This window comes from Pempheris klunzingeri, chromosome 1 (genome assembly GCF_042242105.1).
Source record: "Pempheris klunzingeri isolate RE-2024b chromosome 1, fPemKlu1.hap1, whole genome shotgun sequence".
In the NCBI taxonomy this organism is placed as follows: Eukaryota; Metazoa; Chordata; class Actinopteri; order Acropomatiformes; family Pempheridae; genus Pempheris; species Pempheris klunzingeri.
Genome location: NC_092012.1, coordinates 22,449,079 through 22,593,257, shown reverse-complemented (window position 1 = coordinate 22,593,257; position 144,179 = coordinate 22,449,079). Strand labels below are relative to the sequence as shown.

At 41.0% G+C, this 144,179-nt stretch overlaps 1 protein-coding gene across 1 annotated transcript; it reads right to left on the bottom strand.

The window, feature by feature from the left end:
- Positions 1 to 37,398: 37,398 nt before the first annotated feature.
- LOC139224533 (protein unc-13 homolog C) lies at positions 37,399 to 123,320 on the bottom strand. The gene is made up of 33 exons (XM_070856008.1): positions 119,249 to 123,320; positions 111,964 to 111,986; positions 111,265 to 111,311; positions 110,058 to 110,136; positions 107,595 to 107,600; positions 107,185 to 107,256; positions 102,922 to 103,141; positions 101,189 to 101,416; positions 97,431 to 97,572; positions 95,603 to 95,772; positions 94,079 to 94,194; positions 93,794 to 93,957; positions 87,570 to 87,726; positions 87,040 to 87,108; positions 78,703 to 78,792; positions 77,753 to 77,881; positions 72,282 to 72,415; positions 70,210 to 70,295; positions 58,509 to 58,635; positions 57,566 to 57,662; positions 55,855 to 55,998; positions 55,632 to 55,709; positions 53,949 to 54,026; positions 53,234 to 53,260; positions 50,144 to 50,232; positions 49,704 to 49,841; positions 48,365 to 48,488; positions 47,772 to 47,831; positions 46,523 to 46,603; positions 44,048 to 44,195; positions 40,194 to 40,286; positions 38,197 to 38,356; positions 37,399 to 37,684 (listed from the first exon to the last, which is right to left on the bottom strand). Exons 1-33 carry the CDS (start codon positions 123,315 to 123,317, stop codon positions 37,399 to 37,401), a joined length of 7,731 nt encoding a protein of 2,576 aa, XP_070712109.1. The 5' UTR covers positions 123,318 to 123,320.
- Between the last annotated feature and the right edge of the window lie 20,859 nt (positions 123,321 to 144,179).

The window sequence follows — 144,179 nt, the reverse complement described above, 5'->3', positions numbered from 1 at the left end:
GTTGCATGCAATTAATTTCTTTCCCGGTGTGTTACTTTATAGTTACTAACCTGTCATGTCAGTAAAAGGTGGAGTTTGCTGCTTGGATGTCCTCCTTCTTCAGTCTCTTGAGCCTGGCAAAGAAGAAACTGAAGGTCAGGACTTTTTTTTAAATATATATATCCCATATTTATATATATAACATGTGTGTCCTGTGCAAGTCAGAGCTGGGGGGGTCAGGGCTTCGTACCATTACCACAACAATACACTTTTTAAAAAGGCATTTCACAGAGGGAGCTATAAGCTCAGCGTGGCCGAGGGATTTAACGTGTGCCCTTTGCCCTTCGATGTTATCGCCTGAATGCTTCCACTTTCAGCAACATCATGATATCACCAGAGAGGGCTGAGACACACTCACACTCCACCGGGTGAACCGAGCCGGACACGTTCGTTGTATACACGACTTGTATATTAGAACAGAGGGCTGGTCATCGTAGCCAGGAATTATTGATTCCACGGGAAACATAATCTGCTTACCTCCTCCACGGAGCAGCCGCTTCTCCGTCCAAGTGCACGGTCTCCGGTGGGAGGGCTTCAAACGCGTGTTGACGAGAGCAGACGGCCAGTGGAAGGAAACCTGCGAGCAAACTATAGCGCTAATATAATACTTTCACCTGCACAATATGACAAGAGTGGTAAGTCCTCTCTATCCGCACCGGCGACCAATCAGGTCCGCTCTTGCTGGGATCCGCACCAATGGGCAGATGACGCTAATCCTTGACGTGCTGCTGTCGTCCAATCAGCGTTCAGTCCTCTGTCCGTGGTGCTGAAGCTAACCTGGAGGTAAACAGTGAGGCTTTAGACTGTAAGCTACCGACCTGAGCTCAGCACTGTCCGTCATGAGCCGTTCATCTATGACATCCATCCAGCCTGGGATGGGCGGTGTCTTTAATGGCATGATGGTGGTGTTTTATAGTTTATAGTGTGTCATCAGCAGCTGAGAGGACTACTTTAAGGTTGTTGGAAACCCTCTTTACTAATTGTTTGTATGATGGTTAGTAATGTTTTGTACGTGGAGGACAAAATGTTTTACCAGCGGTCAACCGGTGTGATATGAAAGTGCAGGAAGAAAAAAATTATACCACCAATTAACAATCAGTACAAATATAATCAAACACCAGTCATAGGTAAAAGAAATTGGAGGCTTAGCATCAAAATATGTGCAGATTTACCAGGTTGATAAGAGCAGGTCTCCTGTGCACAGTAATGTTTATATGAAGCTGGAATTAACAAACGTCTGCTCAAAGCACAATGCTTCTGAAAACTTCAAAATGAAAATAGAGGGTTAATCTAAAGTCAGCACCACTGGAAATGGATCTGAGAACATAAGCGGAACATTCTATGGACTGACACATCAGTTTAAATCTATTCAGTCTAACCACTGAGCAGACTGCAGAGGGCTCAATGGAGAAAAAACAGGCTCCCAGAGTAAAACAAAGCCAAAATCAAAACTGATGGCTATTTGATATTATTACAATATTCTGTGTGTGTGTGTATATACAGTGGTGTGAAAAAGTATTTGCCCCCTTACAGATTTCTTCTGCTTTTGCTTTTTTGTCACACTTACATGTTTCAGATCATCAAACCAATTTTAATATCAGACAAAGATGACCTGAGTAAACACAAAAAGCAGTTTTTAAATGATGATTTCATTTATTAAGGGAAAAAAGCTATCCAAACTAACCTGGCCCTATGTGAAAAAGTAATTGCCCCCTAAACCTAATAACTGATTGTGCCACCCTTGGCGGCAACAACTGCAACCAAGCATTTGCAATAACTGGCGATGAGTCTTTCACATCGCTGTGGGGGAATTTTGGCCCACTCTTCTTTACAGAATCGTATTAATTCAGCCACATTGGAGGGTTTTCGAGCATGAATGGCCTGTTTAAGGTCATGCCACAGCATCTCAATTGGATTTAAATCCGGACTTGGACTGGGTCACTCCAAAACCTTCACTTTGTTTTTTTGAGCTATTCAGAGGTGGACTTGCTGGTGTGCTTCGGATCATTGTCCTGCTGCATAACCCAAGTACGCTTGTGCTTAAGGTCACGAACCGATGTCCGGACATTCTCCTTCAGGATTTTCTGGTAGAGAGCAGAATTCATGGATCCATCAATTATGGCAAGTTGTCCAGGTCCTGAAGCAGCAAAGCAGCCCCAGACCATCACACTACCACCACCATCTTTGACTGTCGGTATGATGTTCTTTCTCCGAAATGCTGTGTTAGTTTTCCACCAGATGTAACGGGACACACACCTTCCAAAAAGTTCCACTTTTGTCTCGTCAGTCCACAGAATATTTTCCCAAAAGTGTGGGGGATCATCAAGATGTTTTTTAGCAAGTGTGAGATGTGCCTTTGTGTTCTTTTTGGTCAGCAGTGGTTTTCACCTTGGAACTCTCCCATGGAGGCCATTTTTGCCCAATCTCTTTCTTATTGTTGAATCATGGACACTGACCTTAACTGAGGCAAGTGAGGCCTGCAGTGCTTTAGATGTTGTTTGGGGTTCTTTTGTGACCTCCTGCATGAGACATTGATGCACTCTTGGAGTCATTTTGGTAGGCCGGTAGTCCTGGGAAGGTTCACCACTGCTCCATGTTTTCTCCATTCTGGGATAATGGCTCTCACTGTTCTTCGCTGGAGTCCCAAAGCCTTAGAAATGGCTTTGTAACCCTTTCCAGACTGATAGATGTCAATAACTTTGTTTCTTGTCTGTTCTTGAATTGCTTTAGATCGGGGCATGATATGTTGCATTTTGAGATCTTTCAGCCTACTTCATGTTGTCTATTTAAGTGATTTCTTGATTCTACAGCTCTGGCAGTAATCAGGGTGTGGCAAGTGAAATTGAACTCAGCTTTCAAAAATGTGGTTAATCACAGTTCATTCATGATTTAACAAGGAGGGGGCAATTACTTTTTCACATAGGGCCAGGTTAGTTTGGATAGCTTTTTTCCCTTAATAAATGAAATCATCATTTAAAAACTGCTTTTTGTGTTTACTCAGGTCATCTATGTCTGACATTAAAATTGGTTTGATGATCTGAAACATGTAAGTGTGACAATAAAGCAAAAACAGAAGAAATCTGTAAGGGGGCAAATACTTTTTTACCACTGTACACTGTTGCCCATAAAGTTGGAATAAAATGTTTTGATTCTTATTGTTTTTATTCTTGATAAATAAAGTGTATATCTTCTCAACTTTATTGATCAAACTCTTCCAAACATGTCACAGTGTTAAACCACAATTAACCTTTGCAAACTGTGTATTCAGGCTTTAACAAAATTGGGGGGTATTGAACAATTATTCCAACTTTATGGGCAAAAGTGTATATACACACACATGTATTTATGTATGTGTGTGTGTGTATATATACACTACCGTTCAAAAGTTTGGGGTCACTTAGAAATTTCCTTATTTTTGAAAGAAAAGCACTGTTTTTTCAATGAAGATAACATTAAACTAATCAGAAATACACTCTATACATTGTTAATGTGGTAAATGACTATTCTAGCTGCAAATGTCTGGTTTTTAATGCAATATCTACATAGGTGTATAGAGGCCCATTTCCAGCAACCATCACTCCAGTGTTCTAATGGTACATTGTGTTTGCTAATTGCGTTAGAAGGCTAATGGATGATTAGAAAACCCATGTGCAATTATGTTAGCACAGCTGAAAACAGTTTAGCTGGTTAGAGAAGCTATAAAACTGACCTTCCTTTGAGCTAGTTGAGTATCTGGAGCATCACATTTGTGGGTTCGATTAAACTCTCAAAATGGCCAGAAAAAGAGAACTTTCATGTGAAACTCGACAGTCTATTCTTGTTCTTAGAAATGAAGGCTATTCCATGCAAGAAATTGCCAAGAAACTGAAGATTTCCTACAACGGTGTGTACTACTCCCTTCAGAGAACAGCACAAACAGGCTCTAACCAGAGTAGAAAGAGAAGTGGGAGGCCCCGCTGCACAACTGAGCAAGAAGACAAGTACATTAGAGTCTCTAGTTTGAGAAATAGACGCCTCACAGGTCCTCAACTGGCAGCTTCATTAAATAGTACACGCAAAACGCCAGTGTCAACGTCTACAGTGAAGAGGCGACTCCGGGATGCTGGCCTTCAGGGCAGAGTGGCAAAGAAAAAGCCATATCTGAGACTGGCCAATAAAAGGAAAAGATTAATATGGGCAAAAGAACACAGACATTGGACAGAGGAAGATTGGAAAAAAGTGTTATGGACAGACGAATCGAAGTTTGAGGTGTTTGGATCACACAGAAGAACATTTGTGAGACGCAGAACAACTAAAAAGATGCTGGAAGAGTGCCTGATGCCATCTGTCAAGCATGGTGGAGGTAATGTGATGGTCTGGGGTTGCTTTGGTGCTGGTAAAGTGGGATATTTGTACAAGGTAAAAGGGATTTTGAATAAGGAAGGCTATCACTCCATTTTGCAACGCCATGCCATACCCTGTGGACAGCGCTTGATTAGAGCCAATTTCATCCTACAACAGGACAATGACCCAAAGCACACCTCCAAATTATGCAAGAACTATTTAGGGAAGAAGCAGGCAGCTGGTATTCTATCTGTAATGGAGTGGCCAGCGCAGTCACCAGATCTCAACCCCATTGAGCTGTTGTGGGAGCAGCTTGACCGTACGGTACGCAAGAAGTGCCCATCAAGCCAATCCAACTTGTGGGAGGGGCTTCTGGAAGCGTGGGGTGAAATTTCTCCAGATTACCTCAACAAATTAACCGCTAGAATGCCAAAGGTCTGCAATGCTGTAATTGCTGCAAATGGAGCATTCTTTGACAAAAGCAAAGTTTGAAGGAAAAAAATTATTATTTCAAATAATAATCATTATTTCTAACCTTGTCAATGTCTTGACTATATTTTCTATTCATTTTGCAACTCATTTGATAAATAAAAGTGTGACTTTTCATGGAAAACGCAAAATTGTCTGGGTGACCCCAAACTTTTGAACGGTAGTGTACTACTGACAAAAGCAGCATGCAGCACATGAACCATATTGCTTTTCACAGCAGCATGCAGTATGGAACTGTTAGGTTGGTTTATTTTGCAGTATGCCGCAAGTTTTGGAATTTCTCCAAATGAATAGTCTTACAAAGTATAACTATACGAAAACTCTAGTATACAGTATATTAGAAATCTAATCATAAACATGTGACCACAATGTATACTGTAATATATTACAAATATTAAAGTGTGCCAATATTAGTTATTGAAACAAATAACCATGTTTTCATATCATTAATACATGTATGAGTGACTTTTCAATCTCTATTCAAAATTCCATTACAGTGATAATTGTCACTCCAGTTATGTAAAACCTGTCACATTGAAAAAACATTGAATATGAATATGAAGAATATAAAGTAGTGACTAACTGACCACAGACACACTAACTTGCAAGATATATAACAGCATATAATGATAATAAAAATAAGGATAAGGAAATGAAAAACCATACAGCATTTTAGTTACACATCATGACTTCAGAACTGGAGGCTAATGTTAGTAAGCTGATAGGCTAGCAGCCACGAAAGCAGCCTGATGAAAGTCAGGCACACATTTGATTTCGGCCTTGTAGATCTAATATGAGTGAATGAATCAAATTTCTTCAAAACACTAATTTTGAGCGATTCAAGTGAAAATGTACGTAGCTCTCTGAACTGTCTGGAATTTTTTCAAATCAGTATGACATCCGGTTATCTTTGGCATACTGCACATCCTGCTTTTGTTTCCATACTGCATACAATATACTTCATTCCGGCCAAATCAGAGTGCACTGCAGGTCTAGTTTTGAATACAGCCACTGTCTCTGGTCAACTGTTTAATGTTTCCAGCTGACTTGAAACAAAAACTCGAGGCCAACGCTGCATCCAATAAACAGCAGGATATGAGTGCTAAACTATAGCAGACCGGCTTCCACACAGTTGGCAGGTGGTGGAAGTAACGCTACAAAACCACTGGAGGTAGTTCGTCGGACATGCTAATGTTTGACGCTTAGAGAAGATAAAAGATACAGTTTAATCCATCACTTTGCTAATTTTGCTCTTGGTATATATATATGTAAAATGATAATTTTGCTTTTAGAATCAAGGTTTTGCTATGATAGTTATGCCCTGTACATGTAATTAACCAAAAACATGGAATTTCTGATTGTAGATGAACTAACAGAAGTATCTGAAGTTACAGTGACATTGTTTTGTTGCAGGACTTAGAAGACCGTCTGTGTACATCCCTGTGCAGTAATCAGGTCAAGGCAGAAGTCATTGTTCACTCAGAGCTGTCAGAGCCAGGGAGGGAGGAAGAGGAGGAGGGCATCGAAAGGGAGAGGGATTCTAATACCAACAGGGGACCCTCATTATCAAAGGATGTATACTCCCCTAAGAGCCAGCAAAGCCCACCAGGAAGGGAGGACTCTCTAGAAGAACGATCCCTGGCTCAAAGCCCCTTGAGTCTTCCCTCAAGTAAGCTAGTGGCCAATCACAACGGGGAGCTAGGAGGCATGGGAGACCCACCTAACCCAGACATAGAGCCACAGCAGGACATGGGGCTCACCAATGGCTTCCACTCCCCAAAGACCATGTGTTCTGTACTGAGGTCAGAGCATCTGGAGAACGGGGACTCCAGACACTGCTCCTCGGCACAAGGGAAGGCCATCTCTGCCGGACTGTCCCCCGCCCCCTTCGTCAGCTCTGGCCTTGTCCACTCTACCTCAGCTGCACACAGTTATCTGTGCCCGTAGCCTCCGCATGTAGGACATTGACCCTCACACACACACACAGACATCAGACTGGTGTTGCTTCTTTTACGTACCCAGGGAGAATCCCTAAGGATTAATTTAATGCTCCTCATTATTGGATTCCTTTCTCTTCCTCGCAAAGTTTTTATAGGTACTTTGAATCCATTCTTTCATACGTGTGAATACAGTATACATATACAGTCTATTTTTAGTGGTAGAGTACTGTATATGGGTATGTATTCTCTATCGTTCCAACCATGTTTTCCTCTGGGTTTCTTTCCTCTCCATTGGAAAGAAAAGAAAGATTTAACCTAACCGAGCAGATAGAAGTGGATTGAAAGAGGCTATTCCCACTGTGTTGCACGCAGCTCTGTTCCGCTCAGGAATGAGAAAGCCTGGAATACTTTGTGAATTAGAGAGGCAGGCTGTTATCACTGATAGGAGGATTCGAAGCTTAGACTCAGTGGGTCTCCCTGGGTTTGTCGTTTTAATGCTTCTTTACTGTGACACTGAGGGATAAGCCTTAAAGAGTATCTGCACAGTCTGAGGGTGCAGAACACCTGTGTCTCTCTCCAGCCTCCCGCTGTCTCAGGGTTCACACACACACACACACACACACACACACACACACACACACACACACACACACACCACACACGCATACACACACATGTACACACACAGCTAAACTATAGCTGATTCTGAGTGTGAGTGGTTGTCTGTCTCTGTGTGTCGGCCCTGTGATTGACTGGCGACCACTCCAGGGTGTACCCGCCTCTCGCCCAAAGTCGATGGATGGATGGATAGCTGATTCCATTGTATCTTACACATACACAAATGATCACCCATAAACACACATTTACACACACACGTTTCCTGACTGGAGTGTGGGGGTCTCAGGTGCCTAATTATTGTAGGTGTGTTTATAACCTCTGTGTATTTCTATAGATAATTATATTCAGTAAAAAAAACACGTCAACAAAAACACTCAAAGTGTAAAAAAATGTGAGTATAAAGTAAAAAAAATGAGTATAAAGATTTGGTACACATAAAGTATTCTTTTCCAAATGCCACACATCTAGGTGGTGTGCTTTTATAACATAGGGACACAAGTAAAAATGGTTTTGCTGTATTTCAAATGGTGAAGATCACATTTTGGAATCAAAGTATTTACATGTCTGTGTTGCAATTGCTTTAATTATGTTGGTGGGAGAACTAAAAGAGATGTTAGAACAACGTATCTCTGGTTTGGCTCCCAAACAGGGATGCACCATTGTGATACTGTGCCATTAGTTGTCATTTTAAACTCAGTATAATATTTCTTCTATTTTTTTGCGACATGTTTTTAATTTGAGGGGAATTTGACTTGATTCCAGCTGTATCCGAAAATGACCAGAAATAGAACATAAGCTGACTTTTGCATTGATCAGACAGGAACGAAATTTGATAAGAAAACTATAAATAAATGTGCTTTAATTTTTTCACATCGACTCCAAACTGTTCAACATATTCCTTAAGTGTTCTATCTGACCGACACGTGAAGCTGGTTTTGTCAGTGTAAAAGGGGAGCTGGTGCACCCCCACTCGTTATCAACAACACTACCTCATTTCTTTTCAGGACGGTTTCCAGTGAGGTTTTATTAGTTTTATGTAACTAGCACCTTTTAAGGTCTCTTTCTTATCTTATTTTACAGCCTTTGGTATCTGCAGAAATAATAGTCCGACACTGACTGTATGTTTTTGTGCTGCGTCAAAGGAATGTATGTCACTTTAGTGCGTTACAGCTTCATCTCAGATCTCAGATTGTGTCACTCAGCATTATTTTACTGTTAAACCAGTACAGATAATATGCACAGCCAATGTCTTTGATACAAAGCACCTGAAACTATGTCCTGCCAATATCATCAAATTTGTTCCAGTCAAACTAGCAGCAACTCCAGGCAGGAAGAATAATAGTAAACATGACACTAGTGCCACCTGCAGGCAAAGAATGTTCCTGCAAGATTCTTTGTTCCTTTTTCACAGTTTCTGTTTGAATGTTTGACTGTGGTAGATTTTTGATAGAACATATTTTAAATCATACATGTTAACTAAAAGCAAGCTGCCTTGACAATGCTGGCTCTTTAAGGAACGGAAAGCCAGAGAGTCAGACATGGAGAGGGCTGTGGAAGCTTATTACCTGTGATGGGCAAATGTTGTAACCTCTGTCAGGCTAAAAGCAAAGAGTTCACTTGCAAAATCAGATGAACGGCGTTATTAAATTGTACACCAGTGCACAAAAAACAGATTTTGACGTCTGTTTTTGCAAATGAACTTTAAAACTGCTCCACTAAAGAGCAATGGGTAGTGTACAATTATGAGTCAGTTATGCCCTGTTAGCAGCAGAGCTAAGGTGTTATCAAGCTTGTTCAGTTGGAGGACTTTATTTTCCGTCTTCCATAACTTTTTATTGAACAAAACGGCGTGAAATGGTCAACAGAAGGCCAGGTGGAAGTATAGCTAAACTATAGCTGTAGCAATTCACTGACTAGTCCTGCGAGTTAGCGTTATCAAACCCTTCGGCTCCACCTTTTTAACATGGATGATCGAAAGTCATTGTCTGCTGGTGGCACAAGTGTTACACGCTGACAGCAGCAGCTGGTTACTAATTTAACTACTAATCATCTACTATAAACTGCAGATGATATTATGCTGTACTTCAGTGTGATTCTGAGATCATCTAAGATCAGTTTGGCAAGGTTGGGATCATATAACAGCAACATCAACAACAATATTAATAATAGTAATATCAATAACAACAACAATAATCATAATAAGTATTATTATTATTGTCGTCATCATCATCATCATCATCATCATCATCATCATCATCATCATCACTTCTAAGACAGACTGAGTTAAGCAGAGCAGAGTCCAGTCTAGTTCTACAGAATGTTCTCTCAGGCTTCCTTCTAGTCATTGAGCAGTGGTTAAACCTTGTCTGTCATGCCCACGTCTCTCCATATGTCCATGCTAGCATCAAAACATCACCAGCTCAGCTCTATCACATTAGACATAGAAAAGTAAAGGGTTCCTCGTGACATGCGTGAAACATCCTGAACATGTTTCTCACCAACATGATTGTGCTTTCTCTAAAACCTTTCTTGCTCTTGACTTTTGAACAAAACGCAGGGTTGGTACGACGATGAGACTTGTTTTTTTCACCTTGCCACGCTCATACTTACAACCATAACAAGATGAATATAGTATTAATATATGTCACTCACTGCACTGTGCTATTTGGCAAATCTCACTTCCGTGGTACATAAAGAGCATTCAGCAGCAAGTTAACCTATGGCAGGAAACACTCAGCTCATCAATATAATATGACACACGTTCTACTTGTACTACATGTTCAACTTATGTTCAATATTTATACTGATCCTCATCATCCTCAAAAACCTTGATTCCCCGAGTCCAGAGAGACGCGTAGTATTCTCAAAAGCATTCCAGTTAGATATCTTAAACATACGCCTGTCAGACCTTAACCCTTGTATGGTGTTCGGGTCTGTGGGACCTGTTTTCATTTTTTTATCAAGAGCAAAATGATACGATTAATTATTTTTTCAAACTCAGACTCATTGGCCTTGGCTCATATTGATGAGTCTGAGTTTGAAAAAATTATTAATCATATCATTTTTCTTTTGATAAAGAACATGAAAACGGATGAAATCGGATCCCACAAACCCGAACACCATACAAGGGTTAAGAGATGTGCTGATTTAACCCTTCCCTGGGTTCAGTTGCTCCACTCACTTCTCCATTTTACAGATACTGAAGTTGCAATGTTTGCAGAACAGCTTGGACTACGAACTAGTGGATGGAGGTCACTAAATCAAGTCCATTAAGATAGTGTTTCAAGTAAATTCACACACTGTCACAGGGGTGAATTGTACTTTTCAAACATGCTCTTGTTATTATTGGAATCTTTTGAGAATTAAGTTTTTAAAGTTGTCTCTCACCCATCATGTGCACATGTATTTTGTATTTCTTTAAATGAATACATTTGCACACAGCAGTTGTTCTGTGGCAAAGTCTCTATTGTCACTGCAGACAGAACACAGACATTTAGCAATCAAGCAGTTAAATATAAAGTACAATGTATTTCAGTAACAGAGAAAGTAAGCTGTGTACACCACTGCACCAATTTGTAAATGATTTTTTTATGATTTAATCATAACGTAGCCACCAAAACTTAATGTCAAGAACATTGAAATGGTACAAATATTTCAGTCAGTGGTGTGTTTTAACTTTTTATGCAGTGGTCGATTATTATGGCATGTGGACACAGAGGATCTGAGACGCCTCTAGCATAAGGGATGTCTGCTCTCCTTATCTATCAACTCTTTTACCGCTGTCTTTTAAATACAAGCACCATGTTTTTCTTTTGTTTGTCTTTTTGTTGGTTCAACAAGGAGGAGGAAAATCACTCACACTCTCACTTCATAGAGATGATAACAGCATACCTCATGTTGGTAACTTGATTTGATTCTGATCAGTTTCTTCATACTACACATCTTGTCATGAGAAAAACCACACATGTAAGCATCCTGTTGTTTTGAGATCCCCATTTTTCACAGAGGAAAGGATGAACTGTTTTGTTTTATCTCAGTAAGAGTTTTTCCTCATTACAGTGGCCCAGATGGTCCAGTCTAGTGGTGCAGGGGTAAACTAATAAGGGGAGAAGGGGTCACTGGAAGTGAACTGACTTTTACATTGTTATTCTTCAGTAGTAGTTATTATCAAGCTTTAGCTCTTGGAACTCCTATTTGAAACAAAAATCATAGGAGAACAAGCAGAGAGGTGTCTGCATCTGCTGAATCGTTTTTTGGTAGAACACCACTTTAACATAACCCAGGAGACTGAAGTAGTAGAGCCCCCCCCCCCCAAGACAGGTCATACCTCTCAGTGCAGACAGCCATTTCGAAATAATTGTCTCTTCTCTACTCAGGTGCACCATCTTTGCATAAGGTGGTAGAACATCCTGCCAGAATATCCGACAGACATGTCATCTATTGTCAGTAAAAACCTCATGTGATTTTGTTTTGTACACATTGCTGTTCTTCTGTCTCTCCGGCTCCTCTCTGTGCATTCTGGTGCTGTGTGGTGAGCTGCATCGTCCAGTAATGTCACATTGTACGCCTTCCTCCCTTCGTGTGTACCAGCTCAGTTGTGCTTCTCAGAATTTGTAAGCACAAACTCAGACTCTGCTGTCATATGTGCCACCTGTGAAGCTCTGCAGCTACTCACATACTTTTGTAATCATCGTGTGCCGAACCTCATTCATCTCAAAAGACATTACTGTAGGAACAAAATTGTAGGAGCACTTCGATTAGCACCTTTTGGGCCATGAGCGACGTTGGACTGTCATCTTTATAATTCTAGAAGTGCAATTTTCTTAGTCTGTAAAAAGAACTGGATTATTCAGTGTCATGGTGATCTTAGCCATGACTCATGATAGACACATTGCATCACAGGATAGGTAGTATTTGTGGTTTGTAAAAATATTTCCACTGCGTTACCATATGTGAAAATGTCAAAACTCACAGCAACATTCAAGTCTGTCTGTGGAAATTACTCTTCTGTAAATAAACAGCAAAGAATGATGGAAGTAAGGCTCAGTGTGATTCTTGAGTATACCTTGAATCTCACGTTATATTTTCTATCAGTTTTATCTCCAAAAATGTGTCAGTCAGTTTAACACCCTATGAGACTTGCATTTACATGACAAAATGACATTTAAGAGACCAGGGTGCTTTGCTTCTTCAGGTATTTCTTGTATTCCAGCGATTTCGACCTTTATTTTGAAAGGTGTTCTTGAATCCTTAATGTTGAATTCCTGAATCGTTGGGTCTCTCTTAATTAAAGAGTTTGGTCTGACCTGCTCTTTATGGAAAGTGTCTTGAGATGACATTTGTTATGAAGTGGTGCTGTAGAGATAAATAATAAATAATCAATCAATAAAGATTGATTGATTGATTGAGCCTGACTAGACTACAAAAGACGAAGGGGAGGAAAGGAAAGTAGAAAAGAACCCTGCAGATGATTTAGTGTGCATCATGTAGAAACAATCTAATGAACAAAAAACATATTGGGAAATAAGCTTATTTGCTTTACTGCCATGAAAGTAGCTCGATGCCACTTGCGTATGACAAATGTGAAGCTACAGCTAGTAGCCTTTAGCCGGTGGGTCACTGTTCCCGTCAAAGAAACAGTCTGGCCTGTAAAAACCAAATTTGTTCACACCTCTGTATTTGTATGGATTAAACAGTAAAAGCTATAACTTGTATTTCTGTAGAATTAGTGAGCCTTCAAGTTGCTGATAGCTCCAGATAGAGTTTCCGGTCTTTATGTTAAGCTATTGAGCTAACTGGCTGCCAGCTCTAGTGTCATATTTAACACAGACATATGAGAGTTGTATAATCACATTTAACTCTCAACAAGAATTATCATGATGCTTTATCGTCAATGTAGGCTAGTATATTTGCAGATGATTGATTATTCACATGTTAATGTTGTCATTCCTAGAAGAGAATCAGGGAGAATATCGTGTTGCTTTTATGCTTGTAAAGTTGCTGCCCCAGCTCCACTGATTAATAATTGCTGATACCCAGAATATTGTGTCTCTATATGGCTACAGTTAAATAAGTGCATAGTAAGAACAGACCCTCCAGCTTCCCTTTGGACACACGCGTGGTTTGTGCCCACCTCTCTCACTCAGCGTAGCTGGGTAATAATCAGTCCTACTTAAAGACGTCGTTCTTGTATGAACCACTTGGGGGCAGTGGGATCCTTCGCAGTGACTCTTGCTACTTCCATTAGGAGAGACTTGCTGCTCTCACTTAGCTTAGCTGTAGATGTATACGATCCTGTATATTGCTTATATTAAATGGTAAATACATAGATAGATAGATAGATAGATAGATAGATAGATAGATAGATAGATAGATAGATAGATAGGTGTGCATGGTGTAGTGGATGCGTCTGTGTGCATGTGTGCACAGGGGAGACAGACAGTCTGACTGAAAAAAAAAAAAAAAAAACAGTGACAGGGGGTTGATGGAGATAAGAAGATGAGGTGAGGGCACAGAGTTAAGACCGGAGCAGTGAGGCGAGATCACATGGCACAATCCCCTGAAGTGTTAGATAAAAGCTCTCACTGAGCAACAGAGGGGTCGGGCTCACTATCTCCAGCCACTCATCACTGTTAATCAGGAGGCAAGGCCCATCTGCAGAGGTCTGACCGGGGGCACATATACACAAACATACGACATCAAACACACCCATACATGAGCGCAAGCATATGGACAAATGCAAGCAGGCATGCATGTGTTCCCATATTTTACTGTGCTGAAAAATGCACCTGTCTGGGTGTGCCATGTGTATTGTTAGTGTGTCTTTCCGTTCTCTGGGCCGGTTCAGCATGCCTCATATTTTATCAGTGAGGCAGGCGAGCGAGGCGCAGAGAGCCAGTTGAGGGCTGGACCCATGAGGTAAACTCACTGTCTGTGGGGAAATAACTATGCAAAGCTCTTGAATCAGCTCATTCATTCTGGCTCCTCCTGCCTCTGCCACTGCACTACTGCAGCCTCTGATATCTCAGCTCTGCCTGGTTCACCACACTTTGTGGGCTTGCTGACAGTTGAAAGCACACAATAGAAAGACCTCCGAGGTCTGTCGTGCTTGCAAATCATTCTTTGTGTTTGTGGATACTGGGGTTTTCAAGGTAGCCATACGTTCCATAGAAAAAAGATCAAAATTCGGAACTCCAGGAGAAGAAATGCCTCCACAAAAGTGCCTCCTATTCATAAATACAAAGGATATTGATCATTTACATTTCGACCGTGGTGGTCCTACTGGTACTCACATCACACCCGTCCAGTTAGCACACTTAAAACATTGCCTTGAAATGAAATCTACAATCATCATCCACATACTAAAGTGTAAAATCTTGTCTTCTATGTAGGAGACAACAGGACATTATGTGCATTAGCTGTGAAATGTCCCACTTCGTATATTTTTGGCTGTTATTGGCTTGTTTCATTTCAACCTCTTACACTAAAAGCATTAGTTTGACAGCGTTCCCTTTTCTCTGCCCAGTCCAATTTTACATCCTCATATAAAAGCTGCTGGTTTTGTCGTGGGCGTAGCTGTGTGACATGTGGTGATGACATCATAGGTACAGGTCTGAGGCATGACCTTAGTGGAATGTCATTTCTTCTTTCTTCAAAGCAAAAGGAAACAAAATCTTAAACCAAATAAGAGTGTGTCCTTGTAAAATGTTCACATGCATGTCTTTGTCATTGTACACTTCTGTGTCTGCCGTCATTCCAATCATTCATGTAGCTATGTTCTGTAATTACTATGAGACATACAGATAAGACATTTCCTCAATGTCAGACCTACTGCGGGTTAAACGCTGCCAATCAAATATTACCCAAACCAAACAGAGGCAGCCTGAGGAGAAAGAGAATGAAGGAGGATGAGCCAGAAGATAAATGAATGAAGTCAGGGAGAGGGGGATTTGAGAGGAGGATGAATGTGGGGGAAGTCATCTGCTTTATTTGAACTACATATCTCTGGAATTATATTAAAACCTGTGTGCTTTACAATAAGCTTTAATATACCCAATAAAGTAGCTGTAAAGGGTGAGCTCACAGGCGCATAGCTGGCAGAGACACCACGGAGCTGTCAGGGAAAGGCTGTGGACTCTTTGCCCTAGCTTCCTCTCTCCCTTGGGATTTGTGTGTACTCTCTATTCACTGTTGGCTGGCCACAATAGGACTCCAGCTTTCAAACTTACTATATACCAGCTTTCTATACTACAACCATGGGCAAAGTGTGACGCTCTTATTTAAAGTGAAGAAATAGTGCAACCTTGAGACTCTTGTTCAGACAAGTGAGAGAGAGTTTTATTCTGTACTTTCAAAGATTCAAGTGGCGATGTAGGATTATCAACCCAGTTTTGATATTTAATGTTTACTTTTACAAAACTTGTCCTTCATTATCCTCCCCCCGCTTTCAGTTCTGAGCATGCAGGTCGATGGTTGATAAGAGGAAGCCTTGACTCTGAAAAAGGACTGACAGAATGCATTATTAATCTCAGTGGTTTTAAATTGGACCAACAGTGAGCTGATCCAGGTGTAGCTGTGAGCCAACCATGGCAATGAAAACCTTTAGCTTAGGGCAATGCATGTGAATCAAAGCCTGCATGTTGCCTGTCAGTGAGGGCTTGCTCAGAGTGAAGTGCTGGCTCTTGGCCATCAGTCATCCGAGAGCGGTTCAACTTGCCCTCATATTACATCTAAATCTGACCCGATGTCAAAGCTGCAGGAGCTCAAATTTCTGCATACATTACAGCAGGCCTGGCAGAGTCATGTAAACACACAGATTCTCTGAACTTGATGGATATGATTCTAGCACTTTATGCCTGCTGGCAATACACCTTTTTGGAGTCAGCAATGGCAGAAGTTTATGTGGCTAACAATGTCTGAAATATGTGACTTGCATCAGGGTGGACTCAATGTACCCTGTGTGTATTTTTGGCCCTGGTTTTGTTGTTTGCTTTACTCAGAAATTTATTCAGAAATTTGAGCTCCTTTCTCAAAAACACAACAGAATACTACAGAAAGGTTATTTCATTAGACAATGACGAATGGCATTGATAAAAAGGATAAAGCCACTTCTTAGAAAAACAAAAAATTGATAAACAATTTTTTGTACAGCTTTGGTAATGTATTGATTGGTTTCAATCTGAATCTAAATAGCATTTGTAGCATTTGCTCAGTTTGTATGTAGTACATCCAGTGATAATAATCTCAGTGCTGAATAACCAAGTTCCAGCATCTCATCCATACCAGTGAAAGGCATGCACAATATGTCCACTAAGTTTCTGTTATTCCTTCTTTTGCTAAACTGTGATAACAACCCAGCAGATTTATATTTTTTACAGCGAATTTTCTTTTGAGGCATCCTCGAGGAGACTAGAATATCATTTCCAATCTGCACACACATACAGTTTGGCACAAGATGCATTTCTGTCTCAACAAAACACATTATCCTCTTAACATGTGTTGAAAACGATGAAACAAATGCAGCCCTGCATTATAAACAAGGATGTGGCGAGAATGAATCATTCTCTGTAGAGCTTTGGGTAGCACATAGCTGGGTGCTGACTGTGGCAGTGTTGGTAATGCAGCCTTTGCTAGCTGGGCCTGATGCAGGAGACTTATTTCCACATCAGTGAATGGTACAGGCTGAATCTCAGTGGGTTAGGTGACCCACTTTTCAGCTCTCCAAGTATATGTGAGCATTGTGCGTTGCACATCACATAGCACTCAGCTGTTTTCTACTGAAGATTCACTCGTATGCCAGCCATTAACTTCACATCCCAAAGACCATCAAGAACGTTGATAGAAATAATTTGCTATATCACACACAGGCTATCACTTTAGTTTACTGTCGCAGCTGTGATGAAGTAGCCTTGTTTGTGTTGTAGACTTTGGAGCACTTGAAATTAAGGTACAAGACCTGGCGTATTGGTCACCTCATGTTACTCTTGTTGTGCCACTTCTATCATCTGCTGTAACTAAGTACGTCTGTAATTAAGTACATTTGCACATAGTTTGAATATATTTAGTAGATTTAATAGATTAAGAACAGTTTGGAGGGCTTTCCTTGAGTATTTTCTACTCTATTTCTGCTGCACTACAATTCATACACAAATATTGTACTTTCAACTCCACCACATTTATTTGACAGCTTGAGTTTTTAGTTACTTATTAAGATTTTTGCACACAAAACATATGAAAATACACAGTATAGTATTATAGCATAGCTGAGTCTTTAATTGATAACTGGTTACCATTTTCTTAATCATTTAAGTTTGTTTTCATGCAAAAATGCCAAACATTTTATGATTGCAGCCCCCAAGTGTGAGTATTTGACACTTTTCCTTGTGTGACTTTGGGCTCACGACGATTGTGACAGAATTTATCACCATTTTCTGAGTTTTAGCAAATCAAACAATAAATTGATTAAAAAAGAAAGTAATCATCTTTCATATTCATGCATGAAGTTAATAATCTAATGATATAGTGTACAATAGTGTAACTGACACAAGGGCCATTTTTCTGCATCTAGTATTTTTGCTTTTTGCCTGATTACATGTACATTCTTGAAGTGTAAAGTTTGTCGCTGCTAGCTGCTCCCCAATTCAATTCAATTCAATTCAATTTATTTGTATAGCCCAATATCACAACAGAGTGTCTCACGGTGCTTTACAAAGTTCAGTGAAATAAACAAGTGTAAGCGAACAAACAATCTAATAAAGAGTCCAGCAGTCGATGAGGCCAATGGATCAGTCCGGTGGATCAGTCCGAGGCATCACCTGCCCTTTATGACCCTCCTTCTTCGGGAAGGAAAAACTCAAAAAACCCAGTGGGAAAAGAGAAACCTCCGGGAGCACCACAGTGAAGGAGAGATCCAGCTCCCAAGGACGGACAGGCTGTAGCCTTGGACAGACGCAGATCCATTGGCTGATGGAGAACCACATCAACTGGCCACCACTGGCTGCCCTACTCCCTTACTGAGACAAGAGCCAAGACACCCCTTTGCACGCTGCCACTTTCAGCACTCAAATGTAAATGGTAAATGGTCTGTATTTGTATAGAGCCTTTCTAGTCATTTCGACTGCTCAAAGGGCTTTTACATCACATCCTCTTTCACCCATTCACACATCATTCATTCAGGAGGAATCTAAGTTGGAGGAGACTATTCTGTCACACTCATTCACACACTGAAGCTGCTTCAAGACCAAGCTGGTGTTCAGTGTCTTGCCTTCATGGTGAGGAGGAGGAAGTATTGGTGAAAACACTGACAGGCTACAGCAGAAAACAACATGGACTAAATGGCAACAATATGGCAAATGCTCTGTATTTGTATAGAGCCTTTCTAGTCATTTCAACTGCTCCATTCACCCATTCACACAGTGAAGCTGCTTCAGGAGCAAGTTGGGGTTCAGTGTCTTGCCCAAGGACACTTCGACATGCTGACCCATAGGAGCTGGGGATCAAACCCCCGACCTTCTGATTGAGGGACGACCCACTCTACCGCTGAGCCACAGCCGCCCTTATTACCAGCTAGCTGCCCTCTTTTGTTAAAGTGACAAACTACCATCATTGATTAAAATTAAAGTTCACAGTTTTTGAAGTCAGTCTTTAAATAACGCTCATATGTACATTTATACAGTTTTTGATCACTGCTGTCTCCTGTCCAAAACTGACCTGAACGTGATTCCTCTTCAGTGTCTACTGAGTCTAACATATGAGATTCAAAGTCTTCCTTCTGTGTGAAGACTTCAGCTGAAGCTAAAATGAGTTGATTGGTATTCCAAGGATAGAATTTCTTTAGTACAAAATACCCAGTTTTTGTTACCATGTGTCCATCAAAGCTTAGCAAGTAATCACTGTTTAGTACTAAAGTCTTTAACTTGCTAAATATTATATTTAGAATGCATTTACACACTAAATGTGAGCTGTTGATTTTGTCCAAAATACAAAAAATAGGAACTCATATGAACTCAAAATATGAAATCAGACATCCGAGTTGCAAATCCTGCAAATCCTAAATAAGATGAACATAAATGCTGATCAAAACCACACAGTAGAAATAAACAAATGAAAGAATATTGAGATACATCACATTTAAAAAACTAAATTGTCAGTTTGAGTTATGGTCAACATGTAACACTGCTGATTTTAAGATAATACAGGTGGAATCCCTCCATGTGTGTGTTATCTGCCCCATTATTGCTAAAGTCATTCACACAGGGCTAAAACATGGAGGCAGTCTTCACCCAAGACCACCTTCATTACTGATCTAGGGTGAAGTCTTGTTACTTTGCAACCTCTGTGTGTCATTGCACTAGTCATTAGGGATAATGGCAGACATGACCGCATGGCATGCCTGTTTTGATAAATGTGATGTAAAGTGCTGCTATGAAAACAGCTTCTTAGAGTCAGTATGTATGTCTAACCTGGTTTACACTGCCAATGCTAAACACTTTCAGGGGGGAGGATGATATATTCACGTTGACTAACGGCCTATAATTCATTAACAGTGTCCATGTGAAGCTCCTATCACATGAAGTTTACGCCAGAGACTGTCAACCTGGGAGTTATGAGATTTTTTTTTCATTATTTACTTGTGTACTTTAATTCTTTCCTAAGCTTCAGAAGTATTTCAATTTAACAGTAGATCTTGACATTGTTATCATGCCTGAAAGACAAAGAGATGTACTATACTGTAGCCCACTGATTGGCACTGAAAAAAATGCGTAAATTAAACATGAATATGAAAAAATACTTCACTAAAATAAAATACTGTGGACGCATGTGTAATTCAGAGTTCTAAAAATAATATGCTTTGCATAAAGCATCAAGCCTTTCCATCTGATGAATAAGCTTGATTGATTTATTGATTGACCTTCCCTCTCACCTGCCTGAGAAGCACAGCTGGTTCATTGTGTAGAAAGATACAAGAGACAAGAGGAACAGGTTGATTTCATGTTTAAGATGCATTGCCTGTTCTGCATCATTCTGCATTGAGATCTTGATAAACCATCAAACCAACAGTCTGCATGTTTCAAAGTTACCTCAGTTTCATTGGTTCACTGTTTATTTAGAAAGAGGTAATAGGCTGTCTGCTGGCTGGTCCGACTTGAGAACCTCTGCAAAGTGAAACAATTACAACAAAAGAAAAAACATAGCAACATAGCACTTTGAGTCTTGGCTCTTTGCAGTGGTTTCCTATTGATCAGATTTCCTCTGTTGTCAGTTTTACTGAGGCTTGATTCAGGAATGGCCTCGACTTGACCCTTTATATTGCAGAGCAATGGGTTGGCTTGATAGTTTATGGTCAGTTGAAGGTTTAAATATATAGTTTAAAGGCTCAAAATGCACACTGTCCTGATTGCTCTTTGGAGAACTGTATGTACGTAAATCACTTCCTGGTTCAGCTGGTTTTCACAGCAGATGCACTGATTTTACTTCTGATATACAAGAGCAAGAATATCTCAAAAGGCTGCTGGTAAACATTGAACACTATTGAGAGGAAACACTATTTAATCAGAAACCACTGAAAGCACCACGAGCAATGTGGCAGTGGGAGATGCTGCATGTCGCTTACATAGAATAGTTTACTTAATTGACTTTTAAATAACACAATGGTTGTTCCTGTTCATCTAGAAGAGTGAACAAAATCATAAAATATTTGTGAATCTGACTTCTGTCAGTATGGTATGGACATAATGACATGCTGAAAAGATCTAATCATTTCACAATGTCAAGGACAATGCTGGAACTTCCTGTTCCTAAACCCCACCCTCCTGCACACACCCCTCTGTTTATCTGCCAGTCAGCACCTGCCAGCTTTTTCCTGCTACTTCACTGTCCACTCCCCCTGAATTATCTGCCTACCAATCAGCTGCCTGCCAGCTCAGTCTGCCACTCACCTGTTGGTCATCAGCTCAGTATCTCATCAGTCTGCCCTTGTTGTTTGCCTGCTTTGTATCCCGCCTGTCTGTTTCTTTGATCATTTGGATCATTTTTGACTTGTGCTTGTTCTCTGCCTTACAGATTTGTAGCGCTGCCTGATTGTCTAGATTTATGTTTTTTGACTTCTGCAACTGAGCATTTCTCTGCTTTTACTCTTTAGTAAAGCTTTTGTGTTGCCTTACTCAAGTCTCTGCCCAGTGATTCTGCATTGGGGTTTTCAGAACTGTGCTACATAAGCGTGCCATCTCCGACTGATTTTTCAGAGGACAGAAGGTTCTGAGACACTCCCAGCAAAACAGATGACTTGCACCACGAGGCCACGAGAGTACTAGCTCAGCTGATTTACGATTTCTGGACTCTGCCTGAGCTGAGATGATTATGCAGGCACCTCCCTAGGCCCCAGCAGCTCCCTAAAGTTTATTAGAGATGCTCTACCTCTCAACATCCAGCCGTGGAGAGACCATGGACACGTGAGTTTTTAATTGCTACTGGATTCAAGCCCTGAAAGGGGTTTGGGATCGCTTCCATAGTCAGTCAGCAGAATTCACGTTCACCTTTTATACAAGTTTCTAATTTTAGTCTGAGATTGGCTACGAGCTCGTCTTTTTGGTTCCCACCAAGAACTTGACTAGCACTTGCCAAAGGACCGTGCACGAGACATGAGAACCGTTATGGGAAAGACTCTCTCTCCTCCCAGGATCCTCCCAGGATCTCTCATGTAAAGTAATTTTCTTTGCCATATATGTGTTTATTGGGACTGCTAATCAGCCTGCACCAATCTCCAGTACTTAATCAACCGTATTCTCAATGGCTCTTTAAAGGAATTTTCATTAGGAGGACAAATGACCATACGCTAAAAGGCAATGAATCTCTATCCTAACAACCTCTGTGCCCTGTCCTGAACTATTTAGTGAACCAAACATGCAATCACATATGTGCATAGATTGGACCAATGCTTTAGAAGAACTAGAGTGAGAATAATTTTGTTTTGTTGATCACTGCCATTATTTTCCTTATTAGTACAATAATTGCATTAAAGGTATTTTGCATGAAATTCTCTCTTAGAACAATTTGACTACAGAGTGTGTGTGAAATTATAGTGCTGCATAGTTGTATCTTTGTAATGGACACACGTGGTGTGGCAGCTGGGTTGTTAGCACTATGACCTTAGCAAGAAGGCTCTAAATTACACTCATTTTGATTCTATGTTACTCTGTGTGAAGCTTGACTATTAATCCAATTTTCTACCAGTCCAAAGTGTATATGTTGGTTCATATCTCAGCCCTGGTTGGTGTTTCATCCAGGATTTTGCCTGCATTCCTTCCAACCAAGTGCTTCAAACAATATCCTGTCATTTTGACCATGAATAGAAAAATGTGAGAATGGAAAAAGACCGAATTACTAAAGAGATGGTCTTTTTGGCTTAGTAATCACAACAAGTGTGAGATATTGCAGCTGTCCCTGCTCAGGCTACCCTTTTTCAATTCAATTCAATTCAATTTATTTTGTATAGCCCAATATCACAACAGAGTTGTCTCACAGTGCTTTACAAAGTTCAGTGAAATAAACAAGTGTAAGTGTAAGCGAACAAACAATCTAATAAAGAGTCCAGCAGTCGATGAGGCCAATGGATCAGTCCGATGGATCAGTCCGAGGCATCACCTGCCCTTTTTCACGTGTTATGTCCTTATTCCAAAGAATAGTATTATGCACAGCAGCAGGTTCCTGTGGATCCTGGTCCTGTTTCTGCTGCTGTGGTTCTCAGGTTCCTGTGGATCCTGGTCCTGGTTCTCCTGCTATGGTTCTCTGGTTCCTGTGAATCCTGGTCCTGGTTCTCCTGCTGTGGTTCTTTGGCTTCATGAATCGCTGCTGCGGATCGTCAGCCAACCCCCGCTTTTTACTGATATTAGTCCTGTTATTATTATTCATATATTAACTATTGTCATGTTTTTCACTGTTACCATATTGATCATTATTAGTGAAACCGCATGTTTCTTTGTCTGTGGAACTACGGACTCCATTCCACAGTGTTCCCCAGTTTCACAGATAGGTGTGAAATCACCCCCGCACCCGGACCTTAGGCCAAAAAAACCAGTTCACCCCCACTGAACCTTTTTTTTTCCTGACGTCTCTCCTGCAGAGGAGAGACCACCTTCTCTCTTTTCCGATGCCTCTCCTGGAGGAGAGACATCTCCCCGCTCTTTCTGGATACCTCTCCTCAAGAGGAGAGAGACAACTCTCTCCTGATCTCTCCTGAAGAGGAGAGAAGCTCAACTCAGCTAAGTTCTGCCTCAGTGTGGCCTGTACCAGAGCAGCCACCTCCTTCATGGTAGCGACACAAGGTCCTGCCTGAAGTAAGCAGATCAGCGCCAGCAGGCACGACCCAGAGCCTGCCAGCTGATAACCAGAACCAACAACAGGAGCACACCAGCAAGTTAGCACAGAGCTGCTAACTAACAGGAACAAAGGAGCGACCAGATTCCTCCAGCCTGCAACCACACAGCAACGGACAAGAACCACACCTTTCTTCCAGCAACAGGCTGAGAAAGCAGCATCCTCAAGGACACTTCTTCTCCCCTTTAAGGACTGGTAACAAACTCTAACTGGGCATAATTAGCATAGCATTACTGCATACATGGTTTACCCCTATTAATCTATTGACTTGCTTTAATGTTTATTGAGTTTGATTATTGTGATGTGTTGTAGTTACTGTGCAGCCATTAAGTTTAGTTGATGTTAGTTTGTTCACACAGACACAGAGTCTACACACAACTAACCACCTTTTCTTAACCTGGCGCCTTTATCTCACACACACAGTTTCCAACAGGCCACTGAGGGACAAAGCTAAGCTAACAGCACTTAGCTTCCTTTGTCTCCTTTGCCCCACACCCCAGGGGGGGCTGGCCATCACCGTTTCTCTCTCCCCCACCTTTGTGGGCCCATCTCACATTCCTCAGCCTTATCACACACACACACACACACACACACACACACACACACACACACGCTCTTATTACGTGTTAGTTTAGTCATAGAGACTTAGTTAGATTGTTTGATTGATTTTGTTTCTGTAACAGCAGATGTCTTTAATACCTACTCTGCTTCAGCTGTACTTGCAACCAAAGTACAAGTCCTTCACCTTAACGCATAACAAATGATGCCCCTGTGTTTTGTTCTGTTTTAATAAATGTTTTAATACCTGCTGTCTCCTTTAATGTTGTACAAGGGTGAACACTGCCAACCTCTACACTGTCAAGAACTCCAAAAATCCTTCAGCTAGCTATCAATGTGGTAATTTTGGTAGAAATAATTACATTAATTATAAAACATAATTCCAAATTGATAGTTTAGTATTTTTATGAGACTAAATCAATTAGAACGGCTATCTTTTCCTCGTTTTTCGAGGTGGTGCCCCAATCGAGGTGGACTTTATTCAAAGTTCCATTCATTTTAATAATTATTAATTATCTTTGATGATTATTAATTATTTCTGATAGCCAAATTGAACATTACCACTTGTTAAAGCACAACACCGTTAAAGGGGAGTTTTTCCTGCCACTGTTTCCTAATATAATATCTGGTGCTGCTCATGTGGGGATTCTTGAATCCTTAATTGTTGAATTGATGAATCGTTGGGTCTCTCTCTTAATTAAAGAGTTTGGTCTAGACCTGCTCTTTATGGAAAGCGTTGAGATAACACTGTTATGAATTGGCGCTATATAAATAAAGATTGATTGATTGATTGACAGTAGCAGCCCCTGCTGAATACAACCAATATCTTTGACAACATTCTAACAAAATCAAACAAGCCATCATCATTAACAATTCGCTGCAACATTACCTGTTAGGTAAATGGTATATGGCCCCTCACTGCAATATGCCCTGTACTATGTCTGGTTCATTTTCACTGTGAACCAAGAAGCGTTTCTTTACATGATTTGAAACAAACATTTCTAAAGAGCCATGAGTGCTCTGATTTGCATCTCCAGTAAAAGTAAATACCAATGCTGAAGGTGGCTTAATGCATTTATGGATTCAGCTGAGAACACCTAACAACACAGTACACAAAACTGTGAGTAGTTATGAAGGAACGAGTGAGGATTGAATCAGACATTACCTGATAATTTATCAATTGTTACTAAGCAGTTCCTGAATAACTCTCGTCTGAACCCTGCAGGGTCCAGATGAGGAGAGAACCAGGCAAAAAGGAGAGCTAGACCCTCAGGGGCCCAGACGAGAAGTGAGACAGAGAGAGAGAGAGAGAGAGAGAGCAGTGGGGGAGCTCTGGTTCTGAAAACATGTGGTCTTCACCATTTCTGGTGGGCCCAACAACAGTTACACTTAAAATAAGATCAAATGAGTAAAATGAGAAAGACTCTACCTGGGCCCTTAGCGACATGTGCTCACCCTGTTCTTAGTCTTTAAGCTAAGCGAAGTCCACTAGCTGCTGGCAGAAGCACATTTCCCTTACAAACATTAAAGTGGTATCATAACTCAAGCAAGAAAGCCAATAGTAAGCACAATTAAACCCCCAAACTATTCCTCTAAAAGACTCATAATGGTAATGAGATGATAAAAAAAAAAATCACTGACAATGTCTGCATAGATACAGTTAACCTTCTTTTTACTTTCTTAAGTTTACTTTTCGATTATCCTTTCATACAACAACATAATCCCTCTTTGAGCTTTGATTTGTCTGTCCAGGTCCATGCAGCAAAGTGGAGGTGTGGTATCTGGTGGGTGCATCAAAGGAGTGTTATTAACGATTGTGTCAGTTTGGTATTTGTGTCTGTTTATCTAAAGGAATCAGACCTGGGAAAGCATGACCTAGGCAGGAGTGACCTGACCTTTGCCTCCTTATCTGGACACAGAGAAAAGCAGATGTTTATGTTACATTCCTTTGCATTTTAACAAAGACACCAGATGCTGAGCTGGGTGGTTAAAGAGGATATATAAGGTGACTAGAGAATGAGCTCAGGAGGAGACGAGGACAAAGGCAGTAGATTTGGCTAGGGGTTATGCTGTCTGTTCCTACAATTGGCTGAACGTCTTCTCAGGCCTCCATGGTGCCTGTTAGACAACTGACCTTTTTGCAATAAACCTATTTTTATTCATTAAGTCGTTGTCAGCGGAAGTTTCCTTTCATCAGCTGCACATCATCATCATCAGAGAAGATACGACAGAGGAAAAGAATCTAATAATTACTTGAAGACAATTTCCCTGCCTTGAGTATAAAACTCAAAAATAAAAAAAGTGATCTTGTATTCACGGGACTTTCTCAGCCAGAGTGATTTCTTACTGTGTCCTATTACTGCAACTAAGACTGTTTCTGGCTTTCTGTGGCTCTGTAGGTGTTAAGGGATGCTGTCAGATGCAGAAACAAGGATGAGTGTATATAGAGGTAGGCTGCTGGTGATGATGCATCATCAAAGGAGAGGAGCTCTCAAAGGTGGTTTGTATACATGTGCCATCTCCTTTCCTTATAGAGATTAATGACCCAGAAAACCATTTGAGCCAAGCCTGAACTGCAGCGTGCCACAAATCATAAAGTCTTTCAATGCAAGTAAAGACAACCGATCCTCATTCTTTAGACAATGCAATGTGGATCCGCTAAATGAGTTGTGACCCCCAAATCAAAGGGGCTGTCTGGCTGAGACACCCTCATATTGGTGTATACACAGAATGGCTGTTTAATAGAGAAGGACTTTTTTTCTCCTGTATCTACTTACCATTGCTATTTGCAATGTTGAGGCTCACATTTAATACCTTACCTTGCTAGCTTAGCTAATGGCAGCCAGAGTCAAATCTGAACAGCAACAATTGTACCCTGGTCAAGAAGTTGTCTCATGAAGTGGATCAGATAAATGCCACTCAGGACGATCCCTTAACTAGCTGCATCATAATGGTGGACCCAGAGACCTTCGTGCTCCACTTCAAGCATGAAATGAGCTGAATCATAAAACCTGGAAAGGAGACATCACTTGAATTCTAGGCATTGAAGAAAATTCAAGGCAGGCTCGAGGACATTTTCCTCCATCATCTCAACCCTGACAGGGACGACGTGGAGATTGAGATTATGGATGTTTTCAGGGGTCACAACCTCACAATTAAGCAACAACTCCTGGCAGAAGGGACTAAATTGGTTTCAGCATTTTTAAGTTATATGGGTAGGGCTTCAACAAGACCACCCCATCAGTCCATTAAAAACCCCTCAATGCAGCCATGAAGTCACTAAGAATGCAAAGATTAGAGGTCCATACCCTTAAAACCTAGGTTGCAGCTGTCCCCACACTTGCTGGGTGAGTCGGCTGTTCTTGCTCCTATTTTTTTTTTCCTGCTTTTCGTTATTTTTTGGGGGGTGTCCTGAGGAGACATGGGATGCTGCCACAGGACAGGGGAAGACGCAGACAATATATACACCAGGGAAGGGAGCACAGGTGAAAATCAGGGTGGGGCAGACAATCACAGGGGTGATAAACGCACAAGGGCAGGAAGTCAATGGGGCTGAAATGAGAGGGAGAAGTTGAATGCCACAATAAAACAGTAAATACATAAAAGACATGAAATAAACTTAACAAACTTGATGAGACATAACACATGATGCAGTCCTATGAATTCAATCAGAGGGGCAAAAAAGAGGAGAGATACTAAGAAAAATAGTTCAGCATAAATATGCCTAGCAATGTGCAGCCTCACTTCTTCACTACTGAATGGATTTTTTGAGTTTTTGACTATTGATGATGGAATATGCTAAATTAATAATTATTAATTATTAATAATCAATTTGCTATGTAATGTGTGCCAGTTCTTTTGGCACACTATGCTTAATGTCAGGAGACTAAGATGCTCATAAAGACAATGCTATTTATATGCTAATTATGCTAATATCATTAAGCATGTGTAATGTTTTTATCCAATTGTTCACCATAGTCATTTAGAGGGCTATCATGCTAGCATTTACTAATTAGTACCAAATGCAAAGCACAAATAGTTGGGTAGACATTTCATGAATGACTCATGGGGTTGCTAGAGGAAGTCCTTGCAAAGTTTTGTGTTGTTAATTCATTCTACATTATACTTTTTGCACTGTTCCAAAATTTACTTGTGGAAATAGACATGTTGTAGAGTTTAGAATGAATTGCTTGGGATGCTGTAGTGCCAATATGTCCATTTAGAGAACCCCAGACACTTGAGCAGTTAGGTGGAAAATGATGAAACCCCTCTCTCTGACCATCTGCCACAGGGTTTTTCTCTATACTTTGCAGTCTGGACAGAAACAGGGACAGACTGTGGTGACCTAATGTTGAAACTGAGATACACCTGCCTTCTAACTGGGCAGTACATCCCTGCGCGGTTATTGATGGTCAGAAAGGGAGATGTAGCCACAAGGAGGTTGTACATCTTATTCTGTCACTGCCGATATTTGCTGTCTGACAACCCACCTGAAACCCAAAAGTCATGCTGCAGACACACACACACACGCACAGAAATACTGATGCATGTACAAATATACTTACCAAAAAGACAGAAAAGCCATCACACCGTGTGTTTTTGAAGAGTGTGAATGAAGTGTCAGTGAATATGATTAATACCAAAACCGCCACTGTGCAACAGCTACGGCTGAGTGGCTGCAATAAGATTATTTTCCACACTGGTGTCACACTGGTGGTGGATTTGCAAGGTAGCACAAATTCTTCTAATATATATCTACATGTTAGACAGCCCTCACGGGACATAGAATTTCATGTTGCATTACAAACATGACACTGCCTTAGGCTTGACAGAAAATACCAGAGGGATTTTTAATGGTCGATGGGTAGGAACAACTCTTAATAAGCAATTTGTCATATGAATTGTCAGGACTAACTGCCCATAAACCAACATATTTTTCACATGTTGGTTTATCTCTTTTGTTCTCGCTCAGCTCCAGTCAGCTAGAGAGGTATTTCACAATTCGCTTCCATCTTAAAACGACGTAAGCTGAGGTGCAGGACACAGAGCATTTACCTCTCAGCCAGGCTGTAGGTGTGTCAGGGGGCCCTGGATTCAGACTGAGCCAACCAAGGCCCCAATCTGTTACACATGACCAGATGGCCTTGCTGGAGGACTCTCCTACCTCAATCCCTCCTTCGACAGACCGACTACTTACAGTGCACCGAGCTCTCACTGCCCTCAAAGCATTGCTGCACATAGATTATTGTCCAAAGGATGGGGGATGGGGGTGTTGGGGGCATATTGGCTTTACATTTAGGGGGACAGCTGTTTTATCAGGTAGACATTAGCTCCATCACTGAAACAGCCAAACCAACCATCTCTGAGCAGTATATAAAACTGTGCATTCTCTAATTGGACAGACACCTGGGAATGGAAATAACAATGTACTTCCTCTCAGATCTGAATGAATACTGCATTCACTGATTGTGGCAGTAAGACAAAAAAAAGGTGTACAGTGTGGCTGGCATTTCAAGAGTGAGTTTCTACGGACTCCCGTGAGATAAAGATGAAGTGGGATAGATTCTTGCTGTGCAAGCCATGTCCTTTGTTCTCTCTTTGAAATCATGCAGGTGATTTATGAGTGAGGAATACAAATAATGCCTTTGTTGTGTTGCTCTGTGCATCAGTGGCGCAATGCAGACAGAGGCTAAAAACATATTTCACTCCAGTTCTGCTTATTCTTCAAGCAAAGACAGTCCAATAAAGAAATGAGAAAGGAGATGAAAACAGGGAGAAACTGTTAAAGATTGTTTAACTCTTAACATTCATGTATGCTTACGGGCAACACACACATGATTCAGGGTCCCCATAGGTCTGGAATAAACAGGAGATTGTAGACATGTACTGTTTCAGGAGTTGTGTTTTTAGTCTGATAGAGCTAGGACAGCCCCAGGCTTTAAAATGTAATGATTTGTCAAATCCACGTGATGTGCTCGCCACTGAGTGATCTACTTATCAGGTTTCAGATTCAGGCACTTCCTTTTGATCAAACGCTGCGAAATGAAACTGTGCACAGTCAACCGAAAACTACACCCAGACGATTACATCACCCAAGGAAATAAATTATGTCTCCCCCTCCCATGTCATCGTGTGTTCGCTATAAAACTGTCAACCAGCAGAACCAGTTACAGCATTGTTTGCGCCAACTACACGCTAATGGTTGGCTGCTCAGTGTCATGCCTCAGTTGAGCATATTATCTATCAGGGTTGAAACTGCAGTGCTGTTGTCCCGCAGACCATTACAGAGGTCGCTGTCGCAATGTCTTGCTGTGTCTAATAACCACCTTGAGCCTCTGGAGAGGTGAGTTAGTGTTTAGCCGGTATAGCTGGGATAGCGTCCGCCTCTCTGGTTTAATGGCTGTCTCTTACATCTGCATTGCTGCTCTCAACCTGCTTTTCCAGTGTTTAATGGCCAGCAGGTTTCCCATGTCCACTGAGAGACATAGAGCTGTAATTACACTCAGCTAGATTGGTTAGGCAGAGAGGCAAGGAGAGGTTTACACCCATAGGACACACTCAAAACACATATATCAACACACACATGCTGTTTTGAAGGAAAAGGGTGGTCATACCGAACACTGATATGATTCAGATTTTTCTTCTGTTTTCTCACCATGCGTTTTCTAAAGCAGAAAAAAAAAAATTAAATGTATGTTTTTGAAAGCATTGTTGCTTTGCAGCATTTCTTCACACCTGCCTAAAACCTATGCACACACACACACGCAAACCTAACCTCTCCATGATGTTTTAGGGACTAGTTTGGGGGGGGCGGGGTAAAGACATCTATAGATTAAAACAGGTGTAACAAGTAACATATTGATAACTGTATTCCATTCAGGGGTGCATGATGCTAACCTGGCTCTGGAACACCTAGAAGTGATGCAGCCATTATATGCTATTGTTAGTTATGCCTGTGTTTGACAAGTCAATATTCCTGCCTTGAAAAAGATCTATTTGCCGTAATAAATGAAAAACCTGTCCATGGCCTCTAAACCTGTGTTTGTAATAATCAAAGTCAAAAATGTATGGTGGTGTACTCAGGCAATTAATCTGATTATTATAATGAATATACAAATAAAATATAATCCATACATTGTCTATTCCACTTATGTTCGGGGTCTGGCGCTGACATTGCTTGAGAAGCAGAGTACACTCTGGACTGGTCGCCAGTCAATCACAGGGCCAACACATAGAGACAGACAAATACTCACACTTACATTCACACCTAGGGGCAATTTAGAGTCACCTAATAACCTGCATGTCTCTGGACTGTGGGAGGAAGCCGGAGTGCCCGGAGAGAACCCACGCAAGCACAGGGAGAACATGTAAACTCCACACAGAAAGGCCCCAGGTTCAAACTGCAAACCACATTCCTGCTGGGAAAACCTGGAACCTTCTTGTTGTGAGGCAGTACTGCTAACCACAGCACCACCGTGCTGCCCTAATATAAGATCAATATAAATATAAATATCACAAATAAAACCATACAAAAGTTAACTTTAATCTACCTTGATGTAACTAGTTTAGGTTATCTATTTCCCCACAGTAGATATTGTATCCCACCACATACCACTGACCTCATTCCTTCTTACTACTCATGAATACACCGCTGCATACATGAATACACCGCTCAATAAAGAAAGTCTACACATGATGGTCATTCTCAACAGGTACAGGCCTTAACAAAAACTCTGAACACCCTCATGATAAAGTACAGTCAAGTCTCGTTTGTCCTGAAGGTCAGAAAAAAGTTAGAAACATTCAAATCTATTAAAATTCAAGTCCACGGGATAATCAAAACAACATTCATATGCATCCCCTCACTAACAATATATTCACTTTAATCTACAGTAATGCAAAGAAGACTGATGAATATTTGAATATGTTTCCTTTCAGCATGTTTACCTTTAGAGAACTTACTTCCTGTAATTTATTCCACTGCTTGTGGGAATCGAATGCAGTAGAGCCATATTGAATGATATTGTCTCTATTTTATGTTTTGATATAGTATTGCATTGTGTTTTATTGTATTCTGGCCACATTTAATTCAACTACACTATACTGTGTAGAATTGGGTAATTTCTCTTGCGTATCAAATTATGTTACATGAGGCAGTGATATAAAGCAATTCTAATCTAGTTTATACTTCATATTAAATATATAGACGTGCGCTACAAGATTAGTAATCCACCAGTTTGGATCTTTGGCCGAGCTTCAAAACCATACTGCTGTGAATGACCTATCCTTTCCTCGAGGTGAGCTTCATCAATCTTCTCCTGAGGAATAAGCAGCCCTCTGCTTTGAAGGACACAGAAAAGTCCACGTTGGGTGCTTCTTGTCTGTTGGGCTGTTACTCATTCATAACAGCTGGCTGCATTACATTATCACACAGATGGACATGTTCATGTGGCCCATAACTTATATAGGATAATATATCCTCTTCTTGTTTTATCCTCCTGTCACATGCTCAGTTAGTTGTGCCTAGAATTCATCTTCTACCTTATTCCAAAGTATCATAACTGAAAGAAACCAGCTGCTAGGATGTCTGCACACTAGACACACACACACACACACAGACACACACACACACACACACACCCATAGGACCAAAAGGTTAACAGCACGTCCGTCATCCTTACATAAATTATATCAACCTGCTCATCTTCAGAGATCATAATTTGCTCATCATCAGTTTGTCCTTTGAAGTGAACTGCAGATGATGACTAAAAATTCCTGGAGGAGTTGACGATATACAAATGAGAGGTCAAGGTTGTCAAAGTCAAAGTCAACGTAATTTAGCATCTTGGCAGCAAGGATGAGTCAACTTACTGTTTTCCTCTGTTTTGACTCCCCTCTGGGACGACGTGAGCGAGAATGTTTTCCTCCCCCTGCTAAATTTGGCTCTATTTTGTATGTTTTCCTCTTTTAACTTCATACATCCCAAACTGGTGTGACAGGAATAATTGACTCAGTAAAAGAAATGAATAGAATCTTAAAAACTGCACACACAATCTCAGGGAGATCAGGATTCTTTTTTTAAATGATGATGCAATTTCCTGTAATGTGATTCTGTCTAATCCAAACACATTCAACTGCCCTAAATGTTGCCATGACTGAGTAATGTAACACTATTACCCACAGTGTATTTAATTTAAAGATGTCCTATGAATGGGATGAGCTGACAATATTAAATTATTCTACTCAGTGGTCTTCAACTCTTTGTCCTGCACCCAATACCTCTTTTAAAAAAAGGCAATATCCATATGTCTACTATACTGTAGCTGCTGTTTTAGCCATTCTAATATTTCATGGTGTCTAATATTTTACACAAAACAGATTTTGGATCATGCAAAATAATTAATTCCAATGAGTTTTGGTTGTTATTGGAATCTCCTCAAAAATTTGACCACTACAAAAACTGCAAAATTGTTTTCCAGAAACAGTTAAATATTTTAGGATATACTCTTATTTATTGTGTTGTCAAAAGGAGCTAGTTAGAAGATTGATACCACTCTCATATCTGTGCAATAAATCTGACGCTGTGGCCAGCAGCTGACTCCTGACTCAAAACAGGAAACAGCTAGCCTGACTCTGTCCAAACCAAAAAGACTGTCTGCCAACACCTATAAAGCTCACTAACTGAAATGTCATATTTTTTATATAAACATCATCATCTCTGTTCTTTATACAAGAACAAATGAATGAAAAATGAATTTAAGAGTTTGCGTGGCAGTAAGTATCTACCTTGTCGTTTACACTTCAGTTTTCTTCTGGCAGATTTAAAAAATAAAACATATAACTTAAGTTTTAACGAAATCTGAAATATTTTATTTTCTGACAGAGTCGAGTTAGCTTCCCCTATTTCCAGTCTTGCTATCTTGCTAGGCTAAGCTAATGCAACCACAGGAATGGCGTGATGTCAACCTTCTGTAAATCATAAGCTAAAGTGTCTGTCAAAGAATGTTGTACTGTAGCTTTAACGTTATTGAGCTTATACAGCAGCTTTTTCAGTGGTCTTCTTCGCTAATGTATTAGCATGAGTAGAAAAGTGTGAAGCACTTGATGTCTCAAGGTATTTTTCCTTAGTGAAACAAATTTGATTAAGGACGGCTCAGTTCCATCAAGTGTCCCAGAGGCTCATGCCATTTAATGTTATCACTTACAGTTGTACTTTTCCTGCTATGACATGCCAAAATATTTGTTTTTATATGTTTTAGCCAGTGCAGAAACACTGAACAGAAATACACACAAGTGTATCTCCACTCAGGGATTTCATCACTTGTGTGTGTGTGTGTGTATAGGAATACACACAAGTGATGAAATCCCTGTGGGGTAACATGCTACTTTTGTACCATCCAGGTGTAAGAATTTCATTGATCTCAGCTCCAAAACTCCCTCATCCTTTCTCTCATGTCCTGTCTCTCTCTCTCTCTCTCTCTCTGTAGTCTATCCAAAACTTCATTACTCATTGTTTTTCTATTAATCTCTTATTTTCTTTTTTTCCCCATTTCCTCCAGAATTGGACTACAGCTGTAAAGAAAAGACAAAAATGACGAAAGTGACAAATCAACTTACTTAGTTTGGCTCTCTTGTGTCCTGGTTCCAGGTGATTGGTTACACCATGTGGGCCTTTGACCAAGTGTTGGTCCGTGGTTAGATGAACAGCAGTTATTTCCAGTCATCTCCGCAGAACAAGTTATTGCTGATGCGGTGTCACTCGGGATTCTTATAGATGATATTTGTTTTCATTGTAACACAGACCTTTGTCTACATTTCTTGCATTTCCCAAAAGTATGTATGTAGTAGGTATGTTTACCCATGTAGTGCACAATCATACTTTCCAGCATTCGACCCATTAGATTGGGCTTACAGTGTTGAGCTTTAGGCTTTATGCTCACATTTAGCCAGAAATTAACTGCTCTTTGAGGTAACACAGAAGGCCCAGATAAAAACACATAGAACTAACGTTTTGTCAGGTGACGTGTTTTTTTAGGGATTATTTCCTGCCTATACAAGCATTTCTTACTGTGGGTGTCAAATGACTGACAGTAAGTAGAGCATGACTGATCTGAAAACACTCATCTCAGGCACCATGAAATCCCCCCAAAAAACTTTGACAACGTCAAGCCTTCATGTTCAGTGCAAAAGATTTACAGTATCTTGTGAAAGTATCTTTAAGTATGTTTCACACCCAAATCTTTTAACACACCCGGAGCTCTGACTAAACTGTCAGTAGTTGATACGTTGCGGGTTTTGACAAGAGAGAAGAAAATGTGGAACATCAATTTTGATTTAAATCGATTTTCGATTCAAATCAGTCGAGTACTCTGTACTTGTTTAATTTTTTCATTATAATGTACACTAAAAATATTAGATTTTTGTAGATCTCCACACAAAATGAAAGAAAAAGTGTCTCTGTCTCTAATAGTGTTTGACAACTGATTCATTTAGTCACTTGAACCTAAAATGTGAGTGGCATGAAGGAGCTGAAACTTCCATTTCATTGTCCAACCCTGCGTTGTATAATGACAATTTAATATCCTTATACCCTCGTATGAAATCATAAACACTTGTTAAAGAGTGTTAAAGGGATGCTTTCCGGAGCATTGTTCAAAATAACCCAGATGTTTTAACACATTTGCACATACTTTATGCACATTGAAGAAAAGTAGACTTTTGTACAATATCTCACTAAATATATTTACATGACATACAATTCGCCATCAGTGCAATACATAGGAATGTTGCATATTTACCAAATGTTTAGACTCTTTCCTTTATGAAGAAAAATAATTCCAATGACAGAAGCTGATATAACTAATGTGTAAAGTAGCATGTGCAACTTTCAGATCGGTTAACAGCTTCACAGGAAATTAAAAAAATAAAATCTTAGTACCGCCCTATTAATAATCTAATATTAAGCATTGAAAAAGTAATAGATCACATGTACATATATATCTTCATACATGTAATGGATTGCTTTTGTACAAATATTTTATATAACTTTGGCAGTTTATCAGGAACAAAGTTATCGGAAAAATATGTAACAATAATATCAAACCGTCAGCAATGTCACGTAAGCTTGCCTTCCAAAGCTCATGTTCACAGTGGTCATTCAGAAAGGCTGGAAGCTGATGGCCAAAACAGAGGAACAAAGAACAAAAGCCAAAATAAGAGAAAACATTTCCATCCTTTCTGCTAAGACTGTTAGCACTGGAGGCTGTCATCATTGTTGTCATGGTTATAAAATTACAAACACCTATGAAGGTTTACATAGCAGTCATCGCCATTTAAAAAAACATGGTCTATTTTCAGGTTGACTTACAATACAAACAGTTTGAAGGCAAGGGGACAGGACCCTGCTTGGTGGTCACTGTGGAATCATGGGAGAGACATGACCAAGAAGAGGACATGGACACAGTGCTGTGTGGAAGAACATGAAGCCAAAAAACGAGGGTGCAAAATGAAAGACTTTGCAACAATCAAAACGCCACACGGTCAGAAAATGACTTACAACGGACAAAGTAATCAAGCAAATTTCAAACATACTACGTTCACCATAATTCATATATGTTGGTTTTGTTCTTTTTTTCACAGGTTTGGCACTTTATTGGAACAAATCTCTGTTCAAAAAGACTAAATGTTGTACAAAAGGTATTCCATGTCTCGTTAACATAACTCGTAGAATATAGTACTTAATAGTAAGCATACGGTAAGTAAACACTTGTACATACTGTAATTTTAAAAGAACATTCCAACAGATGTTTAACACACATGCACAAAAACAAACAAACACGACTCCCTCTCTCTCTCTCTTTCTCCCTCTCTCTCTCTACCCCTCTCTCTCATGCTGCCACATTTGGGCCTTCTCTGCCTCTCTTTGGACAATCTCATTCTCCAGCCTCTATCAAGAAAGAACAACAGTTGCTACTGCTCTGTCTCTGTCTCTGTTTTTTCTCTTTATCTCTCACTTAAGACAACGCAACTCTTTTAATACTGCATTTTTAGCTCCATATTACGACACTTCCTCCGCTGAGCGCGTGTCTGTCTTGAGACGCACAAACTCTTTGGCCACCTCATCGTGGGTCCTTTGAGAGAGTATCCTCATGATGGTGAGGCCAGTTTCGTCCATATTGACGCTCTTCATCAGGGGGTAGCAAGCGGAGCAGCTGCCCTTGTCCGCCAGCTCTCGGAGCTGGATGACCGTCATTCCGATGATGCGGTCTTCACGAGCAAAGCAGTAGTCCTTTACTGAGACATGCAGCTCGTAGGCCTCCGGACCATGTTCATTACTTAGAACACTGGGAGAGGAGTGACACAGAGAAATCAGAGGTCAGAGTCAAGCATGTTCACATGTTGCAAAACACATCATGTTTTAACTACTTCAGTATTGAAAAGGGAAATGATTTAACCTACAGGGATAATAAAAATGTATGTTTTACCACATCATGACAAGTCAATTACTGTCAAGGATGTTGTTATACTTCACATTTAATGAAAAGCCCAGTCTCATTCTAAATAATTGAATGTGAGTGCAAACTCCCGGCTGCCTGACTATACATGTGGCTGTGATGAGACAATTCACTGTTTTGTTGAGAGTGAAATTAATGTAATTATTCAAATGAGTCATTATTCTGAGCCAGCTTTTTTGGTAGTTTTTTGGATCATTTCTGACTGTTCTTAAAATTCAAACGGTTACACAGTACAGCACAGCAGTACATAACAACAATAATGATAACATGTGCTCATAAACACACCCTCAGCTTTGCTCCTTCTCCAACCATGCTGACACAAAGAACAAATGAATACTCACTATTGGAATGTTTCATTGTACTTTGGTGACCAATTATTATTCTTGGTCTTGGTGCTGAACTTGCGCTTCTTGTCAGCCAGGTGTGGTCCCACAGCATTGACCTCTACAAATGGCCGGAACATGGCATTGGTTTGCCAGATGAGGTTGTTCACTGCAATCACTGAGAAATGCAGAGAAAATCAAGATCAGCAACGTCAGAGATGGAGGAAAATGCACATCAAACACTATGCTGTTTAAAAAAAAGTGCACTCCTTCATTTTCGTCTCCTACGTCTGCTTCATTTTCTACTTTTGGAAGTGCATTTATCTTTTGCCCACGGATGATAGGAAATACTGAGATACTGTCAGAGCAAGTACAATAGAATTTGATGGCAGAAACATTTTCACGTATCTGAAACATTATGATAAACATCTTTCTGTGGCAGTGTCAGTGGCAATGAATAGCAAGAATTTATTTGCAGAGTATTTTGCCCTTGATTTTCAAAAAAGAATCTTGGGAATGAACCTCCATGTAGGAGACAGAGATACTGATTGGCACAGCAGTTACAACAGACCATACTGTAATGGAAGGGCTTAGTCACAAAACCTAAGTAGAAACAGAAATGGACTAGAATAGAAAATAAACACAAAAAACATGTAATATAATTAATTAAAGAGTTTGGTCTAGACCTGCTCTTTATGGAAAGCATCTTGAGAAAACGCTGTTATGAATTGGTGCTATATAAATAAAGATTGATTGATTGATTGATTGAACTCTTCATCCTGTAATAATGTGTGTGGAAACATCCATATATGGTTGCCATAGTAACACATTGTCATGTTACAGCTGGCGCTTGATTACAGCTGATGACTGTTCAGCTTAGTCTTTTCACCACAGTCAACCTAACCTTGACATCCAGTATCATGGTAGGTTGTGTTAGTATAGTATAGTATAGTTCCTTTATTGATCCTTCACAGGAAATTATTTTGTCACGGCAGCAGTACAGACAGACACCCCACAGACAACATACAGCCACCACAAGACAACCAACACTTAAGGCACAAAGACAATAGTAAAAAAGTAAGCATTATATGAAAATATAAAATATGTACAATCTAAAATAGAATAATATAACATAAGACTAGTATACAATCTAAAAAATAAAAAGAAATAGAAATATCTTGTGCAAATATCCAGACTTCAAGTAAGATACGCAACGTGTTGACTGCTCTCCTGTTGCAGACAGAGATGTGTCTGTGACTTAGAGCAGCTTCTTTCTGTTAGTGCAACATTAGATTTAACTTGCGATCAAGATAGCTGTAGCCATAGGATTAATCGCAGTCCTGCTTGGACTAGCATAGTCTTGTGCTGACAGCTGTTGCAGTCATCCCTCCTGACTGCTAGCCCGTTAAACCCTTGTTAGCTCTGATGTTAGTCCTGTTGACTGGCGAGCGTCCCTCACCCTCACCAACAACATTACAGAATGTATGCTCATGATAGGGGATTCCGTTGTAGGTAATAGACAGAGACAGACTCGCAGCAGCTGCCAACAAGATTTACACTGCCACTGGTGCTACCAAGCTTGCTAACAAGGATGCGGCTAAAGTGCCCATGGTATCTAATGTAGTGCAAACAGAGAGAAGCTGCTCACTTCACCTCAGACATGTGACTGTTGAAGAGAAAAACCGGCTGGAACAGCGGAACACGAAACATCGTAATACTGGTTATGGAGGCTGGGTTAAACTGGTAACACGTGACCCCAGTGTTCAGTGTTCAGAGCAGAGAATGCTGCTTCTTTTTACATGAGTTTGAAAGCAAATTATAAATATTTATTATTGTTTTACACAGAATTTAATTACGTCATGAGCAATCTTTCAGACCTAATTTCCTTAATTTTTGTTTCCAAAGCCAATTCCATAACTATAAAATCAGCAGCACTGTCACACAATGTGCTGCCCATGGTGAATACTTTAGAATAGGCATGACAAAAAACAGGTTGGAATATAGAAAAATCTCACCCTTCACGCTGACTTTGTGCTCTCCAGTGCCAGGGTGAGAGATGAGATTCACTTGCATCGACACCTCCCCCACCGATCCGTTGGATGACTGACCTGGACACACACCAAAACAACAGGAACATAATGAGAGGCATAATGAAAATGGTAGAGAATGGAGGAGTGGCAGTGAGAGAGCCTGGCAGAGAAATAGAGATATCGGAAAATATAATAAAAGAGGGAGAGAGAGAGAGAGAGTAGATGAAAGGATAGAATCCAAAACTGTGAGTGCAGTTTTTTTTGTAGATGAAGTATCCAGAAATTAATCCAAAAAGTGGTGTATAAACACTGTGTGTCAAAGCTAAAATACTAAACCTGAGAAAAAAAAGAGTAGGGGAGTAGACTTGATTTCACACCCATGGCAGTCCAGTAGCTTGAGGCTGAACATGAACAAGACAAAATAAAAACAAAAAAACCTGAAATAATCTGTCTGGATTGAAGGACCATGGAGGAGGCAGGTGATGTGAAGAAATGCACTAACTAAATAATGTTTTACACAATGAAGTCATCAAACGCCAGAATCTGAATTGATTGTTGACCATATTTGACCCATTCCCGATGCAGGGAGCCCTGCCCATTTCAGCTGCTTCTAAACGCTGCTTTGTGCTTAACCCTCCCAGGTACAAACAGATGTTGAACACTGCGAGGCGAAAGCCGGCGTGGTTGATGGAGGGGGATGCTGATCCAATAGCTAATCAATAGTGCCAAACATGCAGTGCCCATTATAGCTTGTAATGAAGAAACAAGTCTCCTGATTTATAGTAATGATGCCCTGAGTGGCTGGAGTGAGCACAAAAACATTGCTGCTGCACAATTGAGCTCTGGACTTGTGGGACTTGTGGCCGTAGCATATTCACTTCAGTTATCAGCTGGAGTGAAAAAATAAATATGCTTTTCTGATTGGAGTCAGAAATGAGACACCGTCAGTTAGTGCCTTTATGAAATAATCATAAACAGGTCTGTACACAACCGACACTGGGATGGGCAGTTTGACAGACATGGGAGAGCAGAGTGTGAAAAAGATAAATGGTACATACGGAAGATAAAGGGTGGCAGAAATAGATAAAACACAGTTGGCAGAGAGGAGGGACAGCAGATTATGCAGGAAAACTGCGAACAAAAGGAGCGAAGAGATAAGAAAGAGCAGTAGGTATTAAGTGCTGCAGTGTTGTAGTTTAATTCATTGAGTTTTTCCTCTTTGCTGTTTTCTTGAACATCAAAGATGTTACCCTGAGCCCCCACAAAGTGACGGGTCAACAGAGGGTACCTCAAGCTGAGAGCTTACAAAGTAATGCGAAATATTCTACTATATGAAGAAAGACTTTAGAAACTACTGTATTTCCAGTGAAGCATAAAGCAGCAACACAACTTCCCCCAAACAGAAAAACACATGCTGCTTTTGATCCCACACTTGGCAGTAACAGACTTGCGCATGCCATGGTTTAAATGTGTTACTGCCAGAGCACGGAGGCTGGTGATAAATGAAAGAGCGTCCACTGTCCTACGTTGAGCATTAGCACATCCCCACACACACTGTTTACTGTTTACCGAATCCACATCAACCAGCTCAATACCTCCACTTATAGACATCACATTACTCCACCTCAAATAGAGAGCGACAACATGGTGTGAACTCAGAGAGGGGGTAAGGGATGGGATGAGAGATTTAGAGAGGGGGGAAGAGGAAAAACATGACGAACAATCTCAAAATAGCATGCAGAGAAATGCTGTGCATCTATGACCATCTGCCAGTCAGTGAGAGTGAGAATAGTGGTCGCTGCCTGCCTGCCTGCCTGCCTGGCTGCCTGGCTGCCTGGCTGCCTGGCTGCCTGGCTGCCTGGCTGCCTGGCTGCCTGGCTGCCTGGCTGAGTAGCTTTCTCCCATTGCCATTCTGTTTCCTGCTGCCTGCCTATGCAGCGTTCTGCAAGGCTGAACACACTGAGGCAACCAGAAGCTTAAAGCCTTAACGCCCTACTGCACCAAATTCCCTCTTGAATCTCTCAGGGCACCTGGAGACATATTACAGAGAGAGACAGGAAATATACCTTTATTTATTTATATATACAGCTCCAGTGTGTTTGGACACACTCTCTCATTCCATGTTCTTTCCCCATTTTTTTATTATTATTTCCTACATTATAGATCAACCTCCTGAAAGCACGGAGGAGGACGTGTGACAGCGTGGGGAGCTTTGCTGGTGACACTGTTGGTGATTCATTCAAAATTCAAGGCATACTTAATCAGCCTGGCTACCAAAGCATTCTGCAGTGACATGCCAGCCCATCTGGTTTGCACCTCCACCTTTCCACCGCTTCACGGTGGGAACCACACATGTAGAAAACCATCCACTCACCTTCTCTGCATCTCACAAAGACATGGAGGGGTGGAACCACATATCTCAAATTTGAACTCAGAGACCAAAGTACAGATTTCCACTGGTCTTTCCACTGATTTTTTCCTGGCCCAAGCAGTTGTCCTCTTCTTCTTGTTCTTCCTCAGCTATGCCTTCTTTGATTCACACAGCCTCACACACTCTCTGAACCGTTGATATTGAGATGTGTCTGCTACTTCAAACCTGTGAAGCATTCATGTGACTCTAATCTGAGGTTCTCTTAATTTGTGGTTTCTGAGGCCGGTAACTCTAATGAATTTATTTATTCAGCAGAGGAAACTCTTGGTCTTCCTTTCCTGGAGCAGGCCTCATAAGAACCAGTTTCCTCATAGGGTTTTCACGACTGCACTTGAGGAAACATTCAAAGTTCTTGAATGAAAGTTCTGGAATGACTGACCTTCATGTTTTAAAACAGTGATGGACTGTAGTTTCTCTTTACTTAGTTGAGTGGTTCTTGCCATAATCTGGATTAGAACAGTAGTGGAATAGGACTGTTCACTGTATAGAGCTGTGTACCTACACAACTGATGGTCCCAAACTCTACAAATGTACTTTTGACAAGGCACACATGTTGAAAACCATTCCATGTGACGACCTCATGAAGCTGACTGAGAGAATGACAAGAGTGTACGAAGCTGTCATCGAAGCAAAAATTGGCTCTTTTAACAATCTAATAAAACATAAAACATATTATTGTTTTTGTGTTGACGAGCACTGTATATAAAGAGAGGGGTAGAGAGGGAGGGAGGGAGAGATGGCTCACAGGAGTGAATTTATTCACTACAGATAAATCTCATAAATTTGTCATGGCTGTTTTTACGTGTCTCTAATGAGAGAGAGAGAGAAAAGGACGATGGGGTGAAGAGGCCATGAATATCTCTTGCTTTGTATTAATTTTTTACAGTGAAAGAGACAAACGACTTCTACAGATGCAATTACTACAACATTAACTGCACACATAAGTTCAGCCTGTAGCTGAGTGACACAGAGAAATCCTCACAAGTACTCTAATGTAAAGGAAGCTCAGAAAGATTTTCACTCAATTCGAACTACGAATAGGAGCAGCACGTGAGTTGGTGCTAATGAAGCTTTCTTTCTCATTTATATGTGCGTGTGGTTATAGTGGAGCAGACATTTAATGTCTAAACTGTGAACTACAGCAGCAACAAGATACACTGTACGTTCCACAACCAGAGTTTGAAGTTTCATTCCAATATGCTTACAAACTAGAGTCTGGAGAAGGTGCTAAAGTCCTGCTGCTCCATAGTATCCACAATCTGTGCTCTACTTTCACACCTTTTTTAGCCGCTTTCTCTGTCAAAGCATCGTCTGCATTGCTTTTGCTTGCTTACTTTTCTTGCCTTTATTGAAGCAACATGTCTTTTAGTCTGAACCCACCCATGTGAGGCATTGTATAGCTCCTTACCTTGAGAGGTTTGGGTGCATATATATTTCTTAATCAAGGCATCTGTAGGTTGAGTGTAAAGGCTGAGAGCATATTTCAGGGACTTCATATCGGGGCTCTTTTCGAGGAAGGTTTTCTTCAGCCCATTTCCTCCAGCATGGAAGTATTGCTGCAAAGCAAAAACAGGGTAATCAGAAACTTTGACAATTTCACTCCTACATTTGAAAGGTGGGAGAATGACCATGGACAGGTCTTATTGAGAAAGGAGGCGTTGCTAAAAAGCAGTGAGGATGAAAATAAGTTCTTGGGGACACACTTCTAAACCCTCTATAACCTTTATTCTTTCCTCTATAGCACAAGATAATTACTGGAGCAAAGAATTCTTGGGGTGTTTGTAGAGTTAGTGTGGGGTCTGTTGTCATCATCTAAGTGAAAAAGTTGATCCACACCATATTCCTACATTCACATTCTTAGAGGCTGTGATCAAAATGAAGTAGCTATAGACCCACACATTATATATAGCTGCCAGGTGACATGTGAGCCATACCATCTTCATCAGACATTGAAAACTTATCTATGGGCCACTGCATTAATCCATTATCCCTTAGTTTTCACAGGCTCAAAGTTCAGTCCGAATGAAGTATTTTCAGTTGGATAATCACTAAATGCACTCGTGACTAAATATTCAAGGACATACACTTTGGTTTATCTACACAAACCTCTGTGGTAAACATTTTATTTCCTAGATTTATAATCTAGACTTTATAATCCTTGTTTATGTGAATATGAGGACATGGAACATTTAATTGCATTTATATATTCTTAATACTGTATGTGTCTTTAGAATAACATTTGGACATACTAGTGTAATACTATTAGCCAATCATATATAGTATATATATCGAATTAGTTTTTAGATATTTACTGTATAATTGGTTCTAATTCAAAGCATTGCTCCCATTTTTTCGTCTGCTTTAGATTACAGGTTTAAAGCTGCTGTGCCTGAATTTCTGAAAAATATGCAAGAACCCTCTGCATCCTCTGGATCAACTCTCACATGGCATTACAGAACTGTGTTAATTGATTGTTCTCATTGGAATACCGATGAAAAGAATTCCAGCACCATGACTGATCTAAACCTGCAGGTGATTTCCTTATAGACAACAGAATCAATTAGTTTTCTCAGCACTTTATGATTTATGATGCAGTGTTCGCCCAGTGGCTCCTCACCATAACTCTCCTCTCATCCCTGCAGAACTGAGGCTTGGTCTGAAATTGTCTCATTTCCCTTCACAACAAACAGTCATATGGCAGTAAATTAACGGTGATGCATTCCACACTGAGAGGCTTTAATTACATTAATTAGCATTGTGTCATGTTTTATAATGGGTTTGTTTTTTTACACATTTTGAGAGCAGTTTCATTTGGATTTTTGATCGTCTTGCGACTACACGGTGTTTCATCAAGTAGACAAAAATATTGATGTTTAAAACAATTTGTGCTAAGGATGGGTCATGATTAATAATCGATAAATCCATCCATTATCTATACCGCTTATCCGTCATTGTCTGGAGCCAATCCCAGCTGACTTTGGGCCAGAGGCAGGGTACACCCTGGACTGGTCACCAGCCAACCACAGGGCCGACACACAGACATTCACGCTCAATTTAGAGTCACAAAATAACCTGCATGTCTTTGGACTGTGGCAGGAAGCCGGAGTATCTGGAGAAAACCCAGGCAAGCACAGGGAGAACATGTAAACTCCATAGAGAAAGATTCAAACCTGGAACCTTCTTGCTGTGATGCAACAGTGCTAACCATCGCACCACCGTGCTGCACTAATCAAATCTTCGTCAAATTATTAAGAAAATCAAATAGCCTGGTAGAGTGCCAGTCAGGAGTAGTAGCTTGATACAGGGAGTTGAGATGAAGCCAGGTCTGTGTAAAGATGTGGGCACAAACAATCTCTAGATTTTTCTTTGTTTTCGGCAGCCTGATTCCATCTCATCCATTCAATCTTCCTGACACATTAGCAGCTAGGAGCAAGCTGGGGAGCAAAGGAGCGAATAATCTTCGAATAGTTCATGGTGATGGTAGAATATTATTTTTGTGTGAAATGAACATCATTATTAGCCTGATACAAGTCTTTTTTTTTGTGAGGTTACAGTTAAGAGTGATATCTCTCTCCATTTTAGTCTGACAACAAAATAAAAATACACAGGCACACAATGCAATTGAGATATTCCTGTACTGCACATGCACATTTTCCAGCATGTTTGGATATCTGCTTGTCCACACTTCAGCCCGTGATGTCCCAATCACATGACCTGAGCCACAGCTCCCCAGCTTGTCGTTTGATTTACAAAATGATCCTTCATGTCAATTTGCAAATCTGCCTTATGCCTTATGTGGCACTCCTTTCTTTTTTTCAAAGCTCAGGTTTAACCATCCAGGTGTCATCTGTCGTACCAACAGTATAATCAACATTAAACTCACCTTGATTGTGGGAAGCACGAGGTCCATGGCGGCACACTGTCGTGGGCTCAAACTTCTGGCTTCCTCTCGAATGACATGCTCCTGTAGGGAACAGATCAAGTCAAACACCCAAACAGGAACACAGATCGCATTCAGATTCTTGGGATTTGAAGATGTTTCCCCATCATAAAGGGAATGACCTCAGGTTAGAAAAGATTGAGCATTTACCATTTACAGGACCAACTGTACAATTTAAACTGCAGAGTATCTAATAAATTTACTGTCCTACACCAGCTATATAAAACTATTTCATTCATGAAAAAAAAAGTTTTTTTGAGAACATTGCCACATTAGAAAAGCCATGTCTTTTATATCCAGAATAGTATATACATTTAATCTACCATCTATCACAGCTGGTGTGAGTCGAAAAACACTTCAAGTAACATTTTGCACAACAAACAACAAATTGCACTGGGCCACTTGCTTTGCTTTGAATCGGTTCCAGTAATCTCCCCATCCTGGTGAGCCCCAAAATAGCTAACGGCTGCAGGCAGGAAAGCATGCTTCTTTCTATTGATATCCCCGTGATGCAGATGTTTGGACACTGTGCTTGCCATTTGTTTTTCTTCCACTTGATTTATGATATTATTTTGCACAAGTCCAGAATTGTATATTCTTTAAAAGGGAGGGAAAGGAAATATAAATCTACCAGTCCTGCTTTGTAAGATATTTGCTTGGTAAATCCATGCAGCCCAGAAATGACCATGGGATTTGTGAGGGTGGCCCTGCACACAGGATTATTTGTTTCAGACAAACAACATATCGGCTTGAGTGACTCTGCTCTTCAGTGAATCCATGCAATTACATGGGTCAAAGGTCACAGCACTTGAATAGAGATTTGATATCTAGGCTTAGGCATTAAAACAAAGGGAGGATATACTGTTTTAATGCTTGAGGAGGGAGGCAAAAACACACCCATCTGTGTACTGCTGTCGAGTATGAACAAACCAACAGGTTCGGTTCACATCCCATGTATGACTATGTATATCTGTATTACTTATAATGCCTGAGATATTTACCATACAACACATAATCCATGTTCAAAATAGTTTAACATCTCGGGGTATGTGTAGGCACAATGTGTGTTTTACTGAGATGACACCGAGCCAGCTGGGCTTTGAGAAATCACTCTGGTACCACACATTATAGCGTTCAGACATCTTAAGGTTTTGTGCTGACATTGCCTGTCTTGGGTTCATCCAAAAATTACCTTCAGTTTGGACAGCTGTCCCAAGTCCTTGGCAGCATTGAATATCATCTGAGCTCCTTGCTGTTGGAGAGACAAATATATATTTCCTTTACAGCCAAATAAAGTTGGAAACACTCAATAAATTAATCTGAACATTTTCCTAAGAACAATTTTCAACAATAGAGGATGAGGGGCAAAATGTTAAGCATGAATTCATCTCTGTCATGTTGTGATGTTTGTTTTACAGCTGTAGTAATGATTGTTATGAAGGGTATTAATATTATTAAGTGGCAGAGAAAGGAAACATGATGACATTAAACTGCACCTTCATGATTTCCATCAATAACAACACATGATATGCAATATTCCTGAGATGAAAAATGTTGGAATGATGAAAAATGGCTCTTACATAAGGATTAACAATATGAAAAAAACACTCTACGTGTGTCAAGATTTGGGGTATCATGTTGTTTTATCTCCCGAGTGGGATCGAGCTGAACAGATGGAGGAAATGAGAGAGAGACAGGTGGAGAAGAGGAGGGAGGTGGAGGGCAGGCTGGGACATGAAAAGAGTAACAGAAAAGAGGAAGAGACAGATGATAAATCAAACTCACACTCTGGTCATTCAGTGGAGGCAGAACAATTGTTCTCTCGATGGTGTTCAGAACAATTTTCCATAGCTCTTTGAGGACCCGTTTCAGCACAGTCTTCTCACAGATCTTGGCAAATAACATCAAACTGCAAAGCAGCAAAATAAGGGCGTTTGTCAGGTCAACAGTCAGGAGTGTGTATTTCAAATTCAGCCAACATGGCTGAATGCTCCAAGTGATGACGTCTCAGTAAATAATATGATTGAATAAAAAACACCTGTGATTCATAGAACAAACGCAGCAGCATTATGCTTTAACCTTAACCTGTTTTGCAGACAGGGTCTCAGAGACGGGAGAAAGGATTTGGTATTTCCATATCATTAAGAGGATTCCATGTAATACCCCATTGGCCTCAATGTTGCTATGACAAATGGTTGAGAGCAAATTCCAGAGCTCAGCCGAACTGTAAATGCAGTGTGTAGGGTTGAATTAATAGACATTTACAGATAATGGTGGTTTTCAAACTAATGTAAAATTGTAGTGAATATTATATTTGGGCAATTTTGTTTTATTTTTTCATCTATCAAAACTAAACTGGAAGTACAAACGTAAAGAAAAAAGAAACTAAAGAACTCACCATGAACAGAAATCTAAACACTGAGTTAGTATGTTTAAAATACACTGCATGTGTAGTTATCACCAAAACTCTGTGCTCTGTGCTGCTGTGGGCTGGTGCCCCCCTTTACCCAACCTCCCACTTTGATAATCTTGGCAGTTTAAGAATACAGTGCTCACTTTCTGAGGCCTGAACATGAATACACATGAGTTGGTAGAGGCTGCTGAAGTCTGAATGCCTAATGGCAGCCTTGTATCTTTATCAATCAGCCTGACCTGACAGATTGTGACACAACCACATCCCGTCACATATTGGTCTGCGTGTTTCATCGCAAAGTTCAATCTGATTTAACCCTGACATGAGAAATTGTGAGGCTCTCCAATAACCAGCCAGTTTGAGTGAGAGGTTGGAATTTAAGAAATACTATTGTCATTGGTGATGTAACTGAAATAACACAAGCAGCCGAAGAAGCAGTGAGTGCAAGGACAGCGACAGAGGTTCATAACAGTAAAGTGATTAAGTATTTTACAAACTTGTGGACTGCTGTCGACTACTTCCTGTCCCGACTGCTTGTCATCACACCATGTGAGTGCATTTCACCAGGTGAAATCTCAATCTGATATCCCCTTGAGACCAAATCTCTCTAACTTGTGGTAATGTATGGCTGAGTCTATCGACTCTTGAATTAATGACAATATCAATTAGTTTGCAAAGCTGACTCTGACCTTCCAGTCAGTATATACCCACTTTTTATCCAGAAGGTCCATAAGAGGTCGGAGGACAGATTCCGCATCCATAGCAGCGTTGCTCCCTTTGGCTGAACCTTTCATCTGGACCAGCTCCTGATTCATCTGCTTCACACAGTCCTCGATCACAGGTTTGAAACTGTGTGATAGAAAACAAATATTCATGAAATTCTTTGCTACTGGGGCAATCTTAACAGGGTGCTCTCTCTCTCCTGCTGGTCCTATTAGATTATTGGAAAGATGTTAAGCATAGGAGTGTCGTTTGTTCGAGCTGAAACTCGCTGTTCTTACTAAACATCATGCACAGTAAGCTTATTATATTTTCAGAGCGTGTCTGTCAATAACTAAGCAGTCTTGTGATACAATTTCTTTGACAAAGCAGAACATGAATAACCTTAATGAAAATGACCCAATAATACACACACACACGCTCAAACTCACCTGGAGCCAAACACGCTGCTGAGCTCATCGAGCACTGTGTTGAGTTTATTCTGCAGCTCCTTCAGCAGATCACTGGCCTCTGCATCCAGCTGTCAGTGGCAGACAGACCGTTAATACATCATTACAGGGCATACATTAACCCGCACTGACTAGAACTCTGAACCTCTCTCAATCTCTTAGCCTCAGCTGGAGTGGGGGCGTTGTTGGGGGAGACGACAGGCAGAGAGGACAGGTAACCTGCCTCGCTGGTGGCCTCCCAACTCACTCTGCCTGCTATCTGAGCGACATTCTGCATACAAATGTACAGCTCACCTCTAAGTACTGCAATGATGACTGCTGTCAGAGTCATGAGACATGGCAAAGAAGCAAAGAGCAAAGAAGCAGCAGTCTCCCTTTTTTTTCATTTGTTACTACACAAGTTACAGCAGATAGAGTATGCTGTCAGAATATTTTTATTCACCTCTGGGGAATAAGGCTTACTGTCATAGATACAAACTGTAAATCCTTAACAGATGTTCTGATACTGAAATATTCTGATTGACTTTTTGTGTTCAGGAATAAAACTGTTGCTGCAAGGGGAAATAATGATCATTTGTTTGTCTCACTACAAAATTCAAAATTACATTTGTATGTAATTTTTCAAAAATCATTCATGAGAGGCTAGTGGGTATAGGCTAATTTCTGGGAATATACTTTGCTACAAGCCTCATAAATCCATTTACTATGGGCCTAAGTATCTACAGTATGATATATTGGCAATCAGACAAGATATTACAATGAACAATTTCCAATACCAGCGCACAAAAACACATTTGCAAAATTGATTCGCAGCATATATGTGCCCATGCATGGCATGTGTTGGGTTTCTGTACAGCTATGTTTATGCATGTGCATACATTTTTTGTTTGTGCTGTGCTGTGCTGTATATGTGAGTGCATTAGTGTGTCAATAACTGCATCTATGAGTGCATCTGTGTCAGTGTTTGTCTCACTACTGATGAGATACATTAGCCATGTACAAATGTCCAAATATTGATGTTTTGGATGGGGTTGGAGAACACACGTCACCAAGGCTCAGTGCTTGGGATGGATGTGTGAGGCCAGGCACCACATACCACATGCATAACAGATCTTCACATTAGACCAGATAAGTTTAGCTATGGCGTCACTCATCTCACACATTCTAATGGTGGACGGCTCAGCTGGGAAGCGGATGTGTCTTTTATACACATTGTTATTCTGCCTCTATCTGCAGCACGAACAGGAGAGGTTTATGTATGTGTGTGTATGTGAGTTTACAGGCACACATGTTCATACTGCTGTCACCTCAATGGAAAGGATAGCAGCATGCAAGATCTTTCTGCCATAACATTTCCTGTAAACGTTGGATAGCATCTTTTTATGTGATAGCAGCATAATACTGTAGGCACTGGTCTGTTATCAGTTTCCCTTGGCCTGAGGAAAGTTACAATCTGTAGCCTGGCAGTCTCTGAAATTTTCTTTTTCTATTTTTCCAAGAACAGCGCATCCTAATAGGAATGCTGGCACAGGAAATTCACCCCACTGTTAGATAAACCAAGATACCTGTCAAATCCTCGGAGGATCAAATTCCATTCTGACTCTGAGTGGTTCCTGATACTTCAGTCAAATGTCTACTTGAAGACTGCGACACCCTCAGAGGGATCACCCCTCAAAGGTAGCTGCACACTTGTCTTTGACTTGCCAGATGCTTTGTAGTTAGAAATATAATCTGAGATTGATCTTCAGAAATGTCAGGTTAAAGATAAGGTAGCGGAACTTCTTTCAAACGGGATATGATGTCGAGAATAAAATGTATGTTGGATACTTTGAATAGATCTGGTGTCTGATGTCTTTCACTGCACATTTCAAGAACACCACAAGAAATTCTTCTACATATATTGCATGTAGCTACTGATGACAGTTTTTGGTTTGGCAATTAGACTTCATGCAAAGGAAATGCTCCACCATAGTAGCTAGTTTCTTTCAACACAGACAGACAGACGTCCAGAGTCCTCCAGAGTGTACAAAGTCCTCCCTGGCTGACAGCTTATCAACAGCAGCCAAGCTTTGCTTCACTTTGCCTGTTTCAACAACACAATATCTACTCACTGGCAGGTTGTTATTCAGAGACACAGTTTGTCGTAAACATTGCCAAGTAAATAAAGGTTTAATAAACCACCATCTCTAAAGTGAGACCAGGTCAACACCCAAATAAAGCCTGATACAAATCTGCTGATTCCATAAATGTGGACACTGTAAAGGATTATTGCTAAACTCTATTATGCTATCATAAAAGCTCTTGGCAATTATACTGGTTCTTTGCTGATAGGAAACTATTCTGTAATGAATAGGTGCCTGCGGCGGGAGGAAACTAAGGGAAAACTTTCACCTAAAACATACCATGACTGTGTAATTAGTATATGGAGAAATTAAGATAAAACTTATTGTCTATTAAGAATGTCTACTCATAATTTCACTTTCTGAAGGGATGTAAAGACTCTGGTGATGTTATTCAGACGGCAATGGCCGGGGAGAGATCTGTTAAGTCTGTGAAGGTAGCAGCACCTCAGCTGAGGTCACATCTGAAGTGATTTGTAAGTGTTTGAGAAGCTCATTAAACACAATCCGAAAAATCCTGTCTGAAGCATTTTGTGGAGTGAATAGAAATGATCAAAATCTGCAACTTGGTAAGCCCCTGTATCCACTCTTTGCGTCAGGAAAAAAATGATCAACAAACAAAAATAAATATCACACTTCTAAACTAGCCATGGATAGAGAAGTGGCAGAGAGAGAAAAAAAAAAGCAAGCTAAAAATAAAGATGGGATCGAGTGGGTTGAGCCACTATCCCCTGAGCGCCAGAGATGGTGAGCTTGAGCAGCCTGTCCAGAGGCATGATGGGTAATTCAGATTCCGTATGCTCTATGGCACATGCTGCTGGAGGGGTTGGGAGAGTGGGGTGAGAAGCGTAGGAGCGTGAGGGGTGGTGTGGAGGCACAGTGGGGAGGGGGCGTGCTTTTTTGTGCTATTGGATAAATGGTGGGAAGGGGTGACAAGTCCTATTGCACACACCTTACAGAAGGACACAACCCCCTCCTCCTGGAGACAGAGAGAGAGAGCACAGAAAGGAAATGGGGGAAACAGAAGACACAACAGGAGACAAAATGCAAGGCAAGACAGGCATTAGATACTAAAGACGAGCATGCGTGTAAGTCATAAGAAGCTGTGGCTGGTGCTTCTCAGGTTAGACTGACAGACAGGGAAAAAGTTCAGAGGCGTTTCAAACCCAACACAGATTTATAACTCAATATCTACAAAAGGCAACATGTGTTATATACAAGAGGGATCAGAGGCATGGAGATTGTGAATGGAGAGAAAGCTTTAGAGAAACTAAAGTAGAGGTAGAAGTCGAAAAGGTGATATTAGCAAACTGACAGAGGGAAGGACTACACATCACTGTTGGGTCAATTCACTGAATAGAAATGTCATTTAAAATGATCATTTACATAATCATGACACAGCATTTATTTCACAGCAGGGAGCTACGGACTGAGGATGGAGTTTTAGCATCCACACCGAATCCTTTGAAGCCCCGGGGATGCTGCTCTGTGGCTAACCTTGAAGTTCGACCTTCCAGTGGAAGGATGCAGATCAATGCAGTGTTGCCATGTAATAATTCACATGTTATGGGCCAAACGAGGACAGAAAAACTCATTCAATCAAAAGTGAATTGCCTCATAGCTTGGCACAGACATAGCAGGGCAGATACATTTAGGTAGGCGCAGACCTGTTTTCCACCCATGGACTCAAACATCTTCTCCAGCTGGACACGGAGCTGCTGAATGTTGTTGAGGATGATGCAGGGCTGTAAAAGTACAAACATTGTTTTATGTAATACAGTGTACACTCATGTGTCAGTTATTACTATTGTACTGTTACAGTTTGTGAGCTTGAGATGGCCCATATCATTGCAAACGCATCGTAAAATGGGTAAAATCATTCAAAGCCATCAGTTTTGATGTCCTGACATATCATCTATAGAAAGATGCAAGGTTTCTGCATCGACAGTCAGTAGGGGAACGCAATACATAATACAACAGGGAGAGAAATGTCTGCACTGAATATGTCAGACATTATCGATTCTCAGCTCCACAGCAAGTTTAACAGATGACAGGCATTAATCATGGTGCTTTTTATGAAGACTGAGAGTAAGTCTTCAGAGTTATCAATCTGTCACATATTATGAACGTTATCTGCCCCAAAACAACTGACAAACACACAAAACCTAAACATGATGACAGTGGTAGTTGATAGTGCTAAAATGATAATTTTGTGCCCCACAGGAGAAGGATGATTGGTGTCTCCCACAAAGCAGCCAATAGTGTCTCTGCAGCACGGCTTGCTCTCTGCTCGATTTATGAGCATATTTTTATGGGAGTGATTAGACATTCTAACTTTGAATGAAAGCAATGGAGATTTCCCTCAGCTACATATTTCTAGTTTGAGAGAAAATATAGAATAAAGGATTTGGACCACTAACACTCACACTGTATATATTCAAATCTATCAGCCAAATGCCAGGAGCTGCTGTGATCTCAGTCAAGATAACTAATACCAAAAGATGAAAAATACAGCTATTTCACTGTGGGTTATGTATTCATTTACAGCATTCACTGGGGAAATGGTGTTTGAATAGGATGATGCTAAGCTAACCCATTTGTCTGCAAATATTATAAATATCCTGTCATATTTCATGTATTCATATCAGCACTATGTTTGCAAATGCAAATCTGCTAGATTGCGGTTGCCAACCTGGGATACATATGAGGGTTCACAGAACATACAGCACATTCTCGGTAAAGATGGCCATGATGTAGGTCATGTTCTTTGTATGTGACAGTTTAACAAATTGAAGCTTAAGCTTAATTTGGTGTAATCCTCTACTGTACAACTCCATCTGTTTCTTATTTCCTTTTCTCCATCATCTGTCTGTTCGGTCCTGTCTCGAGAAGGGACATTTCATGTTTTCTCTGGGTCAGTTGTAATGAGACTGTCAACACTGTAAAGAAACATCTGCCTCCTCCGCTAGTACCCTGTGTTCTATCTCTCACTTCAACTTCAAAAAGCTGTGTGGATAATTAGACCATTCCAAAGGCTCTGCATTCAGTCATCCGTGACATTACACAATGGACAGAGAGGCCAGAAAATACCAATGACTTTTCCCTATCAGCTATGGGCTGTAAAATGAAGAATTGCATCCTGGTTAATAGAGACGCTTTGTTAAGTGTATTACAGAAGACAGGGCAGCACTCAGAGTACAACAGACACAGTCTATTCTATATAGTCTCAACCTGCTCCAAATGGCTGTTACACACAGTCATCACTGATTTACCATATTTGTATTTCGACCAAAAAAAAGCTCAATGTCACCTCTGCCATTAACATTGGAAGACTCTGGGTAGGCACTTACCACGTTCTCCTTATTCAAATGCAAAGGGAAGTCCTTGGATATGATTGCAGCATATTGCAGAAGAACTTTGTTGATAGTCTGCAGGGAGGGAAAGAGAGAATTTTATAATTTAGCTTGTTTGCTGGTCTATTGTTGAGTTTCAAGGACTCACTGAAAAAAATTCACAGCCCAGTAACAAGATAACATAGGGGTACTGAAGGAGAGCCTTTCCAAAGAGCCTGACCTTCGCAAAGCGGCACATGAAGTGAGCCAGGGCCTGTGGGTTTGGGCACTCCAGCTTCTTGATAATCTCAAAACTCTGGTTTAGTTGAGTGAACACATCCACCACCGAACAGGAAAAGAGGGCATGCTCCGAGGTCTGCTGAAACTGTTGGACACAAGCGTAGAGAGAGTGATGGAGGGGTCGGGAGAAAGAGAAGGAAAGGAACATGGAAAGGACAGATGTAGAATCTCAGATCTTGATTTAGGACATTGAAGACAACATTTGAGAAATGCACCAATCACTTATAACCAAACCACTCATTTCTAACCACTGTAGGCACAAACAGGGGCTAAAAGAGGGAGAAGCTACTTCCCATGCAAAAGTTCCGATAAAGACAAACTTGAGAGGAGAATGTATGCATCTGTGCGAAAACTCCAACCCACGCGTGAGAATAAGAGAAATTGGTGATGCAGATGGTGAGGTGGTGTACTGAAGCCAACTGATTGCATAAATTTAATTAAATCAACATTTAATTCACTTAACATGTACCTTTATATCAGACTTTATAGATCCACTTTATCTGGTCGCCCACACTCTTCTTCATAGCCACCTAACAATATGTGCTCTCTCTCGCCTCCACTTAACCCACATGTATCTGGACTTTTGTGTCAGAAATGTTGCAATTCATGGTCTTCTTCTCAGTTATTACTGTAATTCAACATTGATCACCAGTTTATTTCTATGCACCAATATATGAGGTGTTTTGAATTGGCCATTTATGGCGTGTAGAGGGCTGAATATGAGGCAGATCTCTGTGTGTCTATTTCCAGGTGGACTCTGACTTATAATGGGAACATTGCCATTGTAAATATGATATTTTCTTTTTTTTTATCTTGGCCATTTTCTCATTTTGTATGTGCACTTTTAGTATTGATCCTACACTCAGTAATTGTTGTAGTGCACTAATAAAATTATATGAAACTCTATAGAATGTGGAGTTGCCACATTTTAATCCCTCAGTTCAGTGGACATCTCTGCAAAATGAGATTGTATCACCTTTAAAAGAATACTCTAGTCATTTAATATTGCTCTTCCAAAAAGTTGGAGAGTTGTACAACTAGAATGGGTCAAACTCCAATGAAAAAATATCTTCCCATAGTGACTCTGGCTGACTGGTAATCAACTACACATTATAAATGTAATGCCCCCATCTGGTAATGTAGGCTTTCTTTAAGACCATGGGGAGATGAGTCACTTGTAATCTTACACATTACACCTGTTTGTACAGTTCTAGTGAAATTATAAAGAGCTAATTGTATACATTACAATGCTAAAATGCTTTTCTATTCAGTTTAAAACATCAAAACATTTGAGACATGTGAAGGTGCATTGATATATAACAATAATGTCTGTGCCAAACCTGTTTTGTGAAGCTTATACACATTTCCTCTCATTGTTTTATATCCTAAAGTGCCTTTTACTGCTCTGAAAATCATGCTTCTTTTATCAATTGTCAATTGAAATTGCATTCATATTCTTGTCTTGTGATGTCTCTGTGTGTCTGATGTTTTGACAGCGTGAAATGTCCCTTATCCCCCACACTCTTCTCCTCAAGAGGTACATTCACCTTGATTCGTCTTTACATGCCGTCCTTGTGAGTACTCAGTCTTAGGTAGATTGGTTGGTTGAATGTAAAGCTACACATTGAGAAATAATTCAGTGCTATACTCACTCCATCTTTCTTGTCTCTTTCCAGCGCTCCATTGAGGAAATCCATGGCAACGTCCTCATTCTCATCAAGCCACTGAATGACAAAAGGCTCGAACCACCTAAAAAAAAAAAATGAAAGGAAAAAGTTAAATTATAGTTATTATTTTAGCACTTGGTTCATCTTATCTGTATTTTAAATAAAATAGGTATCCCAAAGAGATTGAGCAGATTTCATTGTAGTTGATTGAGGCTGCAATTCATGTGCACCCTGATATAAGACAGATATTGACAGATTGTAGCTCTAAGGCTCAGGCAGAGGACAGCATAGGACAGGACAGGCTGTGTTGGATGAGTCGGGTAAGTAAGTGCATTTATTAGTGGAATAATAATGCTGTTCTGTCTGTTTAATTTTGGCATTTCCTTGTTTAATATACTGCCTTAGCTTGTCCTCAGACCATCGGACGTCCCCCAAAGCTGCTTTGTACTCTGGCTAAGGGCAACTGCTACAGGAGGGAGAGGGAAAGCCAATAAATATGGTGGGCGTGGCGACAGAGACGGGGAAGAGAGACGTTCATGTATTTCTATTGCTGCTATCCCGGCCTTATTGCACATGACTATGCATGCAAATGGAACAAACCAAGAACAAAAGCATGCTTTTAGGCTATACGTGTGTGTCCTCATCCAACACTACCAGATTATACTGCCACAAATTATACAAACCTCTCAGTTTCACAGATATACTCTTACTGCTCTGAGCTACCATGATTGATTGTCTTAAATGTATTGAGCTCACATTGTTGATCATTACAGAATCTTTCTCATTTTAAAGTACAAAATATGATTTTAAATCTCTTCAAAATGATTTTTTGAAACAGTGATTTTAAAAAAAAAGTTTTGGTATACAGGTATATTACATACAGTTTATACAGTAATGTGTGTGTGTGCATTTTTGAGAGAACACTTACAGAGAATACTCAGGTGAGACACCCTTGAAGGCCGGCAGGTCACGAACATACTCATTATGGAACCATTTGACTTTGAAGTGAAGATTCATGTATTCAGTGCTTTTGCATAGGCGGTGCTTATCGTGCTCTGTAATGCAGAATAAAACATGAGAAGCATGCATATTAGCATTGACACATCCACTATAACCACTCGAGTCACAATTCCTCAACAGAGAAAACTTGTTACTTCATTGTAACTTCTGGAATAACCAGAGTATGCTAAATTGTAGGTCAGCAAGAAAACATCAGTTTTACAACACTAGACTGTAACATTATGATATAGTAAATGTGTTGCATGTGCTCAAAACAAAAAAAAATAGTATCACACAGACACACATTAGTGTGTAAATAAGTTAAAAAAAGACCTGGATAGCAGTGGTTTCAATCTGATATCTTACCAGGCTCAATTATGTACCGCTTTGAGCTATCAGAGAATAAGAAAAAAGCCTCTGAGAATGTGTCCAGCTCCCTTCAAATGAAAGAAAGCCCTTGAATGACTGAAAGCAAACTGAAACTAAAATGGATTAGACTTTCATGTCAGCTGACACAGTTGCTGAGTCATTTAGTCTTGCTCACTGTTGACATTTCAGAACAATTAAGCATGTCCATGGGATCCCCTGGAGGATGGATGCTGATGGCATAACAGAGGGAGTTAGGAAAGAGGAGGGAAAAGAAAGGAAACCAATGAAGTAGAAACAGCGAGAAGGATGTTAGATGAAAGAGAAAAGATCACTAGAGAAAGACCGGTAATAAGAAGACTATTCTGCAACTGCAGTGGTGGATAAACTAAATTGTCTTTGATTACATTCCTGCAAATGAGACAATGACACAGTGAAGGAGAGGAAACAGCAGAGAGGAAATGTCAAAGCAGCATTGAGGATCAAGGGAGCATTTCTATCATAAAAATGAAGAAAGCCATCTTTGCAACACATAATACAGAATATAGATCAGAACAGGACGAGTGAGCAAGTCAGCATTGCATGAAAAAGAGATTAAACCCTGACAAAAGAGAAGAGTAAAGGTACTGTGTGACTGTACTAAGGCACAGAGGTGCATTAAGCTAAATACTGACATGCCAACCCTCGCATACTGATGTTTAGCAGGTGGAATATTTACCAGTTCACCTCCTTAGTTTAGCATGTTAACATGCTAAAATTTGCTAATGAGCACCAAACACAAAGTACATCCATCCATCTATTATTTATACTGCTTATCCGTCAGGGTCGTGGGTGAGCTGGAGCAAATCCCAGCTGACTTCGGGCGAGAGGCAGGGTACACCCTGAACTGGTCGCCAGCCAATCACAAGGCCGACACACAGAGACAGACAAACACTCACGCTCACACCTACGGGCAATTTCAGAGTCACCAATTAACCTAACCTGCATGTCTCTGGAGTGTGGGAAGAAGCCTGAGTACTCGGAGAAAACCCACACAAGCACAGGGAGAACATGTAAACTCCACACAGTTCCAACCTGGAACCTTCTTGCTGTGAGGCAACAGTGCTAACCACCGCACCACCATGCTGCCCACACAGAGTACAGCTGAATAAGAAATGTATGGAGACAACAATTTTCCCCTGACCTTAAGCAAATAGCTTTAATTGCATAAACTTAACCAAACCTTAATCAGACAGGTGGCAGTTAGGGAAACACACAGAGATCTCGTGTCACATTCATCACGGTCAGTTAACATTACAGACAAACGAAGCATCCAACTGCTTTGAACGATCACTTAGTAAATACTGTGTATGTGTTGCATTACATACCTCCTTGGTCCTTACCCAAGGAGAGTCACCACCCTCTCCCTCTCTCTGTCTTTTTTTTTTTTACTTTTTATTCAGCATTCAATTAGTTCTTCAGTACCTTTCATTGTATGTAGAAATCTACTTTTGGTTATGCAGCTGTTATAGTTTTTTCACAGATAAAATGTAGGAGGTGGTGAAGCATCTGATCATAAACATTTAAGACATATTCTAATGCTAGCTGTGATCTCCAATCCATTTCAACTACATTGAAAGAAAACCCGCTGAATATACTAAGTTGTACACAGGACTACTGAAGCAGGGAAGGGAGTTTAACAGAGTGTGATAGAGCTCTTTTTAATTTTGCAGTAGGTGCTTCTAAATAGGAAAGTAGAATTAAAGAGATACAGGCTCCTCTGCAGATACAAGATACATACATTCACACCACATCAAAGACATGTTTAAATCCACACATTGCACCCTCGCTGTTGTGCCTTAATCCTGATAAGAGCCTTGGTGCTTATGCTGATGAATAGTGCAAGGTCTGCCAGCCTACACTCCTCTCTAAGCTCCAAGGAAAATATTTACATATGTATAATTCACATATTTACCTGTGGATGATGTATTCAAATGCACAATGCAATATTTTATGCTTTAGAACGGAGGCAGTGCTGAGTGCTCCACCAAGCCAATCTGTTATAGGTTTAGGGGATCGTTTCCATGCTTCTATCGTCCAATCCTGGTTACCTGAGATCACTGAAAGGTGATCCAATCACAAGGGAGTGGTTGGAGTTGGAGGGGGTGGGGAGACTTACAGTACATCACAGCATGCCAGTAAAATCCTACCATGGCTCAATGTTTGATTAAAAAAACGTAAGCTTTCAGCAAACAATACAATTCAAGTTACATGACTGAACATCAAAACATATAAAAGAATTCATAAACACAATCTGAACATTTTAAGATCAGATAAGGCAGACAGTTTTCCATCACCTGTGTGCCACATATGCACCTGAACATCCAGACATAGGAGCACACAACGAGGCTGAGCCCCAGATAGCCCTGGAGCAATTTCACATTAAGGTGCCAAACAGAATAACCCCCTTTTTTTATATGAATTATTCAATACCCGTGGTCATCACACACCAGCAGGAACTTCAGAATGGGTACATTTACAACACACACAGCAGCACAACAGCAGTAATTTCATTAATTATTAATAATTGTTAATTATCCTGTCAGGGTGACAGGATTGATCAGAGGTAGAGTGGGTCGTCCCTCAATCAGAAGGTCAGTGGTTCGATCCCCAGCTCCTATGAGTCAGCAAGTGTCTTGCAAGGACACAACTTGCTCCTGAAGCAGCTTCAGTGTGTGAATGTGAAAGAATAGTCTCCTCCAACTTAGATTCCTCCTGTATGAATGCTGTGTGAATGGGTGAATGAGGATGTGATGTAAAAGCGCTTTGAGCAGTTGAAATGACCAGAAAGGTACTACACAAATACAGACCATTTACCATTTAAACCTCCAACTGTGAGGCAACACCACTGCACCAATCTGTTTCTGTGGAAATATGTATTCATGTGGAAATACATTGCAAAAACAACACAGGAGTAACCTTTTTAAATATGACAACTTTTCACAAATCCCAGGAGCCACTATAGAGGGCTGTTTAAACATTTGCAATGCTGTGCAGATAACTGATATGACAAGCCTAAATGATCCCACCACCTTACAGTTATTTTCTTTTGAGCTGAATACTGGAGAATGGCAGGGATCACTGCTTTCATCTACACTAAACCCTCAAGGCCAGGGTAGCTGTGATGGTTGAAATTACCAAGGGATTTAAGGTTTGTGTCATAGACTTAAATATTGTGAATGTGAAGTTGAGGTTATCTTACTGGAGAACACCTGCAGTAATTCTGCCACAGATACTGCATAATATCTGAACAGAGGGAACCATGATGGCAGTGTCATTTGAATAACTGAGCTGGCACCACAAGGCAGCACACACACACACACACACACACACACAATCACAGTTTGTCAACCTTTCTGCCCTCAGCTCTGACTGCACACACACATACACAAACACACACCCTTAATGTCACACACTCACAGTCACCTGAAGGTAGCAGATGGAGGTCACTTGGGAGACAGAAAAGTAGAAGTCAGCAGGTGTTTTGTTTGGTGCTGTCAGTCAGATTCTGCTAGCTTGCTGGTGTGAGTGTTTGCAGGGTGTATTTGTGTGTGTCGACATTACACCCACTCAAACACACATACTGTATACATACCTGTATACAAACAATACAACAACTTTCTAGGAGGTGTCAATGGATCACCTAAACCCACCTAAATTGATATTTCTGTAAATAAAGATATTATTTACAGAAGGTGAGCAGCCTTATGCATTGTTAGATGAGCTGTATAACAACATCCTACTGTACTGACAAGTATAAAGGTTGTTTATATCTAGTGGAAATGTACATCCTCTGGAGATCATAAGTGTTGCATGTTAGCAAAATCTGCCTATCCATTTCTGGGCTGATGTAGGCACTAGGATAAAAGTCAGGGCCACATTAGTACACACCATTCACTGAAGCCAAGCCAAGTATTCCCCAACCATATCTTGAAGTGAAATGAAAGGAAATGAGGCTGCAGGGGGCAGTGTTTTGAAAATGCTGCAATAAAACAGACAGAGGCTGCCTGATTTCAGTCTCCCTTTTTTCAGAGATGTAAAAATGCAATAACAAGCTGTTGAACTGTAATGAGATTAATTTTTCATTCATTGCAGAATTCCACTTACATGACAGTAAATACTTTGTAAAGTTGTCATTTTGGAAGGTAAGTCAGTTCATATTTATGTATGCTGTCTATGCAGATCCAGCCTCCTGGGGCCTCCTCGTGCTGTCACAGGGATTGACATATAAAAAATAAAAAAGCATTTAACATACAGTGTATATGTGTTCATGTGCATGCTTGAATGTGTGCTTTTCTTGTAGCATTGTTAATTAGAAACTTTGATATTGCAACAAAATGTTCTTCTGGTGTTAAATTAGAACTTTAACAGACCTACTCCCTCATTGTGAGAGTGGCCAGATAACGACAGGTTGTGCAGGTCACTCTGACCCCACAGAATGGTGTCTCCTCTATTGTTTTGAGAAGCAGATAGATAAAGATAGACTGTATCAAAACATATTCTAAAAGTTATGACTATAGATACACGCCTACACAAACAACACCCACAATTGGTAGAGTATCATAGCATCACTTCAGGGTCGTGCTACCTGTGACGCACGAACCCCAACAGCCAATTAGACACAGTTACGTACGGTACTCTGTCCAAATAACACTTTAAAAGCAGACGTCTAACTGAGTTCGGGGCTCAATGACAGAGATCCACGAGGCCTCTGTCACTCTGAGCCCAGCGCTGCACGTACTTTACCTGTGACCTTGTGACCTGAATAAACTGCTTCTGAGACCCGACTGAACCCTCCAGCTGAATATTCTTGGGCTGTCAATTCAAAGAATTGAGGGTTCTAACAGCATCAAGAAGTGCCGCAATGAAATTTGCTTTATCTATTCACATGGCATTTTTGTGCTCTCTACATGCAAATAAGGAAACACAAGGTGAGGCACAGAGGATCTCAGAAAGAGTCACTGAGAGGACCAGGTCTATATTTGCTGCAATGTTGATATGTGAAATATATTTTCTTCAACTGCCTGACACATTTTACTGAACAAAAAAACCAGGTTGCTAGAAAAGCTGAGTCTGTTGTAGGGCTCACCAGAAATGGTGGAGACTACATGTTTCTTTGTCTTTTGAACAAAGGGCTCCCTCTCTGAACTCCCAGAATCCTTTACTTTCACACATATGTGCTAAATGCACCCCTGGACCCAGATTTACAGCCACCATTGGCTAATCTGTGACACATGACGCTACAACCTCAGGTCAACAAGACCAGAGCCCCTCCACTGCTCTCTCTCTCTCACTTCTCCTCTGGACCTCTGAGGGTCCAGCTCTGTTCCACCCTGGGCTCTGCTGGAGACCAGCTCAAGCCTTGCACCTCATCTCACATGGGCTCCTGACTGTCCATTTACAGGCATGCAGCTTTCTCCTCCACGCTCAGCCTCTGTGTGGCCTGTACCAGAGCAGACCACCTTTTTCATGGCAGCTGCCTGAACCAAGCTTATCAGCACCAGCAGGTATGACCCAGAGTATGCCAGCTGATCTTCAGAGCAACAGGAGCACACCAGCAAGTTAGCACCGAGCTGCTAACTAGCAAGGAACAAAGGAGTGATAGGATTCCTCCAGACTGCAACCACACAGCAAGGACAAAGAACCACAACCTTCTTCCAGCCTGGTTCATCAACAGGATAAGAAAGCAGCACACTGAAGGACACTTCTTCTCCCCTTTTAAGGACTGGTAACAAACTCTAACTGGGCATAAATAGCATAGCATTACTGTCTACATGGATAAGCAATGGTTAAACCTTGTTAATGTATTGATTTGCTTTAATGTTCATTGAATGTGATCACTGTGATGTGTTGTAGTTTACTGTGCAGCCATAAAGTTAAGTTGCTCACACAGACACAGAGTCTACAGACTAACCATTCTCTCCTAACCTGGACCTTTATCCTACACACTCACACATACAGTTTCCCAAATTGATGGTTTAGTTATTTTATGAGACTGAGTTAGTTAAATCTTTTTCCTCACTTATCGAGGTGGTGCCCCAATCGAGGGGGACTTTACACTAAGTTCCATTAATCGATATAATTATTAAAGATATTAATTATCTTTAATCATTAATTTCTGATAGCCAAATTGTCGCAAAAATGGCGCAAACCCCAACATTGATTCGGTGCCACTGTGTAGCACAGACTACTGAGCACAACACTGTATTGAGCAAAAGAACCCAAACCCAAACAAAATGTATATGTTGCAAATAATGGATTAAAGTGCCAGTAGCATCTTGGATAATTTGTTCATGCAGCTCACACACATGAACTGTACATAAATTCAGACCCTCACAAATCACTCCTTATTCTATATCACTGAACTCCCTCACCAACCTTCCCTATAATCTGCTAGATACATTTTCAAAAACACCAGGGTACTAACTGCAGCAGGTTCAATTGCTTTCATTGTTAACTGCAATTTGATGTGACACAGCAGAAAAGACCCTAATTTGGTTAGCAAATCCTAACCAGGACCTCGATACAGTGGTTTCAGTCCTGATCACTACTGTCCAGATTCTGAAATCCAAATGAAGATGGTAGCGCCTGTATCTGTGATATTTTGGGTTCCTTTTTGTACAGTGGGAGGAAGTGGAGATGCAGCATCTATCTTTATATACAATCTATGATCTGTATGCACGTCTAGCGCTGCAGTCAGGCCATTAAAATAGGGCCCCCATATCTGTGCATGCATACACTGTTGTAATTTTACGTGCCTTTGTGTCCCGCTGATGAAAACCACTGTGGGCTGTCCTGAGGGAGGAGTAGGCTGGAGGTCCCTGGTGAGGATGTCATCTTGTCTGACTCAGTCCACAGAGACACACAAACTCACAGGAGATTCCCTCACTCTCTGCTCATTGATTTAAAGGCTGTGGATATTATTATGAACTGCAGCACGGCATTTCCATTCTCTAATTACTATCCGTGAATATATCTATAGGACAGTGTAGTAAGACAGATTTGCTCGAGACAAAAGACTGGGGAACCAGACTGGCAGCTGAGGCCAATATATTTCTCTCTGTGACATAATTTCTTCATTTTGGCTTCTGACCCAGTTCTGTCAAAGGGGTTCCTAAGCTGTATCATGGGGGTGGGGCAGGGGTGGGGGGTGGGGGGTGTGACACAGCTCTGCTGTAACACCAGTACCCACAGAGACACTAACTCCTGTTGATGTGAATCAAATATATAATGCACTTGAACACTGGCTCAGTATAGTGAGTCAACATTGCAGTGTATGTACAGTCAATGAATAATTAATTAATTAATCAATTTTATGAAAGCAAATAAAATAATATAACTTTAAATTCAAACCCACAGTAATCCAGCAACGACTGACCAAATGCATTTAATTAGTTTGAGACAATATTTAAAGCATTTATGAGATATGAGACCACCAGCAGGTCTTAGCCAGTGCTTCATAAATTCTATCACTATAAAAAGCTATTCATTGTTTGCTGAGGCAAAGACAGGCCAGAACTGAATGTGCAGTGCTATACTGAAAACTGCCAAAAAAAGGCATTAGAGATTAGCAGGCAAGGGAACTGACAAACCACACTGTAAAATCACACTGTGGGACTTTTTGGTGAGCCAAATATCCAAAATGGCTACCATCAGCCATGTCGAGAATGACCTTATTCACGGGTTAGCCTACAATGCCGATTCTTAGACCTTTTAGGTTGAGGAATTCATAAATGATGTAACTTTAATGATTTAACTGATTGAATGATTTAACTGATAATTGAATGTAATTGAAATGAATGATAAAGGGGCTTATTGGAATACATTGGCTTACCAACAGCAGCGAGATACCATGCAGAGTGCTGGCCGCTCACTCCACCCACTCATACACACACTCATGAACTGTTAGCAGCAGAGTCAACCATCGGGAGTGATTTGGGTTTAGTGACTGGAAGACGAGTCATCCTCCCCACAGTGTTCACAGCGCCCCTCACAGCAGATTCAGATTGTGACCAAATTATATGTTGTGGAGAACACAGGATTTAAGCATATGATCAAAGTGCTCAAAGTTCTGGGGTTACACTATAGTGTGCCTTCATGTGTGCAATTTAGTCTGTTGTGCCTGTTCTCTATATAAGCGCTTTAAATGTTCAGGAATTATCAAAAGGTCAGAGGACATTTTACTTCTCTTTGGGTGCTTTATAATTTTCTTTTTCTGATTCTCAGGTTCCTGTGGATCGTAGTCATGGTTCTCCTGGCTGTCGTTCTCTTGCACTGCCGCATTTTATTGTGATATATTGTAAGATTATGGTGCGTTTTTGGTATTGTTACATCCCTACTGATAAGTAGGCCAATCTAAAAACTCAACTCACAGAGTACCCCATTGAGTTTAGGTAATAGTCAGCACATGAATGAGAGAGCAATTTCAGCTACAGCCATAGCCTTCACTTTCTCCCATCCTTCTCGTTTCTTATTTCATCCTCTCTCTTCTTGTCTTCCCTCCTACTCTTCAGTCACACACTCTCTCTCTCACACACATACATTCAGAGATTTACACAGAGATGCTAAAATTAGCAGCATCCATTTCTGCACCAGCATTGGCACCAAAGGCCTCCGAGCAGGAAGGAGACGATGCATCAAAGACTTCATTAAGTAATGCACATGCACATTTGGCCACACACACACACACACACACACACACAGAGCGATTCCGCTTTTATTCTCATTCATTCTCTCGTGCATGTGCAAGCGAACACTTGCACAAATGCGCGGCTGCACTAATGCACGCAGACACACAAACTTTGAAACACAGACCAACAAAGCAGGACATTCTGGCCTACTTCCTTCAGGGTGTCTCTCTCAGCCACCCTAACAGTTCTGTGTGCCTTCTTATGTAAACAGGTCACTCTAAGTTACTTCCATTTGTCTGAGTGAGAAAAAAAAAAAAAAAAAAGGCAGCGACCTGGACTGGCTCAGTATTCCTACTCCTAGCACCACAGTATCGCCATTCATTGTGTTAAAGCACAAACAACACATGCACAAATTAAGGGATGTACACAGACATACTGCAGGATTCATGTGTGTATAGCATGCATAGACACACACACACACACACACACACACACACACACCCATACATAATGTTCTATTCATTTTTTCTAGACCTCTACCACACACACAGGTCTGCGTGTGCCAGATAAATGCATGCTTCTATGACCAGGCCAAAATACAGATGGAATCTATTATGGGCACGCTGTAATGTGCAGTGGACAGAATAGTCACACATCACTGTCAACATATAGATCCAAGCATCATATTCTGCAACAAAAAACACCATCACACAGGATCACTCAATAAAAGTGGGCTCAGCTTTCATGTTGAAACTGGCACCATCCGTTTTTTAATGTGGTTTTACAATCTATACAGTAAAACACAATATGTGCTTTATATTGTGCACGTTTGCACCACAATGTTAGTTTGGTTTATGACCTGCCAGACTCTCTTTAATTTGTCTCCACCAATCCAAACATAAAACTCAAACAGCCAGTAGGACCAACAAGAGGTGAGTAATAATTTATACAAAGTGCTTTGAGAAATATGACAGTTATGTCCTCCTCCTGGTATGTGCTGCTGTGAGCGGGCACTGATGTGCTGACAAGATGAGGCAAGAGGAGGTAAGTAGTGGAAGAACGTTCAGATTCAAGGAGTAAGAAAATGTGTGACTATGAGTGCATCCATCATTCTGGTCTTTTGTAACATGGGCACCTTCAGGCAAATCACACACACACACACACACCAAACCTGCCGTGACAGCAAACACAGCCAAAGCTTTCTCCAAATAGTTATTGGTCTATCATGAAACTGTGCTGTTTAGCAAAAGTAATCATTTAAAAATAATGAACACGTACTGTTCCTTTGGTTTAGGTTGTCATTCAAGTGAGTTGTCTGTGGTTTAATAGCAGCACTAGTAGTAGGTAGTGTTAAGATGAGGTTAATATGTGCAACGTCTCTCTTCCCCACACTTTATAAAGCATTTTATTTTGCTGAATGCTGGATTACTACAATCCTCTACACAAAGGCACAAAAACTACAATACATAGGTCACTAACCTTTCAGTAAAAACAGATACTGAAGAGTCAAAAGCTTTTTCTCTCAGAGCTGCTCTTTAACTCACCACTTAAATGCACAGCCATCTGTGTGCACATATACTTGTGAATCTACATGAGTTTCATTAAAATTTAATGCATGGGCACATTTACATGCATACACTCATACATACAACATACACACATGCTGTGTCCAAAAAGCAGATCACATTTAAAACTGCCTCATATATCAAATCAATGTAATTTGCTGCAAACCTACATGCACACATGTGTGCATGTAGGTTTGCAGTGCCTTCACTTGGCAAATGGTTGCTATAGCAACTCTAAATGGCTTAGCACAGTGAAAACGGCAGGTATCTGCTCTCTGCATAAGGATAAATGACCAATAAGCTCTTTTGGTGCTTCCCTGCCTTTTTTCTTGCATACAGTCTAAAGAATATTTCTAATCTTTGACCTCAATCAGATCCCAGCTTCTCTTACCACTCTCTTTCTACCTCCCCTGCCATCATTAAAGCAGCAATTATCTGACTCTTGAACTAGACTTGTGTCTAGTTCAGTGCAGTGCAGCCAACATGTTCAGAAAACGTCTGTCTTTAGCACGAACAAAAGCATGATTTCTGGATAATCGAGCTCAAGATGCCCCATTGCTATTTAGAGACATTATTGTAGCAAACATGAGCCAAATACAAATTCAGAGCAAAAACGAACACAAAGTTTATAACCCAGGGTGCTACCCTGCTGAGCACTTAAGTGCGAACAAACACACACACAGACATTCATTCACAAAAGCACTCCAGTGGAAGTGGAATCTAGATATGCAGTAGAGCCAATACACACAATAGTACACACACTCAGATACAAACAGGTAAAACAGAGGAATTGACACTTTGTCCTGAGTGGCTACCGGAATAAGTACTGACTAGCTAAGTAGTGAATACCTAACAGGTAGTTAGACATTCAGTGGAAACTACTCAGGATTTTGTGGACTTTGCTGTGAAGTGTGACCTGTGTGATTACTTTTAAACAACACTCAATCAGTTTATGTAATTTATCTTCAGCTCCCATTCACTCCCTTCTACACATAAAGCCATAAAGCGTCTGCTTAGCAGCAGTACTGACCTTCCATCGCATACTTCATATCCTGGGCGAAGAGGCTCCACGTGATCTCTGCGCTGATCTTGCCCACACTCAGCTCCTGTGGAAACCTGGTGGATTTGAAATGGATTCCAATCAAAGTCATTTCCCTATAATGACATGCTCGACTGGGCGGCCTGATGGTCTTGGCCCAGCCTGAATCTCTAACAAACGATTTAACAGATGTGCAAGAAGACATGGTTGGTGAATCTCATAATCTAATAATCCCCCGTCATTGCCAAACCTGGTTAAACTGGGGCGGAATGGAGATGCATAAAGATGAGCATAGATGCTTAAAGATGAGAAAAAATGCAGGAGGAAATGACATAGCAAAGAGTGAGAGAGTGAGGATGGGGGTGGCAGCCTGTTTGGCAAGTAATCTGCTATTTTGAATCCTTATAGATTTCAAGTCAAAGCTTGAATGTGAGAGGTCAGAACTTTAGACAGTGATGGGAGGACATTTATAGATGACGGGGCCTTGGCTTCAGAAAGGTCAGTTTATCTGGAAATGTTTTATTTCTGCTGGCGACCGCCCTTCTTTCCATCAACAAACACATTTGTCTGACAATTTCCATTGAAACAGTACTCATTTCCTCAGCATGCACACACACACACACACACACACACACACTTCAGCACATCCTTGGAGCAAAGGAACAAACACTGAGACTAGAAGGTGGATTTGTGCTCCCACTGGCAACTGGAAAAAAAAAGAAAACAAGGAACCCGGAAATAATCGCTCCCTCTTTCATCTCTATCACACTCAGAATCTTTCTCTCAAAGTCAGTTATTCTGCAGTCTCTTTGCGCCCACATGGTGTACTGCAGGCAAGGTACACAAAGAAAACTCTTCATGGCAATAATGAGTATAACATCTACAGCTGCTGTGCATGCCTGTAGATGGTTTACAGTTTACTTCTATGAGGTGAAATGAATGATGTTATGTGGTTTACAATCCACATGATGAGTATTTGTGGAAGTAATCTCTTAAGCTTCTTATCCTTTACACTTTTAAAAACAACTGTGGCATCCAATTTCATATTTCCAATCATAAAATACATTCTGTGGATCAGTCTTTTGGCTAAAAACATTTCTAGGCTGAATTCCCACGTAAATATTCTCAGCACAAAGCAGCATGCTAACATTTATTTTTTCCTCAGGCTGCAACCCCCAGTGTTTACCACCAAGTACAACTGTGAGTTCATCATGAAAAAGTTGCTGTCACTCTGGAACTTGACCAGGGAAATGTGGAGGAAATGGGCATGAATATTGCAAATCTATCATTACACAGTGTAGAAGAGAAAGCTCAGGGCATAAACAGACCCTTAATAAGCATCGTAAATCAGCAAGAGGAAGGAGAAGGAGAGGATATATATGGGTGAGAAAGAAAGGAAAAAAATATGCTTAATCTTATTTCTTCTAGGGCGAGCTCCACTACATTTTCTTCAGGTTGAGTAATTTGTTTGATTTTATTAACCAAATCATCTGAAATACTAATACAAATACTAACGACTCGCACCTCCCTCAACACCAGCACCCCTATCCATTTTATCTACAATCTCTCATCTGTTATATATTCAACAGCACTGTACTCCTCTTTTATCCCTACTCTGGCTCACCATACAATCAAAGCAGTGTTTAGTGCTGGCTTCTATTTTGACTAGATATGTAATCAGCACAAGCCTTATTAAAGACCCCAATAAGTACTTATTAGCTGAATATCTTTTTAAAATCTTTTTACATTTTCAAGCACTTTCTGAAACCTGCACAAATAATAATGTCAAGTGAACCATACAGCATGTACTGAAAGACCAGCCTCTCTTGGCACATTATGTCTGTTCAGTACTGTCATTTATGCCAGTAAATTCAAATGGAGAATACACCAGTGAATACTGAAAACACTGCATACAAATATTGCAATATTCAACAATACATGTGTAATGAGAGTACCTGCTTATCACAGAAGCTGGCATAGTAACCAGTTAAGTACACTCTGAAGATGTGTTTGATCAAAGTGCTTGGTAAAAAGCATGCATGTTAGAAACAAGAAGTACATACTGGTTAATGACTGGGGTGTAAGCAGTCCGGTCCTCATCAATCACAGACACCATAAGAGTGATGAGTTTTGGCCAGAAGTCCAGGTTCTTTATCGATGGACCCTGCTCTTCCCGAGGAATGTCCTGCTTCCGGCTCTATGGAGAGTGAGGGTGAAGAGGGTGAAAATTTGCATAGGATTACAAAAAGGAAGCCAAACAACGATGATTGTTATATTTGTTTTACTAGGCTATTCAAGGCATCAATATATTCTGTATTCCATGTTCTAATATCGTCTATCGGCATTTTGCAATATTATTATACTCGCAGTCTAATTAAACTGAACAAGAAGTAAGGGACGGAAAGTTACATAAGAAGTATTATTGCAGATGTTCACTGTGTAAGGACAATAAAACGCAACAACTGAAGAAAGGCATGAGACATGTAACCATACAGTTACAGAAAGAGAAAGCAGTTACAGTGAGCTGCTGTACGGCGAGCCACAGGCTCTGCACCTCCACCTTCACAGCAAGGTAACTACTATTGGTGTGACCTGCTGTTGTGTGGGAAACTATGCACATCTTGTACAACATAAAATCTGAATATGGTTGCTCATAGCATAACGGACAAAGGCATTATATCGACTGACCTCTGTACAACAATGTGAATTTGTTTTGCTGCACTGGAAATAGATAAGAGTTGCTATTCTTCTGCTGTATCCCTGACAAAGTAGCTGCTCAATAAGTGTTTGCTGCCCACACAATTCTGGGGCCTGCAGTATAAAACCACACGTGCATTTGTAATGACAGGTGTCACCAAATCAACCAGGACTAAACTGTTAAGGATATTTAGAAGCATTATCAGCTTGCAGTAATGTGTGTACAGTATGTAGATGTGGTTGTGCATCGAAGTGTTGCGCAGGACTCTCTGTAGCTGTCCCGGGGTGAAAGGCATTGAATCTAAAACTGACTGCCATCTGTTCACCCCACACTGAGTGCAACCACACCTATCTCCAGTCAGCAAGTAGCTGTAACAGTTTTTTACTCTGCCATGAACACAACACAGAAAATATGGAGCTGAGTGCACATACGGGAACACACTCACTAGCATATATGTATCATACACAGGCACAATTACAAACATACCCATGCTTATGCATTCTGACGATGACAGATATAATCTATGACTTGGACAGTGGGGGCATACCCTCCCAAGAGAATGCGCAGTCATTCTCGCACAGTGTGTGATCGATGAATATGAAAAGGAAACATGTTCAAGTCAGTTATTAATTAATTCGGGTTGAATTATTTAACAACCCTAAGCATATTGACTTTGCAGTACACAGAAATGTTGTAGTGAGAATTGGTCAAAACCAGCATGAGTCCATTTATCATCAATACAGTCCCTAGAATCCAATCAGCTCCTACAATAATCAACTTGTACTTCTTGTTTCAAATATCTGGTGCATACCAGGCTTATAATGCTGTTGCATGTCACCCAATGTGGTTCCTTAGCTAAGGGAGCTACAGAATTTAATCTAACGGGAACAAGAAACACAGATGATTCAATCATATCAACCCTGGGTTCACTACTCTCATCATTTGGGTCTGGGGCTGCAAAAGTTAAGTCTATCATCTTGTTCACCGTGATCATGAAAACAGATTACTACTCCTTCCATGGGAAGTTCCATCCCAGACATATAATTAATCAAAGGCTCATGAATTTCTAATTTGTAAATTCACTTATGCTTGCTATGTTTGTAGGAAGACATTACACATGCACTGGTTTCCAATCTAGAGACAACAGGGAGTTTTATATGTTCTATGTGTAACAGGTTCTTAACCCAAAGACTGTGTTGGGGCTTGCAGGTGAAATTGGGTGCACTTCAACCTGGATTCTAATGTACTCAGAAGAGGAAATCATGTACACTATGTGCTATTAGAATTGGAGAAGAATGGCTAAGAAGTAAAACGGCATTAGTCAGTGGAATAATAAATTAAGTCATGCAATACCAAATTAGCTTGGTCCATTTATCTTGAAATTCTGAATAATGAGAGGTTAACAAGTGATACAAATTAAAAGAAAAAGAGCACTTTATGAGTTAATAAGAATTAGGCCTGCAAATGTGGCCCCTAACTCATAGTTTTCGATATTACAATAGTGATGCTTACTTTAAAGAGAGAGGTATGAGCTGATATGAGAAGCATGGACCGTCAGGGGGACATATGCTACTACGTGCAGTAAGGTACATTTCTGTTCAAAAATAATGAAACAAATATTGCTGCAGGAGGTGAGTCAACTATGCAAAACCTATCTGCGCGTGAGTCTTTGAGTGTGTATGTGCATGCATGCATAGCCGTATGCATGAATGAAGGACAATGAAGGTTGTGTCATCCCTACGAAATTGGATGCAGTATGCTAATGAGCATTAGCACACAACTGGCTCCTCATCAATTCTCACAATGTGACAGAAATTATAGTTTCTGATCGAAGGATGTTCTTGAGAATGTGATCAAATTTCCAAGACAAAGAGAAAGAAAGAAAGGTGGAACTGAAGCTTTAGCAATGTATTTTAAGGCTCAGTGAAAATAGGTTATGTGTATATATTGTCTGTATTCAAAGACATACATTCTGAAAACAAACAGTTAAATCGACCCTTTTCTGTCCAGAGCAGAAGAGCTGACCTCCCTCTTCAGTCAGTCAGACTTCTTCCAATAATCGGTCTATTTGTGCATTAATATTTTAGTAATGCATAAGAATGTGAATGAAGAGAATGTGTGCATATATGTATATTTAAACATATATGCATGTAAATGTGACCAGGCATTTTTGATCTATGCACCATCAACAGCCACTCCACATTCCTTTGAGGTTTGTACGCTCAAAGGAATGCACGCTCAACTTTTTCATAACAGGATGGGGGAATATACAATGCTTTACTTTGTTTTTTCATGGCAATTAAAGGAACAGACATCCATTTGCTTTTCCCACTGGAATAGAGATTAAATCAAAACCAGAAAACATCTTAATTAAACCTCTTGATTCAGGTGTATCAGCCAACGATAGACCTTTATCAATCCTTCCTTTTCTCTGTAAGAAACACAGCTGATTGGTATCAGCTGTGTATTTGAGAGTTTTCAGTCAGGATTTTTAATGACACCATAGCACAGAGACAGCACTGGTGAAAGTTACAAATTACCTCCTTGTGGCATCAGACAGAGGACTCTATACTTGTCTTATTAGATCTGAGTACTGCATTTGTCACCATTGACCATCACATCCTATTACAGACACTGAAACACTTAATTGGCATAAATGGAGCACCATTAAGATGGTTAAAGTCCTATTTATCAGCTCTATTTCAATTCACATGTTAACAATGAGTCCTCACTGCACACAAAAGTTAGACACAGAGTTTCACAAGGTTCAGTACTTGGGCCAATATTATGGTGTATGCTCCCTCTGGGTAATATTATCAGGAAACACTTTTGCTTTTTTTTAACTTTTATGCAGACGATACCCAATTAAACTTATCGAAAAAGTCACATGAAACCAATCAGTTCACTAGTTTTGACAAGTTCAAAGCATGCAACGCCATGCTACCCTTGTTATGATGTGATGGCCTGATAGTGGAAAGATAGGCCAGGAGCCAGGAAGCATTAGGTCAGAGTAGGGCTCTTCTATAATGATAACCCAATAATCTCCTTGTGAGTTTCTGAGTTGCTGAACTTTCCTACAGTGAAAATCATAAACGGTACGCACTTGGTTTTCACTAATTAACGCATCTGTTTAATATCAAGCTTCATTTGGTATTTGGGCCTACTGCGGGAGTTTCATATGCTGCTGCATTTACGTCTTGGTTCAATCAATTCATTCACTTTTTCACTCATTCATGGTTTACTGTATCGCTTTGCTTTTCTTCATTTGATCATTCTTTCATTCATTACGCCTACTTCCTAGCTGTATTTATTCATTGATTCATCTATATGTTTAGTGGATAATGTGTGTCTATTAGTTATTAGCTGTGTAATAAATATTTCATTTTATAAAGAGCATGGTCTGTGTAAGCTGGAAAACTTGTGTTGCTCAGCACATTTTAAAAGGCATGTTAATATCAACGCATTTAGAATATAACATTGTCTGCAGGTGCCTGCTCCTAGATGACCAATATAATAATATATGGGTTATATTATGCTCTAGCAAGCATAGGCAATGACAATGTTTTTGTAGAGACACAGTAAGGGCAGATAATATGAGTGTATATATATAACAATGAAAACAAAAAACTAATTGTTCACGGGTGCTGGTTTAATCTCTATTCCAAGTGCCAATTTTAGGAACAAGGGAAGAGCACATGGATATCCAGGCTTTTTGATTCTCACAACAAACAAAACGGAAAAATAAAATAAAGCATTGTATATTCGAAAACAGCTTTAAACGGAGGGTACATGAACTCTTCACAAAAGATGAGCAAGAAGAACAAAATGCAGTTGTTTCTCCTTTTGCCCTTTTCCATGATTCTTTTGTCCTCTGTCCATTTCCCCTTCTTCTTGCTTTTCAAAACCCTGCCTTTCCTGACATGTCTTAAGAAACTGTAAATCTAGATTCCCCCTGCCCCTCTTCCCCCTAGCTATTTTAATCCCTGGCAGAAGCAGAGAGATTTGTTATTGTGTTATGCAAGATGCCTCACTGTGGCTGGCATATTACACTGCCTGTCTGGCCACCATGTCAGCTCTTGTGTAGCAAGACCACTGTTACTAAGTAGAGAATCAGGGGTCTGTAATGTGTTGTACCCTCTATGTCAATGACTCCCTTGTGTGTGTGAACATAATTTAAAGTCACAGCGAGATTTGTTTTGGGTGAAACTGCCATTGAGAAAAATTGATGGAGATGTGAAAACGGTGGTGGACAAAGATGGAATTAGCTTAATTAACTCTCCAGTTTGGTAATTGGTTTACACCCCTCAGGCTGTTTAAACAAAGAAAGCTAATTATTTTACTTTTCAATCAATCGATCAATCGATCAATCGATCAATCGATCAATCTTTATTTATATATCGTCAACCATAACGACGTTATCGGTGTTTCCTAAGATGAGTGATAACCACATGGAATCTTTCTTCAAAACAAGAAGCCAACACCCTCAGAGCAGTTTCTCTCCCCATTCTTCTTCTCTAAAAGAAATTCAAAGTCTGCCTGATTTCAGGCAATCAATTGGGTCAAGAAAGTGACTGACTGACCAACAGGCCAATCATCAACATGCTGCTATGTGCAGCTGGAGGTGATTCAGATTTTGAGAGGCACACACCAGGTCTGACATGACACTCTGACACAATGTGACTCTAACACTATCCACATCTTAGATCCTGATAACCTTCATTCATCTTCTTGACACGAATGAATCCACGCACAGCTATAGTGAGGAATACAGAGATTGATACATTTGGCAGTTATTTACTGAAGTGTGTGACATATGAGCTGTGGTAAGCTGTTTACCTGGTCGAGGAGTTGGTTATACAGTTCATGACAGTTATCAAAAATGTATTTATACGTGGAGTCCAGACACGCTTTCACGCAATCCTTCACCACCATACTGGCTCTTGGTGGACTCTGTAGCTCTTGTACCTGCACACACACAAATACACACAATAAAAATGTATGCTTTCAGGGTTAGGTCTTCTCCAAGGTCTCAAGTAATTCAAAAACTGTTCATGATTTTAGGAACCCAAACCAACAAGAGTCTTAAATGCATTTCAAATGTACAATAACAGCCATCAGTGGAGTGATGACGTAGTGATATCATATCATGCTTGAAATATTAATCTCAAGATATCTCTTCCCTTCTTACATCTATTATGTATATCATGATTGACATGTGGCCAGACTGGCGTTTAGGTGTGTGTGTGTGCAGCAGCATTGTATATGTGCAGGAAAGCTCAGCATGGCACAGAGTGAAAGCTTTGATAACCTAAAGTGACAGTTTTCATTCCTTCCTGCTGCCATCTTAGCTGTGTCTCAGTGCTTCAGTGCTACACTCCCATTTCCGCCAAAAGAGAACTGAACGGATCCAAGCTTTTCATATAGAGGAAGAAACATCGGGACAAACTGGGGAAGGGAAGGGAAGGTAGAGGAAACAAGACAGAGCTAGAAGCATCGTAAACATAGAGGCTTACTGTAGTATTCTGTTCAACACACTACTAAAACACAAGCGGGTTTTCAAGAATTATGAGTTTGAATTGATTTCACCTAACTTAAATGTACTCAGTCAAGTCACAGCACTTCTGCGGTGGTTATGAGAGGTCATAAATGACATTTCAGACATCTACAAAGGTTAGTTAGTGTTGTGCTCCATCATCATGTATTGCAATGTGTATATTTCTTTCAACTGCTCTTAAAATGAGTGCCATGCTCACACACACATACTGTACGAGCTCAAGCTCAGCTACCTTCATCCTGAAGAAGGTGATGCTGGTCAGCAGATCAACTGTTGACTTCAGATCTTGAAGTCGCTCTGGGTTTCCTGCAGGGAAATTATCCTAGAGGAAGAGAGAGAGACAAAAACAACATGAGGAGACAGGACGTCTTTTTGAAAGCAGCCTTTTAACGTGGCACACCCCCACCCACCACATCACATCGCTTAGGCTAAAACACTGAAATTGATTGAAGAGCAACGCCCAGCAATCATAACAAAATGATTATCTGTCTAATCGTTTAGTGGACAAGGGAGGTCTCTGCTGATGAAAACCTCTATTTCGGGGCCATGAAGTCATCAGGCAGTGCAGAGCACCATGACGGGGAGCATATAAAGCCCTGACAGCCCTGAGGAAAGGCATCACTGCCCCATACATTGTCCTACTTCTCTCAGGGCCTGTTTTCTATCCCTCCACGATATAGTCAATGCATATGCATAACAGAGATCCAGGAAATGGAGCAAAATCTACACAGCAGCCTGTGGCTTGACAGCACAAGGTCTGTCTGAGATCAAAGCAGATCAGCAGAGCAAAACCCGTCTGACATCTTTTGGACGTGAGCAGCATTGAGGTTTTCACTGGGTTGATCAATGATTCAAGATGCAGTTTTCAAAAGAGAAGCAAAAAACACAAAACAGACGATACGACCCGGGCGCTGGTCTCGAAATCTAAACTAACAGATTAGAAAAAGGCAAGGATGGCCTGTTAAGGTTTGACAGATAGTCAGTTGTCCATTGAGAGTTTACAGTATATTTCTCTAGAGTCATGATGCACTGTATTTTAGAGGTGAAAGTGTAGCCCCCAATACAGATAAATTAAACAGCCTCCAGGCAAACAAGCTTGACACACATCCTGCACAAGCAAATGTAGAGTGTTCTACTATATTTGGCTGCTGATGAGAGCAAGAAAAAGAAAACCAGTTGTGAGCCATTTGTATCACTGACTTTTGTATCAACAATATAGACGTTCTTTAGTATTTGTTGTTAATTATTTATCATTTGCTTCTAATAGAAAGATTGTGTTCAGTTTAGATTTTAAAATGTAATTCAAGAAGCTCAAGCATCCTGTCTCATCCAGTTCCCAGCTGACACCCTCCCCCCATATAAATTCTTCCGTTCAGTAAAGAAAAGAACGTTCATGTAGCTACAGTACGGCCACCAGTCTCATTCACAGCCCAGCCCAAATGGCATCAGTCGCGACCCCTTCTCTCTCTGCTGACAGTGAAATTTCTCTTACAATAATCTCACATCTATGTAGCCTTCAGACTCACATGAAACCATCAGTCTTTCTGAAACATGGATTCTATAGCTTCCACTGCGACCTTGAATGCTGCCATCTATATAAACCCTGAAATCACTGTGCTGGAGCTGTTGTAATAATAGTTCAAAATGTGTTTTATCTGCTTATTTTAGTTGTGGGACTTGCGGCTTTTACAGAGTGAAACCAATTAAGATTGTGGCGTGAAGACATTTTGAAAAAAAAAAGATAACTAATCCACTGAGGCTCTTGTATTCCTTAAGTAATGGCAAACTAATGACATTAAATGATTTATTCAAATTGCAATAAAATGTTATATCATATTCTACACATTTAAATGAAGAAAATGCTCCAAACTGTAACATTTTAAATCTGTTAATCAGTGGATTTTCTGTCATCAAAAGGTAATCTAGCTGTGTATCTGCAGTGATTGAAATCAAGTCGAGTCAAGTGCTTATTGACACTCATGGACAATTATGGTTGCTGCAAGGGGTGTAGATGGTTCCTCACAAATACCAAGTTTCTAAATGTGAAATGTTTTGATCTCAGCTACCAATCTAATTTGATATTTGAAAGCCTGTTTGATTGTAGATGGCAAGGGTGCACAGAAAGGCAATCATGATCGACTACATGTGTGTAGAGCATCTGAGTGGGATTTATCACAATTATAATCACAACTCTAAATAACTTAAGTAAAGCATTACTTACAAAACACAAGAAACTTGGAATTTTAATTCAGCTTCTCACTGTTGCTGACCAACATACAAAATGGATTAATACAGTGCCTTACTTCACAACTGCAAATGTTCACACACATTCACAGATTTCTTTTTCTCTAAAGAAAAACTGCTCTCAACATCTCAACATTCAGTCTTTCTAAAAACAGTGACACTGCCATAGAATAGAATGTCGTCTACTTTAAACAGCAATAATGTCTGAATACACAAAGACCAGAAGTGAGAAACTCCAATTTCATCAGCAGAAAAAAAAAAGAAAAAGAAGCAAAAAGAAACAGATTTATTTCCCAGAAGCAGTCTAGCATACTAAAAAAGCACAGCATCCATCTCAAAGCCAGAAGTAGAGACAACATCAGCAATGCCTTCCAAAGATGACAGAAAGTCCATTATGAGATGGGATGAAGAGTGAGTGATGCTGATGAGCTTATACTTCTATGTCTTTCTGCTAGTCTACAATGAATATTATGTTGGCCCAGAGCCTACACTGAGTGTAAAACTCCAAAGCAGTGACTGCTTATCACCGGCATTTAAATAAAGTTAAAATACCTTGTTAAATATATATACTGTATATATATATATAACTATATATTTTAGATGCTTTGTTATAAAGGGCATCTCCGAAGTAGCACACTGTTGTTGGACCCACCAGAAATGGTGAGGATTACATGTTTCTTTGTCTTTTGAACAAAGAGCTCCTTCTCTGAACTCAGTTTCCCAGAGTCCTTTAATTTCACATATATGTGCTAAACGCACCCCTGGACCAAGCTTTCAAGCCACCATTGGTAAATGTGTGGCACATGACCCTACAAGCTCTCCCAGTCCCACCTCAGATCTGTTCCCCCTGGGCTCTAGTGGAGCCCAGCTCAAAGCTTGCACTTCCTCTCGCCTGGGCCCCTGAGGGTCCAGTTCCAGGCCTGCAGCTTTCTCTACGAGCTCCAGGCTCAGTGTGGTCTGTACCAGACCAGACCACCTTTTCATGGCAGCGACACGAAGCCCTGCCTGAACCAAGTTTCTCAGCGTCAGCAGGTATGACATGGCTTGGCCCTTTGTCTTCCTCTGACTGACACACCAGGGCGCCTGGCAGCCATTTTATAGGGAGTCCTAGGTTAGCTAGGTACATTTAGCTAGATGTTTGACTTGTGTGTTCGAGCCTCAAAATGGGTTGTAGGTGGACAGCGAGTCGGCTCTTGCGCGCGCCTCCCTCCACTCAGAGCCTACATGGACGACATCACTATCCTGACCACCACCATCCCATGCACCAGGAGGTTGCTCAGAAAACTGGAGGAGAACATCAGCTGGGCCCGTATGAAGATCAAACCATCTAAGTCACGCAGCATCTCAGTGGTGAAGGGAGTGCTTGCTGACCTGAAATTCTTCATCGGAGACAACCCAATCCCAACAGTATCTGAACAGCCTGTCAAAAGCCTCGGAAGGTGCTACGATGCAAGCCTGAAGGATAGAGATCAGGTGAAACAACTGCGCAAGGACATCAGCGCTGGCCTACAGTTCATTGACAACACCCAACTACCTGGGAAGCTAAAGATCTGGTGCCTCCAATTTGGGCTCCTACCCCAGGTGTTGTGGCCTCTTGCAGTCTATGAGGTCCCCATCTCGACAGTAGGGAAGCTGGAAAGAGGAGTCACAGCATTCATCAAAAAGTGGCTCGGACTTCCACGATGCCTCACCACCATAGGCCTCTACGGAGATGGTGTCCTCAAATTGCCCCTCACCAGTCTCACGGAGGAGTTCAAGTGCACTAAAACACGACTCCAGATGACACTGAACGAATCCCAAGACATAGTGGTGAGGAACAACGCACCAACCTTGGCTACTGGACGCAAATGGACACCAGCAACAGCAGTGGAGGAGGCAACATCAGCGCTCAGACATGCTGACATCGTGGGGAATGTTCAGCACGGAAGAGGAGGCCTTGGTCTAACAACCAGCCGCCCAGCTTGGAGTAAGGCCACTGCACCAGCACGGAGGAAGATGGTGGTGGAGGAAGTACGCCGTCAGGAGGAGTCTGCAAGGTGGGCCAAGGCGGTCTCCCTTGGCAAACAGGCACAGTGGACACGGTGGGACAGTGTGGAGAGGAGGAGGTTCAGCTGGAGGGATGTGTGGGCCATGGAAGCACGAAGTTTGAGCTTTACCATCAGAGCTACTTACGACGTCCTTCCAACACCAACCAATTGCCATCAGTGGTTTGGTGATGATCCAGGCTGTACCCTTTGCTCCAGACCAGCCTCTCTCCGGCACATACTAACAGGGTGTAAGACCAGTCTCACCCAAGGGCGGTACACTTGGCGCCACAACCAAGCTCTAAAGAGCCTTGCAGCCACCCTGGAGGACAAGCGAACTTCCATCAACTCCCTACCACCTCCAGTATCCAACCCCCTAAGGAGAACTGCCTTTGTCGGTGAAGGGGCTAAAGCAACCAGGAGCAGCTCCACACCATCGGAGAGAGGTCAGCTGTGCTTAGCACGTGACTGGAAACTGCTCGCGGATATTGGCAAACAACTGGTGTTTCCTCCAGAGATCACCACCACCACCTTAAGACCTGATCTGGTGCTCTGGTCCCCTTCCCTAAAAAAGGTCTATATAATCGAGCTCACCGTACCCTGGGAGGATTTCGTGGATGAGGCATATGAGCGAAAACACCTGCGCTATGCTGAGCTAGCTGCTGAAGCACAACATCACGGCTGGAACACGGAAGTCCGCCCAGTGGAGGTTGGATGCAGAGGATTTGTGGCAACATCTACCACCAAACTGCTGAGAGACCTGGGAATCAGGGGCCAGAGCCTGCGCACAGCCATCAAAACTGCATCAGAGGCAGCAGAGAGAAGCAGCCAGTGGCTCTGGATGAAGAGGAAGGACCCCTGCTGGGCCCTCAAGTAATAAATCAGGAGGTATGCGGTCAGCTTAGGCTTGACTCAGGGAACAGGACGACCCTGTTTTGCATAGTCCCATGAGATGTCTGCCATTTAACAACAAGGTGACTCTCATGACTAATTGGGCATGGGACGCAGGCTCAGGACTGATCGCCCTGCAGCCGGCCGCCTCTGGTGAGGGTGTATAGTGTGAAAGGCCGAAACACCCTAGGATCTGGAGGAGCACTACTGATGATGCGTCCCAAAATTCAAACTACCCCTTCAGTCTTCTTATACAGGTCAACCAACTACCGATGAACTTTGTACGTGCTTGCACAAAGGATAACAACACCTTGTGTTTTGGAATCTGCAGCTGCACTTCTGCTCCCTCTTTGCTGATTCAAGCACTCTGTTTTATAAAAGCAAACTCAATCTCCCCCCCAAATGTCATCATGGGGAAATCCATAGGGTGAACGAGCAGAGCGGCCCGATCTGAATCTTATTACTGTCCAACAGTGGCAGGCCGGCTATGTGGGACAGCTTAAGAAAGTGAGAGAATGAACTGTGTGTGTGTGTGTGTGTGTGTGTGTGTGTGTGTGTGAGAGCCACTGGTCTGTGGCAACCTTGATGAGAGCAGCAGGGCAGTGCTGGCAGGTGAAGCCAATGAGATATTCTGTGACTGCTCTCAGTGAACGTGTCATCACCAGACGGGCAGGCCATGTGAAGAAACAAGAGAGGCCATCTCTCCCTCACTTAACCCTGTCTCTCCTTCTCTGTTGTGCACACACCGTGACTCCTTTCATTCATCATCTGTTTCTCTTTTCCTCTCTTTCCAAATCACCTCTCTTTCCTCCAGCTCCCTCCCTCCCTGTTTGTCCAGATCCTAAATCCATTGACTCACTCTTTTTGCTTGTTTCATCCACCTCTCTTTCACCAGATCCTCTTCATCCCTTCCTCACTACATCCTCTCTCTTTCTCGCCATTTACCCACTGTTCCTCTCTCATCCTCTATTTTTTCCATTTGTGTACAGACGGACGGATCTTTCGGTCTCAGGTTAGCAAGCCACGGCAAAGAAGAGGGGGACTAAAACCATCACCCACTCAACAACACGTTGCCATGTGTTTCACAATGAAAGGTGAGAGGGTCATCTTTCAGTTACACTTCACTGTGTAACGCCACCAGCTGGGGAGAAGTGTGGAGATGTGCAGCTACTCATGTGCAAATCTGTGAGTGAGAGAGAGAGAGAGAGAGAGAGAGAAAGAAAGAAAGAAAGAGTGCTACAGCTCTGCTCATGTTAATGTTATATTCCTACATGTGAGCCTGATTGCCAGATTCCACTTTCTTCATTTTACCATTGTTTAATATAAATCCTATGTTTAATTGGCACCTTTTCTCATATATATTTGATGGGGTAGTTTTTGATTTACATTCACATTAATCACATCGAACTCATACAGAGTGCAGACCTAAGTGATCAGCCAGACTATTAACAGCAGCACAGTGAGGCAGACTGTTGCCTGCTGCTCATCATTCAGCGACAATCACCAAACAAATGGCTCCCAAGAATGAAAGTATATCAGACAGCGAATCGACCATACAAATGTGACCAACTCAGTGGAGCATGAAACATCACTTGTAATGTTAAAGTGTATTTCCCCAGCATGTATATACTGTAAGTGGCAGTGGGCAAACTATTAGAACCACATTTCACTATAATACGGATCGAGTCAACACTAGTTCTTACTAAGACTTTAAAAAAAGACTATACCATTGATTAGCCAACAGCTCTTTAACATGGTATCAGTAGAAAGTGTCTGACTAATATTCACAATTGTATTAGCCTGTACAGGTAAGTACATAAGATACAGGTAAGTAAATATATCATTTGACAATCTTTTTTTAAAAAGGGGTAATGATTAATAACCCAAACTATTATGTACCAGCCACTAGCTACTCCTGAACAAGCAGGAGCGTGTAGCGTTTAACTGTTTAGCTGTTTGTTTGATGTCACACTCGTGACGTGGTCTATTTATGGGATCATGTGGATCATTTTTTCTTTAGATATTGATAGGCCCCTTGACACAGTAGGCTGATTATTGATAATTATGCACCTGGCTACAGTCTGCTGAAAACTGCAAAAGCACTTTGTAGTCATTTATCATTAAGTCATTTCAAATGGAATTTGATTCAGTCATTTTCGCTTTTGTTGAACAATGTAAGATTGTCATTGTTTGTAGTAGATCTGCAGTGATTACACGATGAATTGATACATTGATCAACAGAAAACTGTCCTTTGTCGAGCAAAAATTCCAAAAATGTAACTGTTATATTATAATAAATAGAACGCTTTTGGACTACTTCTTGGACAAACCAAGATACTTGATGAGGTTACCCTGGGCTATAAGATAAGAATGTTTTACAGACCAAACGATTAATCAATTAATTGAGAAAATAATTGGAAGATTAATTGGTAAATAGCTAGATGCACCGTGTTATAATATGTCTGGATTTAGATGTATCGATCTGTAATTTATGCTTTTCCAAATCACAATTTTGACAAGTCTTCCTGTATTATTACATCCTATGACTACAAAGTCCCATCCATCCATTATCTATACTGCTTATCCGTCAGAGTCGCGGGGGAGCTGGAGCTAATCCCAGCTGACTTCAGGTGAGAGGCAAGGTACACCCTGGACTCGTCGCCAGCCAACCACAGGGCCAACACACAGCCCTACGGGCAATTTAGAGTGGATTGGATTGTGGGAGGAAGCTGGAGTACCCACGCAAGCACAAGACCCCATGTTCTTGGATTCGAACCTGGAACCTTCTTGCTGTGAGTGCTAACCACTGTGCTGCCCAACTACAAAGTCCTCAAAGTCATATACTTTATGTATGAACCTGAGTGTGGCACATCTGACTGCATCAATTGTCAATCTTGGTATGAAATCACGTCTAGAATGATATTAATGATTAGAATGACCTTGTCTTGTCCTGATATTTAGCTGAACTGTATAAAAGGGAGAAGAGAATCAAGTCAATAACCACGTTTGGAGGGCGACAGACACGAATTTGGCATTAACAACAAAGTGTAAATGTATTGCTGTTCAAAGCCACATACAGTGAGCACACAGTGCACTGTAGACTAAGTTCAGTCACCACTGAAGCGGCAGTGGCAGATAGGTACCTTAGATGACAACAAAAGTAAAAACACCTAATATACTAAAATGCAGCCTAGATTTTAGATCCTTCAAGGATGTAGAATAGAGAGATGAGGTCCAAGAAAATATAACCTATCTACATTATTTTAATGTGGACATGATATTAATGTGTGGTGAATTTTAAACACAAATTGTAAAAATGATCCTTCTTTTGATGTAACAGAAGTCAAAGAGACTAAGGGGAACGTAATTTCGGTTAACAAACTGACCACATGCAAAGAATTCATACATACCCGATATTTTGAGAGGTCAATCCTTAGTGAGTTATGCAGCTGATCCAGTAATTTGACAAATTTTTCCCTCTGTCAGGATGAAAATTTCAAGATTCATTTCAGTATCACCACACCCAAAGCACTGTATCTAAAAATGTATAACACCGTGTGGTCAGTAGAATTGTTACATCTGCAGTGATTAATTTTTACATCCTGGGACATAATTGAGTGATTTAGCTACATTGCCAGACTTACTGCCTGGAAATATAATTTGATGCCTTATTTGATACAACATTAGCTTATTAAAAGTTCAATCAGAAAGAAATGACAAACTCAGACATTGTGATGATTTCGAGTGCACAACTTGTTGTAGACAACAACTAAGTGAGAATGATGGCAGACAGTAGCGATGTCAAGGGTCCAAATCTAGATGCTTCTTAAGTTTAACTGGTGACCATAGATAACCCATTTTCATTTAGCACCAGTTACTATATATCACTGGTGTAATGTCTGCCGATGTCAGAATAGAAGACAGTAAGAGGTGCACTTACCCCAAAGTTAGAGGCAGCAAATCGGTCAGAAGCAGAAGCAGTGGTTGTGGTGGTGGTGGTGGTGTGGGCGAAGTAGGCATTGATATTAGCAAGCAGGTTGCTCATCACTGCTGGCACACCAGGACACATGTATTTGGCAGACAGACAGGAGAAATGCCTGCAGAGAAAAAACAGCTATGAGCTATCTGTATAACATAAGGGAGAGTGCTGTCGCCATTTATAGGCAACATATGGATATTTTTTCCACCAAGGATCAATCAACAGTCACATGAAAGAATAGACAGTGTTGTGCTTTAACAAGTGGTAATGTTCAATTTGGCTATCAGAACTAATTAATAATTATCAAAGATAATTAATAATTATTAAAATAAATGAACTTTGATTAAAGTCCACCTCGATTGGGGCACCACCTCGAAAAACGAGGAAAAGACAGCCGTTCTAATTGATTTAGTCTCATAAAAATACTAAACTATCAATTTGGAATTATGTTTTATAATTAATTTAATAATTACTACCAAAATTACCACATTGATAGCTAGCTGAAGGATTTTGGAGTTCTTGACAGTGTAGAGGTTGGCAGTGTCCACAATTGTACAACATTAAAGGAGACAGCAAGTACTAAAACATTTATTAAAACAGAGCAAAATTCAGGGACATCATTTGTTATGCATTAAGGACTTGTACTTTGGTTGTAAGTACAGCTGAAGCAGAGTAGGTATTAAAGACATCTGCTGTTACAGAAACAAAATCAATCAAACAATCTAACTAAATCTCTATGACTAAACTAACAATAATATGAAGAGTGTAAGAGTGTGTGTGTGTGTGTGTGTGTGTGTGTGTGTGTGTGATAAGGCTGAGGAATGTGAGATGGGTCCCACAAAGGTGGGGGAGAGAGACCAAATGGTGATGGCCAGACCCCCTGGGGTGTGGGTCAGAGGCAGACAAAGGAAAGCTAAGTGCTGTTAGCTTAGCTTTGTCCCTCAGTGGCCTGTTGCAGACTGTGTGTGTGAGAGAGATAAAGGTGCAGGTTAAGACAGGATGGTTAGTTTGTAGGCTAACATCAACTAAACTTAATGGATGCACAGTAATCTACAACACATCACAATAATCAAACTCAAGGAACATTAAAGCAAGTCAATACATTAACAAGGGTAAACCATGTATGCAGTAATGCTATGCTAATTATGCCCAGTTAGAGTTTGTTACCAGTCCTTAAAAGGGGAGACGAAGTGTCCTTGAGGGTGCTGCTTTCTCAGCTTGTTGCTGGAGGAAAGGTGTGGTTCGTGTCCGTGCTGTGGTTGCAGGCTGGAGGAATCCGGTCGCTCCTTTGTTCCTGTTAGTTAGCAGCTCTGTGCTAACTTGCTGGTGTGCTCCTGTTGTTGGTTATCAGCTGGCAGACTCTGGGTCGTGCCTGCTGGCGCTGATCTGCTTACTTCAGGCAGGACCTTGTGTCGCTACCATGAAGGAGGTGGCTGCTCTGGACAGACCACACTGAGGCAGAGCTTAGCTGAGTTGAGCTGGTCTCTCCTCTTCAGGAAAGATCAGGAGAGCTGGTCTCTCCTCTGCAGGAGGAGAGGGAGCAGGAAAGACCTGGTCTCTCCACTTCAGGAGAGACGATGAGAAAGAGCAGGGAGAGCTGGTCTCTCCACTTTAGGAGAGACGATGAGAAAGAGAGAGTTCAGTGGGGGTGAACTGGTTTTGTGGGCCTGCGGTCGTAAAATCATGTGTCCCCTCCGGCCAATGGTGACTGTGGAGCTGGGCGCGGGGGTGATTTCACACCTATCTGTGAAACTGGGGGGCATTGGGGAAAGGAGCCCAATAGTTTTACAGACAAAGAAACATGCGGTCTTCACCATGTGTCATTCACTGTATAGTGAAGCCCAACAACAGCGTGAGACCCTACAGCGACTGGACAATTCTACACAGAAAATGATCAAGCAATCAACATGATCTTCTGCAATCCTCAAAAAGACATTCCCATCACCCTGCTTCTATCCTATTCTGTCTATTCGTAGTACAGTAATCATAGTGCATCCTGCAGTACAGAACATACTCTTAATGTTCCAAACAATTCTTCTGATGGAAGGTTTAGTACACAAATAGTTCACTGGCCTGTTGATGTAGTTAAAAAGTGTCTTCACTATCTGCAGCAAATGATGCCATACATCACAGCTGTAAAACCTTTATAAAAACTAGAAAGTACATAAGACTGTAAAGTAATGAATAGATCAAGTAAGTTTGAGTAAATCAAGTGATTGTGGGGGGCTGAGACATATTCATATCCAGAAATGGAAATGTTACTGTGTGCCATTGAACTTTCTTGTTTAATTCGGTAACAAATACCACGAGACAAACTTACTGCCAATGTAAGTGTTTTCCACTGAGGTGAATCCACATATGTCAAGCCAGCACAAACTAGATCTCAATACTGCAATGCAAGTCATCTTTCCCATGGGAAGGACTGAAGTAGGGCTCTTTTACTGCCACAAACTTTATGGCTTCTGTTTATGTCTGTCTAACTTTCTCTACACACACACACACACACACACACACACACACACACACACACATGCAAAGACATTTGCAATAATGCTACCCAGCAGTAATTAAGTGCTGGACCCTTACAGGCCTGGTTTGCGTAGGGATCTCTGTCTGACTGAGTGAAGAGAATATGCTCTTTTTAACACTTCATACTGCTGCTTCACAGGCCATATGGAACGTCTCCTACATTAAAATCAGCTGCTACCCACCCATGACCATTTATACCGGCTGTCATTTCCATACATATTCATACAGCACATAAACATTAACGTTATTCTAGATACAATACTGCATATAAATAATGTGTATGTGTAATAATCTGTGTGTTTACTTTAATTCAGAAGCTAATAATATACCCCAGGGCCTCTTTTTTGGCTTTAAGTGTGACCTGTAGCGACCAAACATCTAGATGTATTGGACGGTTTTTACAGGAAAGATGCCTGAGAGTGTAAAGTTAAAGTTAGTTCAGTTTTTTTTTATATGGGGTTGCATGAGGTACTAATCCATAGTCAGTGCATTACCAACAGTAGATGGTCGGCATGCCCCCAGTTTGTAAAAGCAGGAAGGATGTAATCCTTAACATGGAAGTTAAGCAATGTACTGCTGTAGATGGGAACAGAATACCTAAAAAAAACACATTCAATATCAGTTTAAGTGTATGCTATATTTAGAATATTTTCACCAATTTACTTTGTCTTTAGACAGCCAACTGAGAACTAAAGCCGTTATATTGCTCTCTTTGTAGGCACCAGACTCCATTGACAAATCCAGAAAATTTACCTTGCAGAAGACAAGAGTTGCTAGTCAATCCACCCATCCATCCATCCATCCATCCATCCATCTATCCATACAATGTCTATACCGCTTGTCTATACGGAAGAACTGTGGCCAAAAAGCCATATCTCTGACATGGAAACATGACCAAGCAGCTCAACTGTGCACAAAAACATAGGAACTACAGCAGGAGCTCTGGACTGTTGAGTCCAAATCTTAAATATCTGGCTGTAGCAGAAGGCTGCTTGTTAACTGAAGGGCTGGAGAGCAGAACAGTAATGAGTGTCTGCAGGCAACAATAAAGCTGGTGGAGGTCCCTTGAAAGTTTGGGGCTGCATTTTGGTCAGAGTTAATGGTGTCCTCAATGCTGAGAAATACAGGCAGATACTTATCCATCATGTAATACCATCAAGGAGGAGTCTGATTGGCCCCAAATTTATTCCGCAGCAGGACCACAACCGCAAACATACAGCCAGTGTCATTAGGAACTATGTTCAACGTAAAGAAGAACAAGGAGTCCTGGAAGTGATGGTGTGCCCCCCCCACACACACACAGAGCCCTGATCTCAACATCATCAAGTCTGTCTGGGATCCCATGAAGAGACAGAAGGATCTGAGGCAACCGACATCCACAGAAGATCTGTGGTTCGTTCTCCAAGATGTTTGGAACAACCTTCCTGCTGAGTTCCTTCAAAAACTGTGTGCAAGTGAACCTGAAGAACTGATGCTGTTTGAACATTGTCACAATCTGCTGTACTGGTCTGCTGCTCCTGGTATTTTTCCACACTCTCTGACCTACTCACCTGGCCACGCCTCCCTATCAGTGGCAGTCACCCTCACCTGGTTCCACAGCTGCAGTCAATTGCACTCACCTGCCTATTTAGGCTCAGCAGTAGACTCACTCAGTGCCAGATTGTCTTTGCGCCATGCCAGACCTTACAGCACTTCTCTTTGGACTGATTTCCTGGTTTCGACCCTGTTTGCCCCTGACTACCGCTCCTCGTCTCTGCCCTGGTAATTACCTCAGCCTTCTGTTCCTGACCATGAGCTACGCCTGTGTCCTTCCTGTCTTCTGTCTGCCTGCTGACTACCTGACCTCCCGCCTGTCACCGATTCTCCGCCTGTTTGCTCCATTTGGGTTCGTTTGCTTCGCTGTTGCTGACCCCGGTTCCGGATTTAACTACGAGTCTAGCCTGAAAAGTGGACTTTGAAAACAGAGACTTTCAAAGCAGGTGGGGGATAGAATTTTACCTGTTTGTCTGTCGGAGGTGAACCTGTGTGTCTTATTTGTGGAGCTGATGTGGCTATAATTAAAGAATATAGATATAAGACGACGCTATGAGACAAAACATGAGGATAGTACAAAAAATTAAAAATTCTATTTATATTATTGAGGAAAAGTTGTTGAAGTTTGGCTGTTTACATTCATATTTCTGGATAAAATATATATTATATTATATACAATAATAGAGTCACTATTAGAGTCTTCACTAAATGTTGAGCCCGTTTGGCCCACGACTTAGACCGGGTTTTAAATTTTGGCCCTTTCTTTGATTGCGTTTGACACCCCTGCTTTACAGGGATCAACAGAAACCACACGATTACTCTACAGGGCAAGTAGGAGGGTAAATATAAAGAGCTGCTGTGGGATATATGAGGTTGAGTCATGATCACTTGGATCAGAAAAGTGGGAGAATATGGGTGGGTGATCAAGCATGGCTGCTGAGTTTCCCTTTTTTTTCAATCAAAACACAGATTACAAGAGTATTCTATGCTACTAATGCTTTTAAATATTTTAAGCAAATTGCATCAAGACCATAAAAGCAACGCAGTTTCTCAGTGTTGTTTGTATGTGGTCAGATTTCTGGATATGAAATTACAATTTCCACCAATAAGCTAGGCTAAAAACAAGGCTTACCTAGTCCAGTCTACAACAAGTTTAAGGCACCTTGTGTATACAGCTGGAGTCTAGGATTACAATCAAGCCAGGAGCACCACAGGTTGTAATAAAAACATCTAAATAAATATCTTGTAAAGCTCACAGTGGTTATAGGTTCAGGTTAGCTTATGATTTGGCGTAGTTGAAATTGCCTGTGAGCTCTACTGTGTGCACTAGTTTCTTAGTCGAAATAGAAGAGGCAGTTACAAAACAGAATTGCAATTGGACTGCATGACATGTTGTTCATATAAAGGAGGGATGAATGTAAATTTGGTCTGAAGTGACTGTGATCAAAATGAGAGCTATCAACAAAAGTCTTAAAAACACTCTATGCCATTTTGCATGTACTTTTGAGATTGTCCCCAACTTCAGCTTGTCACTTTCCAGAAGAGAAAAATCCAATCCATGTAAAAGCAAATGGGAAGTACTGCACCTGAAGTGAGATACACTGGAGTATAGGAAAACTGGCCATGAACATCTGCTTTATAAAAACAAGAAAAAGCTACAGTGACTGCGAAGATAAGTACAAGCAAGGTTACATACATGATGTAGACTTCTGCAAGGGCAACCATTGCACGACCATGATCAATATTCAATGAGTTTACTGTTTCAGATGCTGTGTCTCCATGCACGTTTGTGTGTGTGTGAACAAAACAGAGATGGAGACATGTATGGTTGGACAGGGTCACGGTGGTTCAGAGAGACAGAGAGAGAGAAACGAGACTGTTTATGTGGGTCCATGATCAATGTGATCAAGGCAGGTTGGGAGTTTTTCCAGGAGACTAGCAATTAATCAATCAAACTTAGGACCTCGATAGTCCTTCAAGCTCTGATTCTGCTGAGGAGACATCTTTACAACTCCTCTTCTCCATCTGCTTTCCCTCTCTCATCCCCTTCTCTCCTCCACTCTGCCGAATGACACAATGACAAATTGGTGGGGTAAAAGGCCATAGATCAGGGTGGTACTAACGTCATAGCTTGATAGATGTACTCCACTCCGTATCTCATGGCGAACTCATCCACGATCTCCTGAGACACGTCATCAAAGTAGACCTTCCACGCGTCGTCCCCTTTCACCTGAGGGATTTTCACTACGCTGTTGTTCTTCAACTCGGTCAGATAGTGAAATAGGTTCTGCGAGTGTTCACGAGAGATGGAAGACAGGGCAGGTTACAGTGATGGAGCATAATGTCACAGCATGTAATAAAAGATGTGTTTCTTATCACTACTTTATGCTGAATCACATCATGATTACCTCATGTAAACAGGTATACTGGCCATGAGGAGGAACCACATTCTCCTCCCCCTTCATTTCCACACTGATCTTGAGTCGGATGGCACCAGATACTGCAGACTTGTCGGTCCTTTTATCTGTAACACACAACCAAGCTGCATCAGTCATAACTGGAAAGTAACTTCTAACTACAAGCCACATCTTGGGTATGCGCATGCTGTCTGACCTTCTTAAATGTATTGAGAGTGTGATATTACAGTAAACTTTCTTCTCACTTTTTAAGCACTTGAGAGAGAAAAACAGTGGGTAGCTTTCTCTGAGTCGGGAGTGAGTTGCTACCACAAGTATCACAGGGTCTTGTTCACTACAGAGTCACATGAGGAGCCACATGAGGTGGTGCCTCCTGAGTGCCTTGTCCAACTGGGAGAAGACCCTGGGGCAGACCCAGAACTTGCTGTTGGAATTATTTAACTTACCTGGCCAGTGAACACCTCAGAATACCCCAAGAAGAGCTGGAAAAGCCTTGTTCAAGAAAAGATGCCTAGCCTATTTTTGCCATCCTGATTGTGGAACCAGAAGTGGTCTTCATTCCTTAAAGACCCTCCTGTCTGATTGGTTAGGTTTAGGTATGATCTGCCTCTGACTGGCTTTATTGTCTATATTGTTACTCTAAATGGGACCATAATTAATGAAATGAACATCATGTTGTAATGAAGGAGACTTGAAACTAGCAACTCGGATACAGTTGCACACAAACATATGAGCATACACATTTCTGATCTGGCCTGAGAGCTAATGACTCCACAGCTGCTGGGGTTTGTTACAGACTTAAAATGCCCCCCCTTTGAGCTCTCGCATATAATTCATCTCCACTGAGTCAAACGAGTGATGTCCCTCTCTCCCATCAGTTGGTCAAGAAACAGCCACATGAAAAATGATAACATGACAAAGCGACTGTAAAGTACTATAAACCAGAAGCCCAGATTGAAGAGGACATGAAGAGGCTTAGAGAGCAGAACAGCTGGAGGGGTGGACACCCACACCAGCAAATGCCTGTTTAAACATTCATTGTGGACATTTAAAAAGGTACAGAGCGGCAGCAGTGGGCAAGGGTCACTATTAGCACAAATTGCTTCCTTTTAGCTAGAGAGGCAAACAAAGACAGCACCCACCAGTCATAATACTTCAGCTGGAGTGGGGCCTACCATTATGCTGTCATTCAACCTTATGCAGTGTGCAGGAGCCAGTGACGTACACAAGCAGAAACAGTGAATGCTATTTTTTCACTATTCTTAAGTATTTTTTTGACATTTCATGGAAAATAATCAGCATATTAATGATTTATTTGTTTAGGGAATGTAAGACTGATTTTCATATATCAGGCAAAGCTCATGTATGAGCGTTTACATTCAAATATGGGAAGTTTGGCAGCGAAATGGAACTTTTGTTGTTTTGGTATCAATCCTAAAACTCAGGCGTCAGATCAGGATAATAACTGCCACCATGATTTTCAGTTTATATCTCTAGTAATCAGAGGACACATACCTAGATTGTACCAAACGTCCATCTCTCCACTGAGAGTGCGAACCTCTATGATGGTCTGGCCCAGAAAATCATCTGACTCGCGTTTGAAATGCTGCTTCACCCGTGATTTGATGTCATCATCCTCGTCCCACACACGGACCTTGATGCGGTCAGTAGCGTTGTGGCATTCGCTGCATTTTCAAATATGGAAGATGATTATGCCAGGTTGGAACAATCACAACAACGTGAAGAATAACAGTAAAAGCAACAGCATATTCAGTGACAGCTCATCAGGTTGGGGCATTCAGTGGAGCGGAACGGCAACGTTACATTCACAATTCAAGCATAAATACAAGTTCAGACACACACAGACTTCCTTACTCTTTTCTATGTAACATATGGAGACCAATTCTTGCCTGAATTCAAATGAGAGAATGTATTTGTGTGCATACACGGGTGTATGTGAGTGAGTGTGTGTGGAGAAGGGTTCTCTGCCTGGAAGCAAGAATTACCCCAAGACATTGCATGACCTTTACTGCATCTCTATATTTTTCTCTCTGCCAGTGCACGCTAAAATAATCACACTCTTTTCAAGGGAATGTATAGCATTTATAGCAAGGATTATTTATTTGTGACAGTTTCATGTCCATCTCTTTCTTGCATCAGTGCAGCTGACAGACGTTTCACAATAATGATTCTGCTAAATAGAGCAGAGGTGGCCAAAGCACTTAACTTCAGATGGGGTCAGACTGTTCGGCTCTGGAATTAAAACCGACAGATTACATTCTGTTCTAATGACATCTTGGGTGTGACAGCCAGAGAAACAGTATCTGCATTTTTTTTTAACTAATCCCTTTCTGAGGGAAGCACTGGCTGCTGCTGCACCAGTCCAGGACTTTGCTCTCTGCCAAGCACACACTAATGTATCGCTCTATTAATCTACATCCCTGAAGTAATGGGACAGAGTTTTATTACGTCCACCACTGGAGTCTCATTACAGGTGTGGAGCCTGCTTTGTAGCTGACGTAGAACAAACACACTCACACACACATACAGAAAATCTCAGAATCACCACAATTTATCACCAACATTTTGAGAAGGTAAAGTAACACACGTGTATAAAAACAATACTTACATGGTGCTCAAAGTGTAATAGAACAACCACTAAGAACTACTGGCAAATACTATTTCGGTCTAGAGTGAGCTCTACAGTCCCTGAGAGAACATGAACATTTCCTTTTCACCCTGGTTCTTATTTTCAAGAATTTTGACTTTCCACTAAACAAAGACAAAACAGCATTTATTCAATGCATTCTCAAAGGCTCAATTTTCCACATTTGCTAAATTACTCATTAGGAAATGTTTAAAGTAGTTTCCTGGAAACAAGGAATTACAAGCATTCATTACATTGCAGATCTTCTTCCTGTTAGATTTGAAAAATAACTGATTGATAATTATATATAATTTTGTTTGATGCTGTGTGGGCGAAAAAGAGTATCGCAAAACGTAGACCAATAGATTGTGTGGTGAAATATCCCTGTGGCTGTTGCATACTCATACTAACCAGAAACCTGGTCAGGAGAGGTCATTCACAATGAGAAGCCCCGTACTACTAAAGCAGAAAACGGGAGGATTTAAAGGATTAAGACGCGTCTACACTGGCGGATGCTATTGTAAAGCTGTTTTTAGCTGTTTTTAGAGTGCATCCTCAAAAACAAAAAGGAGATCTTTCTTTTACTTATCTGTTTACGTACTCACTTTTTCTATTACTTGTAATTCCTATAGATTCCCTTGAACATATAAGGGATTATCTGGTCGAACAGAGGTCACATTAACAGAGAGCACTTACAAGTAGAACTTCTCATCCCACACTGGGTTGAGGTTGCCAAAGATGGTCTTTGTCCTGCGTTTGGTCTTGCCCACCTGGACGGTGACGTAAGGGTCGCTGGAGCCTGTCTTATCCTTGGCCTGTAAGCCTTGTGCACTCATGACTGATGATAAGAGAGGGTTGGGAAAGAGTGAAGAGTCATGTCAGTAACATGAGATATTCATCTGAGCATCTTAAGGTTATGAAAATTCGATTTTAGAGATTTGAATGAATAGAATTTAATAATAGCATTACTGATTTATAACTTAGATCTATAAGAAACTAATATTTTGGAAGTCAGAAATAAGATGCATTGCCCTCATGGGTGAGGTTTTACAGCAAATCTCAGTTCCAGTCAGTGTCATAACTTATATGTCGTATTTCAGTGTCTGCTACTCAGTTGCACTGCATTTCATTTCCATTTGTACCAGCCAACATTGTGCACTTACCAAAAAGCTAAGGCAGCAAAACAACTCTTTGGGTCACTGACAGCAGCCATTATTCATCTTTTTGTGAAAATGTGAAGTATTAAGTTTATCTGTGATCTATGATCTATCCCTGCATCCAAGGCTATAAGTAGTTTCTACCCGTGTGTCTGCCTACTGCTAGTCTATGCTGAGCTAAGACTTGGCTTTAAAGAAAGATCTGTGATTCAGTATCTTACTTTCACACACACAGAGGAAGGTGCAGAGAAGGAGAGACAGTAGTATTTCACAGCGCCATAAAAGAGGAAAAGGACACTGAGGCATTAAATATGTATAAGTGACAGTCTAAATAATTCAGGGTACATATATATCCTTTATCTCAATGCTGAAAGGAGTTGGTGGGCAGGATGGTTGGAGGAGCCATAGCCTGCTTGCTCCAAGAGGACTCAAAATCAAATGCCTCCTGTGTAAAAAGGGGGGAAGGGGGGTCTAAAACAGTGCTCTACATCCTGAGGGGTCAGCATGCTTGTTGGATCATTTAAACCAGAATTGAATCTGCGTAAAAAAAAACTCAAATCCATCTGAATCCTTTACTGATTTTACTTAGCTTTAGGTTTTCACAGTTTTGAGCAACAAAAGTAAATTCTTAGAAGTTTTGTGTCTAATTCACACAACGCAATACCTGATTACCTGAGACATTAACATGTTTATCCAGCATTACGCCGGCACCAACTCACAACCTGACACACCAACAGCAAGCCCTGTTGTCGAGCTACCTGCCAGGTGAGAAACCACAGATGGCTTCACACCATGACTGAGGCAATCACCAGGTAGAGGCAGATCACACTGCTGTCAGAGAAGACAAGAGTCTGAGTCTTTGTGGACTTGATATGGACAAAATAGCGATGGCTGTCATTTATTTATGCAAAGACTGACTGCTCCACAGCTGACAAAGTTATTAACCATGCTCTATTTCCACTGACTGAGATTTTGCCATTTTTTCATGAATATTGGAAACTTTTTTAGAGGGAAATTGTAGTAGCTGGGCTTAATTTTTGATCATTGAAAAATGTGGATCATCCATGGAGGACAGTCTGAAGATGTATGTAGCAAGTTTGGTGTCAATTGAGCATGGGAAGATGGGGTTATTTGAGAGTGATGAAGAAGAGGAAGAAGAAGAAGAAGAAGAATCACACTGGCAAAAACAAAATAAACCTGCTGCACAGCTGCCTGGCTTCTGTTACACATTTTAGATGACTTAACATTATACATTGCATTTTGCTAATAAAAGATGAAACTAATATAAAAGACTCTCAGTCTTCTTGCTGGGCCTGATGTGTATTTCACCAATCTGGAGCCAGATGAACTCTTATTAGAGGATAACAGGTTGTATTAGGTTAAGATAGAAAAGAAATTCCATCTTATCTAATTACAGGTTAGGACATTTTAAATAACCAATCCAACATTGTTTATTAACTTAGACATCTGTTATCTAGCAACCAACAATACTGTTCTACTCCTACAATATACTTTTGTTATCTAATTACTATGCTGCTTGCTTGGCTTGTTTTGTCATATGAGAAACACAGAATTCACAATAACACAAGGCAGTAAAAATGATGGAAAAAGTTAAGATTTGTATTGATGAGAGAAGAGTAGAGTTACAGAGAGAGTATGTCCAGAAGCATAAACAGATGAAGTAGCCTTGTGGTATGAAGAATGGAGACTGAACAAGACATTCAATCGAAAAAATGGCCACTGTCTTTGAGAAAGCCTTAAGAAAAAACTAATATAAATGTTCTAAGACTGAAACAGTATATATCATACACATTAATATGTTGTACTTTCGTCACTGCATGTTTATTTGATAATAATGTAATCAGCAGTGCAGTTACAGTACCAGAACTGGTGATTAGTAGAAATGTTTTAATTAGCTGATTACAGTATGTGAGATCACGGCTCATATTCAGCACCCTTGTAGGGTGCACATTAATCAAACACATGGTCACTATCAGAGCACTGTGGAGTCAATGCCACTCAGTGTTGATCTAATAAATGGGGAAGAAATAACAACTCAGTGACAACATTTTAAAATGACAAAAATCCCCTGGGGAATTGACAAAGCCACTGTGGGGCTTTTCAAGGTCTCTCTCTCACTCCCTTTTTCATCTCTGTTCTTTTTCTCTTTTCTTCCCTTTCTCCTCTCTCACAGTCTGTTCCATGCAGTCCCCATCGTTTGCATCTTGCTCTCTATTTGTCTCCTGCCCTCTCAATGCAACGTAAGAAATGAGCTGGGCACAGTTACCAGTTACAAAGCTAACTTCGTGATGTTCTTTGTGCTGATTAACTGGGAATAAAATGAAACCCAGTGATACAGTGATCATATGTACCATGTGTAGGACCATGAAGTAGTGAAACGGAGGAAAAGCCTTGTGTTCCTTGAGACTTTTTTTTTTTTATAAATCGGGATAAACAATAGAGGTTATGTAATTAATAGGGTGTGAAAAATAGCACAGAAAATTAGACTGAAATATGGACATGGGATTCTGGTTCCTACTCATTTTCGCTTAAGCCCCTGAAAAGAGAAACTCTTCAGTCTGTAGTTATGTAACGCCCAATAATAGTGCCCAAAAACACAGCAAAAACAGATCAGCGTCCTTCTGAATGTGCTGTCCAGTGTTGTACTATCAAACTGTGCCTGCATCTCTGAGAGCCTGATGTACAGCTGTGCTAGATACATAAAGATTGATTGATTGATTGATTGATTGATGAGTCTAAGAATTTGTGTAATCATTTCAGTCTTCACATGGTGACCAAAAAGAATCCTCCATTATTGGCCACAGAACAGTGATGCAGTAGTAAACTCCACAGCATCTTCAGCTAATCACCTCTCCCCAAAGGAACAAATCAGAATCTATTTCTATGTCTAATTATACGTGTGTTGCTTGTGGTTCAGTGTCAGAGATTAATGAACAAGATCTTGAGGCTAATAACAAGTGCAAACTAATTAGAAAAACAGTACTTGAGATGAGATGAGCCTGACTTGTAATGGCAGTTTTGTTGATTTGGCATTGGAAGACTGAGTCGAGGGTTATAGGTCATGGTCCAACAGTCAAAGGTCACTTGCTGCAGTATCGGGACATCACTACTTACAAAGGATTTATCACTTTTCAGCTGATTGATGATGACTGTGTCAATGAGAGATAAAAATTCATATCCTTATTGGCAGATTCTAATATGGTGAGATTCATAATTCAAGTTTTTGGAGATGCTTTGAAGAATTACTTGCATTTATACCGCAGTGACCAGGCTAACCTGTGATGCTGATTTTGGCAGACCATTTGGAGGTCCCGTCCAGCACAGCCTGCTTGGCAGTCTTCAAGTGGGTGTTGAAGTCTTCTTTGGAAACATGGAACATCTCCTGGATCACCTCGAACACTTCAGGACGGTTCTTCTCCCTTATCTTCATGCGCTCCTTCATAGCCATGATGATATTCTGGGTCTTGTCCTCCGCCCCGTGCTTGGAGCTCTTCTCCACAGCCCCTGAAACAAGCAAAGAGTTACAGAGTGTTTGAGCTCAGTAGTGTGATAGAAATTACATAACTATGGTTAGCTAACCTTCCTTTTTTCTTAACTACGAAACACAATATCCAGCAACTGTATGCCACTACTGTGTGAGTGTGTGTGGGGGATGAGAAATCACTGATTCATGTGTTCGTGTTGGTGTGTATGTGAGCATGTTTATGAGAAAAAAGAGGCACATGTGACAGCTAATGCTCTGCATCTGATCTGATATCACAAGATCTAGCGTTTGCTTCATGAGTGCAGATGAAGCTGTGATAAAGACTAATCGCAGTTTGAACTAGAAAACATTGTTATGCTGGTGTAAAACATTAGGTTTTATGACAGCCAGGGTTTAGCTAATCTACTTAGAGTGTGTGAGGATTGCCGTGAGGATCATCCTGTAGACTGCACGTCACATTGTTCCTATTAGTCTACACTGTAAAAACAGTGGTGTGTCTGATTGAAAGAGCTGATTGGAGACAGTAATGAGCGCTTGTGACAAAGTGAGCAGTGTAAATGCAACATGTCACAACAAATGAGTAGGAATGAGTGCATATGTAATATGTATAACACAAATAGTGTGGGTATTAATGGAGATGTGATACTAAATCCACAACATTAAAGATGAAGTGCCATAATAGCACTGTGCACACTTACCAAATGCCCACACAAACCATGTTCTTAGATTTTACTGATTTAATAATAATAATCAGTGAATGCAGTGCAACAAACTATGCCATTTGAGCCACAAATCACATTTTCGCATCAGCACACACACACACACACACACACACAATCATACAGCACTATATTCAAAAAGGAGTGTTTGTGAGCAAATGTCTATGAGTTTCAAGACATTTTCGCACTCACAGTTTGTTTGCTAAGGTCCGAATCAGTTGGTAAACTTGGTTCGGTTTCTTTACACTCAGAGAAAAATCCTAGCCAACCAAAATGTGTCAGCACAAACCACATGAGAACCCTCAAACTGTGTGTCTGGGGCAGGAGTAAGAAAGTAAATACAGCGAGAAGGTCCTGTGTCCTAGACTACTGCATATTTCTATGGAAGAAACATTGCTATGCAATCTAACATGAAGCAACAGCAAAGACATGACATTTGCTCATAACTGTTATAATTAACAAAACTATGCCGACATGCTAACCGGCATCATGTTGAAGTGGCTACAGGAGCCATTTAGCTCAAACTTGCGGAATATAACTGGTAGATAGATTCCTACCACAAACAAACCACTCCAGAGTTCATTAGGGACCAGACCAAGTCAACCTCCTCTCAGCGCTCTTGGTGTGGTTGATTTATTTTGCACAAGAGTGTGAATTCTGTGTTCACACCTGCCCAAACATATTGCACCAAAGGGGAAAAGGAACCAGAGGAGTCAGTTTCTAGTGGACTAAAAAAAAAAGCAGGTGTGAAAGCCTGTGAATGTGTACATCACTACAAAGCATTATGGGATGAATTATGTCCTTACTTTGTAAACAGTCTGCATTGAGCAGGTCCTGACACTTCTCATGGCATTTAACGCCACACTCTGAGCAGCGCATGCCCTGCCGAGCGATGCCCCACAGCAGCCCCTCACACTCATGGCAGTAGGTGGGTGCAGTCGCCGTCCACACCTCAAAGTTATGGGGTGTTGTGGATGAAATCGGGTAGATCAAGGCCTGGAGAGTCTTCTTGAACACATGTAGTTTCTGAAAAAAGAGAAAGGGAAAGTGTGAGAAATGATATGAAAATATGAAAAGAGAAACAGGAGGCTCAAGTGATGTTGTTAAACTCTCATGGCATTCTGAGAAAATAGGATTTAATAACAACTTCAAACATTAAAAGAAAACTTAATGAATCGCAGAAAAATTCAGATCAATCCTAAAAAATGGACCAATACTTTTGCACCTGTTAAGGAACCACAATGGCCTGACGTCGTAATATAAAGTTTCAGTCAGAGTTTAGAAGTTTAACAGAAACAGCTTCAGTCGGCTTAATGGAAATCGACCTGCCGTCTGAGTTGGATCAAATTTACAATCCTACACTTCTGCATAACAATAATCTTGCAAATTATATCATCTGACTAAACTGCAGCTATCATCCATCAGTGCTGAAGCATTCTTCATCTTCTTTTATTAGTGGAGGGGATCTAACATATTACATTATTCCAAGAGATAAACTGTAGCAGGTTTGTTCATCCTTTACTGATTACTTTATAATCAATAGAGAGGTCAGTCGTATGAGAGTAAATCACCCTTACATTTCATTAAGCTTAGATTAACTGCATCCTTAGCCCACAGGCTTTGTTACTTTGAGTGGTTTACTGACTAAAGCTCCTCCAGACCAAATACTACAGTCTGCTAGAGGCCTGTCTAGACTGATCGCTGTGTATCAGAAGCCTCATCAAATTGAATGCTTTACTGCAGCAGCCCTGCCATCCACAAGGACTGGAAAACGGGCTGGTACTTGCCAGTTCTTGAAGGCAGAATCAATGGATGTTGTAAATAAGGTTTTTAAAAGTGAGCATTATCGAGACTGAGAGAGAGCGAGCAAGCAAGAGAGAAAGTGACAGAGAAAGAGAAGGAGATGTATAGTGGTTGAATAAATCTTCAAGGAGGTATTTGCTCTCCACTTCTCCACTGCTCCACTCCTAACCCCGTCTCCTCCACCCCTCCCTCTGCTGTCAGCCCCTCCTGTGTGTTGACAGTGTTTTTAAGCACCTGAACAGTAGCTCTGCACTCAGCTCTGCCACAAAGTCTACTGCAGTGCTCAGTGGAACACACACGCATGCACACACACACATACTGTACACTCGCTCAGATGATTAAATGACACCAGATGACTGTCTAATATTGTGAAACTTTGCTGATGCAAAACAGAGGCTGTTGAAACCTGGAGGACCTTTAATGAAATACAGAGGGAGGGAGAATGATGAGATGAAAGAGATGTCTGAGATCCATCCACAGTTTACACACAAACTGGGGGCCACACCGGGTAGCCTGCTCTTCACCAGATGTAATACTGAACTGTCTAATGCTGACACCACCTGTAGGACATGAGTGAGCCAAAGTTCCTGTGAGCATGGGAAATCTCCGAGACCAGCATCTTAACTTTTCAGCCTCTGTTTTACAAGCAAAATAAATATTTTGAAAGGTATTGGGCATGTTAAGTGTGGAACTTTTTCTGACACAGCATTTGTTTGACCATCACATGAATGCTACTCTCCTATTTCACTGACACGGTATATTTCTTCCTTTTTAGATGTCCCTGCCTCTCAGGCCTGACACCACATGTCACAGTGTGCAGCAGTTGTTGGAAGAGCGCTGCATGTGTGAATCTCATGTGTTACACTGGCAGGTCGCCCCGGTGATTCTGTGCAAGACACCACTAGAAGTGATTGACAGCCGCAGCCTCTGCCTGAGAGGAACATGATAGAGAAGAATCTAATCTCTCCTCCTCCTTCTCTTTTCACCCTCCTGTCCAATTTCACCACTATTGTCCTTGTCAACCACTTCACTGACTGCGATCCTCCTCATCCTGTTCCAGCCTTCTACACCGCTTATCTTTTGCTTTATTAATTTGTCATTGCAGCTCTAACAAGGAATCCATGTGGTTTTTGCAGACCATATATCCTTGGTGTAAAATGTAGACAATTAAAAGTGTTTTAAACTCAGTGTAGTATACATTTCTGTGACAAAATGACATCACAGGCATGCATTCTAAAAACACTTTAGTGGATTTGCAGCTAACGACCTGCCTGATGGTATCTGAAGTGACTTAAAGCAACAAATCACATCTTATTTCCAGATACACCTTGGCCCATGTCAGATCATGGCTCTCTTCTTCCTTTGTCCCTGCCATTGTCTCAGCAGGTAAGCACAGCCCCAGTTTATGTTGACAGTGACTGTTAAAAGACTCTGGTGCTCCAATCACATACAGCTCAGAACATTGAGGAGACACAGGGGCCGTTTGCCGGCCCACACATAATGTTCTTTTCTGCTCTAAAAAGCAGATACACGTCAAACATGAAACATGATGCAGAAAGAGAACATCATCGAGAGAGATACTTCTGTATGTCGGTGATGATAGCAGAGAAAAGAGTGGAAGAAGGATGCACTACAAATAGGTTGAAAGAACTCTCACGGGAAGAGAGAGTGCCAGGGCAGATTGTTCAACATGGCTGCCTGATCAGTGACATCAGGGCCATCGGGTCATGGTGGTAAGTCACTCTTAGCTCTGACCTTCTCTCATTCTCTCATCATTTCCCCTCCATTTCTCATCCTTCTATTCCTCTTCCTGTCTCCTCTCTCCACTCTTAAACAGCATATGGCCGTTCACTAAATACTCCCACAGTCCTCACAGGAAAGCACTCTTCTGGACTTAATGCACCCGATAAAACTCTGACATCTGCTCGTCCTACTTACCAAGACCGCACAATCTGCAGCTTTGCTCGGAACTCAGCTCCCCTCAACCACCAATTATCAAACTCTTCCTTGTTTGCTCCAAATCAGAATATTCGACATCTACCCATAAAGTTCAGCTTCTCATTTACCATGGTGGTGCAATCTCCAAATTTGCCTTAGCATCGGTTTAATACAGAGCATCTATCACGCCATTTCTCCTTCATCTGGGACATGAGTTGTTCATCCTTAAAGCCCCTTTAATCAACCCCATGGCTATTAGCAAGACCATGTCACTTCAGGACAACTGGGCATGTGGACCATGAGGTGTGTCAAGTGTGTGAAATGGACAAGTGAGAGGTACATCTCCACAAATCAATGTGCACAAATTGAGGGTTACGTCCCTTGTTTGAAAAGATGAAATATCTGTGCATGGTGTGCAGAGCATATTTGCATCTTGTAGGCTTAGCTATCCTCACATCAGCAGATATGAAATTGTCTGCTTGTTTGTCTGGCTGAGAAACTGCTTTGTAATGAACTGCAGTGTTTATTATTGCTGGACACAGACACAGAGAGGTGATGACATGCTGCATGTAAAGAAATAAAGCCAGCAACTAATGCAGCAACTTCATTTCATTTTTGTTTTGGAACCCCTTGCTCCTGGCACCATGATTCCTTCAGTACAATGGCTGCAGCAAACAGTGTGGCTATAAAAGTCTGTCAGAGTCCCAGCACCCTCCTCTCAAAACACCACCCTAAAAAACTGGCCTGCCGGGGGACTCCCCATGATGCACTGGGCTCCTCTCCATCCTGATGCTTCATGTCTCTTTAATGTCTGTTACAAACTTGGTATCTTCCCCAGAGCCTTTCTGTGCTTTTCTCATCTCTCAGGTTCCTGTGGATCCTGGTCCTGGTCCTGCTGTGGTTCTCTGGCTTCATGAATCACTGCTGCCAACACTTTTTACTGATATTAGTCGTGCTGTTATTATTCATATATTAATTATTGCCTGGGTCTGTTCGAGGTTTCTTCCTGTTAAAGGGGAGTTTTTCCTGCCACTGTTTTCTAATATAATATCTGATGCTTGCTCATGTGGGGATTCTTGAATCCTTAATTTTGAATTCCTGAATCGTTGGGTCTCTCTCTAATTAAAGAGTTTGGTCTAAACCTGCTCTTTATGGAAAGCGTCTTGAGATAACACTGTTATGAATTGGCGCTATATAAATAAAGATTGATTGATTGATTGATAAAAAATAATTAGAACATGGCTCCAGCTTCTTGTGGCCCTGCGGAATTCCTAAATACCCACTAAGACAAATTTCCAGGCAAACATTGCAGGCATGTTAGTTCTCACCAGGTCCTCATTATTCAGGGTGGATCGATTCACCAGAGCGAACGAGATGCCTGCCTTTCGAGCAGTGAGGGTCTGAGAGAAAAAGAGAGGAAAAGAGAGATGATGAAAAGGGATAAAGCCGCCGAGCCATTTTACCTATCTGCAGTTTTATGCATCATCTCAATGGATTTACACACAGAGGTCTGTGGAGCACACATGTATATACAGTGAAACAGCTCATGAACAAAAAGGAAAGGAGAGGAAGAAGAGGAAGAAAAGTCCAGAGTAGAACTGAATTACATATATAAAATCATTTGGATAGATAGCTAATCAATAGACTTTTGGAGTTTCTCCAGTGGATGCATCTGGAGACAAAGCATGCATTTGTTGCTCTTAACGTTTGCAGAAGTGGAAACAGAACGTAAACTTACCAAAGCCTTTATTTTCCAGGAGGCCATGAATAGAGAATGAAAGAAATACAGTAAAAGAATTAGAAAAGGAGTGGGGGGGTGAATGTGGAAAGCACAAACAGCAGAGGAATAGTATTTATTATATTGTATTTATTATATCCATACTGAGCGCATAGGTAGCTCAACTGTCATGCAGGACTGCTGGTAGGGCATAGAGCACTAGAAAGATTCAGCTCTTTATCAAAAGATTATACAGCCGTTGCATGACTCTTTATCCACTCATGCATTGGAAGTCACTTAATTGCAGTCATGCTTTGCATTTATATTCAGTTCTCTGTTGGATGAAGCTTTGATCATATTTTCTGCTGTCTGCTCTGCACATTAGTTTGACACAAACAGAAACACAAGACACACATACACTCACGTATGGGTGAAGCCAGCTGTACTGCACAACACCAACTCACACACACACACACACACACACACACACACACACACACACACACACACACACACACACACACACACACACACACACACACACACACACACACTTTAAACACACACACGCATCCACTCAGACATTCACAAACGTACTCAAACATTAAACAGGACACGCCCACACAAGGCACTCGCACAAACACAAGACAGGTAACACACTCACAGACACACGTATGTAAATTAGCTTTTCCATTAATATCCATTGAGTTTGGGTGACCAGAGATTGATAGACATTTATCCCATTCTCGAGGACGTTACATAACAGAGGAATGCAGACATGGACAGCTGACAATATTGGATCAGTCTTTACCACGACCCTCTTGTTTGTACAGCCCAGCTATGGTAAAGATCCATGGAAGCCATGGAGAATGTAGGAGGAAACGTTACCTCTACATGAACTGTGAGTGTTGATGTAAGTTTATCAACATGCACCAGCACTGCTGAGGTTGCTACGGGCAATACAATATAACCCTGCATCCAGATGATATCTGCTCATCTTTAATATAGCATTCAGTGCCTTGGGAATCGATATTCAGCTTTATATTTTTGTTTGTGTATGTTTTTTGCATCCCACCATATTATGGGGGAACCCTGCTGTCCATTCCAATCAAACGCTGTTGCTGCCCTGAAGCAATCACACAGCAAATGGGGACATTGACAAAGGAGAGGCATGAAAGGGAACCAATTATTTTGCTGACTACTGACTTCATCCCACGTGTAAAAGGCTTGCTCAGTGTCACTTTTACATGATTTAAAAGCCTCACACAGTTAAATCAGAAGTCAATGAAGTCTCTCTGATATATTTTTGGGTTGAGTTGTCAACATTTCAAGTTAAATACAAATTTGCGACACCTGCCGAGGACCAAAAAAAGCAAGAAAAATGGCCAAGCATCGTCATGGCTGAAATCTGACAACTCACTGAAAAATATCACCCATAGCTTTTATGGGTCTATGTAGGAATGGCAGATATACACGCAAAACCCCAAAAAATAAAAATAAAAAAACGACAACCCATACTTACCAAGACATTGTTGGTTATTAATTTCATGAGAGATATGGACAAATACAGCATCAACTCATGTTGTTCACTGTGATATAAACATTCAGCAGTATCTATGTGTATGACATCAAGCTAGATAATCATATAATTTCACAAGAAACTCTAAATATGTAAAGACTTTAAGTATCAAACAGATTGTTCTTAAGGAACTTCATTTAAGAGTTCTGATATGTTTTGCATCCTTTTGACTTAAATAGGTGAAGATGAGAGTAAAACATAGACAAGACAGATGCACACTGTGTGGGACATAATGGACAAGCAGTTATAAACAGACATGAATACTATTCTCTTTCACAGAGACAGTGGACTGCAGTGCAACAGGCCTCTCTCTGGGATATTTTATGACACATTATGTTGCAATAAAAACAAATGGGGGAGCATCACTGTGACGCCACATCTTAAACACTCTCTCTAGGCTAATTAATCAAGCCATAGAGTTACGGCTAAGGTTAGCTTTAACATTCCTAAAAGGTAACATTCTACACTACACAGTCAGAGTTTTAAGTGGTTACTTTTATCGCCAATCAACTTCTTACTAGCTTGTTTTTTTTTACGACTACATAGCAAGTCTACATATGTGAGGAAAATCATTTTAATCATCCCAATCGTGTGCTGTATGACACTTTGTGGTTAAAATCACAAATTAAGTTACATCTTGATAACAATTATTGTTGCAAAGACATTAGCTTCAAGAATATACGGCTGTTATCAATCCTAGGGTATCATGAAATGATAAGAAAGTAACAGTAAGCTGTTACTCTACAGCACATCACATTTTCTCAGCTTTCCAGTAAAGTTATCATTGTCTTCAGCGGGGATCCATACTCACACGGAGAAGGAATCCACCAGTGTGGTATAATGTGGGGTCAATCAGATACATTTGCCATAAATCCCACATAACCTTGTTGAGACAGATGACTCACCAGGTCTCGGACAAGAGGCACTGTCCTCTTGCGGCGTAAATCTGGCATGCTGTCAATGCCATAAAGAATACTGCCAGCCCTGGAGAAGCAGACAGATTTAAGGTGTATTAATATCATAATAATGCCACGCTGGGGGAGACATTACTACGGTGAAAGGGGGGCTTTGATTTACACAGCTGGCAAACACCATAGATCATGCCTCCTGCCTAACCTGCCTCACCCCTTCCTCTTGACTTCGTAGGGTGCCGACCACCTTTAGTGCAGCTCAGTGTAATCCCTCTCGCCCTCTGCTGTTCCCAATAGACCCTGTTTCTCCCATAATATCTACATTGTTACAGGGTGATATTGATATTAATGTTACACCTATCATGGGATTTATATTACATGCTGTGAATACTGAGAAACATGAGATCAATTGAATGGTGACGGCCCATAGCAGCTAAAACTACACAAAAAACGCCACGCCACAGAACTGGACATTATAAGGTCAGTTTTTCTCAGTGTCTCCAACACTTCAGGTCCAGCTTTCTTGCTCGCTCCATCCACCACGCTCCCATGTGCACACCCTACTCTCCTTCACTGCTTTCCCACCTGCTTTGCTCCTTTCCTGTGACGCTCTCAGTGAGGTCATCTGTCACTCAAAGCCTCGCTAATGACCTCAACGCGACATCAAGCTCCAATGCCTCCACACAGATAAAGCTCCTCGAGCTTTTCTATCAGCACTCTCAGCAACATCAGTGTTATGACCATAAAGACACACAATGTGACGAGCTGTGCTGGCCCTTGCCTCATCCTTGGGCTCCTGGCTCTCACTGCCTTTATGCACAATGAGCATTGCACATGGCTGCATAGTCTGGCATGAGCTGGGGTAATATGGGCTAAATATGAGCTTAGCTTTTTTCCTCCATGACCTCACAAGCTTACAGCGGGTGTGATCTGTATTTCATATAGACTGTCATGATTCATTATTCATAGACATTAACGTACACCTTTGCAGATGTTGCGAAGGCATCAGACGTCTTCTGTATTCATCCTGTCTCTGTGGTGTGCCACAAAACACATCTTAATTGGGATTTCACGCCAGAGAATCTGCCTCATGCCTGTAACAGTTGCTACATTTTCCTCAGCGTGGAGGTGCAAAACAGCACAGCAGCTCAGAACTGAATGATTGTGAAGGGATCAGATCAGGAAGTGAGCCACCACTCACCCTCCAGACTGCAAGCCGAGCACTTTGGGATCCAAAACACTGCGTGGCTGCAGAGAGAAGAAACATATCATGTGAAACAAGAAATATGATCTAAGTTCACCCACCTACAGACAAAGCAAACAGCAGCAAAATTAAAACAAGAGAAAGATATAGTATAAAAAAAATGACTGGGAAAGTACAGTATGTTTGGAGGTCAGTTCAGGATAAGATAAATGACGAGGAGGAGTACAGAAGAGAAGGAAGCACCAGAGGCAAAAGACCAAATTATTCCACATCAATGTAATTTGTGGACTCAAGACTGAGTTTTGCCGCTCTTGGTGCTTCAGGCCAAATTTGCCTATTGTGTAACTCTCCCTCCTCACTGACCAAAATGTCAAGTTTGAAACACAAATCAATTTCTGAAAAGAGAGGAATAAAAGAATGACCAGCACAAAGTGACAGTGACATGGCTCAAAGGCACATGCTGCTTTCTCTTTCATACCTACAGACATCACGTCAGTTCACCTACAGAAAAACACACTCCCAGACACACTCAAGTAGAGATATCATTTTCAGGTCTAAGTCAAGGTGAACACAAAATCTACACATCACCACTACAATCATACTACAAAACAGGAGAAACGTTTACAAAAATACACACAAACACATGCACATGCAAAGGACATCACAAGTGGTTGATGATAAACAGTGACATAAAACCTGTGTATCCAAAGCACTGCTGTCTGAAAGGAGAAAGTGACAGGAGGGTGGATTGTTAGGAAAGAGCAGCTCACTGGAAAATACACACACTTAGTAAGGACACTGATCTACTATTAGCGCCTGATGACATAATTCTGTTTTGCCAAACAATTTATGCAGAAATGGAGACAGAGTCAACATATGCCTTAGGGAATGGCTACGAACAGAGATACTGTAGAACCAGTAGAAAAACCTGTTATACAACAAGAGGTTCTCAGCTAACAGTTGAAATGTGACAATCATTTTTTTGCACAAAGAATATTTTAAATCAATGCAGCACAAAAAAAATTGGACATGCCTTTGATCAATAACATTACCTGAGTTAACACTCATGGCTAGAGAGAAATGGGACATTAGGTAAGCATAAGCTGTTGGTGTTTTAGAGACTAACTGAGAGAAGGCAAGCCCTTTAAAATAAGCAAGACTGCAGAGGTGTAATTACTGTGCTATTGATCCAGGGGTGATAAATAGCTGTATAATGATGATCTAATGTGCTACAAACAGAAAACAGCTGTTCACAAGAGAAAGATCAAATTGCTGCTCTGATGAAAATGAGACAATACGCTGTTGGTTGCTGATGTGCAGTTAGTGTTAATCATTAATGCAGTATAAGGCGAAGTCAATTAGCTTATTTCTTTCATTTTCTTTCATTTTGTCTCTTTACTTGAAAATTGACACCTGTTAAAAGAATCACACCATAAAAACATTCATTGATAACCATTAAAACATCAATAACTCTGGAACTGCATGGGTGACACCCCAGTACATAATATTTGGTGGATGCTATTACCAAGAGTGCTCTATGTGCCATTAGTGTTCAACACAAGTGCATATCTTTTCACGACTGTGGTCCTTGTGGAAGCACTTATGATTTAAATTCATTAAAAATGCATCCTATTCAATGTGAAAACCATTTGGTTGTATGCGTTCATGAAAAGGTTGACTTTTATGGAGATGCTACATTTTTGGAGCAACTATCCCAATATAATAATATGACATAAACATATTTTCACTGGGTGAGGTGACACCAAAAGCTGCACGCACACAAGCAGCACTCAAAGAGGAGCTAAGCTGCAAGTGGGACCATGGACAGCACTCAGCGTGGCTACTTCCAGCATGGCTATACAAGATAGAGCCATCTTGTCTACCAGCAAGTCAGCAACTGCACTAGATAATGCCAGGCCACAAAGATTGGCTATAAGCTACTGATATAAACCTAATTTCACAAATGAATGTGTGTGTGTGTGTGTGTGTGTTTTGAGGTTTCAACAGTGGCAGTAAATCCTGCATTTCAGAGCAGATACATGGTCACATTCTATAAAGATCAGAGCTCACCAGAGCAGATCGTTGGTCCAACACATGACAGAACAAGTCTCCTTGTGTGGACATACTGGTCTTAACCCTTTAACCTTCTGCTCAATCATATGGTAGAGCACATTTTGATTCACTATATCTTATTGAAAACATGTTTTACTTACGACATCTCAACCGTTTGGTAGAGGCCAATATTTCAAAAAAATGTGGGGTCTGTTCTTAAAAAAACATTGATTTTTGTGATTAGTGCCCCAAGGAAAAAAAAAAAATATAAAGAATAAATTTTTTCATTGCTTTTTTCTTGGTGAGGAGGTTAAAGGGTTGTTGTGTGAGTCAATCATGCCAGCAATAATGTTACACTGTTAGCTAATCAATCGAAACACTTGATTCATGATGTTTATGACCAGTCCTCTCAGCATTACCTAAGTACGCATCGATGTTCAACTCAAAGAAGCAGGATACAGGTGGGGCAGGTACTTCAGGGGAACAGCAGATCCCCCATCCCAAACTTTGTCTTAATCTTTCCTTAATTTTACTTTTCTATTTCACATAGCATACGATAGGTCTAATTCTCACAAGTTGGTGTCAGACCCCAAGCAGTAGGCTATCAAATAAATGAATAGAATTACACTTATCACTTATCATAAATGGGTAAGGGACAGTATTAATCCAAGTAAAAGGAGTAAAATAAAATGAGTACATGTGTTTAAGTCCATTGCAATAGGCTAAAACAAGAACATTCTCAATTAATTTCACATTATGCACTGTCCTTTAAAGCTGGGGGAGGCAATTCTCTGGAAAAGGCAAGAAAGAAGCCATAATTTGAAAAATACAGCTCTTCTCCTGCAGCGTTCAATTTGCTGCGCCATGCTCCACCCACCAGACGAGTATGGGTGTATGCTCTGCTTCACACTGCAAGAAGATGAAGCGAGCAATTTCATCTGATCATGACCGTGATCAAATGCCCATAGTAGCCTATTCTGAGAATTACCATCTTGTTTTCTTTGTAAACTTGTGGACCTATAAAGCCCTTTGAGATGATATACTGTGATTCAAGGTTCTAACCTTACAGCTACATAAACATGAACTGGTATTAGTCGCAGCCATGAGCCTTCAGCTTCTGTTAGCAGAAAGTTAAACTATTAGCAACAATCAACAGAGACACTCATCACCTGCTTTCATGGTAAAGCTACATACACAACCTAACAAACCACTGCAACATGTAGATATATTTCATGAAGTTAGCAGCGTCACAATCATGACTGTGATCCTGATGGTGTTACATGGCATTACATAAACATGAACTTAAGTTAGCTGCAGTCGTGAGCTTGTGGCTAATGCTTTGCTTAGCTATAGTTTAGACTATAGCCACTCCTTGCAGGCTTACATGGTAAATCTACATACACAGCCCATGGATGTATTAAAAGAGGTCTTATAATAATGGCATATAATGATATAATATCATTAGAATAATAATGAACCACTGCAACGCATTTACATGTTACAGGAAAATTATGTTAGCAACCTCATTACAAAGTTCTCCCCATCTCCAAAACTGACTCATGTTTTATTGCATTTATTGTCAGTCTCTCTTTTAGAGTCTCTTTTGGAGAAGTTTGTCTTCCTTTTTTGTGTTGCTTTACATTGTTGGCAGTTATTGATAATGCTGGAATAGTAACTTTTTCTGCAGAATTTTCTGCCATTGAATTAGGTTTTCACCGGCATCTGGAGAGAGGTGTACATGCATCTGTGTTTGCAGAACAGTTAAAAGGAACGCCCTCTCTCTGAAAAGAGCCTGTGATTGGCCAAAGTCTCCCATCTCTGGCTAGATCTTCTAAAGCCTGAAAACAGAGCCAAGAGGAGGTGAAGAAGTCTAGTTTTCTATTAGACCACTTGAAATTACAATGAGCTGAAAGGTTATTATGCAATTTACACCAAGTAAGGTCAAAAAGTTCCACATATTACTGTATGGAGGTTTGGGGAATACACATACAATTACAAATCCAGTTTTGATACACTGGGAAACAGCTATAAGTCCACATTTCCACATTTCTACTCTTACATGCTCTCAAATTTAGAAAGCTGGTGGACTATAAAGAAAAAAAGGTTTGTTTTAAATGAGTGCAGGTCAGTATGAACTAAGTGATTCGTATGTTTACAAAGCTTAAACTAATGCAAAAGACAAAAATGTACAGCAGTTAAGGAGCTGGTTTGTCTTTAAAGTCTATAAAGGGGGAAAATGTGCCAATCTAAATAGATTAGATCTAAATAGACAAAACATTTCAAAGTTGATCTCCAAGTATAAAACTAATGTATGATCACTAGTGGCTTTGAATTTTTGGAGAGACTTAATTAAAGAAGTTCACTCACAGGAATTTGGATTATGTGGCTTTCCCCTGGACTGTCTCTTCTGGTCTTCTCTTAGAGGAGAGCAGAAGAGGGGAGGGAGTCCCCCGTCCCCCGTCCCCCAACTCACACACAGGCACTCTGAGAGTAATTGGGTCGGCAGATAGTATTCCAATTTGAAACTTCATTATAATATTATATGTCATTAAAATTGATTTCATACATGTATATTCATATTTGTTTATTCGCTACATAAAGAGTCTGAATAGACAGCATCAGGTATGTATTAAAAAACAATTCCTGTTACCAACGTTTCTCTTGTTTGAACAGCGAAAAACATCCGCATGTCAAACAAACTTCAGTTAATTAAACATAACATATTGATTAATATACATTTTAATTCTGCAGGGCAGTCCTATGTTCAGTATGATGTATTATGTGGTGCAGAGCTGACCTCTGGAAGCATTGTGAATGAATAAAACTGGCTTAAATAACCATCCATTTGAGAACTCAACATTGTTGTTTTCTCCTTTTGATTCTCTGCAGACCTTAAAAACAGATCAACAGTCATTTGGCTCTTTCTTTCTTTTGTCTTCTTTTGACAGGGCCTGTTTTTGTGACTCTGCAGATCATGAGAAATCCTGAGTTTCTGGAGAAGTTTCAGCCCTTTATTTGTATTTTTCTAATATTACTATTTTCCACTTATTTTGTTCTCTGGTTTATTTTTTTCTGGTCTAATGCAGCATGAACATTATGGTTGACAAGTGTTTCCTTTCACTAAAATATTATTTATAGTGATGTGCTGATTGGTGATTTCCTTGATTACCACTGCTGGAAACTAGTTAATCACATTTAGTGATTGATATACATATTTATCTGATTATTTTGAACATTTGTACAGTTTATTACAAATATTACAGCAAAACCAGAATATTGTCTTTGTGTTTTAGAACTTTAAGTTTTACTCAACTTGGGACTCAGGTAAAAATACAAATGATAATACAAAAACATCTCATATTATCAGATAATGTATTAGGAAAATGGAAGCTGCCTCACTCGGAAACTCACAAATTATTTACAGTGTAATTTGTAAGGACCAAAGGGAGATGTGTGTAGTGACAGGTTACAGTCGTTCTGACTTTTATGTAATGAAACTCAGCTCAGAGTGAGATATGAACGTCCTGAGTGCCTGTGCTGCCAATTTGTTCATTGCTTGTCCCTCTGATGACTCAAACAATACCACATGAGTACATTATTTCCTACTATAGAAGAAAACACATCAACTATAGTACATTTGAAATATTAGCATTCACTGTTCACTGTTCAGCTCCTATTCAGCTTTGACTAAATGTTTGAGGTTGTTGCAGGCTGATTTCAGAGGGTTCATTTAGTTCAGTTTCAGCTCAAAAATGGAATCCCCATGGGTATGAATCAGATATAGAACATTGGGGTAAAGTGATCACAGACAAAGGCTCGGCATAGAGTAAAGTGTGTAATCTGAAAACCAGAAGTATTGCATTGCAAATTCAAGTCATTGGTCCTCCAAGTTGTGAGCACAAACTATGAAAGGCTTTCCTCAGATATAAACACTGATATTGAATCAGTCGTTGCCTTAAATTGGATGGTATCACCTAAAGCAGCAACCGAGGCTCGTCATTCCCTGTATCTGCATTTTTTATATCTCGAGAAATAGTGTACTAAGCATAAAGAGGGTCTACCTCCTTTGCTCCCCCAGGAGCAAGCAGCAAACTTCACTAGCAGCAGACCTCTATAAATATTCCAAGCAAGGCTGACCTGGTTACAGAATGCCCTTGGGATTGTGAATTAGCATCTGAATACAGACGCTGCTGTAGCCAGTTGACGACAGGCCTGGCAGGAGTGGCAGTACTGCTGAGACTCCCTTCACAGCTCTGGTACAGACCAGACAGCACGCTTATGATCTCGGGCATGATGAGCACACTTCAGCTACAGGAGATGTGGGTGGGGCTCCATCAGTAGCATAGTGACTTTTAAACGATTGCTCACTATGTCAAATAAATGCATATTGGATGTGCTTCTATCGACTCTGTTTATGCAAGTGAAAGACAAAGTCTATTGTTGGCAACAGAGGGTTTTTGGATGACAGTGGAAATACCAGGTCAGGCATTTTATAGCCAATTTTCTGTGTAATCTTCTCAACAAATGTGCTTCAATATTCTATTTAGAGCAGAAACCACTTATTGACAAAATTATTTGTAGGACAAGGAAGCAAGCTGGTTGGTTTGGAATATGTGGGCCCAAGCCTTTCCTTTGTTCATAGTTACTCGTGCCTCACATCTCTCCTCCTCATCTCGTCCTGTCTCAAAATGTTTTTGCTATAGAACAGCAACAGACACAGTTACTAACTGACTGAGAAAAAAATGAAGAAAAGAGCCTAAAGCCATTGGACAGTGCAGACAATTGGTCACAAATTTTCATATGGAGTCATACAGTATGCCTGGAGCCTACTGCACTCTTCACCTTACACATGCACGATTCAACAATGAGAGGTGAGTCAATCAGTCAGTGAGTCAGATAGTTATATCAACTCTCTAACTCTTCTCTCCTAGTAGACCAACAAAAGCAATGTGCTTGAATAAAAAACGACAATCAGTCATTAAATAGTAAGAAATTGCAGTGCAGAGATGCCAAAAATATGTTTTGATTGAATTATAGCTCTGCAGGACGTTTAGTGATTGTAGCCTCTGAAAAGGTTTGTGAACACATCCGTCACATAGACCTGGCAGGTTAAGGTGTAGCCTTAAACTGTAACTGTAAGGTGTATTATTCCCTGAACAACAGTTCATACCTCACCATGAGCACCACAGTTGCAGCTAAATATGTAGATCAAGATCAGGAAGATTTTTCACGTTAAGTAAGAGTGCAAATTCCCTAGTTTTCATTGTTGAAGTTGAAGGACAACTTCAATGAATAAGTCTATACCATTTACAACCATGTTGATTTTAAATTGGATCATTTTTAAGTATGTCTTGACCCATCAGCTATACAGCATTTTGATTCATGGCAGTGAGACACAAGTATAATACAAAAAATGTAGTGCAAACATCAGTGACAATAAGAACATTCTCATTGCTAAGTCAACGTGTCACTCAATAAAAAACTGTAGTCATGTTTTTATTCATGGTGAAGAACTTTTAGCTTATTAACTAAAAATTGTGCATACTCCACATTACTTAACATCCTTTTCAAAATCATACTATAGCTTTATGGATTTCATTTTCCATATCGTAGACAGCCTTTATTTCAGTGTGGAATGAAGTCAGCTTAGAGGCATAAAATATGAGATATAGAATTGTAAATTCCAATTGTTGTCCTATTCCTGATTTCCATATTTCAAACTTGAATACAACTACATATCCACAAGTTTTTCCAAATATATATTGTATTTTTAAGTCCCAGGTGTTTGGTTATGACGACTAACTGTTACTGTTATGGTTGGAGCTTTTGTGTCTGAGAAACACAGCATGAATTATGACTGTAAAACTTTGTAAAACACAGCAAAATAAAAATGACACTGAGACAAACAAAAAGGAGTGAAGAGTCGTACCCCCTGCTAGGATCTGCTGCTCCAGTTCAGCCATCTGTTTCCTATAGGCCCTCAGTGCTGCCTCTTTGAATGTAGGTCGAACACGTTTCTTAGGTGGGGCCTCTGTGGGTTTCTCCTCTGGAACATTTTTGTTTTCATCCATTTGTTGCTCCACTTTTTCAGACACCTCACTGGCCTCCTCTTGTATCTCCTCTATCTCCTCTAACTCTTCATCACCCTCTTCCATCTCCTCTGTCACATCATTATCTTCTGTCTCATCGGGTTCCTCTACGTCCACATACTCCACCATTGCGTCATATTCAGTAGTGTCCTCAGCGAGTTGGAAGTCCTCATTGTACTCTTCATCATACTGCTCATCCAAAGTGCAGTCATACTCTAAAACACGTGGCTCATTACTAGCCTCATAGTCCTCTGTGGCTTCAAAGTTTTGAGAGGCCTCAAAATCCTGAGAGGCATCATTTTCTTGAGATGCCTCAATCTCATCAGATACATCATAGTCCTGAGAAGTCTCACACTCCTGTGTGGGCTCATCTGTTTCCTCTGTGTCCTCTGTCTCATTAGCATTACTTTTGTTCTCCAAGTTAGCTAGTACCTGCTCCATCACTTCAACATAGTGGGTCTCATTGTCCACTGGTTGTTCCCCAGCCTCTGGCTTTTGGCCTGTTTTATCTTCCTCTGCCTTGTAGAGGAGAGGCTCTCTACAGACATCTGAGTCTATAGCACTACTGGAGGTATTTGCAGTGGAGGTGGACAGGGTGCGGAAACGCCCCATAAATGAGGAAGAAGAGTTGGTGGGCTCCTCAGGAGGAGCAGGAGTACCCTGAGACCCAGACTTCCAAACAACCTCCAAAGCTGACTTAGCCCTCTGCAGTGTAGAGCCAAATCCAAAACCAAAGGACTTCTCACTTAGATCTATGCTGAGCCTACTGCTCCAAGACTTAGGAACCTCCTCTACCTTATCTGTCCGAATTTCACTTTGACTGCGGTACATAGTTGAAGACTTATTCTGGGTCTGGTGAAAGCTATGATTGACATCCAGTTCAGGGAATTTGTCTTTAGGAGCTGCTTTAGGGATTTCTTTAGGTGTTACTTCAGGGGCTTCTATTGGGGCAGCTTTTGATATCTCTTTGGGGGGCACTTTAGGACTCTCTTTAGGAGCAACTTTTGGGGCTTCTTTAGGTGGAGTCTTGGAAACTTCTTTAGTGGATACTTTGTCACTATCCTTAGATGCTACTTTAGGCATCTCTTTTGGAACCTCTTTTGGGGGGAGTTTTGCACCTTCTTTAGTAACCTCCTTTGCAGTAACTTTCAGACCTTCTTTAGATGCAACTTGTGGGTGTTCTTTAGCAATGACTTTAGGGGACTCTTTAGGGGATTCTTTAGGAGACTCTTTGGGGGTTGCGACAGGGCTCTCAATTGGAGTTATTTTAGGGCTCTCTTTAGGTGACTCTTTAGGACTTTCTTTAGGGGTCGTAGTTGGGCTATCCTTTGGGGTCACTTTATGAATGACTTTAGCAGCCTCACTAGAAGTTACCTTGGATATTATTTTAGACACTTCTTTAACGATGGGCTTTGCGGTATCTTTAGGTGTGGGCTCTTTATGTGTGACTTTAGGACTGTCTTTAGAGTGGGCTTGCAAGGATTCTTTGATTGCAGATTTCTGAATCTCTTTAGGTGACTCTTTAGGAGCTGCTTTGGAGGTCACTTTAGGTGAAACCCTAGCAGATGCCTTTGGGGTTTCCTTTGGCAATATTTTGGTGGTTTCTTCTTTAGGAGCCAACTTAGTTTGTTTATGTGTCACTTTAGCCGGAGCTTTAGCGGCATCTTTAGACAATACTTTCGGGCTTTCTTTTGTGATTACCTTACATCCCTCTTTAGACTGCCGGGCAGATGTTTTGATGACAGACTCCCGTTCTGTGATAGGAGGAATAATGTGGGTGGTTATAGGTGGTAGAGAGGATTCTCTGTCAAGCATCATAAACTCCTCATCTCCTTCAAACTGTAAATCAACCTCCTGACATTTAGTGATATTTTCTGGAAAGCCAGGGATGGTTGAGGGATCAAAGGGACTGCTAACCTCTATGGAGGCCTCCAAGCCAGAGTCAGCACCCTGTTCTAGGTTATGCCAGTCTTTCCATGGTGACAGATCACCTTGCAGAGAAAGCTGTGAGCCACTGTAGTGGCTTCTGTCCCCAGACATGCAGACAAGTCCATTGCTTACCCCACTGTCAATAGTTTCAGTAGTCTCAATCTCATTATGTTCAGGGGTTTGATTCACATGGCCTAGTGGGTGACAGGGGCTAGCATACCAGGAGGAGGCCATGTCTTCTTGTTTTCTCTGCCAGAGTTCCTGATCTGAGGAGGACAGCAGGGAGCAACCATTAGCTCGCGTAAAGTACTGACTGTCTGAAAAGTCTTCTGAGTATGACTGGCAAAGCTTTGAGCAGTCAGACTCAGAGCGGCTGAGTTTAGGAGTGGAATAGTCACTCTGGGAAAGCCAACCAGAGGTCAAATCAGAGTAGTATGCCTTTGCATGCTTGTCTGGGTCATAGTAAGAGTCATCAGCATAGTGAACTGCACCTGAGTAGCCTGCTTCCTCTCCTGACCGACTATGATCATGGGATCGTCTCTTCTCTGATTTGCCTTTGTGAACAGGCTTTGAAACCACCATTGCATATTTATTTCTGCTTAATTCATCTAATTCTTTATCACTGTCCATTGAGTCCCAGTCATCACTCTCCACTACTTTATCCTTTCCTGAGACCTTTATATCCATGCTTTCATAGGTTTGTGAAGAAGACATTGTTTTGTCTTTTCTCTCTTTTCCATCATTAGTTAAACTATCAGTAGAGACTGTAATGCCTGTTCCTTTAAGTTTATAGCATTTTTTCAAGACTACATCCCTATCTTGAGATGTTGCAAAAATAACAATAATGGGGCGGGGTTTTGCATTAGAACATTCCCTTTGTTGCCCTAACCTATGTGCAAGCTCAATTTTAATTGTTTTATGGGCATCAATGAAACCCATTTTATCTTTTAGCATTTTATATATTACACTCTCTGTTTTCTCTGGCCTTTCTTCGGGGACATTGAGGAATCGTAAAGTTGTATTATTGGCCTGATGGCTAATTTGTTTTATGTAGTCATGAATATCACGTGTTTCCCTTCTAGACTGGACAAATCCTGAGCGAAGCTGCTCAATTTCACTCTGAACTACCTCCACACTGCTGGAGATCTCATCAATGGAGCTTTTTAGGGCATTTACATGGCCACGTAGCTCAGACAGCTCTGTCTCTATCTGGCTGATCCCCTGAAGCTCCTTAAAGATCATCTCCATGACATCCTGGGTCTGACTGATGCAACCTGTGGAGGAGGAGCCAGGCTCCAGGGTGGAGCTCTTTTGCTGCCGTCCAGCACGGTCCAAAGACTTGCTCCGGATTCCCAGGGTTTTTCTCCAGTTGCTCACTTCGGAGTCTGAGGAGACACATTCCTGACTCTTCTTCCATTTTCGTAACTTGCGTAGAGCACCCAACCTAAGTGTGTGTAGACTGGAGCGTTCTACTCGTTCACCTTCAGAACTGCCATCAGAGGGAGCCAAACTGATGAGGCTCTTCCTGTTTCGTCTTACTGGCATGGTGTGTGATTTATGCTCATCCAGCCTCCTGACAGGTTTTGTCTCACTCAAGGACTCAGAGTAACTACTATCAATCGAAAGAACCTCGGGAAAGATACTTTCATTATTATTTAAAAAAAGAGAGTTTTTCGGGAGTCCATTTGCTATAGCTACACGATAACTGAAAGTGGGTGACAGCGATGAGCAGTCGTTCTTTCCGTCGTCTTCTTCAACCGATATGTTACGTGCCGAAGAGCATTTAGAAATCTTTTTAACTGTAGTCTTCAATGTGGTAGAGAGAGTTGGATTGTGTGCTTGCAAATCAGTGGTCAATTTGGGGTCTTTATTTTCACTTCTCTCTTTCTTCTTTATTGGGTTTGCCAATTTCTTTGTAAACATTCCTTTGCAAATCTTTTTAATGTAGGATGATATAATCTTTATTAGGGCAGAAACCATGGATGGCAATCCTGTGGACTGTTTTTTATCATCTAGTGAAAGAAGTTGGCTGAGAATACAGCGAAGATGAGCCAAGCACAATCAACCTGTGATTGACAGCGGGAGCCCAGTTCACGATCACTTAAACCACAGTCTGCGTAGAGTCTCACTAATACTTTTAAATCCAGTGGTCTTCCTCCAGAAAAGCAGCATCTCTCTGAAAGACAAAAAGAAAATAAAGAAAATATTTACTTTTAAAATTTGGTTGCAGATTCCGAGATCACATTTAAACACAAGCCGGAAGAACCTAAAGTACACTGAGTTAGTTGTTCACAATTAGGAGACAGTAGACAATCTGCTACATCGTTACCATGCATTATGTCAAAGGTCTCTCCCTGAGCAACCTCCAGACTCATTATGCAAAGAACCTGGTGGTACAGATGCAGACAATAACTGACTGTTTGTTCAAAAGCAGAACATTCAAAGAAATGTTTTTCAGCTTTATTCATGCATCCTACTTAGACTTCATTTAAACTGTATGCCAGAGGTGATGTCCAAGAAAGAGAAGGAAACACAAAGTGGGAGAATGACAGCACTGTGTGTAGACTGTATGTGTCGTGGGTGAGAGTAGTGGGGTTTGAAGGCCAATCAACTGCATATGTATATGACTGTGTGTGTATTCATGTATATGTATATGTGTCAGTCAATGTCAATAGACCCACTGGCTACATTGATGTATCCAACTTTTACAGCATGAGATTATTGTAATTGCTTCAGTACCACAATGGTCTTGTCAGAGTGTCTGTGGAACACAGAAAGCACCAAGCTCAACCATGTTTATGCTCACACACACAATTAACAGTGTTTCATATAAAGAAATATCTAACATGATTAAAACTGTTGAAAAGCTAAATAAACATGGATAGCATTTGGTCTCTTTGGTACCATGGCTCAATTTTCTAAATCAGATTCAAACACAAAATCTATCTGTTGGTTATTTTCCATATTTTGGGAAAAAATATGAGGATGATGCAAATGTTTTCATGTGTTAAAATAATTAAGATAAAGACCTATGTTGTCATACACTCAAAGTCCTGATTACTTTAAGTGGAATGGTTTACCACCTGAACTATTCGGTATCATAATGCATACGTACAGTAGACTATATTGTTACATAGAGGACAAATGGCAATGCTTGTGGAAAAGAGGTCAAAGACTTCTTAAGTCATGCTACATAATGTTAAAAGCTCAAGAGCTTGGAGAGGCTCTGAGAGGTGTGTGTTTTATCTAAAGTGGAACCAGCCAACAGAGTTGAAAGAGGGATGCTTGTTGTGCAGAAGATCTGACAGCTGCTCCACATTAGTTCTGGGGTTTAGAGTTTGATGTGTCTACAGTCTCATGACCACAGAGACATGTTCACTTCAAATGAGCTGTAAAACACAGCATCACAGTTAGCTTTTATTGCTGGGCTCTGAAGGATGACCGGGCATTAGCAAATAGAGCTTGAGGCTAGGTTGCCAGCATAGATGTATTTCTGCCAAATTCATGTATGATAGAATGAATCCAGGAGTTTGACAATTTTTTAACTTCACTGGATGAGGTTTGGGGCATGCCTGGGGCAGGAACGTTTGTGGAAGGAAAACACGTTTTTATTATTTGTAATACTGAAATGTCTTCAACTGCCAATCTTAATGAGTGAGCTGTCATCAAATGTAAAATACAGATTCCACAAGACTTTTATATGGTCTTGAGTTGTGAAAATAAAAAAAAAAAAGCAAAAAAACATCACCAAAACCTTTTCAATACAGAGGTTTGGGATTCATCTCTCTTGTAGACAGGCGTAAGCCAAAAGCAGCATTTTGCAACTCATGGGCCATGACCCAAACCTGTAACCCGATAAAAAAAGTCATCAGATATTGTTTAAATATGTCTTGATATTGCCTCAACTACTTTAACTGACATTTTTAGCTCTCGTATAAATGTCAAACTTCTATCTATGTGCAAAAACTGAGAGGTGTCAAAGCATACCCTCAGTCAACTTGTGTTTATTCAGTGGGCAGCTGAGGGTTAAGTGCCTTGTTCAAGGGCATCTGTAGTTGTTAGGGTAGGAGAGTGATGGCTTATTTACTTACGCCATTTTATGTTACATGGTCTTGTGTATGCTATGGTAGCCCAATAAAACAATAATTGCCATTTAGTTGAATATTTAAACCCGCTACACACCCACACTTAAACCTAATTAGACCTCTTGTCCTCAGAACCGTGTGGGTGTGTACAGACTAGACTTCATTTACATCCTTCTCACTCTCGTTAGAAAACTTAGTATTAAAACAGCAGTTGGTAACTTTTACAAAAATATCCTTTTGTCATATTTGCTGAAACCGTCACCAACTCCTGGCAGTAGTACATGAGACAGGCAATCTGTGGAAAAAAATCTGCCTCCTTTGGTTCCTCCTGGTGCTCCAAATGCCATTTGCAAAAATCCACTACGCCTGAATGAAAACAACAAATCAGAGCAGAAAGTCTATTGTGCACACGCAGCACAGCGATACAAATGTAGTACTGCTGCCTCTCAGGTCTCTCAGGTTTAAGACTGAATTCTACCTATAAACAAAAGTCCAGTTTACTTTTTAACAGTTGGTTCTAGCAAAGTTCCTGCCTCTGTCCAGGTAGACAGCCAATCAGAGCAGCCCATGCAGCCTGAGGCCACTCCTTGGACACATTCCTAAAATCATTCTTCTTAGTATGCAGACTTCGATGACATCACTATATCCCGGCATGGCTCTGCCCAGCTTCCATCCGAGTAAAGGTCTAATTAGTCAGACAGAGTAATTGAAAATGACGCCTCTGTCATACAGCTAACTGGTGAGCATGATATATAGCTACACTGTTTTTTACTTAAATAGATGTTCTAGCTAGCTAATTTCATGTGATCTAATGTACTCCATGCTGTAACATTTTCTTGCTGGGCTAAACATTTCCAGTGTCCAGTTTGTATTGCTTGATAATGGCATTCCCAACAGTTGCGCAACCCCCCCAAGCACCTTCAATGAAAGATGAAAGTGGCCCATCTTCCATGCATTTTTAAAGGCACCATCTGAAACGTTCCTGTGCTGTGTATGGATAAATCTCTGGTGGTGTCTGTGATGCTGAAGTAGCAGACAAATTTATAATTGTGCCTTTTTCTCTCAGTCTCTTCTGTCAGTTTCATATTTTATCAATAATATTCTCTAAATAACCATAAATACTCAGTTCTATTGTTGCATGTATACTTTACAGAGTATTGTCACCTTCACGATCATAGAAACACACGGCAGTGTGTTGTATTCCTACATTATTCCTATAACATTACAGGAACGGAGGTGGAGCTACCACTGGGCCGTCCCTTCAGATTGCCTACTGTTATTATTATTACATAACATCACTCACAACTCATAACTCACAACACACAAAATCCACCTAACAATGGCCGCTGCTTACCTTTGACCAGTTATCTTAATACATTTGTGATGCAACTTTTTGTAATGTACTTAATGTACTAAATTGAGCTAAAGCAAAATCATAGCTTACAGTGTCTGGAATTGGTATTCTAACTAGTTACTGTTGCAGTGGCTGGAACATCACTTATATAAAGCAGTGTGCTGCACTGTGGCTGCACTCTATCTGGACAAATCACACTAACAGAGTACTAGTGTTTAATGAGTGTTGATTACCAATTAGGGATCTGCCTTTCTCTTTACAGAGCCAACATCCTGACATCTGCATGTTAAGGTTTGACAAATGAAGCATTCACCCTCTTGCAGAGCTAGAGTTGATTCGCAAATGACTTGATAATACCCACGAGGTATCGCTGCCATTGTCCCATTAGTGTGTAATGATGCAAGAATTACGAGAAAAGGATGACAGATAACTAGATCACCTTATCGCACTTGTGCTTGTTTTATACATTTGACCACAGAGCCTGCAAAGAAATGGCTCTGTAAGCAGACTCAGAAGCAAATGGGCTAGATGTGGACACCATCTATTCCACCGTCATGACAAGTACATCAGAGAATGAGATAACATGTTGGGTTATTTGGACCTACAGTATCTCTGCTATTGCTCATCCTTGCTTTGTAGCATAATATATGCACATTCAGTATAATAGAAATCATACTGTAGCACCTCTGCAGAGATAAGTGGAAGGTAACTACTGTTTTTTATGATACGATGAGTCATTAACATATGTGGCGCGTGCATAAAATAAGGCCCTACCTGGAACATTCAGTCTCTATAGAGTTTATTACATGAAATGACGATGTATATAGTAATTGTGTTTAAGGTAAAAACATATTTTCAAGCATGTTGTGAGCTCCACATGTCTGTGAAATGCATGTGACTATATGGAATTGTAGTTATTTGTATGCTTATAAACTGCTAGTTCCACACATTTACAATTCGGACTCTAAGAGCTTTTGAGCAAGGCACTGAATACACAAATGCTTCGCTGTCTCGATATGCGACTTACTCACCAACTACATGTAATGTATGTATGTCGTGCATTACATGTTTATAATCAGCTTGCTTGGGCAGACAAGAGCCTCCAAAAAAAAAAAAAAAACAGTTGCCATCAATTGTGACAAAACAAAATCTGGAAATTGCTGTAATCCTGGGGTAGAGCCCCTCCCATTTGTGAGTCAGACTAGAGAAACCTCCAGAGAAAAGGGGAGCACCTCAGCCACACCCACTCCCTGTGCTCTGAGGCACTGCTTCCCCAAGCCCTGCATTTATGTCCAGGAACCTATTTCCCCTGTTTCCCTAAAGCATCTGATTAGCAGAGCACTCCTAAACACTTGTGCAAATCTCTGCCACTGTCCTTTAATGAAAACGAATGTCAGTGGGAGGCATGCTAACCTATTTTTCACAATGGCACTATCTGCTCTTTTCTCCTAATGAAAATGCAAGTATGCCAATTGGAGGTTATTATGCTGCAAGCAGTCACACTACACGCCGTGATGTGCTGCTCCTTCTCTTGTCGTTCTGGGTAAGACTGAAATATTTTGTACAAACCTTTTTTAGAAAACGGATGCATAAAGATGAAAGATGCTCACGAGTTACGTCATGTCTCCAGAACACATGATTATGGATTATGGTGGAGTGTGGATTAGTGTGCATGTGGGTGTGTGTGCATGCCTGTGCGCCTGTGTGTGCAGCCGAGCGTGCACACACATTTGCCACATGCATGCTTCCGTGCATGATTGCTTTTAAGCATGCATTCGCTGCTCTGTGAGAGGAGCGAGGCGCACCAGAGGGGGATGAGCATGTGAGAGTGTGTGAGCATCCTTGGATCATATTGCCGTCACGCCCATCCTTCTCCCAACCTGTGTATTTCCCAACAGTAAAATATCTGCCTGCAGCCTTCGGAAACCAGCCAACATCACAACAGCTTGTCTCTCCTCGTAAATCAAAATATTATCATGTCTTTGGCCGGCATGAGGGGGATCAGTCTCATCGCATTTGCTCAGTGTGAAACAACAGCATTGCTCACATGCGTTCATGTTGTGCGTTATGAGCAACAACATGGGAAAGGTGAGAATGAGAGCAATGGGTGCAATCGACAGTGTTGTTATCAGACCTGGATTCTAGAATAAACAACAAAACCACTCAATAACATGACACCTCGCATCCTTTGTATTTTACACCCCCGCTACATCGACTGCTGATGCCATCTAACCGCATCATTCCCAAACAACGTTTCATTAATCCACTGACAGGGCCACAGAGGGAGGGGAGGGAAGCAACAAGAAGATGTAGGATGAAGTCACACAGTCAAGACCCCCCCACACACCACCACCACCACCATCACCATCCGCCATGCAAATACACACTGGGCGCCGCTGCACATACCTGGTTGTGTCAGATTTCCCGTGCAAGACGCCAGCGGTGGTGGGCACGGTGACCCGTGTGGAGCCGATTCCCCGGTTTCAGCGGATGGTCGGTTGCAAGGAGAGCTGCTGGGGAGGGGAGGAAGGGGAGAGAGCGGCTCGGTGCGCAGCTGCCTGCTAATACCAGAGCTCACAGCATCTCTCCGCGTCCGTCAGACGCCACATCCCACTGCCCTGCCTCCGCGCGCAAACACACACTCTCCTCTCCTCCATGCTCTCCTCCACCCTCCGTCTCGCTCCTCTGCTGTGCCCCCCCTGCTAGCGTTATGGGGAATCGAAGATGCTGCCTTTTAATGCCGCAAGCTGCTGGTTTTATGTACTCCACCTCCACAACTGAAACACGCGCGCGCGCACACACGCACGCAGACACACGCACACACACCCCTGCCTGTAGACAGTGTCGCGGCACGGGGTGTCTGGTACAAAACGGGGTGCAGACGGGTGGTGGTGGCGCTGCTGCTGCTCCCGGCTGCCCTGATTGAGGCTACGCTCCCCGGCTGGAGAGGTCTGTCCCTCCCCTGTACAAATCTCATCTCTCTCTCTCTCTCTCTGTGTGTGTGTGAGAGAGAGAGAGAGAGAGAGAGAGAATTGAGTCCACAGACACAAGCACACACTGACAACCAAAATACCCCTAAACACACACACACACACACACACACTAAGGCGCGTGATACAGAGGGGGAAGCGAAAAGAAAAGGAGGATTAGATGTGTGTGTGTGTGTGTGTGTGTGTGTGCGTGTGCGTGTGTGTGTGTGTGTGTGTGCATGTGTGTGTGGACTGTTAACTGTATGATCCCACCACAGTGAAATGTACACATTCCACATGCTGTGACAGGCCAGTAAACCTTGAGCACCACAGTCTAGAACATCACCAGAACATCACCAGGCTGCAGCGGCACTGTTTCACTTTTTGTCAAGGCCCGTGCGTGCGTGCGTGCGGCGTGAACGCGCGCTAAGGCTCCCATCCGCGCGTTCGTGGATTTATGGGCTTGTCTGTGGGATACGAGGGGCGAACTTTCATCTCTTATCGTAAAATACACACACACACAGTTTATGATGGGAGTCATCCTTAAGACCATTCCCGGTTGATGGGCTGTCTGAGCCACGGCAGAGCTCCACATTACCTACACTCACACATCATCTAATTATTTGTCTCACTGGACATTTCGTCATACATGATCGCTCGCTGGCGTTGCAGATGAGTCATCGGTGAGCTCTGGTGTATTAAAACGCCATCAGCGTCATGATTCCACAGCGACGTGAAAATCAATTATTTGGAATAACCTGCACTTAACATGGCACCAAAATGGCAGAGAGGCTCTTCAGCCAATTGCTTTAATTTGTCCTTGTGTGACATCCCCATCACTGAGGCTTTAATGTCATGTTGACAGGCAAATGAAAACATGCAGGTACAGTGTCACCTGACAGTCCACAACCCCCCAGCTTCAGTGGGGCGTTCAGAGAAAACCCTCCTCCCTCCCTCCCTATCTCTCAGCTAGTGCGTGAGTCTGCCCCCCACCCCTTTGTTAGTCTTGCTCTCCTCTCTCAGCTGAGATGTGTGTCATGCGTTCCTCCAACAGCCACTAATTGTCTGGCCTTCCAGCGAAATCACATCTCTCTCTCTCTCTCTTCCTCTCTCTCTCTGTCACATGGGGGAGGCAGGATGTAGGGAGATATGTGTGGTTGTGTGCGTGAGTGCAGGATGGGAAGGGTGGGGGTGTTTACTGATGCTGTGCATGGCTGCTGTTCTCCCCCTGCTGCTCACAAAAGCAACTGCAACCCGGAACCTCAGCTGTTCCTGTCTGACCCAAATGAAGCAAGGCTGATTAATTTTAACTTCTGACACGGTTCACTGGACATGAAATGTGATCTAAGACTGGAGTAAATGAGCAAATGATATCAGAGAACTATTATGGACTATTTCAGAGGTGCATCATTTTAGAATGCACTATAGTTTTAACTGACGTGGTAAATGTCTACTAGTCCAGAAATCCACTTCTGTGGATAAAACAGTGCCTAATGTCACAATGTTGAACTCAACCTTCTCTATTTCAGCCCTTTACCTCTTGTGTATTTGGTCTCCCACTTTGTTCCATCTCTGGAAACAAAGATCCTCGCTCCTGTTTGTGCCTTCAACTGCCAGCGGACAGTTAGCCAGGACTCCTGATGTCTTCTCCACCTCCATCCCCCACCCTCCTTTTCTCTCCCCAGCCCTTGCCTCTCCAAGCCTGTGTAACAAATATCATCCTTTTTCTCTCACTGGCTTTCTCTCTATCTTCAGTGTTTCTTTTTTATTTCATATTGAACACGTTCCATATTAAAGACACCCATGTCTCCTATCGTTATTGTTTTGTCTTTATTTTTAGATTCAACTGACAATAAGGAAATAAAGTGAGAATTTGCTCTAATTCTGCAGTGAATCTGCTCAGAAATGTTCAGGAAAATAAAATATTCTGATTTGGCAAAGAGTAACAACGACCTGGTAAACAGATTTAATGAGCATTGCTTCTTAGCCTTAAAACTCCAATGTGCCGTTAAAACAAGGTCTGCTCTAGTTGTCAGTCGTGCTCCATGAGATACCATTGTGTGGTCTGAAACACAAGTTCAGACAGGCCAAGTGCTGATAGAAGAGAAAGCTGAGGTGCATCTGTTATTTCTGAAATAGCTTTTGGCTTTGTGCAACCATGATGTTTAGGATGTTTGACATGCTTATGTCTCTGAGCTGACTGGAAATGAACAAAAGCCTCTCAGGATTGTATTGGAACTCAGCTAATAGGCTTTTAAGCATCATTTATGACAGTGATTTTGCTCATCAACTAAATTTGTTGATCACTAGCAGTCAATCTAAAATCATGCCAGTTTGTAACAGGCATTTAGAAAACACAGATGTTCCTCTTCTGCAGAGCTAATTCAACCCACCTTTTAGATTTTTTGTAGACTTTTCTAGCCCGTTTGATAATGTCTCACCATCTGTTCGGCAAAGAATCACTGACACTATTGGCCCCAGCCTATATGTGAAGTGCTCTCCTGTTACTAACTGTGTCTCCAACTATAGTGAGCAACCATTCCACCTTTATTGGCAAAACTAATTAACTAATGTCTCACTCTCTCAGAACAAAACATTTGTCTCATATCCTATTTCTCTCCATAATTCCCAGAGAAAATTGTGTCCATACAGTTCGTGGACACTATAGGGAACGAAAATATTTGTAGGGCTAAGAATCATTTAAGGAAATTAACTAATTAATCACACAATTTGCTGTAATCGCTGTTAATCTCACTTGATTTTAAGACTGAAGCTTGAAATAATTTACAGTTAAATGTAAAATCATGTAATTAATTTATATATATATGTGTGTGTGTGTGTGTGTGTGTGTGTGTGTGTGTATGTATGTATCTAAATACAAAAATACTATTACATTAACGTCAGCTTGAAAGGCATATTTCTATGCACTGATATCACACCACCTCCACAGCATATGGCATCTAATTAGCAAAGCTAGACTGAGACAAACCACTGTGAGATCTGTGGGGTTGCATTTCTATCTGCTATCTCTTCCTCCAGAGTCCTCTGAGTACACAGGCTTCACATGAAGTCAGAGAGCTGGGAGCAGGAATTTGGAACTGCATGGTTTACGTATCGGTTTACTAGAAAGTTCTTAGACTACTCAAATGATTCTGATTTCCCAGTGTCCCTTTTGTGGTGTGCCTCAGGGATCAGTTCTTGGTGAAACCTCATTAAGTGAATTTGTTCCCTCAAGGCCACATCATTACCATTTTGATCTATCTTATATTTGTTAGGCCGATGATAGAGCATTATTCTGTCTCTCATATGTAACCACAATGAGTCAGCAATTGCTTGACAATTAAGAATAGCACCAGTGTGATGAAAGAAAGAATTTCTTTTCTTTTTTTTGCAGCTTAACTGTAACAAAACAGATTCTTTTTACCGGCCTCATTCATCTATAAGATCACATCCATAATGCTCGACCCACTGACCCATCACTACCTCAGGTTCAAACATGTGACAAAAACAGGAAATAGTTCACACATTACCATGTTTTTTCATTAACAGTCAAAATTGTGTTGTTTTTGAAACTCCAGCTCTCTACTGAGATTGTACTGGTGTATTGTTCTTTCTTCTAATGGCCCAGATTATCACTATTAACTAGCCCTATATATTATCTCTTTCTACCAAAGGTTTACCTCCCCCCCTCTTTATCTGCTGGCTAAGATCACTGCTCTACATAAAGCACAGAGTCTTGTGTTTGTTATGTTTGTATGAGTTACTTTCTGCTGTGCGCCTGTGACCTTTGCAAATGCAAGCTTTGTATGCATAAGAAACATCATGGTACGAGTTGAAGCTTTCATCTTAACTTATAAGAGTCAGAAATCTCATACAACCATCTCCCATGACAGACCTTTATCCTCTGGAGACAGAAACACAGGACAGTTGACACTAATGAGACAAGCAGATGGCCTTTTCAGCGGTTAAATCCTTCCATTGAAGCATAAAGGGATAGCTGTGGGCTGATGTAGCATCAAATCTAGCACATGACTATTAGCTTGAAGGAAAATATCTTTTCATTTATGTTGAAAAGAGGGAACACGTTCAAGGAGTGTATTCAGATCACACAGCTGTCGGCACACAGCTGGCATCGAATCACGCTGCCTTCAGCACTATAGGAGTATAGTTTAATATTGTCTCAGATGTTGTGCTTTGACAAGTGGTAATGTTCAATTTGGCTATCAGAAATAATTAATAATTATCAAAGATAATTAATAATTATTAAAATAAATGAACTTCGATTAAAGTCCACCTCGATTGGGGCACCACCTCGAAAAACGAGGAAAAGACAGCCGTTCTAATTGATTTAGTCTCATAAAAATACTAAACTATCAATTTGGAATTATGTTTTATAATTAATTTAATAATTACTACCAAAATTACCACATTGATAGCTAGCTGAAGGATTTTGGAGTTCTTGACAGTGTAGAGGTTGGCAGTGTCCACACTTGTACAACATTAAAGGAGACAGCAGGTATTAAAACATTTATTAAAACAGAGCAAAATTCAGGGACATCATTTGTTATGCATTAAGGAGTTGTACTTTGGTTGTAAGTACAGCTGAAGCAGAGTAGGTGTTAAAGACATCTGCTGTTGCAGAAACAAAATCAATCAAACAATCTAACTACGTCTCTATGACTAAACTAACAATAATATGAAGAGTGTGTGTGTGTGTGTGTGTGTGTGTGTGTGTGTGTGTGTGTGTGTGTGTGTGTGTGTGTGTGTGTGATAAGGCTGAGGAATGTGAGATGGGTCCCACAAATGTGGGGGAGAGAGACCAAATGGTGATGGCCAGACCCCCTGGGGTGTGGGGCACTGGAGACAAAGGAAGCTAAGTGCTGTTAGCTTAGCTTTGTCCCTCAGTGGCCTGTTGCAGACTGTGTGTGTGAGAGAGATAAAGGTGCAGGTTGAGACAGGATGGTTAGTTTGTAGGCTAACATCAACTAAACTTAATGGCTGCACAGTAATCTACAACACATCACAATAATCAAACTCAATGAACATTAAAGCAAGTCAATACATTAACAGGGGTAAACCATGTATGCAGTAATGCTATGCTAACTATGCCCAGTTAGAGTTTGTTACCAGTCCTTAAAGGGGTAGAAGAAGTGTCCTTGAGGGTGCTGCTTTCTCAGCTTGTTGCTGGAGGAAAGGTGTGGTTCGTGTCCGTTGCTGTGTGGTTGCAGGCTGGAGGAATCCGGTCGCTCCTTTGTTCCTGTTAGTTAGCAGCTCTGTGCTAACTTGCTGGTGTGCTCTTGTTGTTGGTTATCAGCTGGCAGACTCTGGGTCGTGCCTGCTGGCGCTGATCTGCTTACTTCAGGCAGGACCTTGTGTCGCTACCATGAAGGAGGTGGCTGCTCTGGACAGACCACACTGAGGCAGAGCTTAGCTGAGTTGAGCTGGTCTCTCCTCTTCAGGAAAGATCAGGAGAGCTGGTCTCTCCTCTGCAGGAGGAGAGGGAGCAGGAAAGACCTGGTCTCTCCACTTCAGGCGAGACGATGAGAAAAGAGAGAGTTCAGTGGGGGTGAACTGGTTTTGTGGGCCTGCGGTCGTAAAATCATGTGTCCCCTCCGGCCAATGGTGACTGTGGAGCTGGGCGCGGGGGTGATTTCACACCTATCTGTGAAACTGGGGGGCATTGGGCAAAGGAGCCCAATAGTTTTACAGACAAAGAAACATGCGGTCTTCACCATGTGCTATTCACTGTATAGTGAAGCCCAACACAGAGAATAACAAAGACAAACATGAATTGGACAAATGAGGGGTTGAAGGTGGTGAACTATGTTTTACACCCAGCCATATCACCATTCCGACGATTTCGATACCTGAACCAACTCAAAGAACATGTTTGCAGAGTCACTGTATTAGAATTTCCAGTTTTGTTAATCATGGCTGTCACTGGCTCCCTTTTGGTTCCAATTTGTCAGCAAATAAAAGAAGATTTGAGAAAAACAACATCTGCAGATTAAAGGATAGTGTAAGGATTAAGTACAGGCCAGCAAGTGCAATTGAAAGTCTGTGCATTGACATCCAAAGTATTGTGTAATGTTGGTCCATTTTGATGACCTGTAGTTTTTATATCAAACTGTCATAGAAAGGTTTGTGTGGAATGTGCACCAGGACGAGTTTGATTCTTTTTTTATGGTATTTGATGTTTCAAATGTTCTATAAGACAACATAACATTCCCATGGGAGAATGCAAAAGATGTAAAAGAGGTGTTTTTTTCTGCTATCTATAATATTCTTCCCATCCCATAGACATTCCTAAGATTTTATCGTGTGGAAGAGAAGCTTCACTGGTGTTAGAGTCAAGGTAAAGATGGAGAGGGGTTGTGTTTGTGAAACAAATGTGAATTTCTTGCACTCTCATGTTCATCACTTTCTTGTCATGCAGGATCATGAAACACAAATGAACCGTTTGGATGTCAGCCTACAGTTTGAAAAATGGAGTGGTCTGTCGGGTTCAAACGACACACAGAGAGATATGCTATGGATCAATTGGAGAGTGTTTAAGTCCCTGGCAGTGTAAGAGTCCTCTCCTCAATTCGCCCAGCTGCTGCATTGCAGATAAAAAACCCTCCTCTGCCAGATACCTTTTATACGCAACAGGCACTGGCATCAAACACTATCTGAGAAAGGGTATATTTTTCAGCTATCAGTCATTTTTATTGTGTTTGACATTAAATTACAGCACATCTGCATTTCAGAGAACGCCAAATAGATGCTGATCTGGCTTTTAGCACAACTGCCCATTTAATATCAAGACCAAGTCTGGGTGTGTTATTGAGCTGGGGATATCATAGAAGAATAATTGTGGTTATTTTGGACTGGGTTTTATTCTTCTATATTGACAGTGTCCACAGTGGTATTAATGGTCTCTCAACATACCCGAAGAAGCTTGAAATAGGTCTTTGTGTTGTATAAAATCGAAATAATTTGCACAAAACAAACCACAGCTAACTAGAGCAGACATTTTCCAGTTTTGTAATTATGGTATATTATTGTAAAGGCATGCTGCTATACTTGGAGTGCGTAATTATACTTTAATACGAGGTGGATGTTCAAAAAATATCCCACATAGATGCCTTGTCTATTTTATATAACACTGAACTAGAGCTACACTAATGTAGTCTCTGTAGTCTCCCATTAGAATTATGTGTACCACCAGAATTCAGATGCACCAAAGCAATTTGTCTCTACTCAACTATATGATGGTACCTTTGTGTGGCTCCACTAAGCTAATTATCATCTTTGCTGTTAGGTGCTGTCCTGGCAGGTAAACCAGGATGTGTTGAGAGAGTGAGTGAGGCTTGGCACTTAAAACATTAATGGGCTCAGAGCTTATCCTTGAAAAGCTTGTCATACCCCAGAAGACAAACTGTCCTGCTCCTCAGAAACTCCCGGCTTTTTTGAGTGAATTATTTCACAGCTGGGATAGCTGTCTGCCTGGAGTTGGATGTGGTTTGTCAGGCTGTAATGCACAAAGGTAAATGCGTGATAGTAACTCCATGTGGCTTCATTGGTGTTTTCTTGATTGTCATCTTGATAGCAGGGGGAGATGTTGTTCGATACCAGTCACCTCCAGAGCCAGACACATTCCCGTATACAGTGAGTTTCAACTTGTACTTTGGCTGAATGAGTATGGATAATCCAGTCTGACTTCTGCTGGAACATCAGCACAACGGTTAAAGAAAACACATTAAATACATTGTTGTATGATATTTTGAGTGTTGAGCAGTTTCTGTCTTTTCACTGTGTAAAACTCAAAATCAAAATAGCCTGATGTCATCTTTTCCACAGTTAGTTAGTGACAAATAACTGGCATCTTGCCATTACTGTGGTGTTGCCAGGTACCCAGCAGATTATTTTGGAAGTCATTGCTCCCAGCCGAGTCCAGCATGTAACTCCATAAAGCAGTCAATTTGTGAATTGTAGAGGTGCTTGTGGATGTATTTTCTACCCTTGGATAGTGCCAAGAGGCTAGTTGTTCCCCACAGGTACAGTCTTAATGCTAAGCTAACCAGCTGCTGTCTTTATAATGCAATATTAATATTGAATTAATGTACATTAGAGTACATTCAGAATGTGTCTTGGGCATAAAAAAGCTACCACACATATACAACTATAGTTCAACAACAGACATGAAGTGCAATGCACCAACACATGCATATATAAGTGCATGGGAGGGGCCAGCATTAACTTTCCTCTGCTGTTTAACTATAGTCTCATCAAAGAGCATTTGGCATTTTTGCTCCCATCAGCTGCATTGCTGTGTAGACCAGTCTATTTATTTGTGATTTTTACTTAATGTTATGACATTTTAATATTCTTTGGTGTAATATACTCTCTATCACAGCATGATAAAATGACATGATAACCCTGTGTCCAACCCAATCTTTGCAAAAACTAGAGTTGCTGTTGAGTCCTAGGGCATGCTGAATTTGATTTTATTGGTCTTCTCATCTAAATCTCCCAAAGAAAGTCAATGGGAATCTCTCAAGATGTTAAACAAAACAATTCCTTTAAAAATATGAGACAATACAAAACAAAAACGTTCATTCAGATATCAAGAGAAACTGTTGGGGTTTGTGGCGCTTTAACTGTCGCAATTACCAGTCGAGTAAACGTGACAACTACCTGCTGTGAGGATATGATACGACATCAATTAAATTTGACTTTATAAGGCTCAGTACAATATGGGACTTGATTTGACATAATGTGGTGTAACACATGAGGCCTGGAGACTCAGTTTGAGAAGTGGTCCTTTGGCTCAGGAGGAGAATGTAAAATATGAGCGTCTGTGACCAACGAGGGTGACAGAGCCAATGGGTAGTTGTGCAGCTGAATGATTCAGTTTCACCTTAAGCAAGGAGCTGACTCTCTCTCTCTCTCTCTCTCTCTCTAGCACTCTAACACACACACACACACACACACACACATACACACCTGAGAAGAGTCAGTAGCCCAGATGTGACAACCTGTTGATTTGCCATTCCTGTTCTCAGCTCATCTCACGTCTTACTTGAGTCACTACAGCACATCAACACATACACATACAATATTACCATGTACTGTGCACAACCACAACCCTTGGGCTGAATTAGAATTACAAAGCTCTCATAAGAGTAGCATGAAAATAACAAGAAAACTAAAAATAAATAGAACTGGCACTCAGACATAAGGTTAAGTAACACCATCAGATCACTGGCAGCAAGGTAGCCAAAAGTCAAATAATCACACACTAGTATTCATGCAGTAACAGTTCAGCTATCTCTTTTTTCCTCACACACACAGGTGTGGATTCCTGATGCTTCAACAATGAGAGAGCCTTGCTGATTATCATTAAAATTAGCTCTGAGCACTGCAAAGGCTCTATACAATACAGTTTTAGCAGCATGGCTGTGTCAGCGCAGCAGTTCCTGTTTACTGTTTAGTCCTGCAGCAGGCTGCAGACGCCAGATAACAACAGCACAAAGCATGCTGGGAGATCAAAGTGCTACAAAATATGCTGGAGCCGCCATAACGCCTGCTGTTGCCTGTTGTGGCATCAGTCAGTATTACTGATGAAAATGCTACTGCCGCAAACGAGCAAGCGCGTGAGAGACAGACGGGATCATGGAGAAAGAAAGACAGACGTGTGATTGGGATACAGTCAACATATGATGTACTTTGGTTAAACATTTACAAAACAAAACATTTGTGCTGCATTTAGCTACTAAGCGAATGGTGTTTCAATGCCACTAACTTAATTTATATTGTGCCCCATATGTTTGTGGTGGAATGATAACATCCCTATGATAAGGACACTTGCCGGATACCAAAAGATGTGAAGAATAACAGCAGGTCCAAGGCTAAAGAGATGGGTTTGTAAAATAGACCTCAGATTTGAATCCTAAGTATAACAGCTGAGATACTGGGGGCAAGGGCTTAAATTGATGATAATGTTCTTGCCATTTCCTTTTCCAGTTACAGGGTCTTAGAATTCATGAAAATGTGTTTGCTATGGGTGGATAAAGAAACTAAAGGGTTAAATATGTGGGGATATTTCTACGTTAGATGTATGCACAGTATATGTGAGAGTATTTTTTCCTTCCTCTGGCCTTATTTATAGTGTACATACTTATATGCAGTGTAGCCAGGAAAAGGCAGTAAGGCATTTCTCATTGTTTTGGCTCTGTAAGTGAGCATGCTGGATTTGAAATTAAACATTGACTTTGAGGTTAAACTGCTGACTCTCAGCTTTAATTTGAAAATTAGATGAATTGTGTTTTAAGCACAGTCCCCTATTTTTAGTTTCAAGATTTCAAAGTTTGCGTAGTTAGTGAATGACTGTAGTTTCTGTTGTCAGTGGCTGTACTCTATCTGGCCTGTGTTGCTCCCATTTTCTCTTTGTGCTTTTCAGATGAATGACTTGGCCAGTCAAAAGCATTTCAGTTTGACTTGTCTGTATGTTTAAGATCTTTGTCCTAAAATTAAGGGCCGGCTACGATTTCTTCACTTCACTTATGACAAAGTGCTGTTGTAGCTGAGTTGAGCCAAGCTGATAATCTATTCACACTAACGACTGACCACTAAAATGTAAAAATGCTGATGTTTGCTTCATGATTACAAATCATTCTTTGGGCACCATTACAATCTGTAGCAAAACTCATCTCATCCCATATTTTAGTTGAGATATTTCAATAAAAAAACATCTCATCATCTCGCCACTCTAAAGGAGATGTCAAAGGATCACCAAATATTACATCCCCATCCTCATTCTCAGGGGACCAAGAATGAAGACAATTTCAGCTAGTTGTTGAGTTGTCGAGTTTTTCAGTCTGGACTAAAGTGATGGAAAAATTGCAACCTCTCGAGCCATGCCACTAGTATGGCTGAAACTTAGACAGACCTGGTGTAAACATCTAAATCACAAAGATTTCACTGAAGGGGCAAATAAAAACAGATTAAACTTTATATCTTTGTTATGACGTTTCATTGTTGACAGCAAACTTTAAGGAAACACTGGTGTGAATTAAAAGTTTTGATCACATAAATGGTTCAGCCACATTTATTTAGGATGGACATAGCTTATGAAGGAATGTGACTGCATGTTAGGCTTAAAGCTGAGACATCCATTCAGTTTCAAAAGGTCACAGCCATTCCTCAAAAATAACAGTTTGTGCTGGATGAGTTCTCTGCTGATTCCTCTGCAAAAGTTCAACAGCAATTTTGAAGAGTACATCAGCAGCAGAGAGGCCGCTCTAATCTGTACATCCACACTGTGAAATGTCCTCATTGGGAATATAAGTGCATCCACAGGATCGACTTCAATAAGGCTGAGTGTAAAGTTACACGTATAGCAGTTGCACCTGTGACCTTATGGGATCCATCCACTGACATCCATGCCTGCGGCACTGACACTAATCTTAAACATCTGTACCCCGTCGTGTCCAATGAGCAATGTTTACCCCAACCTAAACTCAACATTACCTGACAAACAATACTGCGAGTGTGCGAAAGTCCATTGTAAGACACATATTGTCCTGTACTTCACAAACAAAACTCAGACGAGTACACCTACCACGCTGCACATGACGAATGTGCTGCTTAATATTATAACCTCCCTGATGGTACCTGGCTGGAATGAAGCTGTAAATGTCTGAGCATATGTCTGTCACTGGGGAATATGCCTGCCCTCACTACAACAGGCTAATTATGTTTCAGCCTCTGTGATAAATGTGGCTCTCCTTTGATTCACTTGCAGCTGCCCTTGCTGTATTCATAGACTGTCTTTCCCATCTCTCTCTCTCTTTCTCTCTCTCTCTCTCTCTCTCTCTCTCTCACACGTACATACACACACACACACCAAGTTGAATTTCCCCCTGGGAGCAATTAGCATGGAGTTCTACAGTATGTACTTGTGTTATTAATCTCTTCACTGACTTTGCTGTGACAATATAGCACTTTCTGTGGTTATCTACAGAACTATTCCTGGCCAGCAGGCTTCACTGGAGCCAATAATTACAGGCACAAATAAACTGATGTATAGAAATTCAGCAGGTCAAAGATTAAGTTAGCTTTTCATAGGGCAAGTGCAATGGTGAGTGTCCCCCCTCTGATTCAAATCAGTGACATATAAAAGCAGTGGAGTGCCTCTTGCAGTCAATCACATGGAAGCACACTGTCGGGGAGAGTTGGGCTGAAAGTAACACGAGAAAAAAGTAACACCGTGATTTTCTCTGAGCTCATATGAGTGATATGCCTTAAGTTTGCTAGCACATACATGGAAAGCTGCTTTGGATCACTGTCACTGGGGTGACTGTGGCTCAAAGGAAGAGTGGGTCGTCCATCAATCGGAAGGTCGGCGGTTCGATCTCCTCCAACTTTGATTCCTCCTGAATGAATGATGTGTGAATGGATGAATGTGATGTGATTTAAAAGGACTTTGAGAAGTCAAAATGACTAGAAAGGCTCTATACAAGTAAAGTAAATTCACTCAAGCGGTGATTATTTGAATGACAAGTTGGGTTTTGTTGCAATATTAAGTTGTGTATTGTTTCATGTTTCATCAGTCACTTGACAGATTATTTAGCAAATTAACACATCCTGAAGTTCCCTATGTCAGTGTTTTTCAATATAGAAGTGAGTCAGGTTTAACTGTCAGGAGTCACTGTTGGGACGATAGTAACAGATGTTTCTTTTGTCTCTCTACAGTCACAACAAGCCTTTCTTTAACCGTGCTGCTAATGCCGCCATGTCACACTATGCGTATTACAGCATTAAAGCATGTGCATTTCATATGCGTCTTCTTCAGAGACAGACACCTTTACAGGTGGACCAGATGCAAACACAGGCCAGAGTTCAACAGAGGTGATGATCGGACCCCTGCAGAGAGCCACTGCACCGAGTGGCTCCTCCCGGTTGGCCGAAGCCAGCTGACCTGCCACGTTTAACAATGTATTTACAAGCTGTAAACACAACTCTGACATATGAGCAGTTTTTAAGTGTGTGTGGCTAACTGCTGCCTAGCAGATATAGTTCTTGGGGTTGGAGTTGTGTTTATCCAATGAAAATCCTAAATCTGTCTTTACCAACACCGAAGGGGCATGTCTGCTAGATTCTCTGCTATGTTCAATAGCTAGTTCTTATCTTTGTGTGTTGTTTGATGCTTGGCAGGTAGCATGCAGCAGGTATTTGCATAGCTTCAAGCTGTGGCCATTTATATGAAGCTGGTGAGTACAAGTGTACCAAAACAGCAAAGTTGCTGGAAAAGAAAGTTTAATAAAGCCAGGGGGAACTTCAGAGTCTGACAGTAATCCTCCACAGGTTCATTATGTGACTCTTTTCACATATGAGTAAGTACGTGATCCATTGTTAAAGCAAAAAATATTGATTATTGCCACTTTGTGTACAACTATAAACTATACATAACTATCTTATATAAACTGCAGCATAATTGCAGTGGTTTACAAGTGATATACCACCACAGTAATGGTGGCTTGTTTACTTCTGCCTGCTTATAGTGTATACCTAGTGTGGCATGAAAGAACAATCACCCCTATGTTAAAGATAAACTGAGGAGGCACATGAGCGAATACGTAGAATTCTGCTAATGCTCCAACAAAGTCAGAGTTGAAGCAGACTGCTGGTAAGTAAATAGGGATGTCAGTGATTGAGATTTTTTTCTTGAATCTTATTTTGAAAATGTTTAGGAAATGCATTTAACATATTTGTAAGACCTCAAGGTAAGAAACACAAGGGGGTTTGTTTTCAAGAAAACTCAACCGGTTACCTAAAAACAGTGTTAGTGTAACACTAACAGTGTTAGAATGTTAATTTATGACCATAATGTTTTTCTCTTTGTTCTTAGATGCTTAACATCAACTGTATATTTCATTGCAGGTTCAGTCAGCCTGTCTATCATGAATAACAAAACGTCTGTGAACTCCCACTTATCCAGGTTACTGGATTTCTACATTAGCCTGATTAAGATAATCTGATATTGCTGTTGGACTGGAACTGTTCATTTTACTGTGTACTACAGTATGTGTGCTCATGCTGTGTGTGCTGTCTGCATGTTAACCTTGTTCAAAAACTAACGTTGCTTTTGAGCTCTGAAGGTTTTTAAGTAAGCTATAAATGGCTAAACAGAAATGTAAGCATTTTAGCAACATATATTAAACACTTGGCAGGGAAATTCACTAAACTCCCAGCCTAGCCTTTTTGACAGATCAGTAAGCGTTTGTATAGTTTACTCCAAGTCAAGGGGGACTGGATTTGACTGTGTTATTTGTGGATGAGTTCTCGAAGTGTCCTTTACTTTTTACAGTCAGGCAGCAGTGAGTGAAGATATTGAGAGATAAAATGAGGGGTTGGCTGTGGAAGGGTAAACAACATGGATTCGGAATGG

Coding starts and splice junctions, on each gene's coding strand:
- LOC139224533 (XM_070856008.1), bottom strand. CDS start 123,317: ATGGTTTCTGCCCTAATAAAGATTATATCATCCTACATTAAAAAGATT. Junction 95,773..97,430: donor TGGGATGAGAAGTTCTACTT/GTAAGTGCTCTC, acceptor TTGAAAATGCAG/CGAATGCCACAACGCTACTG. Junction 78,793..87,039: donor TTGACCTCTCAAAATATCGG/GTATGTATGAAT, acceptor CTCTTCCTCTAG/GATAATTTCCCTGCAGGAAA.